Source organism: Mustela erminea, chromosome 3 (assembly GCF_009829155.1).
Source record: "Mustela erminea isolate mMusErm1 chromosome 3, mMusErm1.Pri, whole genome shotgun sequence".
Taxonomy (NCBI): domain Eukaryota; kingdom Metazoa; phylum Chordata; class Mammalia; order Carnivora; family Mustelidae; genus Mustela; species Mustela erminea.
In genome coordinates, this window is record NC_045616.1 from 93,676,520 (window position 1) to 93,818,427 (window position 141,908).

Genomic DNA, 141,908 nt, shown 5'->3' on the forward strand with positions numbered 1-141,908 from the left:
CATCCCTCATGCTCTTTGAAGGTCACATTTCCCCAAACAAACCTAGCTTCTCAGATGGGTCCGGAGGTGGGGCTGCTTCTCACCTGCTTGCCTCTCACCTGTTCAGCCTTCAGGGAGGGAGACCATGCTGAAAAGGGCAGGCCAGCTAGCTGCACATCAGCTGGTCTCTCCTGCATGTGAATGTTTTACATCCTTCATGTCCACAGGCCGTAGTTTGCAAGAAGGAGCAGAAATGTTCCGGAGCTCCTTGGAGGAGCAGAAATGCTTCCATCTCAGGGAGGCTGGAGTCCATGGGCTGTTAGGAGATGAGGGTAGGGGCAGAGCCGTGAGCAGGATCTTCTGACAAGTCTATGAAGCCCTTTGTAAAGTTGGTATCGAGCCCTGTCCTCGGGCCCTCCAAGCCAGGTTTGGAGTGGGCTGTCTTCCCCACCGGGCAGCTCTGGACCACAGGGACTGCTTTAGGAATCCCTAGGGACTGGGACTGAGGAACTGTGGGTGTCCCTGTGGGCCATTTATTGAGGGCATCCTGGACCTCCTGAAACACACAAAACTTAACTTTCCAGGCCTCTCACTCACGTGGGTCTTTTCCAAGTTCCGTTCCTTTCTCATTCTAAATAAATAATTACTTCCATACCTAATCTTGTATTTAAAATTGTGTATTCTCTTTCTCACAGAAAGCCTTCCAAATTCTAGAAGCTTCAGACCCCCTAAAACCTGGATGTGTCCCTGCAAACCACAGTCTCAGGGCTCTCCCAGGACACCCAGGGACCCATGCTCTCAGGGATCCCTAGGGGAGGCAAAGATGCTCATCTCCAAGGCTTTTCAAGGCATTTGGAGTACTTTGTGTACAGGATGTCTATGACAGATGTTCTGGCAGAAGGCAGGGGGGCCTAAGTTCTGAAATGCTTCTTGTCCCATCTGCAGCATGCAGGTCCCACTGTGGAAACCCAGGAGACTAGGGAAGGCCTGCTTTCTGCTGGGTGCTTGCCCTTGGGCCACACGGCTCCTACATCCCACTTTGGATAGTCTTTCTGGAAGGAGGAGTCAACATTGTCCCTTCTCTCCAGGATGGCTTTTCCATCAGGCCAGGACTCCTGGTCTAGGCTCCAACCTGGCAGTACTGGTACCTGACTTCAATTCCTAAATCTAGCTCTAAGAGTCATATCCTACGAAATGGGTGAGTTTGCCTATCAGGGGCATCTCAGGAGTTGGGAACTCAGCGCCTAGGACCCAGTCGGCTTTGCATTGTTTCATAGTCACTGACTCAAGTCAGATCTACAAAGCAAGTGATAGCTAACACCGTTATATGGTTTCATTTTAAAGATTTATTTGAGAGAGAGAGAGAGAGAGCGAGAGAGAGCGAGAGCACAAACAAGGAGGGGCAGAGGATGAGAGAGAGAGAATCCCAAGCAAACTCCCCACTGAACATGGAGCCCGGACGCAGGGCTCAATGTCACAACTCTGAGATCATGACCTGAGGAAATCAAGAGTCAGGTGCTTAACTGACTGAGCCATCCAGGCACTCCAGCAAACACAGTTTAAAAAATGTATATGGACACTTCTAGAAATAGATAGTGGATTAAAGCTTCCTCATAGAATTTCTCTTTCTCAATCCCTAACAAAAGACAGTAGACAAAACCACAGGGGAAATTTACTATCAGTAACCAATACAATAAACTTCAAATTTGACATCCAGAGAAAGATACAAAAGATGACATGGAGTGGCATAGAACATTTCTGCTCTCTCCCCTGTCCTGAACCCCTAGAAATGAACATAATCCTGAACATTCTCCCTAGTGCTCCTGAATCTGGAAGGAAACAGATGTGAGTCATGCCCTCATATTCTTCCTCTTCTGAATGAACCATATTAAAAAGTGTGCTGGGGAGAAATAGGGGAAGCAGAGAGCATGACCCATGGAGCTGACTCAGTTGATGGAAAGAAAACCCCTTAGAACAACACTCCAATTTGAGAAATTGACACAAACCTGAGTTTCCCCTTTCCTTACAAAAAGTATGTAAGATCCCCCTCTCGGTCCCCAATCAAATGACCTGAGCCTTGTGCAGGACGTTAACCAGAACCTCAGGACAGTCGCACACGCACGCATTCCCACAAGGGCTGCCCTCTGCTTCAACTGAGCTTTCCTCTTTCCCCTCCTCCACTTCTGACTACGAAAAAGTGTACAAAATCCAAACACTCTGCCTCTCACTTAGCTCAGAGGGAAAAACAGACTGATCTCAAAGAGTGAGGACATAGTCAATGAGTTCTTCTCTCCTGCCATCATGTTACAGCAGCAGAAGGTAAGTCTGGATGGAGCCACCAAATCAGATGAAAAGAAATGGAGGCAAACACATGGCAGCTCATAATTAATAAGTAGAGGGAAAACAGTAAGCAAAAGGCAAAGGTTCCTCAACACCCCCATCACCCCACCCTGCCCCGACCAAAGGAAATTGCTTTCAATTGCTTCACAGAGAAAACAATAAGAACATGAATTTAATAACTGAAGGCTCAAAGATAGGGTGATAAAATGAGAATTGATAGCAAGGAAACAAATTGAGGACAAAAACAGCATCATGTTAGAACAGATAACTTAGAACGAACAAGAGAGGCAACTAACCACACCGAAACTTACATTACTGAATTGAGGCAGCTAAACAGAGGTAAAGAGATTTAAGAAACTGGAATTAATAGAAATGGAGTACATACAAAGATGATCCAGTATAAGGATTTGTTGGTATCCTTGAAGGAGGAAAATAAAACAACAACAACAACAACAACAACAACAAAAACAGAGCCAAAGGAGAGTGTCTAATGCAGAAAAAATGTAAATTGCAGATTGAAAGACCCATTATTTCCAGAAAAGCTTGATTCAGAATGTTTAATACTAAGACATGTCTTAGTTAAACTGTTTAACTAAAAAAAAGTGATGGAAAGTGACTCCTTTAGGCATATAAGCAGGAAAAAGAGGTCATCTACAAGGAGGAAAAATCAGACTTGTCTCAGATTTCTTCCAGAGAAAAAAGTGCAACACCTACCATATTCTATGCGAAAGAAGGGGAGACCTGAGAACATTACCATCAGCCAAAATCTGGTTCCAATGTAAAGGCAACAGGCACACATTCTTAAACATCCAAAATCCTTCTTGATGAAATAAGGTAACGATGAAACTCAGTCCACGAAGAGATAAATTGAAATAAAGAGCTTGCAAATGGAGAAGCCTTGATAAAAAGCTTGGAATTAATTTAAATCTAGATTCTATACCAAGTAACTATGCAATTATGTTTTGGTTTTTTTATTTTTATTTTTTTTTGCAATTATGTTTTTACAGAACAGATACATTTCTCATAAACCTGGAGGATGTAATGACTACAATATAAGTAAGGGAGATGGAAAAATGGAAAGAATCATAAGAGATGATTCTAAGATGCCTTTGCATGCCGACATGTGAAATTGTTATTTTTTTAAAAAATGACTGAATATCTTAATGTTTTTCACCATTTTTGTTTACCCTCAGAGGTACCCTTCAACGAGTAATGTCTCTTGTGGTCAAGAAACATTACTTGAAGGTTCACTCTTCCTTCAGTTTCAAGTAGAATTAAATGTAATACTTTGAATTCAAATAGCATCTGTAGTATGGTCCAGTTCTTATGAAGAAGCTCTGTGACCTTCCCTCCTATCTTTATGCACAGAAAGTTTTCTGGGATGATGTGATGTTATGGTTATTTCTATGGTCGATTCTGAAAGGTCGTATACAGCTGATTATTTTCTTGCTTGTCACTTTTTAATATTCTAATTTTCTGATACATCTATGAATACAAAAATTTTAAATATTAGAAACAAAATGTTCTCTGGCTCCTCACTGAAAGAAAAAAAAACAAACTTGGCAGAGGGATGCTATTTCCCAGTGTCTACTCTCTTCACATTTTATAGACTTTTTAGCATATACTTGATGACCAGTATACAGACCCTGTTTCCCAACTGGGGTTCTGGCTTATAGGATATAGGCATACATACCATGCTGCAGCTTTCGGCTCATTGGAGAGTACCTGCTCATTTTCTCTTTATCACTTTCATTCCTTCCTGCTGTCTGGAATGCAGATATCACTATATGGGACCATGAGGTAAAGACCTTGCAAAGCAAAGGGACACAGAAGGTACGTAGAATGTCACATCACCTAGACTGCCTTTGTGGATTAGCGTGAAGAAGAAACTTCTATTTTGGGATGCCTGGATGGCTCCGTTGGTGAAGCCTCTGCCTCCGGCTCAAGTCATGGGTCCCAGGGTCCTAGAATTGAGTCTCATATTGGGCTCCCTCCTTAGCTGGGAGTCCACTTCTCCCTCTGCCTGCTGCTTCCCCTGCTTGTGCACTCTCTCTCTCTCTCTCCCTCACAAATAAATAAATAAATAAATAATTTTAAAGAAGCTTCTATCTTGAGGAAGAATGGAACCAAATTCTAACTGACCCACAGACCTACCCATACACATATAGAAATCTAGGCTATGATGCTATTTGCACTGTACATCAGTGGGGAAAAACAAAGCAATTGGCTTGGCACGTGAATAAACAAATCACTGATGCATCTAAATGTGACAAAAATTTTAAAAATACTTTTTTTTAAAAGATTTTGTTTATTTATTTGAGAGAGAGCACAAGCAGGGTGAAGGGCAGAGGGAGAAGCCGACTCCTTGCTGAGCAGGGATCCTGATATGGAACTCGATCCCAGGACTCCAGGACCATGACCTAAGCTGAAGGCAGATGTCCAACCGACTAAGCCACCCAGGTGCCGTAAAAACACTTTATAAGAAAATACAAAGGGAGTATCTTTATGAATTTCAGAGAGGGAAGTATTTTTTAAAAAGAGGTTTTATGGTGAAAATCATAAAGGAAACAACAGGTAAACTTTACATGCCAACTTTTTAAACTTTTTGTATGACACAGGAAACTACGAAACAAATGTAAAAGATAAGCAACAGTGAAGTCTGACATGTTCAAGTTCAGTGTGGTGCTGGATGCGTATGGGGGGTGGGAGCAGAGGGGTGGTCAACTAAATTTGAGGAGAACTGCATATTCATTCCCTTTACCTCTCATATAGTGACAATGCATATTAGCTTCTCAAAAGACCTGAGAACTTCTACAGAAATTACTTTTTTTTTTCCTGTGTGGAACTCAGCATTCATACATGCAGTTATTTATTTAACTGTGGGGTCACTGTGTGTGTGTGTGTGTGTGTGTGTTTAGTATCTATGAACTTCTCCTGCATGTATCGGGAACACATGAAAATGTTGCCATAAGAAATAACACTTTGCTTTTTGTGTGAGAAAGGATTGTTGCATTCACCTTTGTGTCCCCACAGGAACCTCTTTTTTTTTTTTTTAAGATTTTGTTTATCTGACAGAAAGACACACAGCGAGAGAGGGAGGCAACACAAGCAGGGGGAGTGGGAGAGGGAAAGCAGACTTCCAGCAGAGTAGGGATCCCAGGACTCTGGGATCACGACCTGAGCCAGAGCCAGGGCTCAGTCAGATCTGAGCCAAAGACAGACGCTTAACAACTGAACCACTCAGGTGCTGCCTGCCGCCTGCCCCCCCCACCCCAACAGGTAACTCTTACTCCTTCAGTAGTTTTGACCAGTATTAGCATTGGAGGGAAGGGGAAGGAAGTGTAGAGGGTGGAGAGGGAGGACGAGGAGGAGAGGAAGAGAGAAGAGGAAGAAGATGAAGAAGGGGAAGGGGAAGAAGAAGAAGAAAGCAAGAAAAAGAAATTTAGGGTTTGGGAGTAGGTATAAATTCGCGTAGTAAAGTAACATATCCCAAGAGAAGGAAGTCAGCTGTAATTTGGGTTTTACCTCTCACAGCCATCAGCTGGGACTACTAGAAGCAGACATTATGAAACATGACCAACTAGGGAAAAAAGATCATTTTAAAGATAATTTAGGGAGCTCCTGGGTGGCTCAGTAGGTTCAGTGTCTGCCTTAGGCTCAGCTCATGATCTCCCCGTCCTGGGATCAAGCCCTGCACCAGGCTCAGCTGAAGTCTGCTTCTTTCTCTCTCTGCCTCTCCCCACTGCTCCTTCTCTCTCTCACACTCAATCTCTCTCAAATAAATAAATAAATGATCTTTTAAGAAAAAAAATTTAGGGCCGATTTCAGAGAGTTGTAAGGCAGAAAATGGCATTTGTGACAGATATCCTGCCAGTTATGGAGGAAAAAAGGAAAGAGCAAATATGGTCTAGCATGGTCAATTCAACATTGATCTCCGTCTCTTTCTCTCTCTGTGTGTCTGTCCGTCTGTACTCTGACATTAAGGCCTTTATAGTCTTTCTATTTTTCTAATATTTTATTTGATTTTTTAAAAGATTTTATTTATTTATTTGACAGAGAGAGAGAGAGCGCATGCACGTAAGTAGGGGGAGTGGCAGGCAGAGGGAGAAGCTGAGCAGGGAGCCCGAGGTGGGGCTCAATCCCAGGACCCTGGGATCATGACCTGAGCTGAAGGCAGATGTTTAACCAACTGAGCCACCACCGAGGGACCCCTAAGGTTTTATTTCTAACTAATCTCTACCTGTAATGTGGAACTCAAACTCACAACCCAGAGATCAGGAACTTCAGTCTCCACCGACTGATCCAGTCAGGCGCCCCAAAGCCTTTATAGTCTAGAGAGAGAGATTTTATTAAGCATTTTATTTCAAGTATAGTTTAAAGCCCTTTCCTTATTTTGTCTCATTTAATCCTTTAAGAGAGGTACTCTACTTCTTATTTTTAGCATGAGGAAAAAGACGAACAGTTAATTGTGTAAAGTTAAAAAGTTATCAAGGGATTGGGGGCAGAATTCCAACACAGGAGGTTTGCCATTGGTCCAACTCACTTTACCACTGCTTTGCCTATTTCTTGCAGATAACTACTATATAGCATATGAAACACCATGATAGAGAGGAACAAAGTGAATACATTGAGTCCAAAAGGACCAGTGGAGCCAGTTCACTTCAGTGACAAGCTACCGTTTGTCTAGAAGAGAAGAGAAAACCATTTCAGGGTAGGAAGGTCACCTACCTACCAACAAGCCAGTGGAAGGGCAGGAAAGGGGCTCCTTTTAAATCCAGATGTGCCAAGTCCAGATATGGTCTTTGGGTACCTTGAGCCAGCACAAGTTTCTGAGCAGGAGGGAGAGGCCTGGTTTTTTCTCAGAAAGATATTAGGAGTGATGAGGAGAAGGTATGGAAGGTGGACAGACGGAGATGAGGCCAGTGGAGGAGCAGGAGGCAAACCCTGCCATATTTTCAAAGAGAAAGAAAGGCAGAGGGAAGGGTAAGAAAAAAAGGGCAGTTTTAGAGTTGGAGGTGGATTTTGCTTGCTGAAGCCATTGGCTTTGGCGAAGTGGTCTTTTTCTGAGATTTGTGCACATTTTGAGGAGCGAGGTTAGCAGAGAGAATGCGCATGCATTGGGATCTGTTATTCTCTTTGCACAGGGCCCAGATTCCATTAGGACGTCTCCCCCAAATCCCTGGAGCAAGCAGGGTGATGACAACTTGCAATCTGGTGCCTTGGCCGTGGAGGTGAAATAAGCATCCTGCGCATTCCTTGCGCAAGAAGTCAATTCGCAGGAGCTGAAGGCTGGTCTCTTCCCGGGAAGGCCGCCGGGCCGGACTCGCGGGTCCCGCCCCGGGTCCCGCCCTGGCTCCGATGGGAGCATCAGGTGGGGGCCAGGGCAAGGGCACACGAGGCTCAGGCGGCCTCTCCTGTCCCCGATGGGCAGCAAGTAGCCCGTCGACACTCTGTCCAGTGGTCCCAGCGCATTTGCAGGCTCGGACGGGGTGGAGGCGCCTTGGCGGGGAACCCCTAGGCGCTCGTAGTGCCCCATTCTCTTCGCCATGGAAGCGGCTTCCTAGCGCGCGGAGCCCTGTCACGACCATCCGGGCTTGGCCCCAGCTTCCCAGAGAGGCGCGCACTGGCCCTTGGCCCCCCAGGCACTGCCCTCCCGGCCCCCCAACTCGCGGACTACAAGTCCCAGCAGGCCCCGCAGCTTGCACCTCCCGCCTCGCAGCGGAGACCCCCGGCGGTCCAAGCCGGGCTCTGGCTGCGCTCGTGGCGGGGCCGGGCGGGGAGGCCGGTCCCGCGGGCGGGGGCGGGGGCGGCTCCGCGACTTCTCCCGCCGCCGCCGCCAAGGGGAGTTTCCAGGAAGTGGCCATATTGGATCCATTCAGCCGCAGCCGCCCGGGCGGAGCGCGTCCCGCAGCCGGCTGGTCCCCGTCGCGGCCCGGGTGCTCGCCCCGGCTCGCCCGCCCGGTGCGGAGCTCGCCATGGCGGCCACTGACCTGGAACGCTTCTCGGTGAGGGCCCTGCTGGGCCGCGGCACGCGCTGGAGACGCGGGGCGCGGGGCGCGGGGCGCGGGGAGGGGGCCGCCCTGCAGCTGGCGGGGGGCGCCAGGCGGGCTGTCAGCTCTAAGCGGCCGGGCCTCGACGCCAGGCTGGCTTGGGGACACCCGAGCTGGCTCTTCGCTGCGCTAGCCTGGGGTCCCGGGGCGTCGGGTGGGGGCGCCTTCTTTGGGCGCGCGAGAGGTAGACCCCCTTCGCGGGAAGGAGCAAATAAATACCTGCCTGGTTCGGGCCAGGTGCTAGGACGGACTGTGGGGCCTCAGGAGCCGGAGCGGGGGTGGGGGTGGGACCCCGGATCCTCCGGACCCCCACATCTCCCTGGGTGTTTTTGCACTGCTGGGGAGAGTCCTAGCCGCGCAGGTGCTGTTGGATGGGCACAGCCTAGGAGGATGAAGCCCAAAAGGATCCGAGGGAGTCCTTCAGATGAGCCCCGAGTAGTTGCAGACTTGGATCCTGAAGACCTTGGGCCTGCTTTTTGCCTTTTTTAAACGCTCGTCTCCCATCCCCACTCCCCACCTAAGCGCCCAGACCCTGGGGGCGATTCCACGCAGGTCCCGCCTCAGTGATCCTGTCTGAGGCAGCCATTCCCCCGGGAACGAGCGATTCTAGATTCAGCCAAGTGGATGTTTGTTTGGGCCTCAGTCTGGGTTTGCCTTCTGCAGGGCTACCGGCTCGGGTGGTTCCTGCGGGGGGTCTCTGTGGGGCCGAGCCCACTAATAGCCAACTTCCTGAAGATGTTTATAATTCACCTGGGGGAGGGGAGCCCTTTGGGGATTGTGTCTGCCTGTCCCCTGGTGTCTAAGGCTGCATCTGGGTGTGTCTGGGAGGCCGGGCTGTGACAGTGAAGGGAGCTGTGTCCTCTTGCCAGCATGTGAGGCCCTGGTCGGGCGGGAAGGGGGGAGGGAGGGCCCGGGGCTGTTAGGGGGGAGGGGGGAAATGTTGAATATGTGACTGATAAGAAATTGGTTCTGGGGCTAAATTAAGGAGCTAGGACTTATGTAATTAATGCTATAAATACTATCATCTGAATTTATGTATGTAAATTTACCCTTTAATCTGAAAATACATTTGTTGGTCTACTTTGGAAATATGCACAACTGAATCAGGAGCTTTTGGTTTCATAATTTCTAGACTGAGGTGTTTTATTCCCATTGAGGAGGGGGCTCTGTGTCAGTCAAGTAAGTTTAAATACAGGAGGAGCTGAATTAGGTTTACCTCACACCTGCACTGTGAATTGGAGTTTATGTACCCAAAGAGGGCAGTCCCTGAATCCTAAGAGACCTGCTGATTAGCTGAGGCCAAGAGATCAGTGAATGTTTGCGCATCTATGCATGCGTGTCTGTGTACATTTTCTGCGCCCAGCTGACCATAAAGTTATGTCTGAGTCTTGTCTGTGGCCGGAGGTTGCTCTAACAGTTGGTCTTGCTGGTGGGAACGGTATGTAGAGTAACCAGAATCAGACTGCCCCATATGAATCTTAGACTACTACTTATTGGCCATGTGACCTTGAGCACGTTAGTTAACTCCTCAGTGTTCTTCTCTGTGTATTGGGATAAAAATAATACCTTCTTCCAAGGCTTATTGGAGGGATTCAATAGGAGAATCCACGTGAGGTACTGGAGCAGTGTCTGGCGTGGGGTAAGGATTCAATAAATGATGCAGGCAGGATACCTAGTGCCTGAGTGAATGTGGACACTGGCCCTCTGTGTAAGAAGGCAGTGCAAGAGGAGTTACACAGTATGCTCCCTGGGGCTCCCATCACTGCATGCCCAGAGATGGTCCTCAGACTCTGAGCTGAGAGGCCTGATGGCACTGCCAGGAGGTGGGGTGGCAAGGCCCTTATCCTCAGATTCCTGTGTTTGCATTTCTGTGAGGATCTGGGGTATTACTTCCTTGGTGGGGCAAGGCACAGAGAGGGGACTGACTCAGGTATGGTCATATGGCCTGAGCTCAGAGCCTTTGGTTACAGTGCCAGGTTAAGCTGGTTAGAGGAACGCCTTCCACAGCCTCCATGCTCTGAGCCATCTGCCTCCTTGGGAGGATTTGCATAGGGTTGAATTTGGGTGGAGACCTTGGATGGGGTTTGGCCTGGATTTAGAAGTCTGGACTCCATTCTTCTCTCCTGGCTTGTCATCCTGGGAAAGTCATTTCTTTTTCTATCTTGCTATAAAATGGGCCCAACCATACTAATATTCTTCAAAGAGTTTGTGGAAGGTTAATTGCGGTCTATGGCGTGTTTAGAGATATGGTTAGGTGTCTCTCCAGCCTCAGGGTTGACTTTGGTATTAAGCATTGGCCATGAGGCTATGATTTGATGGAGCTTTGGCAGGTCTACACTCCCTGCATGCCCCCCTCCACCCCGCCCCCCAGGCTTGCTTGGTGGTCAGGCAGCTGGCCTAAAAACTGTCCCACCCTGGAGCTTAGATGAGTATACAGAGTTGTACCTCGAGGTCAGTATGTGCTGGGTTCCTGTTCCCCACATAGCATGATGTAAATAGGCTTGGCAGCCTTTACATCTGGACTAGGCTCCGCTCAACCCTACATCAGTCGTGGGGTTCAGGTTGACATCTCCTGGATGTGCATGTCTGGGACAGCCCTCTGAGGAGTTCCTGGTGCTTTTTGTCTTCCTTGAGCAGCCAGACTCCTGTGCACTCTTGCTATCTTCTTCCACCCCCTACCAACTCCTTCGTGGGTCCCAGAGTTTCCTGCCCCCCAGGGCCATCGCCTGTGTTTCTTCTGTCTGAATCTCATGGGGCAGGGTTCAAACTCCAAGGTGAGGGAGGCTTTAGAGCCAGGAGAAAGTGCAGCTGTGAGGGGGAGAGGGAAGAAGCGTGCAGCATGGCAGTGTCACGCCTGGCATTCCTCCCAGCCAGTCACCACCACCACCACCCCCCCTCCCCGCCATCTCCGCTTTATCCCCAGCGCCATCTGTCACTTCCGTTGTCACCCCTGTAATCTTGACACTTCCCCAAGAAGCAGGCTATCCAGGGAGTGCCTATTCCCTCCCTAAAGCAAAAACTGGTGGTAGGAAGGGGTGTGTGGGAGGCAACTCTCTCGTGCAACAGGGCTCTGTCATGGAGTGGTATCTCCCTGTCCTGTAAAAATGGCCAGGAATGGTCTTCCGGAGGCTTTTTGAGAGAGAGAGAGACAAGAGCTGAGCAAGGACATCTGTGAAGCTGTCAGTGCCTGCTGGTGTTGAGAGGTCGTAAGTGAGCACCACCTGCCAGGCTGCAGCTCTGCCCCGCCTCCCTCATGGGCATCCTGCCTTGCTATGGCTGCCAGCTTTAGGGAGGTCTGCCTAGGATCTTGTTTGCAATGGGTCAGAGTGGGGAGGCACTGGTGATCCAAGGGAACACGTGATAAGGGACTGACTAGGGTAGGAAAAGAGAAGGTGGCAAGAGGGAGCCCAATTACAGTGCCGATAAGATGGGAGAACGTATGGAGGCCAGGACCCCAGGCCCGACTGGATGTCAGGGTGGGCTCTGGATGTTTTGTGCCCATCAGATTGTTGATGCCAGTAGCCTGCAGTTGGGTGAGGCTGCAGACGCCGGTCATTGGTAAGTTTAGGCCTGAGGAGCAACACTTGAGATGAGAAAGGGGGTGAAGACCTCTGAGTTTTGGGCTCTAAGATGGGTGAGGTGGAGGTATGTATTTGGGGCATTAACTACCATGAATGTTTCTGTGGCTTGGGTCCAGCTACCAGAAGAAAGCAGCTGCAGGATGACAGAGCAAAGGGCCTGAGGGCTGGCTGGCCTCTGTGTCTCCCCTGCAGCCTCTCCAGCCTTTCTGCCCCTGCACTGCCAGCACAGGTCTTGGGATCCCCAGGCACAGCCCCCAAGGCACAAGATTTCCCAGACAGCCAGATGTGGAACTGTGAAGGCAGGAGGGAAACGCATCTGGCTGGGGAGGGGCTATTTTCCAAGGGCAGCCTGCCATCACACTAGAGTCGGAATTCTTTGCTGGAACCATCTATATCCTCAGGACTTACATGAGGAACCATGGCTGGGAAGAGGTGGTGGTGGTGGAAGATAGGGCAAGGGGCATCTCGGTTGTATCTTTACTTTAATGGCCCTTTGTGGTCTTAGGGGAAATTAGATATTCTCCTCCTCAGGACATGTGGCTTCTAGGCAATTCTTGGTCCCTATCCTGGAAGCCACGTTAGAGGGGTAGAGCCAGGGGAGGAGGGAATAAGAACCTGTTTCAGATTGCTGGTGCCAGCTACTCTTTGGGGGGCCTCATGGGCTTGGGCCATCTGGGGCACAGGATTCCAGAGAGGCTTTGGGTATGAATCCAGGTCCACATCCCAGACCTGGCTGTGGGGCCAGTGTGTGAATCTGATACTTTGCCCGGGGCTGGGCTGAATGAGGCAAGCAGCAGAATTACAGTACTGCAGCCCTGAGCCTTCACTGGCCCATGCTGGTGCCCCTGCATTTTTCCACCCCTTCCCAGCGCCGGCATCCATCCTGGGACTGGAGAGGGGGAGGGTCACCTTCATTGCCCGCCTCCCCCCATCCTAGCGTAGAGTCTCATTCACTGTGGAACACACTCTGTTTCCTTGAGTGATGTCCAGACCTGCTGCAAAGCAGTGGGGACTGTCGCCGGAGTGCCTAAGCCAAGTGGGAAAGTATGAACACACGGGTTTCCAGTGTCTTCTGAGGCCCAGAGCATCTTTCTCATCTGCTCCATGGTGGAAAGGACTGCTCCTTCTCAGACAGCACCACAAAGCCCAAGAAAGTGTTGTGTCCTAGGCATGGGGTGAGCTGCTTGGACCTAGAGACTGGTAACTGTGCATGGCTTCTTAAAAACCTTATTTTGACAGAAGTGTGAAACAAACTATCCTATATTGCTAAATGGCAGTCCTGGTTTTCTGTGTGCATGAAAAGGGAGGAAAGTGCCTAGTGGTAAGACAGGGGAGCAGAGAGAATAGATATAGGGGAAGGGGCGTGGCCTTAGGCTCCTGGGGGTAGTTTTGCTCCTTAAGTCCCTTCACTTCCCAGGAGGGAGGAGGGGATGGTGGCCTTCTCCTGGGACCTAGCTGCCATGGTGCCATCGTGGTTACCACACTGGTATACCATGCAGGTTGAGTCCTGCTCGTGTCTTCTCCCCAGGGTGTTTGTTGCGGTGTTAGGAGAGAGACAATTTTTTTTTTTTTTTAAGATTTTTATTTATTTATTTGTTATAGAGAGAGAAGCAAGAGCAAGCACAGGCAGACAGAGTGGCAGGCAGAGGCAGAGGGAGAAGCAGGCTCCCTGCCAAGCAAGGAGCCCATTGTGGGACTCGATCCCAGGACGCTGGGATCATGACCTGAGCCAAAGGCAGCCGCTTAACCAACTGAGCCACCCAGGCGTCCCAGGAGAGAGACACTTTTGTGTCTCTCTCACAGGTTCTTTCTTGATTATGGATAGGTGAATCCTGCCTCTGTCCTTCCCTCCTGGCCCAGGAGAGCAACATTCTCCTCCGCTCCCTCCCGCACACATCCCTTTGGTTATTTCCCGTAACCTTTGACCTGGGCTTTGAGACTTGTTGTAGATTCCTGGGATGTGAGCCTAAGCCTTTCCTGGGAAAATTCCTAGGATTCCTCTCAGACTCAAGGACAGTTACGCTATGACCATGGGTTCTGGCCAGCGGCCTCTGCTCTGGCTATTTAAGGCCCAGGCTGCTTAGAGTAGCTAGAGCTGGGGGTAGGGTGGTTTGTGCTAGGAACATGGGTGGAGAAGGCTCCCAGTGGGGCAATGACTCCAGGGTCCAGTGCTCAGCATTAATAGAACTTCCCTGGGCTGGGCCTCTTCTAAGGAGTGGGCTTCCTATTTGCCTGGCAGGTGTTCATACCAATGGGTTCTAGGCCTGGGAGCATGGTGGAGAAGAGTTGTCTGAAGACCAAGGCCCTGGAGAACTCTTTGGAAGGCCTAGGGTGGGGAGTTCTCTTTGTCCAGGATTCAGGAGCCAAACACCTGTACATTTGGGTACCATTTCTCCTTCTATCCCAATGACCAACGTAGTTTGGGACATTTGACCTATTTACCCACACCTTCTTTGGCTCTGTTGGTTCAGACATTCAGTAGATTTCTAATTTCTTCAGGATAAAATCATGTTTTTGTGTGGCTGAGCTATCAGGCATGGTTTCTCCCCCAAACCCACCTCTCGTCTTGGTGAAAGGAGTAGCTCCTTTTGACTGGCAATCAGGGCTGGTCCAAAAGCTCAGACAGAGCATTTCCTGGTCAGGAAAATGACGTCCTAGTTGTCCACTGGGCTGCATAACAGAATGCCATTCTCTACTTTGTTCTGGACGGCCAGGCATGGAGGACAGCGGGCCTGAGCAGTTGTTATTTTTGTTGTTGACTTTGATGTGCCAAAGAAATGATGACACAGAAGCTTGGGGCCTGGCTCAGGAGCCAAAAGCTTGTTAGTGATTAGAAGGGGATAATGGCTCTGTGGAGTTGGCCATTGTGTGTGCAGAGCTCAGAGCTGCCAACTCTCTGTTCTGGAGCTTTGAAAACAGTTAGACCCCCTGAGCCAGCACCCCAGGGACCAGAAGCTGGGCCTGCTCCTCAGCAGGGTCTGAGCTGAGCTGTCTAGCTGAAGTCTTCTCCTGTAGAGCTCTGTCCTGCTGGACTCTGAGTCCCAAGAGAGGAGACATGTGTGTGCTGTCCTTCTAGCTCACTCTCCTACCAGACACAGTGTTGAGGATTGTCAGGACACGGACCGGGTACAACTGGGTACAAACCCGGGTTGTGTTGGGCCCCATGGCATTCTCAATTTGTATTGGTGGCCAACCTTTAAAAATGAGGGCATGGCATGTAAAAAATCTAGATTTGTGGATTCTTTTGATAAGTTCTTGGATTCAGCAGCATTGGGCCCTCATTCCCACATTTGGCTGGAGTTGCAGCACCACAGTGGTTGTGGACTGAGCACAGCCTCTGCAGTTCCCCGGTGTTCCCACTTTTCCCTAGGTGACCCCACACTCAGCCAGGTCAGCAGGTCTTACAGCCAGCAGGCTGGGGAGTGATGTGGCTGGAAGCGGGGCCTTTGCTGTCATCCTGTCTCTGTTCAGATCCTGGCTTCACCCTCCTGAGCAGTATGGTCGTGGGCAAGTTACTGAATCTCTGGGAGCCTCAGTTGTCTCATCTGTTTGATGGAGGTGAGATGGTGGGCCTACTTCACAGGGCTGATGCATGGACAAAATGACACTTAGCCGTATGTGGTAAGCTTGTGATAGCAGTCAGCTAGTGTTGTCCTTGTTAGGACTCTGCTTTTTCCTCTTCACCCGTTGACATTACCTGCCTAGACTCTCTAGCCCTTTGAATTTAAACTGTGTTCTACTGAGCCGATGAGGTCTGGGATCCGGTGTCCTCATTTTTTCCTTGGCAGCCATCCCAGTGCCTGGCACACGCAGCAGCTGGGCCCCGTGCGCGTGTGCCGAGTGACTGAATGACAGGGTATGGAGCCTTGGGAGAACGGGGGAGGCAGTGTGGCCAGGGGTTTGGGGCCAGGGCTTGGCTACTCTCAATTCCTGGCTCTGCCTGATTTGTTCTCTAAGCACCCATGCACCTCATTTTCCTTACCTGTAAAATGGGGATAGTAATGGTGTCTGCCGCACAGGGTGGGAGGGACTATGTGGGAGCCTGTAAGCCACTTGGCTTAGTTCACACAGAGTGGACCAGGAGGTGTTGGGTCATCATTTGACATCGCTTTCTATCTATCTTTCTTTTTTTTTTTATTAAAGATTTTTATTTATTTATTTGACAGACAGAGATCACAAGTAGGCAGAGAGGCAGGCAGAGAGAGTAGGGGGAAGCAGGCTCCCCGCTGAGCGGAGAGCCCGATGCGGGCTTGATCTCAGGACCCTGGGATCATGACCTGAGCCGAAGGCAGAGGCTTTAACCCACTGAGCCACCCAGGTGCCCCACATCTCTTCCTTTCTTTGGCTGTAAACACTGAGATGTTTTACTTTTGCACACTCTTTCCTTCCTGTCCTTACTTTTCCTTGCTTTCTCTGTTCCTCGGCGAGTATCACTCTGGAAACCCTAGCAGTCAGGATGTTCTCATTTGCGAGTATGGGATAAGTCCACTCAGCCAGCTGAGGCAGTAAAGGGCAGGTGTGGCCAGGGGTCCAGGGAAAAGCCCGGAAGTGGGGTGGAAACTGGCTTTCTCTCTTCTGTGGTTTTCCTGGCACCGCCATCCTGATGCTGGCTCCCCTCATGGTTGCAAGGGGGTCACGCAGGTTTAGTCTGGGTCACTTGCCTATTTCTGAGCCAGTCATGGGATCGTGCTGATTGGCTAAGCACAGTGGCTCTTAGGTGGCTATTAGGACCCACCCTTAGAGGGGGAGCTGAGGTCTTACCTGCTCATTGCAGAGCTTTCCACAGGGTCGGCAGGCACCTGTCGGGAGATCTGAAGTTTCTTTCAGAGTTGTGTTAGCTGAGACATGCTGGTGTTGCTTTGGGGGCTGCTGCCTCCTTCGAGGCTGGGTCAGCAGAGACACCCCGTTCAGGCACCTTGGAGTGAGTGGTGCGCCTTGGATCCCATGTTGTTGATGCCAAATATAAGATCAGAGAGGTTGGCATGAGTGAGAGTCACAGCACAAGAGCTAGGAAGTCAGATCAGTCTCCCAAGACCAGAGAACACCAGTCTGTCCTCCTCAGGATCAGTGGCCCTTCTTCTGTGTTTGTGCATGTGCGTGTGCACGCATGCCCTCGAGATCGACACTCCCGTGGGCCCTGAGGCTCCCGAGCAGAGGCGTTGACTGACCCCGGTCTGTGGTCCCTGGAGTGATGGAGTGCAGCCTGGGCAACAGTCTGGTGACAAGCACCTCCTCGGACTCCACACACTTCTCCAGAGAGAGCTGGGAGTTGTGAGGGCGAAGGCAGCCGGGGCTAGCCGAGCAAGGATAGGTGGGCTTATGTGAGACCCTCCTTGTGTTGCTTTTAGCCTTAGGAGCCTGGACCTGTGAGAGAGTGGGGAAACTCAGAAATGGGATGGCTTCTGTTCCCGTGTAGGCCCTCTGTGGCGCAGTGCGCGCGCGCGGTTTCCAGATGCCGCAGGCTGGGTGGGTTTTGGCGGCAGGCTACAGGATGTTGGATTGCATCCTGATTGTGTCACCCTTGGAAGAAGAGGATGAATAAACACAGAGCCTTCTCTGCAAGCACAGCACGCCTGAAATTTTGGAGATTTTCAATCTCGCCTGAAAAGAAAAACACTCTAGACTAACCGTTCTGTCCTCCATTTGATCCTGAAGCTGCGATGAGCAGGTGGAACCGGGACTGCACAATGCAGCTCTGTGTGAGGTGCGCAGATGCCCCTTATGCAGCTGAAGGCAGCGTTCAGTGGCTTATAAATGGCGGTGTTGTGCGGCATGTTGGGCATGCTGGTGGGAGGGTGTGAAGAGCAGAGAGCCTGGCCTCCTCCAGCCTGCAGCCAGCCTCGAGGAACTTATGGAAGAGTTGGAAAACCAGGATGCATAAAGAAAGGACAACGCATAGTGGAAGGAAACAAGGTCATAGCCAAGGGAGGGGTGTGGGATGTAAGTATGGGCTTGGTTGAAGCAGGTGACGGGGAAAGGGAGAAAGAACTGTGGAGCTCAGAGAAAGGGGCGGGTTGGATGAATGAATTCAGAGTTAAACTGGCTGAGTCTGTGAGGAAGGCCTCAGACTGTGAAGGTCCTCGAATGCCATGCTGGGGGCTTTGGACCTGACCCAGGACATCCTATGCTCTCTTTATTGTTTCTGATGTCGGCGCCAGTGAGAGGAAGCTGCCTTTGGGGCCTCTCTGTTCGGTTATGTTTGCAGTCCTGTGGGGAGCCTAAGCTTGAGTGGGGAGGTGGTAACGTGATCCCCGGGGGATGGAGGAGATGGAGAAAGGAAGGGTCAGCTGTAAGAACAGAGGCTCTGTGGAGAGAGGGTTATCAGAGAACAGGTGTTGGGGTAACCCTGACTTGTTGGAAGAGATTGTACAAGTGCCCAGAGGGTGCACGTGGAGTCTAGGCTGCCAGTACACACACCTGGCTGTCAGCAGTGAAAGGCTGCAGGGACTGAGCCAGGATGTGGGGGAGGGGAGAGGGATGGACATCATCAGTCAAGGAGGGCTGGTTGAGTGTTTGTGCCAGAGGGCTTTGGTTGGGAGGAGAGAATGGCCAGAGGGGTTCAGGCTGAGGCAACAGGCTGTGGCTACTTAGAAATCAGGGCAGATTCAGGAGCTGAGCAGATCCCTCTGTTGGAGGGCAGGCAGCCAGGGTCCACTGTCTGGTGTCCACATCAGCATGAGAGCTGCCACCATCCTGCTGATCAGTAGCTCCCCGGGCTGCCTTTATTTGGGCCCGTTTCCTCCCCTCTGGAGCTGTGGGATGGAACTCGCACCCTTTGCCTTTCCTGGCCGTGGTCTTTCTACTGGGCAGCCAGGCCTGAGGGGGTCAGAAATAGAGCAGATGTGTTTCTGCCCAACATGGAGCCGTCTGAGGCCTGCCCTCACGAGGGCTAACGCTGGAAAGGCTGAGCCTGGGAACCTTCCCTTGGAGTACAGCATTCTATCGCCATTCCCAGGGAAGTGGAGAAGTCATCTGCACAAATTGGAATCTGACTTTGACCCTCTGCTTCGGGTCCTGGTGGTTTCTTTTTATAGTGCTGTGGGCCAGCTCCAGTAGCCCCAGCTCACTCGGGACCCGCTGTCTATCTCTCTCCTGAGGCTGTGCCTCCATATTCTCATTCAGAATCCTCTGTCTAAACTACCAGGGCTGGAGTGTGGGTGGGAGGGTGGCATGAGCCAGAGCCTGGGAGTCCCTAGAGAGCACCACTGAGGCAGGAGGGGTGAGGCCTCAGTCACAGTGCCTCAGAGCCTAACCCTGAGACCCCGAGGATGTAAGGGAGCACTGGCACTGTTAACAGGGACCATTTCTGCACTTGTTGCTTGGGTGGGTGGGGAGCAAGGGGTGCACGTAGAGAACTGTGAGCCCGGCCCATTGGTTGGGGGAGGGGGCCCTCTGACAGAGAACTAGTGTGAAGGGATCAGGCCAGGCCTGTCTCTGCCTGAGTCCTGCTTTTAGTCAGAGTGTCTGAGGTCTGGGAGAGAGCTGCGGGAACATACACGCTCTCTAGTCTTGGCCTCTTGAAATCTTTATTTAAGATCTGGGGACTGGGGGTGCCTGGGTGGCTCAGTGGGTTGGGCCTCTGCCTTCGGCTCGGATCATGATCCCGGGGTCCTGGGATCGAGCCCCACATCAGGCTCTCTGCTCATCAGGGAGCCTGCTTCCTCCTCTCTCTCTGCTTGCCTCTTGGCCTGCTCGTGATCTCTGTCTGTCAAATAAATAAATAAAAATTAAAAAAAAAAAAAGAAAGATCTGGGGACTGTCTGGGGCCTCCTTTTGGGCAGGAGGACAGGATAACCCTCAGGGGTTGCAACTAGGGTAGATGGTTCCTTGCGCCCTCTGTGCTAGAAGACACCCCAGGCCCAGGCATCGCTTGCCAGCCCAGGCAGAGAGGAGGCGGGCGTGAAAGCCCTTTCCTGGGGTGGAATTCGGCATCCTGAGGGGCACTGGGCTTCCTCTCTGGAAGCTCCTTCTGGAGTTGGAGCTCTGGTGAGCTAACACAGTGTACTGAGATTTGCTGAGAATTCAGATGTGGGGGTGTCACTGGGGTTTGGCCTCTCCCCACGTGGCCCCTGTTCCCCAGTGGGCTCACTGCCTTGCTCCGTTTCTCTGTTGGCAGAATGCAGAGCCAGAGCCTCGGAGCCTCTCCCTTGGGGGCCACGTGGGCTTCGACAGCCTCCCGGACCAGCTGGTCAGCAAGTCGGTCACACAGGGCTTCAGCTTTAACATCCTTTGTGTGGGTATGTGTCATGGTCTGGCCGGGGATGGCCTCAGATGGTGGGGGGGACAGGAGCCATCCAGGAGATGGGACGCTGCTGCCCTGTCCACCTGTGGAGCTACCACGGACCTCCCAGACAGACTCTCTGGGGTCAGGGTGAGGCTTTGACTGGTGTCTTTGCCAGGGTGAAGGACAGGACTTGGGGGCCTGACTCACTTGAAGAGTGAATAAAATTAGACATGTGAATGTGCTTTGTAAACTCAGACTGTTTATCACAGCGGTGTAGATTTGTGTTTGTGTTAAAAACATTTGCTGTCGTTCCTACTGTGTGTCAAGGACACTGAGGTAAATGAGACTCCCCTTCTATTACACTATAATGCGGTAAGAGCTCCAGCGCGCATCTGAACAAACAGAGCCCTGAATGGGGAGGCTCCGGGAGGTTCCTTGAGCCTCAAGACCTCGGGCTCCCAGTGGGCACAAAGAGCTCTGCCAGATCCTCCACAGGTGCCTAAGCCCTGGCATCTTCTGGGCTGTTGGTGTGCCTCAGGGAGCAGCCTGTCCTGAGCCGGATAAAGCTAGATGGATCAGGAGGCCCCTGGTGGCTTCACACCCCAGCCCTGCTAGGCCCATGACCAGCCCGGGCCCAGGAAGGATGATGTGCAGAGCAGGTGACTGGGCCCACTGAGGCCAGCAGAGCTACTGTACAGTGGCTCTCACAGCTACCCTCATAGCCATAGCTTATGACTGAGTCAGCCTTCTGGCCCTTGCTTCCACACGTTATATTTGAGGTCACCTAGAAGGGACAACAGTTCCTAGAGGTGGGGACAGTGAGGCGTGGATTTAGAGGCCTGCCCCCTTCTCTTGTGTGTAGGCTGAGGATGCCTGAGCCCCACCATCCTAGCCAACAGCCAGGGGTAGCCCCAGCTCCAGCCTTTGACACCCCCTGTCCTCCACTCCTTGCTCCCCAGGGGAGACTGGCATCGGCAAGTCCACACTGATGAACACGCTCTTCAACACGACCTTCGAGACTGAGGAAGCCAGTCATCATGAGGAGTGTGTGCGCCTGCGGCCTCAGACCTATGACCTCCAAGAGAGCAATGTGCACCTCAAGCTGACTATTGTGGACGCTGTGGGCTTCGGGGATCAGATCAATAAGGATGAGAGGCAAGAGGCGGGAAAGGCAGCCCCGCCTAGGCTTTCCCCCTCCCCCCCGTCCCCCCCACTCCCCGCCATGGCAGTCTTGGTTCTAACACTCTGCCCCAGAGCTTTTCATTCCAAGCTGCCCCCATGTAAATCAGCCAGCCTCACAGCTCATGGGGGCCGGAGGAAGGCCTCACTGGGAATACCTGAGGTCCTGAGGACCCCTTTGGAGGTTAGGAGACAGGGTTGGCCAGCTGTCCCCAGACAGGGACCCTCAGGCAGAAGCCACTTGTCCTCACAGAGGGAAGGCTGGTGGGCAGCCTCTCACCCTGCAGCTCAGAGCCTGCCTCCTGGGTGATGGAGCTGTCTCTAGTTACAGGCCCATAGTTGACTACATCGATGCGCAGTTTGAAAACTACCTACAGGAGGAGCTGAAGATCCGCCGCTCCCTCTTCGACTACCATGACACGAGGATCCATGTCTGCCTCTACTTCATCACACCCACAGGGCACTCCCTCAAGTCCCTGGATCTGGTGACCATGAAGAAGCTAGACAGCAAGGTATGCACCTTCCCACCCCAGACTTATTCCCTGGGCTTCCTGGTCCTCCCCGGAGTTGGGGGCTATGGTGTGACTGCCCACTGTGTCCCTGTCAGGGGCTCTGGTGCTTAGGGGCCTACAGATAGGCCCATGGGTTGGTTGTCTTTCTATCTTCTCTTACATTTGTCCCTTCTGCTCCAGTGGGCTCCCCTCACTTGGCTCTTTCTCTAGAGCTCTGTCTCCTGGGCCTGAGCCCCTTCCTCTTAGCTGAATTGATTTTTATTCTCAGGTCAAAGCCGAGTTTGCCCAAAGGACTGATTTTGGGGTTGAATGGTGGTTTGGGGGAACCACCATAAAAAGGACCATAGGTGATTGTTACCACTCATTAGAAAGCCCCCAGTGGCTGGGTTCAGGCTGGGACTACCCATGGGAGCAGCTCCATCATCTCTCTGGCCTCCTGCCCTTCTGCCCAGGGATGGGGCCTGGGCAGGGCTGTCCACAGTCAGGGAGAACTAACCTGCTGCCCCTCTCCACTGATCCTGACAGGTGAACATTATTCCCATCATTGCCAAGGCTGACACCATTTCCAAGAGTGAGCTCCACAAGTTCAAGATCAAGATCATGGGCGAGCTGGTCAGCAATGGGGTTCAGATCTACCAGTTTCCCACTGATGACGAGGCTGTTGCCGAGATTAACGCAGTCATGAATGTGAGCATTGGGCACTGGCTTCAGGGCCAGAGGGCTTGGAGCCAGCACAGATCTGTGACACACAGCCCCAGAGGCTCTAGTTTCCCAGGATTCCAGCCTTAGCTTCTCCAGGAAAGACGGTTGGGCACCCGGGACCCAGCAGACCCTATGTCCTGTGGCCAGGAGATGGGAGGAATTGGGTATTGGGCTGGTGCTGAGCCTTCCCCGAGTTTAAGTTTCACAAGATAAGGATTCTGGGCAGGAGTAGAAACCTGGAGGAATAAAGCAGGCCAGATGCCAGGGCTTGGAAGCTTGGAAGAAAGCCAGATTTTCAGGTCCTGTGAGGGAGCCTCTGTTGGTCCCCGGGGAGCCCAAGGGCTGAAAGGACCCCTCGAACATGAGAAGGGGGGTGCAGGTTCAGCCTACTCCCCTATTTGGAGGCTCTAGGATACTTCTCCAAAAGAGAGCCAGGAAGTGAGCCCTGGCCAGGCCTTGTTCAGGTCTGGCCACCCCTCCCTGGGGCCCAGGACAGGGTCTGTCCACTAGTTTGTCAGCCCAGTGCTGAGCCATCCTTGGGCTCCTTTCCAGGCACACTTGCCCTTTGCTGTGGTGGGCAGCACCGAGGAGGTGAAGGTGGGGAACAAGCTGGTCCGAGCACGGCAGTACCCTTGGGGTGTGGTGCAGGGTAAGTGTGGTGGGGAGAGCACATCTGCCTTCGGGGGCCCAGATGTAGTGTCCTGTCCTTCCTGCCCGCAGCCTGTGTCCCATGTCCTCCCTAGGACCGTCTCTTGCCCGTCCTGCCTCCGGAGTTTGCCTGTAGCACTTCGACCACTGTCCTGTGTCCTTTCCTCCCGGTGGCTGTCTGCATGCCCACCTGATGGCCCACATGCCATGTGCTTTCAGTGGAGAATGAGAACCACTGCGATTTTGTGAAGCTGCGGGAGATGCTGATCAGAGTGAACATGGAGGACCTCCGAGAGCAGACCCACAGTCGGCACTATGAGCTCTACCGGCGCTGCAAGCTGGAGGAGATGGGTTTCCAGGACAGCGATGGCGACAGCCAGCCCTTCAGGTGACAGCCTGCTCCAAGAGGGAGCCTGTCTCCACAGCCATGCTGGCATCTATGCCTGGGGTCTTGTGAGCCAGGGAGCCAGCATATGGGGCCCCAGCATTGCCATCACCCCCTGCCCCATGCCCATGCGATCCCCCTTCTCTGGCTCTGCCCCACCCCAGCCTGCTGCTGTCCCACCCTTGGCCTTCTTTCTTCGGGTTTCTGCAGCCTGCAAGAGACCTACGAGGCCAAGCGCAAGGAGTTCCTGAGTGAGCTGCAGAGGAAGGAGGAAGAGATGAGGCAGATGTTTGTCAACAAAGTGAAGGAGACGGAGCTGGAGCTGAAGGAGAAAGAGAGGGAGGTGTGTGCGGGCTCGGGTTTGTGGTGAGGCCAGGTGAGGGAGGGCGGGGACTGGCAGGGTCCCCATGAAGCCCAAGCTCCCCCACTTCTGCTCCCAGCTCCACGAGAAGTTTGAGCACCTCAAGCGGGTCCACCAGGAGGAGAAGCGCAAGGTGGAGGAAAAGCGACGGGAACTGGAGGAGGAGACCAACGCCTTCAACCGCAGGAAGGCTGCGGTGGAGGCCCTACAGTCCCAGGCCTTGCATGCCACCTCCCAGCAGCCTCTGAGGAAGGACAAGGACAAGAAGAAGTAGGTGGTGGGCCCCCTGTCCACACGGGCTCTTTTTCCTTCTGGGTGCCCACTTCATCCTACTCTTGGTGCCTTTGGTTGACTTTGGTTCTCGCCCATGCTCGCCTGTTCACTGCTTAGCTCTCCTTCCCCTCTGCGTTCCCACCTCATTCTTGCCTACCTTCCTTTCCTTCTCACTGGTGAGCTAGAGATCTCAGGATACCAGGTATCTATGTGCTCTCTGTCTTGCACAAGGGACCCCTTGCTAACCCCCCACCTCTCCCCTTCTCTCTCTCTCTTTCTCTTCTCTCTCTCTCTCTCTTTCTCCCTCTCTTTCCCCTTCTGCAGCCCCTTCAGAGCTGGGCTGGTGAAGACTGAGCCAAACAGGCAGGGTGTGGCCCCTGAGAGGGAGTAGAGGTCTCAGGGAAGGTCTTTCCGGCCTGGAGAGGGGCAGGGCCTGGGAATGTCAGCATTTCCAGGTTCCAGAAGCTCCTGTGGTTTCTGCTTGGGCAGCTGTGGTGCATCCCCCCTCCATCTCTGAGACAGTGGATATGGGACCCGTGTGGGCTGGTAGGTGCTGATGGAGGGCAGCAGACACTTGAGTCCCAGCAGCCCTGACCCCTTGGGCAGGATGCTCACTGCCTGGTGGAAGGAAGGACAGCAGCTCCCTGAGGGGCTCTGGGGATCCTGCACCATAGATGGGCTGCCCTTCAAGTTAGATTTGGTGAGAAAAGGACTGGGGAGGGCAAGGAGGCTTTTCCCAGCCTCCAGGAGTGCAGTCAAGTTCTTGGCCAGGTGGGGGCAACTCTGAGTCATTTTTCCTTGGCTTTTTTTGGAGGCTCTTTTCCACGCTCTTTGCTAGAGTTTAGATGCCCTGGCTCCTGGGGATCTCCCTCCTCTACCCCACTTCATTCAGCATCCCGCACCGCATCATACTGTGGAATCTCGTCCATCCCTGTTTCCCCATGTCCCTGGCCTGTGTCAGGTACCCTCTGTCTTGTCAACTGAGGAACGAAGCAAGTGATTCCATTTTTATCATCCTTGGGCTCCTTGGACCCCCATTTCTTCTTGGAATGTTTGGGAACATGTGTGTCCAGGCCCTCCTTTCCTTGCCCTGTGGTTAAGGCCGTGCAGCGCATAGGAAGCTGTTGGCTCTGCGGTGCTGCCTTGTGGCCTTGGCATTCTCCCCACCTCTAAAACTGTACTCCCCCTCCCCAGCATGCACCCACACCCACAGGATCTGTCTTACTGTCACTCCAACCCCATTACAGGCACAGACTCAGGCATGTATCTACCAACACACACATCCCCTAGGACACACAAGCACAGAGGCATAGACACATCTAAGGAAAAGAAACTTCTGACCTCCCTGGGGGAGGCCAGGGGGAACAAAGCCAGACATTTGGGAATTGAATGCTAGTTCTTATGCCTAAGGCCTGTCCTCTGCTTTGGGATAGACCCTCCTCCTTTCTATAGTCTCCCTCATCTTGCTCATTGGTACCCTCCCCACCCTATCTGCAGATACTCCTGCCAGAGATGATCCCCTGCCTGTCCCCAGGGAGGACACTAGCCCACATTCCCCTCTGCTGTGTGAATTTGCTCCCTGCTTTGCATTTGTTTCCAGCCCCGGCCCAATGTCCAGCCCTTGGCTTGTTGTGGCTGGGGACTGTGAATTGGAATCCATGTGGGTTTTAAAGGAGTGGCTCAGAAATCTGGTTTCTCCTAGAAAGGGGTGTGTTGGTCTGTGTCCCAGGTGTTGGCACCTAACAAGACTTTGTCCTGCTCCCTGCCTCCAGGGCCCAGGCCATCTGGTTTCAGAAAAGGCAGGTAGAGTCCGCTAGGAAATAAGTTATGGAAAACCCCCTCAGAATGGAAGACAAGGACCTGTGGCCAGGTCAGGGCCAGGGGGAGGAGTGCAGGCTGGCTGCACGGGGCATCAGCAGAGCCCTCAGGGTGAGCATCCATCCCCATGTCAGGTCTGGGAGACAGGTGTTCTCTGCTTGCTGGACATGCCAGAAAGTTTCAGTCAGTTTGGCCCCTGGGAGAGACCCTGTACTCCCATGCTGGCCTTGCAGGGGCCAGGAGTAGTCTAGGTAAGATGGCTAGGAGCGCTCCTTCCTCCTGTCCTTGTCAGGGAAAGGGGGTCGGTGCAAAGTGCATTGGAGGTGGTGGGGAGGGGGTTGTTCTTCATGGCCATTTAGTTGAATTGCTTTGATGGGTTATGTGTGGTCTTCAAATTTTAATCCGTTTTTGCAAAATTACTTCCCAATCAGATCTTGACCCTCAGCCTGGGATGCCACAAACTGAAGCGAATTCTCTGCTTTGCTCGTCACAAATGCCAAATTGACTGCCCTTTCCCAGCGTCCAACTTGCTGTCATTTGTTTCTGTTTGATTTGGTCGTCTGCGTAGCTTTTAATGTGTCTGTTTTTGTTTTGTTTGTTTTATTTTTATTTTTCAGTTAACGCACGCACAGACTTACATGTCAAGAGCGGACTTTAGACTTTCATGTGTTAAGTTGCTTGAGTTACACCTTGTGACCCTTCTTCTCCCATAACATGGTGTGAGGACGGACTGGGAGCTGGTACAGACTCCAGTGTTTACAGCCTTGCTTTGTCCCTTGCCCCTACCTGCTGGCTGCCCTGGGCCTGGCAGGCCACCCCTCTCTATGCAAACACGTCAAAGCCATGAATGCTGGAATCCAAAACTGACAAGGTTTATTTTTTTCAGAGCCAGTGGCTGGTCTTCCATTTACAGTGTCACTATTCCTTGACGGAGCAGTTCAGTGCCACTCTCGCGAAGGCCCGAGCCGGCGATGCTTGGCCTAATTGTTCCGCGTCAAGATGGCAGCTCACGCGGCGCCCTAGGTGTGGCCGTGTGGCCTGGTATACGTGCTGCGAAATTCACCCGATTCCCCTTCATTTTAATTTTTCTAACCTAGAGCTTCATTTCAATAATAACTTTTAGGATACTTCTAAATTTTTATTTTGGCACAAGTATAAAGACAGATAATACCCTCTCCCATTATTTTCATAAGTAACCCAGATTCCCTGATTTTTAAGAACTAAAAATATCTCTAAACCTTTCTTATGTATACAGCATCCCTATAATATTTAGGGAGAGGTGGGCAATAAACGTCCTGTAATGACAGTGTTTGGAATTTCTTTATGGCTGAAAGTGGATCATGAACAAGACCACGTCCAATGTTTTTAACGCGAATGTAAATGGAACAGCAGCCCAAAGCCGTTGTCTGTGTGCTCCAGAGGTGCTACCTGGAAACAGGGACCAACTCCACGTGTGTGTTAAGTGTTTGACTCCAGCTAAGGCACGCCCCCCCACACACCCCTGACCAATCCTGAATGTTCCCAATGCAGAGGACTCAGCTGGGAAAAGGTTTTTAATCTCAAGGTCATTGTTTTCTGTTTTCCTGGCTGAGTCACAAGGAAAGAGATGAAGGTGTCTGATGTGTGTGGACAATTTCAGAAAATGCTACCAGCAAGGGAGCTTTCCCCTCTCCACTGCATTCTTCAGGGGATCATTTTAAGAAAGTACTAGCAACATTGATTCTACTCTGTTCCTGTTGGTTTGTGAGCCAGTGGGAGCGTCAGGGCTGAGAATGTGATATGATGAAATAGGAGATGAAAAATGAGTAGCTCAAAGATCTCATTCATTGTTAATGGGCCACTGTGCTGGGCACAGGCTCCCTGGAGTAACTCACATCCCTACCCTCAAGGGGCTCACAGTCGAGAATACTCCCTAGTCGGAAGCCTTGGGAAGTTGTGCTAATTTATTGTTGGATTGGTTGGTTGTTTTCCCTTGTCCTCCATCCTCCTTCCTGTCACTGTTTCCCCCTTTCTGCCTTGGCCCTCTTTATTGATTTCCAGGACCAAGTCCTGGCTTCATGCTGTGCTTCTGAGATGGGGCTCCATTCAGAGTGGGGAGGAGGGGTGAGCTGTGTGTGTCCATAGAGGCCCTGCAGGAAAAAGGAAGCCCTTTCCTCCTCACCAGGAGCAGAGCACGTTTATGGATGCCTGGAGTGAAACTCCCAAGTGTCCTGCCATGACTAGGGGTGGATCCAGATTTTGAGGGGCTTCACTGTGGCCATTCAAAAGGCAAATTGGCCTGTACCTAAGGCTCATGTGGGCCGCAAGTCACTTGGCTTTAGGGGGATTGTATGTCTGAGAGGTCTTCAGTTGGGTTGAAGTGTGACCTTTAAGATAGCCTCCGTCAGCTAACACATTTCTGAAGATGAGGCTCAGTGACCCAGCGGATTCACTGGGTATATAAGAAATGGAGACTCCTGGTTTGTGGGGCAATCTGGGGATGCTGAGTGGACCTTTCTGCCACCCATCTACCACAGCCTGTGGGCTGCACCCCAGGCACACTGGAATGCCAGGATTGTGGCTGGTTACCAGCCTGCGGGGAGACCTGTCACTGTTAAATATTCTGGGGTCTGAGATGCTCCCACAGGTCCCATTGGCTTTAGGGAGCCTGACTGCCCTTCTCTCTCTTTGCTGCTTGTGTTTGGAACTTTATCATCTTTAGCTGAGACCAAATTAGTCCTGGGAGCACAAGGTGAGCTTAAAACGTGCTGTCATTTAACAAGCTCCCTGGCCCGGGATGTGAGCCCTGCCTGTGGGATCTGATGTGCCACTCCTTTTGAGAATCCTCTTTTAGCATTATTGGGGCTGTCAGCAGGCTTACACTGGCATTTACCATCATGTCTTTCATAAGCCAAGTTGATTTGGGGGTAGAATCATGTAATTTATTGTCCAGACTGAGACTTTGCAGAGTAAAAGGAGGTCCTGTTAATAATTATGCCAGATCGACAGGTGTAAGCTGGAATGGCCTAAGACACACCAGGCTGCACCGTGCCCCTGGTGATGGGTAACCTGAGCCTAGGTGGTTTGTAACTGTGCAGACTGACTGCATATATGTTTCTGTGTGTCTGTGTGTGGGTGCTCATTAAGTGGGGCTCCTATTGCTGGGTAAGAGGCCCCAGAGAGGTGTGGCTTGCTCCTTTGTTATGTTAACAAGCTTTTCTAAAACTGCTTCACTTGTTAATTCATTTATTCCTTCATACATTGACTGTTTTTGTTCTTTTCCATTCACTTTGTACTCTTTTTTTTTTCCCATTAAATTTTGCATTTATTTTGAGTTTTTGTGGTGTCTTTTTTGGGCAATAGCTTTTCTGATTTAACACATTTCCTAGCCTATTAATCTGCTACAACTCTGGTAAAATACAGCTTGTCTTTTCTGTGAACTTTGTGGGGTTGATTAGCTTCTATAGGAGCTATGTTTTAATAGAGACTCCTGCTCTGGGCATCTGTGAAAGGCTCTGGAAGGGGTATGGGATGGAGGAAAAAGTTAGGGAGGAGAAGACACAGCCTGTGGTCCAGGCATCTTCAATGGGCAACTGGGTGTTGGACCAGGAGAGTGCACACACTGCCTTTTCAGAGTTTATATCCTTGTGCAGTAAGCTTGACGAAGGACAACTAACATTTGAATTCTTGTGATATATCAGCCATTGCTCTAAGTTGCATTATGTGCATTGATTCTTTTCATCCTCATAATAATCCTATGATGAAGTATTGTTTTCCCCATTTCATAGGTAAGGCACAGAGAGGTAAAGTAACTACTCAAGGTCATACAGCTAGTAACTAAAGGAATTGGGATTTGAATGTTGGTAGTCTATATCCTTAATTCTGGAGCTATAGCTTCTCCGTGGCAACCCAGTGGGAAGACAGAAGAACAGTGAAAATGTAGCCAAAATTCAAGTGTGCAGTTTGGCAGGGTGGGTTGGTGGACTTGAGTCAGTTTTGTCAAGGTGGGATGCCCTTTCTGGGTGACTATTTGGTTGAGGAAGGGCAGACTGGTGGCTGAGGGAAGTGATGACATCTTGTGGATCCACTTGTTGAGGAGCTTTCTTTGTTGGGCACTAGATTCATCTCAGGGAGGACCAAAATGAGGAGAGGGAGACTAAGAGCAGGGAGCTGACAACCTAGCAGGGAGACTTGTGTGCAGACATTGCTAATGAAAGTCCCACTCAACTCGGCCTGCAGGGAGGCAGGTAGCAGGGAAGTAAAGTGTTTACCGAGCTTTGAAGGATAGCTCGGTTTTCCTGGAGAAACCAGGAAACCAGCGGGGAGAAAGGCCTTGTTGGTGGAGGGAACAGCACTGCACAGCTCACCCATCTGGGAGAAGTAGTATTTGGACAAGAATTTAAAAGGCGCATGCTGCTCACCTACCCTGCTCCCAGCCCATCTGCCCGAGTCTCCACACAGCTCCATTTTCTGCATCCACAGCCCCTCACCAGCCCCTGCCCTTCTGGAGATGGGGACAAGAGCGAGACAAATTGTGTGCGTATTTCTCCCACCACAATGATCCCCAATCTCTGATCTGAGGTGGGAAAGGAGTTCCTGAGGGAAAAAAGGGGAAAAGGCTGAGGGGAAAAAAAGGGAAAAGGCTGGGACCTGGATTCCCAAGCATGCTTGAACAGTGTAACAACTTTTCTTAAACTCACAAGTGCACTTTACTTCCTGGAAGAGGAATATGGCTTCCTGGGAGGTGGAGCTGTAGCGCTTATCCCAGTTCAGGGCTCACAGGTTGGCCTTCTCTTTTTTCTCATTTGTTCTGATTGAGAGATTAGCCCTGAGGACCCAGTTTACACCCAGAGCTATCCGATTAAGAGACTCTGCAGTTCCTCCAAGTCAGAGACAGCCCGAGGTGGGGCGAGCCCGCAGGGTGAACCTGTATTTCCCCAGCTGGTGCCAATCCCAGTGCAAGGAAGGACGTGGAGGCGGTCGTGGCCCCAGTGGGAGTTGCCCTGAGCAGCCTGTTGCCCCCCAGCATCCCCCCCCCCCCCCAATCACTGCCAGACTGTACCTGGTTGTTGCCAGGACCCAGGAGATGATGTTCCAGGTATACTGGACTCTTAAGTCCACATCCATGGTTAACAGATCCACTGAAAATAAGATTCTGACGAGGTTGAAAGGAATTCAAGTTTATTTTTACAAAAGCTCCAACAAACAAATCTGTGTGGAGAAAAGGTAGAGATTCGCACAGACACTAGTACAGTTTATCTGGTCTCTGGCCACTCTGCACCTACAAGCAGTCCCCGTGGCTTAGCGCATTTACAAAAAACTGCTCAGGGTGGAAAGACTTCACAAATGACTAAATACGTGGTTCAGTCACTCCTATCCTCCACGCTACTGACAGGGCTCCAGCTGGCAGAGATGGCTGCCTAGGGAACGGCTCTGTGGTGTCACTGTGTCAGACAGCAGTGAGCCTCTCCCTCTCAACCATGCTGGGAAGCTCCTCCCAACAGCACCAGGCCTGAGCAGACACAGCCTCAGAAGCTGCTCATCTGAACCCAAAGCTCTCCGAGCTATGTTCCCCCTTTGGGGGGCGGTGGCTGAGATCATTCTTTCACACAAAATTCCTCTAATTAAGCTAATAGACTACTTTCAGAGTAACAAAGGAAAAAACACATTTTAAGCTTGCTCACATTACTGTACATTAAACAAAGCATCCTTTATGATCTAGTTTTTGTAAGAGAATATACCTAAGTCAGGGCCAAGTCAGGGGAAATGCACCTGGAGAGATGGTCCCATTTTTGCAATGATGGGCAGGGTCACTGGGACTTGAACTGCTAGGTTTGTGCTTGCTACAAACCTGGGGAGCTGGAAGGACCTGGCCAGCTCTGGTGGGTAGAGCAGCAAGAACTGGTCAGTCAGAACCAGCCCCACTCTTCAGACCTAAGCAAGGCCCACCACTTTCTTGACTCCAGTTCCCCGAGGGACCCATACTAGCCCTTGCTGCAGAAGGAAAACCAAGTGGCACTATGATTCTTCATTCCTAAAACCAAGCAGTGGCTTGGTTTTTTAGACTACCCTTCCCACCAGTGACCGTGACCTGCTTTTTTTCTCTTTATTGCCTTCTAAAGACTCAGGAACTTTTTCTCAGTTACTTTCAGTGCCTTCTTCTGGCCTTGTCACACGATCCATAAAGCCTAGAAGTCAGAAGAGTCCCAGCAAGAAGGGGTTGCCATTAGGCTCTAAAGGATACTAGGGGGTAGAGGCACAGAGGCTGGCAAGTAGAAAAGAAAGTGTCTGAGCTGGAGGAGGACTACACACTTCCCAGATACTGCTTTACCAGTCCTTTGCAGGGGCTCAATTGCTCAGTACTGACTTGTAATTAAAATAGAGTTTTCATCTTTGAAACAGAACCATTTTACATTCTAAAGTCAAATTTTGAGTGCTAAAATATTAGCATAGAGCAATTTCAGGAAGGTCTAACCACTCGACTTAAGGGCATTAACCCCACCATCTCAGGGACATCCACCTCCACCTTAGTAAAGTTGTCGTTAGTCTAACTGTACATTCCATCTTACCCTGTCCATCCTCAGGGATTCTAACCCTTCCATGCCTGCCTCATGGAACCCCCATACCTGGTTCCATATAGTCCTATAAAGGGTGGGGGTTTGAAATTTAACCTCTCCCATATTAAGCTCAGGGTGGCCTCCTGAGCTGTGCATGTCCCCCTGACCTCACCCCATCCCCTTAACCTCAAGGGCTGCCACTGAGACAAAGCTCTTCTTACTGTCAGAGAAACCTACCATCTGGTCCAGTAAAGGAAATCTATCCCATACTCATCCAGAGGGCATACCAAGTGTGCAAAGCCTAGGCCTTAGGGATACTCTTCACAGAGTCACTGCGGCCAGAGCATCTTCTGGAGCCCACAGGGGCCAAGAAGGGTGATGCTACCATTTTGGGGGCAGAGTGCATCAGCTACATGGGCAAAGTGGAGAGCCTGGTCTGGGACAAAGTTGATGTCTACCTGTGCTTTCTTTAGCAGATCAGATATAGGAGTACACCAGTCGGGCATGAGCCTCTCCAGCTCTAAGGTGATGATGACCAAGGCGAGTGTGGAACCCTTGAACTGCAGCAGCTGGTGGCCCGCCATACAGTGCTGCAGCTGCCTGGTCAGGGACGCGACGTGGAGGGAAGGATTCCTCTGAGGCAGCGGCTCCACCACGTGGGGCCAGCCCACGACTTCCAGGGTGTGGAACTAGAGACCGTGGTTTTTAATGTTAGAACATAAAACCCCTGACCTTTCACAGATAAATGACCAAAAGTGCAAACAATGTCAATTTCCATCAGGGAACATCAAATGTTGCCCCACACTTTTCATTCCCATCCAGGGCCCCCCAAGGGACTTGAGGCTTAATGCTCATTTTGTGACCAAGCTCAGCTTCACCCTTGGGGAGAAAAGACAATCTGCTTCGTTACATGGTCATTATGAGTTTCAAGTACTTAGATGACAATGTTTCCATTCTGAAAAACAGAAGCATACTATTCAAGATTAAGATAGCAGGAAAGTTACTTGTATCTGTTTGACATGAGAAGAAACTGCAACTTGGCAACCTTGGCCAGTTTTCATAATGAAACAGCTCTTAGTGATTTAATCTTCATGCTTCATAACAGACCAAACCCCATGACATTTCCACATCGCATAATTTTGCCTTACTAACAGAATCATATCCTTAAGGATGACCATCATTCCCGAACTAAAAAAATACCAACTAATATGACATTTTTTAAGTGCCAGATCAATATGGTCTAAAGCCTCAATAAGGATTGTGTGTAGGTGAATAAAGACAGCTAAGTGAATGTGTGTAAAGTGTAGCAAAAGCAGACAGATTTTTATGTACAGTATTCATAGAATGGAAAGCTCAATATTTTTGCAGTGTGTATTTAAAAGAGAAACTCACCACAATAGTGCCGTCTAAAAATCTTTATAAAGTTAATTTAATGTCTTCTACAAGTGGGAGTCTGGTGGAACTGTGTTGGATTTAAGATACATTTTCACTCTTGCATATGTCGTGAGCCTTGTGGGTCACCTCCCCGTGGTGCATGCGCAAGGGCGTGTGCCCGCCTCTGCTTGGCCGTCCTATGTTGTGAACAGCTGTTCCAAAGGTACAGATGAGTCTAGGCTGGACTTGGCCAACATCTGGTACTCACTGTGGTCAAGAAGTCCAGTGGCGTCGCAATACAGAGGTCCCAGTGCAGTTTGTCCAAGATAGCCAGCTCCGTCCTCAGCAGCTCATTCGGGGTACAGCCAGAGCCCTAGTGCTTTAAAGAAGTCTTTTCCATGTGGAAGTCACTGTAAAAAGAAAATAAAGAGGCCAAAGCCCTGTATCATGTCATGGTAACTTGTTTTCTTCTCTGTGGGAGCTGGGCCCTAGTGGACCCTAGTGGAGTTGTCTTCTGGTGACCTGCCACAGAAAATGCCACAGGAAAACCAAGTCAGATCTTGGCCCTGTGTCCCCAGGTGGTTATGACAACAGGCCCTGAGTGTCACATGCTTGCCCTCTGGTAGCAAGTTTTTTATTTTCATTCCAGTGGAGTTAACATACCGTGTTATGTTAATCTCAGGTGTACAGTATAGTGCTTTAATGCCAACAGGTCTTGATCCCCAAATACACTCCAGCTCATACCCAAAGGTGCTTTTGAGGGTGGGGCTATTCAGCCGTAGCAACCTACCCACGGTTTTCGTTCCTGTCATTCCTGTGTCTGATTCCTACCATGATTACTTGTCCCAGAGAGGAAAAGTATGTCTTTGACCTTCCTGGTCTACACCAGAAAGGCTCATTCACAAAACCTCCCATGGTTTTGGCAACCCATAGCTGCAACCACATTTCCTTCAACCTTGATTTAAGGCAGTTCTTTTCTGGAAAAATGATGACTTTTCCCCCAGAAGGACTAGTAAGCCTTGTCCATGAGTCCATTCAAGTACAGGTGCTCCAAAGACTATTTTCCTTTTTTAGGTAAACAAAGTATTACCATAGCTTCCACAAATGCTTCTTTTAAGGGTCATTTACTTGAATTTTAGTTGGACAGAAGCAACTTTAGGGGAGCACAATTATATTCTAAAGGACAGGGGTTCAAGGCATTTTTATAGAAGGTTTGGAAATGGATACACATGTGATTCTTTTTTTTTCTGACCCTTCAGACCCTGAGCTCAGCCAAGGGGGACCCTGTGGAAATGACAGACTTTATTATCCCCAAAGGGGAACAGGTTGTGGTGAGGGAAGGGGGGGGCCTCTGGGAAGAATTTTGGCAGAGAATCTTCTGAACAGAAACCACAGTGAAACTGCGAAGTCGAAGCAAGCCTGAAGCACTTGTAGGGGGCATCTCCTCTACCCCCCACACATGGCCCTCCTGCCCCTCTCAGAAAAGGCCCCAGAGACCCTGAGGACCAGCTTCATTGACACAGACAAGTCCTTAAGTCTCAAACAGATTTCTTTGATGTAGTGTCTAGGGGTGGACATGGTTTGGGAAGCCTTTTTCCTAGGTCAACAGAAGCTGCTTCTGCTCAGTGGGAGGCAGAATCAAACATCAACCAAGAAGGTAAGGTCCATCTGCTAGGAGATCAGGCCTCTGGGTCTACTGGATGAGGAGAATTCAGCTAAGTGCCCATTTGTGGGGTCCTGGGGTGCAATAAGGCTAAAGAAGGGACACCAGAGATCCTGGGAAGTTAATGAATTTTCCAACATGCCCAGCACTCCTAAGGACACAGACTTTTCAGGAAGTCTGGGTGCTCCCATGTTACACTCTTCTACCTCAAAAGCTGCTCAGAGCAGACTGCTACGAATGCCTACCTCCTCTTCTTGGTTAACTTCAGCAGCAAGTCTCAAGGAAGTAATCATGGCATTTTAGAGTATTCACTCTCTTATCTGCAGTTTGGAACAAACACATTTGAGCAGATCATGAATGCCAGACACAAAGGGTAAAGCATTGGTAGGTTTTTTGTTGTTGTTGTTGTTGTTTTGTTTGTTTTTTAAGGAAATTACATTTTTTTCCTTCATTCAAAAAGATTGGTTGTATTCCTCCACAAGTTAGTGTCAGTTTTAGATTTGACCCGTGAATACGCTCCTGATTTCAGAACTGGGAAGGACTAGTCAATAGTCCTTTGTTAGGGGAATGAATGATGGTGGGAAATATAGCACTGGGCTGGTGCACAAGAGCACACCTTATCTCATCTCGGAAGGCCTCCCGGCTCTGAGCCAGACGGGCAGGGGAGGGCAATGTAAAGAGATTACTATTACAGTTCTACCATTTCGAGCAAGCCCCTTAGCTTACAAGCCTCTGAGCATCTGGGAGAGCAGAAGTCAGTTTCCTCTCCCACCCCATTACCATCCTCACAAGCCTCCCTACCTTTAATGAAACCAGGAGGCGGCCGAAGGAGTGAGAGCCAGGTTAAAAGTGGTCTGGGAGAAGTAAAAAAATGTTCTTAAGCTCCAGGAGCCACAGCACGAGGGCCTGGACCTTGTGGCAGATCTCGGGCTGCCAGAAGGAGTGGGTAGGACAGGGCCGGGACGGTCGTGGGTGGCCAGTTTCAGTTCGCATGTGGTGCAGATTGGCCGAAGGTGACCGGAGGGGCTGCGAGGAGAACCTGCACCTTAAGTTGCGGTGGGCCTAAGTGCTTCTCGGTCGCCCAGCGGCTCAGGGATTAAGATGGCTCTTCCCCTCGACGACAGGGGCCCGGCGACAGGGGCCCGCGATTCCAGCCTCGTGCCTCGCGTCCCGCCCGCACCTGGGGCAGGACCCGGCACCCCCGGCGCGGGCGCAGGTGGAACCCGGCTGCGCCGCGTGTGCGCGCTGGGAAGGGGGCGAATATGTGATCCTGGGAGGCCCCCGCCGCGGGGAGCGCTACCTGCGGTTGGCCGCTCCGCCACAGGCGCGCCTCGAGAGCCAGGGCCAGTTGCAGGTGGGCGACTACAGGGCCTCCCCTGTCCCACGGCACCGCCCAGGGCGCGGGCCCAAGGGGTGCTGCAGGGACAACGGACTCGGAGCGGCTCTCAGGGCGGGAGCTGCGGCGCGGTGTCCTCTCCGGGCAGGCGCGGGGAACAGCCCTCCTGAAGCCATGGCGAGCGCCCAGTCCCAGGTGTGAGACCCGCCATAGCCGGCTTTTATAACCCGGCGCCCGGGACTTGCAGCCGGGGCCTCGCGGGAGCGGCGCGGGGCGGGGCAGGCTCTCCCGATCCCGCCCAGTCCTGGCCCGCAGCTTCCCCTCCCAGCCGGCGGGGCTTTGGCCCTGGCTCCCGGGACGCGGCGCCCAGAGCGCGCACAGATGGGCGAAGGATCCCCTGTCTCCGCACTCCCGGCCCCCGCCGCCCACTGTGAGCTTCTTCCCTGGCCAAAGCCCGCGCCCCACGACCAGAGTCCCGCACCCGGGACCGGGCAGCGGGTGACCACGCCCGCCCCGGAGAAGGGCGCCTGGCCGCGGATCCTGCGTCTTAACTTCACAGTACGTCTTTGGGGTCACACAGGACCCGGGAGAGAAGCGTCACGAGCTCTCCTCAGTTACACAAGCTTGAGATGGGATCCTGAGTCTGTGTGGTCTCCTGTAGGTGATGTGAGCTCTGTCTCGGTTACTTCGTCTCTTACAAAGCGACAGTATCTTCCTCACAAAGTAGTTTCTTCCTGCGTACATTTTTTCCCCACCAGTAGTTACCCAGTGAAGGCCTACAATGTTTTAGGGCATGAGAGTGAATAAAATAGACATGGAATTTACATTCTAGGAAAGACAGATACTAAACATGAGTAGAATCCCAGCGATTTCTCTTCGAAGTATAGGTTCAACAGAAATTCATATATGTCTACCAAAAGACACCTGCATCATGTTCAGGGCCGCGATATTTGTAGTTGCCCCAAATGTCCGTCAGTAATTGAACGGGATAAACAAATTGTTTGTTCACACAATGGAATACGGCACCACACCGAAAAAGAACGGACGTATGCTGTACCGAACAAGAAAGAATTTCACAAAGATAATACTGAATGTAGAGGGACAGGTACAAAAGACGTCATAGTGGATGATTCCATTAATATAAAGTACAAGAACAACAACAAAAAAATCTATGACGTTAAGAGTTAAGATAGTGACTACCGTTAGGGGGCAGTGGATAGTAACTAGAAAGGATCACAGGACCTTCTCTAGGCGACTGGTAATGTTCTGTTTCTTGATTTGGATGCTGATTACACACAACTCTGAAAATTGACCAAGCTGTGCATTTATGATTTGTGCACTTAAGATGTACTTCATTAAAAATGTACATTATATTAAATTACATGAAAATATATGGGAATGTCAGAAGGAAAAGAAAGAGGAAAAGGAACAGAAGAAATACTTCAAGTGGTCATGACTGATAATTTCCCCAGGTAATATCGGACACCAAACCACAGAACCAGGAAGCTTAGAGAACACCGAGCAGGATAAATGCCCAAAAATGATACTCAGGCATATCATATTCAAACTACAGAAAATAAAAGATAAAGAAAAATTTTGAAAGAAGCCAGAGTGGGGGGGAAAGAAACTTACCTATAAAAGAGCAAAGATGAGAATTACATTGCACTTCTCCTCAGAGATCATGCAAGCAAGAAGAAAGTGTACTGAAATATTTAAAGTGTGGACAGAAAGAATAACTATCAACCTGGAATTCTGTATCTAGTGAAATTATCTTTCTTTTTTTTTTTTAAGATTTTATTTATTTATTTGACAGAGAGATAGAGATAGAGAGAGAGAGATCAGAGGCAGGCAGAGAGAGAGGAGGAAGCAGGCTCCCTGCTGAGCAGAGAGCCCAATGCGGGGCTTGATCCCAGGACCCTGGGATCATGACCTGAGCGGAAGGCAGAGGCTTAAACCCGCTGAGCCACCCAGGCACCCCTGTGAAATTATCTTTCAAAAGTGTTGAAGAAACAAAGATCTTGCATGTAGAGGATCCTATGGAAACTACTAAAAAACTCTTTGAAGTAATAAACAAGTTCATTAAATTTCAGAGTACAAGGTCCATGTATTAGAAAAAAATAATTTTTATTTCTATATAACAATGAACAATCTGAAAATAAAATTAAGAAAATAATTCTGGGGCGCCTGGGTGGCTCAGCGGGTTAAAGCTTCTGTCTTAGGCTCAGGTCATGATTTCAGGGTCCTGGGATCGAGCCCCAAGTCAGGCTCTCTGCTTGATGGAGAGCCTGCTTCCTCCTCCGTCTCTCTCTGTTTGCCTCTCTGCCTACTTGTGATCTCTGCCTGTCAAGTAAATAAATAAAATCTTTTAAAAAAGAAAATAATTCCATTTCAGTATCATAAAAAAGAATAAAATATTTAAGAATATAGCAAAGCATTTATACACTGAAACCTACAAAACATCACTGAAAGAAATTAAAGAAGACCTAAAGAGATGGAAAGACATTCCATGTCCATAGGTTAAAAGACTTACATTGTTAAAGTGGCAGTACTTTCCAAATTGAGCTGTAGGTTCAACATAATCTATTAAGTTTCCAGGTGGCTTTTTGTGGAAATTTACAAGGTCTTTCTAAAATTTCTGTGGAAATGCAAGGGTGTCAGACTAGCCACCACAGTCTTGAAAAAGCAGAGCAAAGATGGAGGCCTCAAACTATATGACTTCAAAACTTACTGCAAACCGATGGCAATCGAGATGGTATAGCACTGGCATTAGGTTAGTCATTTAGACCAATGGAATTGAATTGAGATTTTAGGAATCTCAATATAACTCAACAGTCACATTCATGATCAACTGATTTTTGACAAGGGTGCCACAGTAGTTCAGTGGAGGGAAGAAAAGACTTTTTAGCAAATGTGATGGGATGGCAGGATATTCATAAACAGAAAAATGAGGCTGGATTCCTCTATCATACAATATACAAAAATAACTCAAAAATATATCATAGAGCCAAATATAAAAGCTAAAACTACAAAATTCTTACAGAAATAAGTCTTTATGACCTTGGGTTTGGAAATGGTTTATTAGATATGTACCAAAAGTACAATGAAAGAAACGAAAAAAGAAAGAATACATAAATTGGATTTGATCTAAATTTAAAACTTTTGAGCTTCAAAGAACACACTCCAGAAATTAAAAAGATAACCCATAGAATGGGAGAAAAATTTATGCACATTATATATCTGAAAAGAGACTTGTATTTAGGATTTAGAAAGAACTCTTGCAACTTAATAATGAAAAGGCAAATAAAATGGGCACAAAAACTTACAGTAGCAGTGTTCATAGTGGCCAAAAAATAGAAACAACTGAAATATCTGCCAACTGACAAATGTATAAAAATGTGATATACCCACACAATGGATTATTACTCAGCCATTAAAAGTAAAGAATTATTCATATATGTCACAATAGCGTTGAGCTTGAAAGCATTACTCTAAGTGATAGAAATAATTTAAAAAAGGCCACATATTACCTAATTCAATTTAGTATATGTGCTGCCAAAGAGAGCACTATCTAATTCAACTTATACGAAGTGTCCCAACTAGGCAAGAGAGACAGAAGTTACCTAGGGCTGGGATGTTGATGAAGAGGGGGTGGAGGGTGAGTGGGAGTGACTGTTATGAGTATAGTTTCTTTTTAGGGTGATGAAAATGTTTCAAATTGATTGTGGTTATGGTCTGTGTATATAATAAAAATCATTTAACTTTACAATTTAAATTGGTGAATTGTATGTCTGATGATATCTTAATAAGGCAGTATATATGTATACACATAATGTATATATCATATATACAGCATATCAGATGGTGATAAGTACCAAGGAGAAATATGAAATATGGAGAAGAGCTAAGAAGACTGGGGCTAAAAGTTGAAATTTTAAGTAGAGAGATCATGGTAGGGCTCATTGAGAAGGTGATGTGTAATCAAAGACATTCTGAAGGGGGTGAGGGAGTCAGGTGGATATCTAGGGAGAGAGATTTCCAGGATCTAGTTTGGGTCTGGGCTTTGTCACTGCCCATATATCTGACCTTGGACAAGTAATGGCTCTGTGCCCGAGTTTCTTTATCTGTAACATAGTTGTTCCTATTTTGTAGTAAAATGACTATATACCTATTTCAGAAGGTTATTATATGGATTAAATAAATAATAAAAAGGAAAGTAAAGCACTTAGTACATTGGCACCAAATCAAATGCTCTATAGTTGTTTTTATTAGCTCCTACTGCAAGTGCAAAAGCCCTTGCCTTCTAAGATGGAACCATGCCCAAAATGTCTCTTGAATCAAGGAGACCAAGTCGAGCTAGTGCAGACTAATGAGCAAGAGGGAAGATTGTAGGAAATGGAGAGAGGGCCTGCGACTTTTAGTCTGTGAGATAGATAATCACTGGCAGGTTTTGAATACAGAAAAAAACCACTATCTGATTCATGTTTTAACACCATCACTCTGGCTCCTATGCTGAAAACATACTAAAAGGGGCAAGGATGTACAGAGGAAACCAGCTTTGAGCTATTGTAATATAGATGCGAGGTGGTGGTGGTAGTGAGAAGTGGTCAGATTCTGGTTCTACTTTAAAGATAGAAAGAAGGTCTACTGAAAGATTGGACACTGGGTATGAGAGAAAGAGAGTGCTTTGAACAATTTTCAGAACTCAGCTTCATTTATTATGCCGAGGGAAGTATGAGAGGGCGCTTTTTTTTTTTTTTTTTTTACATGGGGGAGGTGGGGCAGGGATAGACAGTAATATAGTGAGTAATATAGTGTGTGTGGGCAGGGGCGGGGGGGAAACAACCCTTCAGTTTTGGACATAATAATCTGGAAATGTCTATTGCACATCCAAGCGCAGCAGAGCAGAGATTTGGACAGGAAAGAGGATAGATCATTGGTTCTTTCACAAATACTTACTGAAAACGTGCCCTGTGCTAGGTCTTATTCTAAGTCCTATTCTAGGCTCTGGAGATACTTGTGAGAATACAGACAAAGCTCCTCTTCACTTCATCTATAATAGAATACGCGTTTTATAAACAAGTCAGCAATCAAGCGCATTAATGTGTGCGAAGCCTCTAGCTCTCTAGATGGACATAGTGTACAATTGCTATGGTTGTTTTCAATATCTGGAGTACTGCATGAGCCAGGGGACTAGCAGTGCAACCTAGGAGGACACCCCCACCCCCCTCGCGACCAGGGCCAGCCAGGTATCCCCGCCCCAATGCAGGCTAGATTTCCAAGCTCAGTTGACCGGCACCATTGCGCAGGCGCGGCCTCAGTCTGGCGTCCTAGGAGACCGACTGGGAAAGCCTCAGCGCAGGCGTAATTCAAGAGGCCGAGGAAGCGTGTGGCCCGGGGATGGGGCGGGGCGAGCCCGGAGTGCGCTTGCGCACCGCCTGCTCTCGCCCGAGGAGCCGCAGTCTCGAGAGCGCCAAGGCGGTGTTTCGGTAGTCTCTGGCAAACCTCTCCGGCGAACCCGGCGCCGTTGGACTGCGCCCAGGGCGGCGACCTCCGCCGGGCACAGGAGGGAGCCACGATGCCGGTGAGGGGAGTCGCTCAGCCGCTGGGGTTCCTCCTCCCAGCGGCCTGGCACGGGGGCGCGGCTGTTGCCATGGAGGCGCGGATCAGGCAGGCGGCCGGGGTGGGGCGGGGCAGGGTCCGGCTCTGCGGGGCCGAGCGTTTGGGGAGTCTGGTGGGTAGGCTTGGGGCCGGCGGGGTTGCAACGGGTCCTGGGAGGGGCCCCGGACAGGCCTTGCCGCCTCTGTCGGTGCTGCAGCCCGCAAGGCCTGCGCTGCTTGACATAAAGGCACAGCGCCAGAGGATGCGCTCTCGCTCCCAGCCCTGCTCCTGAGTAGGGCGTCTGGGAGCGGCCGCGGGGGGTGGGCTTTGGATGCTCCGCACCTGGTGGGCTCTGTTCACCGCGGAGCCGATTCTTGGAAGGTAGCGAACCGAGAGCTGCTTGCTTTTACTCCAGCCCTTGACTCGAGCTGTCATTTCTTTCGTGGTGCTTTAGCTTACAGGGCGGAATGTAACCCGTGGGTGTCTTTGTGTGTGAGGGTGGGTGGGTGGTGGTATGTTTGTCTTGTCCGATTTCACAGTGCTACCGTCCACTTAGCAGGGGGCATCCTAAGTCCAGGATAGGGTCATGGAGAACACGTGAGCTTTTTGGTCGGTTTTCTACTGGTTGCGAGGCCTGGGACAATTACTTCATCTTTCTGTGTCCTTAGTTCCCACGTAATTAAACTGTTTCTCATGGGATTTTATCAGGATGAAATAAGGTAGTGCACAGCGGAATTGAAGGACAGTGCTTGGCATTTAGCCTTACATGCTCAATATTTGTTCCGTATCGTTTGCCTTCAGGTTATTAGTTCATTCAGCAGATACCAGGCATCTACCCCAGGTTAGGCCCTGGAGGCAAAATATTGAGCATAACCATCCACTTTCTTGAACTTGACAAGACAGAAGCTTGCCTTCGTGGGCAGAGGTGAAAGTCTTGTTGGTAGAGACAACATGCTTACCATTCATGAAGTGAATGGGTGGCATGTAATAGAAAGTAGATTCTGGTGAGTTGTAAAGTGTTCCCGTTTAGGAATTCTGGCCTACAGATGTCAGATCATTTTTTTTTTTTTTTTCCCAAGAGAATCTAGAAGTTGTTATTTTTGTGGAATTTCTCTTTTTTAAAAATTTTAGCAACTAATTAAAAAACATTGTTAAATGCTGTGAACCAAACAAAAGATATTGTGGGCTCAATTCAGCCCCTTGACTACCAGTTGGCAACCTCTGGTGTAGACAGATAGGACACATTAATCAAATAAGGAGCAAGCAAAAGTAGTATTGAAACCAGTTGTAGATGATAGTGGGAGAAGGGTCTCTCAGGACCTATACCAGGATTTGACCTAGTTAAGGAAGTCTTCACAGGTGAAGTGGCTGTTCTGCTGAGATCTGAGAATAAGGGGAGAATGAGGAATGTTCTAGGCAAGAAGAACAGCACCTGTGATAAGAAAGTATGGTGACAAGAAAAGGCTTTAAAAAAGCTAATGTGGCTGTGGCTGGGAAAGCCAAGCAAGGTAGCTTGTGAAGTAAGGCTGGACAAGTAGACATGGGCCAGAGCCAGGTCTTAGAGACCACCTTAAGGACTCCGGTATTTATCCTGAGATCTGTGGGGGAAACCATTGAGTTTTAAGTAAGGGAGCAGCATGATTAACTTTGTGTTGCAGCTGACTGCCCTGTAGAGAACAGACCATAGGAGAACCTAACTAGATGCTGCTATTCAATTTAAGGTGGGATCATGGTGACCCAGCCTTAGGTGGTGAAAGGAGAGATGGGGAGAAGTGTGTTGTATTGATACTATTCAACTAAACTATTGGACTTCACTTCAAAATAGGATTGTATTACTTCAGTTGAGGTATAATTGACATATAACACAATGTTACCTGTACAATATCATTTGTTATTTGTGTGCCTTGTGAGATAATCCCCACAGTAAGTCTTGTGACCACCCATCACCATAAAGAGCTACAAAATTCTTTTCTGATGTTGAACAATTTCAAGATACACTCCTTTAGCAACTTTCAGATATGCAGTGGTGTACTTTTGACTAGTCACCATTCTATATATTATTTATACATGACTTATTTTATAATTAGAAATTTGTACCTTTGATCTCTGACCATTTTGTCCACGTCTATACCCCACTGCCCTCTGGCAACCACCAATCTATTCTCTGTGAGTTTTGCTTTTTTGTTTGTTCCTCTTTTTGTTTTTTAGATTCCGCATGTAAGTGAAATCATACTGTATGTGTCTTTGCTTAGGGTTTTATTTTAACATAGGTGGTTAGTCATAAAATTTCAAAAAATGAAACTTTACATATATAAATATTTGTAAGGTTAGAGGGATACTGAAACATTTCTCTCTGCCATTGGACTTTGTTTGCTGTGTTTCATTTCGTGTTGTCTGCTATGGAGAAGATAGACTACATATGTTACATGGTAAAAAACGTTTTACTGATGCATTATAGAAAATAAAATTTAAAGTCTCAGGGAAACACAGGACCTACTACTATATTCTTGATTACAGTTGTTAACCATGTTCACTTGTGTTTTCCTTCAGGCAGTAAACTCAGAGGCTAAGTCAGGGACTTTTGCGGAGACAGTCAATATAGTGATTCGTTTTCTGCTTAAATAGCACTTATTTACTATACATGTAAATTAGGCTTTCTTTCTCCTCATTTTTATATTGTATTGTATCATACTGTATTGTAAAAGAAACTGTCTTTTTATATCTTTTAATAAATTTTTTCTGTATATCTGTGAGATCTTTCGTTAGATTTAACAAATATTTGTGGAGTGCTTAATATGTGCAAGGCCCTGGGATGGCACAGTAGCCTTTTTCAGATTTGAAATTTGCTGAAGGTAAAAGTAAATGTTCTTTTCATTATTTGTGAATATTTTCTCCACCAGATCAATAAATCAGAGAAGCCTGAAAGCTGTGATAATGTGAAGGTGGTTGTTAGGTGCCGGCCCCTCAACGAGAGAGAGAAATCAATGTGCTATAAACAGGCTGTCAGTGTGGATGAGATGAGGGGAACTATTACTGTACATAAGACTGATTCTTCCAATGAACCTCCAAAGACATTTACTTTTGATACTGTTTTTGGACCAGAGAGTAAACAACTTGATGTTTATAACTTAACTGCAAGACCTATTATTGATTCTGTTCTTGAAGGCTATAATGGTGAGTATATTGTTCACTTTTTCTTAACTCTATCAAGATATTGACACCCTATAAATTCATCCATTATAATTGTACTGTTTGATGGGTTGTAGTAAATACATACAGCTGTGAAACTGTTACTGCAATCCAGTTTTATGACCTCCCCCCCAAAATTCCTGTATGTCCCTTTGTAGTCCCACCTCCAGGCATCCATTGACCTGCTTTTGCCTATAGTTCTGTCTTTGCTGGAAATTTCATATAAATCAACTCATATCCTATCTCATCTTTCTTACCTGTTTTCTTTTCAGTTGTATAATGTTGTTAAAGGTCATCCATGTTGTTGTATGGATCAGCACTTTGTTCCTTTTTAATGCTGAATTGTATGAATATACCACCTTTTATGATCTTCAGTGGAAATCTGGATTGTTCTAATTTGGGGGCAATTATAATTAGTGCTGCTGTGAACATTCTTTTGTAGAAAGTTCTTTGTGCAGATAAGTTTTAAAGTTTGTCTTGGGTAGATACCTAGAAGTAGAATTGGTGGGTCATATGGTTAGTGTGTATTTATCTTTTGAAGAAATTGCCAAACTGTTTTCCAAAGTGGTGACTCTTAATTTTTTTCCCCACTGGTGTGTTATGAGAGTTCTTTTAGTTTCTTCACATTCTCACCAACATTTAGATTGTTGGCCTTTTTAATTATAGCTGTTCTAGAGGATCTATAGTGGTATCTCATTGTTTTAACTTATATTTCTCTATAACTAACAATGTTGAGTCTCTAATCATATACACATTAGCCCTTTGTCTTTTAAAATATTTTACCCACTTTACAGTTCAGTTGCCTATGTTCTTATGGAGTCATGCTTTTTCTACATTCTGGACTCAAATCTTTTGATCAGATAAGTGATTGGAACGTATTTTCTTCCAGCACGTGGCTTGTATTTTCATCTTTTTAATGGTGTTTTTTGAAGAGAAAAGATTTTTAGTTTTGAGTCCAGTTAATCATTTTTCTTTAATCATCATGCTTTCATTGACCTAGCCAAGAAATATTTGCTGAACCTAACACCAAAAAGATTTTCTCTTATGTTTTTATCCAGAAGTTGTAAACACTGTATGTCTTATATTAAGGTCTGTTATTCATTTTGAGTTAATTTTTATATACGGTGTGAGGTAAGGGTGTACGTTCTTTGCCCCCCATCGATGGATATCCAGTTGTTGGAGCACCATTTGTTAAGACTCTCCTTTCCTTATTGAATTAACTTGGTGCTTTTGTCAAAAATCAACAGATTGCAGTGGCATGGGTTTATTTCTGGATTGTCTCTTCTGTTCCAGTATCCTGTTTTTATTACTATAGGTTGTTTTTTTTTTTAAAGATTTTATTTATTTATTTGACAGAGAGAGATGACAAGCAGGCAGAGAGGCAGGCAGAGAGAGAGGAGGAGGCAGGCTCCCTGCCGAGCAGAGAGCCTGATGCAAGGCTTGATCCCAGGACCCTGAGATCATGACCTGAGCTGAAGGCAGCGGTTTAACCCACTGAGCCACCCAGGTGCCCCATTACTATAGGTTTTTGTGTTGAAATTAGGTAGTGTATATTTTCTAGCTTTATTATTATTTTTCAGAATTGTTTTGGCTTCTCTGGATCCTTTGCATTTTCACATATATTTTAGGATTGCCTTTTCAATTTCCACAAAAAAAGCCCCAAAAAACCTACTGGGATTTTGGTAGGGATTGTATTGAGTTGTTATTCTGACAATATTGAGCCTTCTAATCCAGAACATGGTATCTCTCTTCATTTATTTATATTTTGTTTAATTTCTCTCATCAGCATTTTGTTGTAGTTTCTAATGTGCAGGTCTTATACTTATTTTCATGAGTTTATTCCTAAGTATTTTTTTTAACCTGTTTCCTTTTTAAAGATTGTTATTTATTTGCTAGAGAGAAAGAGAGTGTGCCAACACACAGAAGCAGGGGGAGGGGCAGAAGGAGAGGAAGAAGCAGACTTCCCTGCTGAGAAGGGAGGTGGGGGAGAGGGGAGAGCTTGATCCCAGTTCCCTGTCTCCCCATAATGACCTGAGCCAAAGGTAGACACTTAACAGACTGAGCCACTCAGCCACTCCACCTCTTTCTTTTTAAAATTTAAGTTCTAGTTAACATACCGTGTATTCCTAAGTATTTTGGATGCTTTTGTGAATACAAAATACACAAAATTGATATTTTAGTAGTTTTTTTAAATTAACATAAAATTCAAATGACAGAATTCACTGTTTTAATCATTTTACAGTATACAAGTCAGGGGTTTAATACATTCACAGTGTTGTGTAACTATCACTGTTATCTGTTTCCAGAACATTTCCATCACCCCCAAAAGAAACTATGTATCTATTAGCAGTTACTCCCACTTTTGCTCCCTCCTACCCTAGCAACTATGTATTTACTTTCTATGTGTATGAGTTTGCCTCTTCTGGACATTTCATATAAATAGAATCATACACTTTATAGTCTTTTATGTATGGCTTCTTTGACTTGGTATAATGTTTTCTGTGTTCCACATTATAGTATGTATCAGGACTGCATTTTTTTTTTTAAGATTTTATTTATTTGAGAGCGAGCACAAGCATGGGGCTGGGTGGGGGGGAGGAGCAGAGGCATAGGGAGAAGCAGATGCCCTGCTCAGCAGGGAACCCCATGTGGGGCTTGATCCCAGGACTCTGGGATCATGACCCCTGCTGAAGGCAGGGGCTGAACCGACTGAGCCACCCAGGTGCCCAGGACTGCATTTTTTAATGGTCAGTTAATACTCCATCGAATGGATATGCTGTATTTTATATATCCATTTATCCACTCATGAATATTTGGGTTATTCCCTTTTTTTTTTTTTTTTTTTTTGCTATTATAAATAATATTGCTGTGAATATTCTTGTTCTTGTCTTTGTGTAAATGTATGTTTTCCCCTTGCTTAGGTAAATACCTAGGAGTGGAATTGCTGGGTCAGGAGGTTAACTGCCAGATTATTTTCCATTGCAACTGTGCGGTTTTTACATTCCCACTAGCAATGTATGAGGTTTCCAGTTTCTTCACATCTTTGCCAAAAAGTGTTGTTGTCTTTTTGGTTACAGCCTTCATAGTGGTTTTGAAGTGATACTGTGTTTTGCAGTTAATTTTTGTACAAATACCCTGCAACCTTATTAAACTTGCTTATTATTTCTGGTAGGCTTTTATTTATTTATTGGTAACTTCCCTAGGATTTTTTTTTTTTAAGATTTTATTTATTTGACAGAGATCACAAGTAGGCAGAGAGGCAGGCAGAGAGAAGAGGGGGAAGCAGGCTTCTCGCTGAGCCAGATGCAGGGCTTAATCTCAGGACGCTGGGATCATGACCTGAGCTGAAGGCAGAAGCTTCAATCCACTGAACCACCCAGGCGCCCTTTCCCTACAATTTTTTATATACGTGAGCATGTTACCGTCAAATACAGGTAGTACAATTTCTTTCCCATCTTTTAGTTACCCGAATTGCCCTGGCTAGAACCTCAAGTACAGTGTTGAACATGAGTGGTGAGAGTGGACATTTTTGTTTTGTTCCAGATCTTAGGGAGAAAGCATTCACTGTTTTACCAGTAAGTATGATGTTATCTATAGATTTTTGTCTGATTAAGTTCCCCTCTGTTCTTTTGTCCCCATCCGGGGAATGGATTTTGGATCTTGTCAAATGAATTTTTTTCAGCACCTATTGAAATCGTCTTTTTTTAAAAAAAAATTGTTAGTATATTCAGTTACATTGATTTTTAAATGTGAAACCAGGAGCACCTGGGTGGCTCAGTGGATTAAGCCTCTGCTGTAGGCTCAGGTCATGGACTCAGGGTCTGCACTGGGCTCTCTGCTCAGCAGGGAGCTGCTTCCCCCTCTCTCTCTGCCTGCTGCTCTTCCTGCTTGTGATCTCTCTCCCTGTCAAATAAATAAATAAAATCTTAAAAAAAAAATGTAAAACCGGTCATGCCACTTGGTCATGGTATATTACCCTTTTGTATGTTGTTAGATTTGATATGCTAAAATTTTGTGTAAACTTTTTTTTTTTGTCTATGTTCAGGAGGGATATAGTAGTTTTCTTGTAATGTCTTTATCTGTTTTTTTTTGTTTTTTTTTTTTACCAGGATAATGCTAATTTCATAGAATGAGTTGGAAAGTATTCCCTCCTTTTTAATCATATGAAAAAAGTATGTATAGAATTAGTATTATATCTACCCTAAGCATTTGGTAGAATTTACCAGTGAAGCCAAATGGGCCTGGAGTATTTTTTTGTGGAAAGGTTTTTATTTATTTATTTTATTTTTTATTTTTTTAAAGATTTTATTTATTTATTTGACAGAGAGAGATCACAAGCAGGCGGAGAGGCAGGCAGAGAGAGAGGAGGAAGCAGGCTCCCCGCTGAGCAGAGAGCCCGATGCGGGGCTGGATCCCAGGACCCTGGGATCGTGACCCGAGCCGAAGGCAGCGGCTTAACCCACTGAGCCACCCAGGCGCCCCCTGTGGAAAGGTTTTTAAAGATTCAGTGTCTTTAATAATATAAGGCTTTTTGAGTTATCTGTTTTTCTTTTAGTGAGCTCTGGAAGTTTATCTTTCATGGAATTTGTCTCTGTCATCTAGGTTGTTGAATTTATTGGCAAAAAGTTGTTCATATTCTCTATTCTTGTGTTAGAATGTGGTGGTGTAATCTTTCTCTGATATTGGTATATGGTACATGATATATGGTAATTTGTGTCATCTCTTTTTCTTGTGACGAGTCTGGTGGAGGACTAATGTAATACGAGTAGTTTCTCCTCCTTTATTCCTTTTTCTACTTTTGGTGGAAGCTGAGGTCATTGTTTTGAGTCCTTTGTAACTTTCCAATATGGAGATTTATGCTATGAATTACCCTCTAAGTACTGCTTTAGTGGTGGTGTACAGATTTTGACATACTGTGTTTTCATTTTCATGCAGTGCAGGATACTTTCTTCTTTTCCTCTTGATTTCTTCTTTGATCCTTGGGTTATTTAGAAATGTGTTAGTTTCCAGATAATTTGGGATTTTCCAGAGATATTTCTATTACTTAATGTCTAGTTTATTTTTTTAAATATTTTATTTATTTGACAGACAGAGATCACAAGTAGGCAGAGGCAGGCAGAGAGAGAGAGGAAGGCTCCCCGCTGAGCAGAGAGCCCGACATGGGGCTCGATCCCAGGACCCTGAGATCATGACCTGAGCTGAAGGCAGAGGCTTTAACCCACTGAGCCACGCAGGCACCCCACTTAATGTCTAGTTTAATCCTGTTTTAGAGAATGTGCTATGTAAAACTTGAACCTTTTGAAATTAGAGACTTGTTACATGACCCAGAATAAATTTATTATAAAATGTCTGTATATTCTTCAGAACAATGTGTATTTTGCTGTTGTTGGATGTAGCATTCTGTACATGTTCATTACATCAATTTGCTTGATAGTTTCGTTCAGATTTTCTATCTATTTAATTATTTTCTACTTGGTCTGTCGATTACTGAGACAGGTATTAAATTCTCTTACTGTGTTTTTTATGTGCCTTTTCCTTTCAGTTCTGTCACTTTTTACTGGATGTATTTTGAAACCCTGTGAGTAGGTGCCTAAGTGCTTAGGTGTTTCAAGTCCTCTTCATGCATTAACCTTATTGTCATTATAAAATTACTCTTTATCCGTAGTAATGTTCTTTACTCTGAAACCTACTTTGATATTAATACAGACATTTTAACTTTGTTTTGATTTAACGTTAACATGGTATATCTTCATTCATCTTTTTAACTTTTAACACATTTGTGTTTTTATATTGAAAGTACATTTCTAGTGTGTAGTTATACTAGAGGTCACTAAGATTATACCAGGTTCAGAGGTTGGTAGGAGAAGTCAAGGGACTCGGGTTATAATTGTACTTAGAGCTTTGGTTTATTAGAACAAAAAAGATGCCAAAAAAAGAAAACAAGAAACAGTAAGGGGAAAAGGTGCATGGGGAAAAGTGTGGAGGAAACCAGGTACAAACTTCCAAGAGTCATTTCCTAGTGAACACACAGAATGTGCTTAATTCTTCTACCACTGAATGTGACAATACCTGTCAGATCTTGGCTGTCAGAGAAGCTTTGTAAGAGACACAGTGCCCCAGGTTTTTGTTGGAGCCTGCTCTTGTGGATGCCCTCAGCCTCGCCCTTGTCAAGATTCTACACTCACAGAAGGAAAACAGGTGTTTAGCATAAACCACCTTGTTTATACAAACAATTTAGGCATAATGAGCTACTCTTTGTTGGGGAATGAATGGCAAGAACCCTCCCTGAATCCAAATTCCCAGATGTTAGTCAAAGGCCAAACTTGAAAGCTGGCCTCTCAAAGAGTAGTAGCCCCAGATCTGTTGTTAGTTCTCTTATGCATTGCATTGTACATTGTATAGTTGATAGTGTTTTGGTTTTTTGTTGTTGTGTTGTTTTTTAAATCCAACCTTGCTGTCTTTGCTTTTTATTGGGTTATCAAAACCATTTATGTTCTGCTGTTGGTTTTCTCTTTACACTCTTTTTTTTTTTTTAAATATTTATGTATTTATTTATTTGACAGACAGAGATCACAAGTAGGCAGAGAGGCAGGCAGAGAGAGAGAAAGGGAAGCAGGCTTCCTGCTGAGCGGAGAGCCCGATGCGGGGCTCGATCCCAGGACCCTGGGATCATGATCTGAGCCAGAGGCAGAGGCTTTAACCCACTGAGCCACCCAGGCGCCCCTCTTTATACTCTTATCCTTTGTATTATTCTATTCTGTCTTCTCTGTTGGCTTATAGTGATACAACTTTGTTTTATTTTAGTGGTTGCTTTAAGGTTTATAATATAACTCTAATATATCACACTTCACTGTCACGTGTTATTCTATTTTTTGCGTAGTAAAAATTATTTTTTATTTTTTGTTTTATTTTTATTTATTTATTTTAAAAATTTTATTTAATTGACAGACAGAGATCACAAGTAGGCAGAGAGGCAGGCAGAGAGAGAGGAGGAAGCAGGCTCCCCGCTGAGCAGAGAGCCTGATGCAGGACTCGATCCCAAGACCCTGAGATCATGACCGGAGCCAAAGGCAGAGGCCCAACCCACTGAGCCACCCAGGCACCTGTAAAAAATTTTTTTTAAACTATACTTCTAGTTGTCTCCTCCCAAGTTTGGTGGTAGTGGTGGTGTTTTTTATTATTGTGTGTGTGTGTTTTTTTAAAGATTTTATTTATTTGTCAGATGGAGAGAGAGAGTGAGAGAGCCAGTGTGCACAAGCTGGGGAACTGCAGGCAGAGGGAGAAGCAGACTCCTTGCTGAGCAAGGAGCCTGATGTGGGGCTCTATCCCAGGACCTTCAGATTATAACCTTAATCAAAGGCAGATGCTTGACTGATTGAGCCACCGAGGCATCCCTGTGGTGGTGGTGTTGTACATTTACTTCTATGTGTTATAAACTCCAAACCACGTTGCCTTTATTTTTGTTTAAACCATCAGTTGTTTTTAGAGAGATTTAAGTAGTAGGAAAACACTTACATATTTTCTTACTTATGTACTCACCATATTTGATACTCTTTATTCCCTCATGTAAGAGGAATCTGTATTTCTGTCTAGTACCATTGTTTCTGCATTGGATAACTTCCTCAAATGTTTCTTAGAGTGCAAATCTGTGGGTGACGAATTCTTTCAGCTTTTGTAGTCCAGAAAGTATTTATTTTGCCTTTGTTTTTGAAAGAAATTTTCACCAGATGTAGGGTTCTAGGTTGATAGTTTCTTCTTTTAATACTTGAAGGATAGTCCTCTACTGTCATTTGCGTTTTGGAATTCTTTATTGGTTCTTCTTTACGTAACATATCTTTCTCTGGTTACTTTTTAGATTTTCTTTTATATCACTGGTTTTGAACTTTTTGACTATGATGTGCCATGGTTTATTTATTTTTTTTTTTTTAAAGATTTTATTTATTTATTTGACAGAGAGAGATCACAGGTAGGAAGAGAGGCAGGCAGAGAGAGAGAGGAGGAAGCAGGCTCCCTGCTGAGCAGAGAGCCCGATGCGGGACTCGATCCCAGGACCCTGAGATCATGACCTGAGCCGAAGGCAGCGGCTTAACCCACTGAGCCACCCAGGCGCCCCAACCATGGTTTATTTTTATTTATGTTTCTGTGCTTACAGTTCATTAAGCTTTTTGGATGTGTGAGTTTGTAGTTTTCATCAAATTTGGAAAATTTTTAGCCATATTTCTTTAAATATTTTTCCGGCCCCCACTCTCTGCTTTAGGGCCTGCAGTAACATGTGTATTAAGCTGCTTAAAATTGTCCCACAGCTCACTGATGCGGTTTTTCTTTTTTGTATTTTTTCTCTGTATTACATTTTTTATTGTTTCTGTTGTTATGTGTTGAAGTTTACTAATCTTTTATTCTGCAGTGTCTAATCTACCATTAATCTTATCTATTGTATTTTTCATCTCACACATTGTAGTATTCATCCCTAGAAGTTTGATTTGGGTCTTTTTGTATCTTCCATCCAAGTTCTTCCAGACTTTCATCCAAAGTTTCCAGTTAACTTTTTAACATATAGAATATAGTTTTTATCTGTTTTAAAGTCCTGTGTGCTATTTCTAACATCTGTGTCAGTTCTGAATTGGTTTTGACTGGTTGATGCATTTCTTTATTATGAGTTATATCTTTTTGCTTTTTTGCAAGCTTGGCAAATTTTGGTTGGGCGCCAAACACTCTGAATTTTACCTTAGCTCTTTGATTTTTTTTATTCATTTAAGCTTTCAGGAGCTTTGTTCTCAGTGGCAGTTATTTGAAAATGGTTTGCTTCTTTCAGATCTTTTTTTTAATTTTTTTAGTTGCAGACATAGAATTTAGTGATTCATCAGTTGTGTGTAACACCCAGTGCTCATTACTTGAAGTGCCCTTCTTAATGCCCATCACCCAGTTGCCCCATCCCATCTCCCCTCCAGCAACCCTCAGTTTGCTTTCTAGAGTTAAGCGTCTCTTATGTATGGTTTGCCACCTTCTCAAATTTCATCCTATTTTTCCTTCTCTTTCCCTATGTTCATCTGTTTTGTTTCATAAATTCCACATATGAGTGAAATCATGTGGTATTTGTCTTTCTCTGACTTTCTGATCTTTTAAAGGTCTTTAGTTAGGACAAGAGCAGTGCTCAGTCTAAGGTTATTCCCCTGATTCTGAGGCAAGACCTTTTTGTTTGGTGTACCTGATGTCCTGTGCATCATGAGGTTTTCCAGTCTGGCTGGTTTAAACAGATACAGTTTCTGGCCTTTGTGAACATTGAGGACTCTCCCTTCCAAATGATTCCCCTCCCCCCATATTTAGATAGTTTCCTCACACTCTGGAGAGGCTTGGTGCTCCACTAAATAATGGAAGAAGACCTGCAGACCTCTGGAATCTGTAGCTTTCTGCATAGTGTTATTCTTTCCACTACTGCGTCCTACAAATTCTAGCCACGTTGCTCTCTCTGGATTCTGGACTCCTTCTTTGCTCAGGAAATCTGCTCATCACTCCTTGGATTTCCCCTCCTGCTCTGTGGTTGATTCTCTCACAAGGCAGGTAGTTGGGAAGTCATAGGGCCCGCCTATCTATTAGCCAACTTTTGGGCGTCACAGGCCTTTGTTGACTGAGGTCCATTGTCTTGAAAACTATTGCTTCATATATTTAGTCTGCTTTCCTTTCAGTCAAGAGTGTAAATCTGGTCCTTACTACTCCATCCTTGTTGGAAGCAGTAGTGTCACTCAGTTTTGAAATAACAGAATTCTGTATTTTAAAAAACAAATGTGGTACAGAGTAATATATAAATGTCAAGGGACTTTTCACCTATTTTCCACCTATTATGCTGACTGAAATTGTTGATAGTAGCATAGAACAATATGTTTAAAAAGGACAAAAATCAGGAATGTTGTAACATAGAGTGTAGTTTCCTTGGCATTATTCAAATGTACAGTGGCAAGTACATAATCCTTCCACCATTTAAAATGTTTTTTTTCAATTAATAAACTTTGTTCTTTAGAACAGCTTTAGGAAAATTAAGTACAGAGATTTCCTGTATATCCCTTGTCTCCAGACATACACAAAGTTCCCCACTGTCAATATCCTGCACCACAGTGGTACATTGATTACAAATTATGAACATACATTGACACATCAGCATCATCCAAAGTTCATAGTTTACATTAGCGTTCACTCTTGGGGCTGTATATCCTATGGATTTTGACAAAAACATAATGTGTATCCACTATTATAATATAAAGAATAGTTTCACTTCTGTGCTGCTAGTTTATCCTTCCTTCCCCTGCTAAACCTAGCAGCCACTAATCTTTTTACTGTCTCCATAGTTTCACCTTTCCTAGAATGTCATGCAGTTAGAATTGTATAGTATGTAACCTTTCAGTTTGGCTTCTTTTACTTAGTAATATGCACTGAAGTTTTCTCCATGTCTCTTCATGTTTTGATACCTTTTATCTTTTTTTATGTGTGTGCTGATAATATCCTGTTGTCTGGATGTACCACAGTTTATTTATCAGTTCACTTACCTACAGCAGGACATCTTGATTGCCTCTAAATTTTGGCAGTTATGAACATACACTGCTGTAAACATCCATATACAGATTTTTTGTAGGCCTTCTACCATTTTTAAGATGTAGTCATGAAATGGGTAGGTTGGGTAACATTTTTAGGTCATTTCTAGTTTTTAGTAAGTAAAGTTTTTTTTTAAAGATTTTATTTATTGGGGTGCCTGGATGGCTCAGTTGTTAAGCATCTGCCTTTGGCTCAGGTCGTGGTCCCTGGGTCCTGGGATTGGGCTCCCTGCTCAGCAGGAGGTCTGATTCTCCCTCTCCCACTCTCCCTGCTTATGTTACCTCTCTTGCTGTGTCTGTCTCTCTCAAATATATAAATAAAATCTTAAAGATAAAGGCTTTATTTATTTGTTAGAGAACAGAGAGAGAGCACATGCAGGGAGAACAGCAGGTGGAGACAGAAGCAGGCTCCCTGCTGAGCAAGGAGCTGGATGTGAGAGTCATCCTAGGACCCTGGGATCATGACCTGAGTCAAAGGCAGATGTTTGACAACTGAGCCACCCAGGTGTCCCTTAAGAGGTAAAGTTTTAAGAGAAGTTCATATTGAAGGAAATGCTAGCATTAGCTTTGTTAGATTGGACATAACAAAACTAGAAATTTAGAATCTCATCTCTGAAAATGAGATGACATACTTTTATTCTAGGGGATTCCTGGTCCTCATTTCTCAGCTTTAAAATTATAGATCAATATCCTTTTTGAATCCATAGTCTTTATATAATTAATGAATTCATAGAAATTGTATTAGGATTAATTTTGAATTAAAAATTTGGCCATTACATACTTTTAAAAAATAAGGGCTCTAGAGCCAAATGGATTTTGTTCACATCTTATTTCTACCACTTACTATGACATCGAACAAGTAACTCAACCTCTATAAGCCTTTGTTTCCTGAGCTAAAGTATGGGGATATAAATAGTTCTTTGCTCTTAGGATTGGGGTGAAAACTCAGCGAGGATGCATGGCCTAGCTCATGGCACATGCTCCATAAATGATAGCTGTTGTGTCAGCTCTCACAGGTGGTCTGCAGGCTCATATTTTCAGCTCGTTTTTTTTTTTTAAGATTTTTTATTTTATATTTGACAGACAGAGATCACAAGTAGGCAGAGAGGCAGGCAGAGAGAGAGGGAAGCAGGCTCCCCACTGATCAGAGAACCCTATGCGGGGCTTGATCCCAGGATGCTGGGATCATGACCTGAGCTAGAGGCAGAGGCTTTAACCCACTGAGCCACTCAGGCGCCACATATTTTCAGCTCTTTTGAAGGCAGTATGTTACATTCTTAATGGCATAGTTTGAAATATTTAGCGAATTAGGAAAAAATCAAGACTTTTTTATTCCCATGTGTAAAAAATGTCTTCTGTTGTGATTAAGTATTGTGATTGATTGTCACAGAAAGTCTGAAATTGATAGTGACATAAGAAGTTACTTGCATGGGGTGGAAGTAGTTGAAGAGCTATGTTGTTTGTGTGGTCTTCTCACACTGTGCTATCTCCTGCAGAAATTGCACCCGTTCCCAGGGGCTGTAGTGGGTAAATACATCTCATCCCTCCACCTGCCTGCTTGACACATGCATTTGGGTGTGTCATGGGCACTTAGGGCTCAATATGCCTTCAACTGAATTCATGGTCTTTCCCTTCAAATGGTCATTTCTTCTGGTGGTGTTCACTGTCTCAGTATATGGCATAGCCCTACATCCCTTGTTCAAGCTAGAAGTTGAAAGGCATCTTAGATTCTTCCTTTTCCCTGGTCCCCTGGCCAGTTATTTCCTGGGTGCTGTTGCTTCTAACTGTTTCATATATCTGAAATTCTACCACCTTTCTCTTTCCCTTCTGTTAACCACTCCAGCTCTTTGAATGGTTTCTTCACATCTCCCCTTGCTTTCTTCCAGCTCATTGTACACAGTGTAGCCATAGCGATCCTGCTGTCACTCTAACTGGCCTCACTTTCCTTTTAGGATATGTTCTTAAAACCTTAGTATGGCCTTCTTGGCGGTGTGCAGTTAGGCCCCTGCTGGTGTCTTTACCTCTGTGCCCATCACCTTCATTTACCATCTCTGTTTCTTCCATTCTGATCTTGTTTCATTTCCTCAGAACCTCTGTTTTCTTTCTTCTTGCTATCCACTCTGTTGCTATCTAACTCTTAATCATATTTCAGATTGTATCTTAAACCTTACCTTTTCTGGACGGCCTTTCTTGACCTCCCTCTACTTTCTTCTTGTGCCATTTCCCCTGCCTAGATTACATCCCTTTACTCTCAGCTATTCCCAATATTCCCAACATTCATTATTCCCAACATTCATCCTGCTTGCAGATATTTGACCAGTATCTCCTTCTAAGATGATGCATACCATACGATTAAGGATTGTTTGTCTTGTCACTGTGTCCCTAGTGCCTAGCTAGCATAGTGCTTACTCAGGGTGTGCTAAGTAGTTGCTGAATGAATGAATGTTAGGTATTTAGAAAGTTTAAATTGTGTCTGTAATTACCTATAATAATTGTATTGTCACATTTTTAACTCCCCCATTCCTTACAGCTTTTACTTAAAAAATATATATTTTTAGGGGCCTGCCTCAGTCATTAAACATCTGCCTTTGGCACATCCCTCCCACTCCTCCTGCTTGTGTTCCCTCTCTCACTGTCTCTCTCTCTTAAATAAATAAAAGTCTTTAAAAAAATACGTATTTTTGAATGAATTTTAGGATTAAGAAGAAAAAAAATCCTGCCAGTACTTGTACTGTACTAGGTATCATTCTGGTTGTGTGCAATAAATTGTTTCATTTGGTTCTTAGTGTTCATGTCAGGTAGTTATTCTTGTCCTCATTTTAGCACTGAGGAGACAGTCTTTGGGTACATTCTTATCTAAGCTCAGGTGGCTAAAAAGATAACACTGAGGTCCTTCCATTCTAAACCTGTATTCTTTTGTTGCTGCAATTATACTACCTTCTCCAATTTAATGTCCACATTAAGTAAGTAACATACACATTATAGTAAATATCTTATAATTTGCCATAATGTAAAATTTTAATTTTAGGGCTTGGGATACTTTTTATGAATAATTAGGACTGTTTCATTGACTTGATAACATTAACCATGCTTGATTTGTGGTACAGAGTAAATATTGCTGATAATAAAAGTGACATTTGTACTTGAATAAATTTTAAATCCAGGGAAGAAATTGCATCACAGTGTCAAAGGAATTACTTTTAAGAGCTGTTGTTCTGTAGCATTAGACTCTAAAAAGTGATTGATTCTCTTCATCATTTTCAGGGACTATCTTCGCATATGGACAAACTGGAACAGGCAAAACTTTTACCATGGAAGGCGTTCGAGCTGTTCCTGAACTTAGAGGGATCATTCCAAATTCATTTGCTCACATATTTGGTCATATTGCAAAAGCAGAGGGTGATACAAGGTAAAAGAGAATTCTTTTATTTTCTAATATTGAGAAGTACAAACATAAGAGAGACATATAGGTATAAAACTTATAAACACATCTGAAAACAGCTCTTCTAAAACTTTTTCTGTTCTTTATACTTTATGAAATGATGTTTTATTTATAGATTTTTGGTTCGAGTGTCTTATTTGGAAATATATAATGAAGAAGTCCGTGACCTTTTGGGCAAGGATCAGACACAGAGGTTAGAGGTAAGGATAACTGAAATTGAAGTAGTAGAATGCTAAATTAAGGTTCTTTTTATCCAAAGATATTTGAAATATTTTACTTATTTTTTGATGGTAATATGATCATGATTCAAAATCTAAAATATTGTGAAAATTAATGCTTTGAAAAGTGGTGCCTATCCTATTTGCCCACTTTTCCCCAACCTAAGATAACCACTTTCAGTATTCCTTCTTTGTTCCTTTATGTAAGTATCACCAAATAAAATTTTACTTCTACTCCATGAGTAGTTATATATGAACATTGATCTGTACTTTTTTAAAATTAAAATTCTTATTCAAATAAGTGTAGAGTCAACATGTGGCTGTAAGAAAGAATGTGGAGAGATTACCCTTGACATAGATGTATCTTTTATACAGTTTTCCCCAGTGGTAACATTTTACAGATCTGTAGTAGAGTATCACAACCGTGATACTGTTGTTGATACTGTCTACAGATTTGGCTCACAGTGCTGCAGTTTTCTTTGTACTCTTTGTGTTTAGATTGATAGATCCATTATCATGTTAAGGTACGAAACAGTTGTATCATGGAAGCCTCCTGTTGTCATTTTATGACCACATCCACTGCTAGCCAGACTACATTGCTCTGTCACCATTCCTAACCCCTGACAATCCGTAATCTGCTTTCCAGTTCTAAAATTCTGTCTTTTCAAAAATGGTACATAAATAGAACCATACATATGTAACCTTTTGGGATTGGCCTTTTTCACTTGGCATAAGCCCTGCGAGATTGATCCAAGTTGTTGAATGTATTGATAGATGATTACTTTTTATTGCTGAGTGGCACTGCATGGTGCTTACATGTAAAGCTCAACAGTTCACCTGTGGAGGGACATCTGGGCAGTTTATAGTTTTGGGCTATTATGAATCAAGCATCTATGAACATTCGATACAAATTTTTATGTGAGTGTAAGTTTTCTTTTTCTGGTATGAATGCCAGGAATACTCCAGAATTGATTTTAAGTCAGAAATTGTTAAGGTGTCAAAAATCTACTAAGACCCATCATGAATATAGGAATTCAATGAGGAAATTTTTTGTACACTACTGAGTAACAGATGGGCATGAAAGACTATTTTTAATATGCATTTCAGAAAAGGGAAATGTGAAATTATATGCATATATATTAGAGAATTACAAAATTTGTGAATAAGTATATTATGTTTTTAACTTAAAAGCTTAGCTGATTTTCATTCATTGTTTTTTTAAGTAGAGGTGTAATTCACAGAGGATAATAGTTATCCTTTTAAAGTGTATAATTTAGTGTATAATAAAGTGTATAATTTAGTTCTTAGTTATCTTCACAAAATTATACAACCATCACTATCTATATTCTGGAACATTTTCATTACCCCCAAAAGAAATTCCATGCCCATTAGGAGTCACTCTCCATTCCCCCTGCTCCTTACCTTCTGGTAATCATAACTTACTTTTTGTGCCAATGAATTTGCCTATTCTAGATCATATAAATGGAATCGTATCAAATGTGGTCTTCTGTTTCTTGCTTCTTTCATTAATAGTGTTTTTAAGGTTCATCAATGTACTTCATTTCCTTTTTTAAAAATAGGTTTATTGAGGGGCGTCTGGGTGGCTCAGTGGGTTAAAGCCTCTGCTTTCGGCTCAGGTCATGATCTCAGGGTCCTGAGATCGAGCCCCGCGTCGGGCTCTCTGCTCAGCGGGGAGCCTGTTTCCTCCTCTCTGTCTCTGCCTGCCTCTCTGCATACTTGTGATTTCTGTCTGTCAAATGAATAAATAAGATCTTTAAAAAAAAAAAATAGGTTTATTGAGATACAAGTCATATACCATACAGTTTACTCCTTTAAAGTGTGCTTCTCAGTGGTTTTTGTTATGTTCATAGAGTTGTACCTCTGTTGCCACAATCAGTTTTGGAACATTTTCCTTACCCCCCGAAGAAACGCTATGCCTCTTAAATGTCACTCTCAACCCAATCCTAGGCAATCACTCATCTACTTTTTGTCTCTATAGGTTTGCCTATTTTGGATACATAATGTAAAGGAATAATGCAATATGTGGTGTTTGATGACTAGCTTCTTTGATTTAGAATAATTTTTCATGGCTCATCCATGCTGTAGCATGTGTCAGTATTTAATTTTTTTGTTACTGTTGAAGAATCATCCATTGTATGGATACACCACATTTTATTGATTGCATCAAGTGAACATTGGGGTTGTTTCTGCTTTCTGTCTATTATGAATAATGCTGTTATGAACTTAGTTGTACAAGTTGTACAAGTTTTGTGTAAATATGTGTTTTTGGTTCTCCTGGTTGTATACTTGAGTGTAATTGCTGGATCCTGGGGTAATTGTATACTTCAGCATCTTAGGAACTGCCAGACTCTTACGCAGCGGCTGTACCATTTTACGTTCTCATCAACAGTGAATGAGGTTTCTGATTTATCCATATCCTCGTCAGTGCTTGTTAGTGTCCCTCTACTAATTAGCCATTTTAGTCAGTGTCAAGTGGTATCTCTGTGGGCTCGATTTCCATCTTTGATGGCCAGTTATATTGAACATCTTTTCCCATGCTTATTAGCCATTTGAATACCTTCTTTAGAGAAATGTTAGTTTCAATCTTTTGCCTGTTTTTAATTGGGTAATTTGTTTTTTTGTTATTAAGTTGAATACTTATTTATATATTTTAGATAGAAGTCCCTTAACAGGTATATGATTTACACATTTCCCCATTTATGGGTTTTTTCACTTTCAGGATGGTTTCCTTTGAAGCACAAAAATTTTAAATTTTAACTATGTCTGATTTATTTATGTTTAGTTATGTTGCTTGTGTTTTTGGTGTTACAGCTAAGAAACCATTGTTTTATCCGAGGTCATGAAGATTTATGCTTTTGTTTTATTCTAAGCGTTTTATAGTTGTCGCTTTTACATTTAGATCTTTGATCCATTTTGAGTTAATTTTTATATATGTTGAGGTAGAGGACCAACTTCATTATTGTGCATGTGGATATCCAGTTGTCATAGCACCATTTGAAAAGACTGTTTTTATCCCCCATTGCACTTTCCTTTTTTGACTGAATATGGATTGTGGCGTTCTTTGTGTATCAGTACAGAGAAAGCCTCTTCATTCTTGTTTTTTCTATTGTCCTTTTAAAAGGCTGGCATCCTGTCTTTTATATGGACATAATTAAAATGTATTTAGCCAGCCCTCTCTTGATGAACACCTGGGTTGTTTCGAATCTTTTGCTGTTATAAACAGTTCTGTAGTAAGCAGTGTTGTACATACATGATTTCATACATGTGCAGGCATATCTGAGGATAGATTCCTGAAGCTAGATTGCTGGGCAGGTTAAGCAATTGGTAAATATTACCAAATTTTTTAGGATATGAGACAGAAAAGATTAGCCTTTAAAATATTAATACTGAAATTTTGTTTAGAATTCCATTGTCAGTAAAATAACTAAAGAATAATGTGCATATGGTAATTGAAGAGAATATAGAATAACAGTAGAATAACAGTAGCCACCTTTGTAGAATGGTGTAGAATACATAATAGAATGACAGCAGCTACTATTATTAGGCTCTTATAATGTGATAATAGGTATTATCACTTAGTGGTATAGTAGTAGTAGTACTTAGTTGATTTCATTTAATCTTTTCTAGCAGTTCAGTTTTGTTAATGTGAAAACCAAAGCCTGGAGGGGTTTCCTGACAGTCATGTAGCAGGTGAATGGTGGTATCATCTAGAATTATAGGGGTGGTTTTTGGAGTCCTTCCATCAGAGCTTGAGTTTTCTGGGTCTGATATCTTGAGCAAGTTACTTAATCTTTATGAGCCTTAGTTTGCCATTGTAATTGTTTTTGGTGTGCCCCAAACCATGCCCAAATAAAATAGCAAACTGAATAAATGTGTGTGTTCTGACTGCTCTACCGACTGGCATTTCCTATTTCTCTTTTCTCCTTGGGAGGCTCTATTCCCTGACAGACAGCAATACTAAATTAGGCCAATTAACTGTACTGTGGCCTTTAAGTGTTCAAGTGAAAGCTAGAGTCACACATCTCTTTAAATCAAAAGCTAGAAAAGATTAAGCATATTGAGGAAGACATGTTGAAAGCCAGGATAAGCTGAAAGGCCTCCTCCACCAAACAGCAGCTTTTGATGGTAAAGGAGAAGTTTCTGAAGGAGATTAAAAGTGCTACTCTAGTGTACACACACGTGATAAGGAAGCAAACAGACTTATTACTGATGTAGAGAAAGTTTTAGTGGTTTAGACAAAAAATCATACTAGCCACAACATTCCCCTAAGCCAGAGCCTAATCCAGGATGAGGCCATAACTCTCTTTAGTTCTTGAAGGCTAAGAGAGGTAAGGAGGCTGCAGAAGAAAAGTTTGAAACTGGCAAGGTTTTGCTCATGAGGTTTAAGGAAGCTATCTCCAGAACATGAAAGTGCAAGATGAAGTAGCACATACTGATGTAAGAGCTGGACAAGTTAACCAGGAGATCCAACTAAGATAATTCATGAAGGTGGCCACACTAAACAGCAGATTTGCAACGTAGATGACACAGCTTTCTATTGCAAGAAGATGCCGTCTAGGACTTCAGTAACTAGAGAAGTGAAGTCAGTGCCTGGCTTCAATTTTAAGACAAACTGACTCTCTTATTACCGGCTAATGCAACTGGTGACTATAAGTTGAGGCCAGTGCTCATTTAACAATGTTAAATTAACATTTAACATTCTTTAACATTCTGAAAACTCCTACCACCCTTAAGAATGATGCTAAGTATACTTTCTTTCATCTATAAATGGCACAACAAGGCCTGGATGACAGCACATCTGTCTACAACATGATTCATTGAATATTTTTAAGTCTACTCTTGAGACCTCAGAAAAAAAAAATTTTCTGTCAAAATATTACTGCTTATTGGGGCACCTGGGTGGCTCAGTGGGTTAAAGCCTCTGCCTTCAGCTCAGGTCAGGATCCCAAGGTCCTGGGATCGAGCCCCACATTGGGCTTTCTGCACAGCAGGGAGCCTTTTTCCTCCTCTCTTTCTGCCTGCTTCTCTGCCTACTTGTGATCTCTGTCAAATAAATAAATAAAAGCTTTAAAAAAATATATTACTGCTTATTCACTGTGCACCTGGTCACCTAAGAGCACAATGAATGAATGAGATGAGTCTTGTTTTTATGCCAGCTAACACAATATCCAGTCAGGGGCCTGTGGATCAAGTCTTGTTATTGAAGAAATACATTTCCTAAGGCTAGAGCTGCCATAGAGAGTTATTCCTCTAAAGGATCTGGGCAAAGTAAATTGAAAGTCTTCTGGAAAGAATTCACACTTCTAGATGTCATTAAGAACATTCGTGATTCATGAGAAGAAATCATGGTATCAGCATTAACAAGAGTTTGGAAAAAGTTAATTCCAACCTTCATGGATGACTTTGAGGAGCTTGAGACTTGATGTGATGGAAACAGTAAGAGAACTAGGATTAGAAGTAGAGCCTGAATTGCTCCAATCTCATGATAAAACCTAATGGATGAGGAGTTACTTTTCATGGATGAACAAAGAAAATGTTTTTTTGAGACGACATCTACTCCTGGTGAAGATGCTGTGAAGACTTGAAATGGCAACAAAGAATTTAGAGTATTTCAGAAAAGTTTGTTGATAGAGCAAGTGGCAGGGTTTGAGAGGATTGACTCCAATTTTGAAAGAAGTTCTGCTGTGGGTAAAATGTTAGCAAACAACATCACGTTCTGTGGAGAAATCATTGTTGAAAAGAAGAGTCAAATCACTGCAGCAAACCTTGTTTTATTTTAGGAAACTAACTGCCACAGCCTCCCCAGGCTTCAGCAATCCCCACCCTGACTGACCATCAGCAGCCATCAGCACTGAGACAGGATCCTCCACCAGCAAAAAGATGTTGACTGGCTGAAAGCTCAGATGATAGTTAGCGTCTTTAGCAATAAAATGTTTCTTAATTAAGGTGTATATTACTGTTTTTTAGACATAGTGCTATCACACACTTAATAGATTAAAGTGTAATGTAAACATAATTTTATATTGAGTGGGAAAGGAAGAAGCTCATTTGACATGGTTGGAGTATTCACTTGATTGTGGTGGTCTGCAACCCAACCTACAGTAGCTCCCAGGATACCTGTATTTTGTTGACATATCATGGTGACTTTGAGGGCCTTCCAAAGTGAATTTTAGTTTCTAACACTGTATTTTAAGTAAATCCTTCCTAAATATATCCTTTATACTTGGTAAATAAGGTTACTCACAGAAAGGTAACATTTTATATACAGATATCATAGATCTGATTATTTCACTCATTTGTTTGAAATCCTCCAGTGTCTTCAAGTTGTTAAGATAAAGACCAATAACCATGCTTAGTCATTTTTTTTTAAGTATTTTATTTATTTATTTGAGAGAGATCACAAGCAGAGGTAGTGGGAGGAGGAGAAGCAGGGTCTCCACTAAGCAGGAAGCCCAATGCCGGACTTGATCCCAGGACCCTGGGTTCATTACCTAAGCTGAAGGCAGATGCTTAACCAACTGAGCCACCCAGGGGCCCCTGACTATGCTTGGTCTTATCTCTTGGCTACTTCTGTAGCCAGATATCCCACCTATTTTACCTGTGCTTCCTACTTTTTCCAGCCAACCTGGCTTTTTTGTTTGTTTTTTCCTTTTTCTTTTTTTTTTTTTTTGTTTTTAAGATTTTATTTATTTATTTGACAGAGAGAGATCACAAGTAGGCAGAGAGGCAGGCAGAGAGAGAGGAGGAAGCAGGCTCCTTGCGGAGCAGAGAGCCCGATGCGGGGCTCGATCCCAGGACCCTGGGAATCATGACCTGAGCCGAAGGCAGAGGCTTTAATCCACTGAGCCACCCAGGCGCCCCAGTTTTTTCCTTTTTCTAAGTGCCTAGTTTTGGCCCATTTCAGGATCCTAGCACATACTCTGTTCCTGCTACCTGAATCCAGGTTGGCAACCTCGTATTTCATCAAGTCTTAGCTTAAATGTCATCTTGGGGGATGTCGTCCTCCCTTTGCCTCTCCCCCTACTTGTGCTTGTGCTCATTCTCTCTCTTTCAAAAATAAATGAATGGAATCTTAAAAACTAAATAAACATCATTTTGGGGAAGCTATACGTCTCTGCTTTACTAGCTTAGTCTCTTTGTATTGTATTCTCCTACTGTTGAGTATTTTTTTTCTTCGTGACATTATCCCAATTGAAATAATTAGTGGGTGGTGTTACTCATTTGTACATTCTTGCCATAGGTTGTTACCTGCACAAGTGTAGAAATTGTGTCTATTTTGTCCGTCACTGTATCTTCACTTTTTTAGCTGAGTGCCCAACACATAGTAGATGTTTGATAAATAACTATGGTGAAGTTATGGTATGTGTATAAAATCTTAAGGCCATTTTTTTCTTTTTTAGGTTAAAGAAAGACCTGATGTGGGAGTTTATATCAAAGATTTATCAGCTTATGTGGTAAATAATGCTGATGATATGGATAGAATTATGACACTAGGCCACAAAAATCGTAAGTGTAGTACATTATTGTGATTGAATATTTGTGTGTTGAGTAGGCTTTTAGAAACCAAATTGATGGGCTTCTGGGTGGCTCAGTTGATTAAACGACTGCCTTAGGCTCAGTTCATGACCCCAGAGTCCTCGGATCCAGCCCTGCTTTGGGTTCCCTGGTATGCAGGAAGCCTGCTTCTCCCTCTCCCACTCCCCCTGCTTGTATTCCCTCTTTTGCTGTCTCTCTCTGTCAAATAAATAAATAAAATCTTTAGGGGAAAAAAAGAAAAAGCAAAACTGGTATGGCGCTTTGCCCTGGATTTTTTAAAGTTTCTTGACAGCTCTCTCTCCTTGATTATTTACTATATAGAGAACGTATATGAATGAAAGAGATCACACATTGCCTTGTTTGCGAACCAAAATTTTGTGTCTTGGTACTACTGCTGTATATTTGGAACTCTCATATAGCTAGCTGTCTCTTTTTAGCTATAATAATATTGGTTACATTTATTGAACACTTACTGTGTGGTAAGGACTTATGCTAAGTGCTTTCTTTATAAGAAGGGTCTTTTTAAAATCCTCAAACTGTACCATGAATATAAAAAAAAATTAAAAATCAGTTGCCTTCGGCTCAGGACTAACTGCTCAAGACTTAGTCTAAGTAACTTGTCCAAGGTTATGTACTACTTAGTGGCAGAGTGAATATCTGAACCTAGGCCGTTGATCATCATTAACCAAACACTTTACTGCCTTTATTTTGTTGACAAGACAAGCAAACCAAAATTAAATGACTTTTTTTTTTTTTAAGATTTTATTTATTTATTTGATAGAGAGTTCACAAGGAGGCAGAGAGGCAGGCAGAGAGAGAGGGGGAAGCAGGCTCCCTGCTGAGCAGAGAGCCTGATGCAGGGCTCGATCCCAGGACCCTGAGATCATGACCTGAGCCGAAGGCAGAGGCTTTAACCCACTGAGCCACCCAGGTGCCCTAAATGACATTCTTTTTAATAAGAGTTTTAAATTTTGTCAAAAGACTAAAAAACTGTAGCACTGTTTAATATACAGGACGCCCCAGGCCTAGTACTAGTGATGTTGCTAGCAGCAATTAGAGATCAGAAGTAAAAAACAAGAACATAGCAAGTGAACATCTTTTTAAAAGTGTTTTTTGGCTAGACTGTAAATCTAGCAAACTCAAGGATATTAAAAAAAAATTAAAAATCAGTTGCATTCTGACAAGCCAAGTAGCAGAGAAAGGTCAAATTGTAACAGAAAAATGAGCAAAAGATACACATGAATATGTTATTCCCAGAACAACTATACATAGCAACAAGCATACCACAGGGTGTCCAGCTTGGCAGGTAGTTGGGAAAATGGGTACTAAAACAACAGTGGGACTTATTTTACCCGTTTTGGATGGAGGGATATCCAGGTTTGTGAATCTCTGAAGAGATGGGCACTGGTGATGGGAATGGCAGGTGCTCTAGCCTTTTTGAAAGGGAGTGTAACAGTAACTGCTGAAATTTTTAAAATGCATTTCTCTTGACCCAGTGTTTCTAATTTTAATATATATCCAGATACATATTGATATATATATTGATAAATATCTCAAAAAAATCTTTAGACATAAAAAATGCCTTATTGCAACATTATTTGTAATAGAAAGTTTGATGCAGACTATCAGTAAAACATTGGTTATATAAATATGGCACAGAAATACTACGGACCATATGAAGCTATTAAAAAAAAACACGAGTTAAATCTACATGTAGAGATTTGAAAGATTTTCAAGATATATCATTAAGTGAAAGGAAAGCAAATTACAGAATAGTATTTGAAAGATTTTCAAGATATATCATTAAGTGAAAGGAAAGCAAATTACAGAATAGTATATACAAATTACAGAAAGCAAAGTACAGAATAGTACTGCATCATCCCATTTATAGATGTAGAAAGAAGCCAAATTGTTAAACAGCTGTGTATTTGGGCAAGTGTGTGTGTGATTCAACTTGTGTGTTTGTTAAATACTAATGAAAGAACATTTAATACTGGTTACCTTTAGGTAAGGGGAAGTAATATTGGAGAACAGGGTTATATGGAGCTTTTACTTTATGTTTTTTTATGTCTATTTCTGGATTTTTTTTTTTTTAATACCAGGAGTATGTTCATGTATCGCTTATTCAAAAAATTTTTTTTGACTTATGATTCTATTCATAGTAGTGATTAAAACCACCCCTTAAAAACAAAGCAAAACAGGGGCACCTGGATGGCTCAGTGGGTTAAAGCCTTTGCCTTTGGCTCAGGTCATGATTTCAGGGTCCTGGGATCGAGCCCTGCATCGGGTTCCCTGCTTAGCAGGGATTCTGCCTCTGCACCTGTCTCTGCCTGCCTCTCTGCCTACCTGTGATCTCTGTCTGTCAAATAAATAAATGAAATCTTAAAAAACAAACAAAAAAGAAATTAGGCCCTTCATTCCATGAACAAATACATGACCTGCTTAGCAATTAAAATGCAAATTTAAAATAGTCCCATTCACATTGTAGGCACCATTGTAAATTGGCTAATATTTCTGTAGAGCAAGGTTTTTCAACCATTAAACCATAATCATTTTCTTTAAAAAAATTTCTTTCTGAATAGGTAATCCATACACATGTTGTACAATTCAAAAGTCTTTCTCCTGCCCTTGGGTCTCAGTCACCTAGTTTCCACACCTGGTGGTAACTCAATAATTACTTTGTCATGTTCTCTTCCTGATACAGTCTGTGAGTGCCCAAGCATGTATTTTTAGAGAGTGTGCTTGTCCTTTCCTCAGATAATAGTATACTTTATTCACTTAATGATATTTGGAAATCATTTCACAGTAACACATGGTAGGCATTTTAAAGTAACTATATAGTGTTTCACTGGATGGATCTATGTATTTATGCAGTCTTTTCTTCATAGGCTTTTGTGTTTTTACTCACGCTGTTACTGACCAGTACTGTAGTAAATATTCTTATATGTATGAGTTTATACACATGCAGTCATATTTACAGGGTAAGTTGTTCCATAGCATCTTGAAAAACATGAAAAATTTAGGTTTTTTCTTCCTCCAAAATAAATACGTATTTTAAAAAATTTATTTATTTGACAGAGATCACAAGGAGGCAGAGAGGCAGGCAGGGAGAGAGGAAGGGAAGCAGGCTCCTCGCCGAGCAGAGAGCCTGATTTGGGGCTTGATCCCAGGACCCTGGGATCATGACCTGAGCCAAAGGCAGAGGCTTTATCCCACTGAGCCACCCAGGCGCCCCTAAATATTTCTTTTTAAAGATTTTATTTATTTGACACAGAGAGAGAGGGAGAAAAGATCCCAGGGTCCTGGGATCACGACTTGAGCTGAAGACAGATGCTTAACCAATAGAGCCACCCAGGTGCCCCCAAAATAAATATTTTGACAAAAAGCTATAGAAATTTTTTTTTTTTCAATTTCCATTTTGTGATGTATCAGTAAGTTGGAGCATTGAATAAGCTTGACTGCTGCAAGCGGTTCTCTCCTTAAGGACTGTAATGTTCAGTGTACTATGTCTGTTGCTTTGATTTCATAACTGGAAATAAAGAAAAATCAGTCATAAATAACATGCTGTACTTACATTGCAAAAATAGTAGGTATGAAAATAGTTAATAGGATTTTTAAAAATTACATGTTCTATCCTACTCCAAATTGAAAAACACTGGTGCATCATTCTTTGATAATCACATAGCTATAAAACTATTCCTGCCCTTTGATCTGGTAATTCCGGCTTGGAAAATACATCCCATGGGCATAATCCTAAAGAGAAAGAATGATGTTCACTCAAAGATGTTCATATTAGTGTTTAATATGAGGACCTAAAATTGGGAAACAATCCCAAATATCTCTCAGGGAGCAGCAAAATCAATTTTAGTAAAATTTACAAATTGTTTTTACATGAAAATGTAGGATATAATGTTAAATGGAAAAGCCAGAGGATAAAATAATACTCAGTATGTTTATCACTGCCGATCAGAAGTTATAAAGTGGTGTTAGATTTTATTTTATTTTTTTAAAGATTTTTTTTTTTTAAGTAATCTCTGCACCCAACTTGGGGCTCAAACTTAAAACCTGAGATCTACCAGTTGAGCAAGGCAGCTGCCCATGGATTTATTTTTTTTAAGTATTTTTGGAAAAAATACCCAAGTTTATAATATGATTTAAAAGAAAATTTGTGTGGAGTCACAAATCCTTGTATTTTCTTTCACTAATTTTTCTTATATCTTCTTCCATTGAGCTTTGCTTTCCTTTATAACTGCAGTTTACATTCTAATTATCTGACTTCTAATGTAACCATATGCTTATTAAAAGAATACTCAATCTTCAAATTATACAGTCAGCTTGCCTTGAAAGTTCTGCATGAATATGTAATAGGAAGATAATTTTGACATTGGCTAAATTTTACAGAATGCTTTTCAAATACTTGGCAATTAAAAAAACTAATACGTGCCTATTATAAAAAAACAGACCTTTTTCTTTACATAATATATTTATGTATTTAATGCTTACATAAATGCTTGGTATATTTTGAACGGATGCTTTTGTTTAATAGAAATAGGATTGTACTATATATTCCTTTCTCTCTTCTCCTTTTTTTTTTTTTTTTAATTCATATGTTGTGGGTATCTTTCCATGTCATCCATACAGATCTGTGTTTTTAAAGGACTGTTTAATAGTCCTTAGTATGACACTTTTTCTTAAGATTTTATTTATTTGTTTAGAGAGAGTATGTAAGTGGTGGGAGAGGGAAGGTTCAATCTCACTACCTGAGCCAAAATCAAGAGTCAGATGCTTAACTGACTAAGCCGCCCAGGTTCCCCATGACTGTTCTATAATAGGTTGACACTGTCCTTTTGGGTGTTTCTGAGCTCTTGATATTGCAAACAGTGCTGTACTGAATATCCTGTATCTATCTAATGCATATATGCAAGTATTTCTGTGTCTTAGGTGCTTGGAACATAATGCTTTTTAGAGATAGCTTAAACAGAAATAGTTTTTTGAATTATTTAACTTTGTGGGCTTTTTTTTAAACCTAAGTTTGTATTTTTTTTAGTCAGGATTGAAATGAAGTATTTTGTCCTAAAATTGCCTCTGTAGTATGAGAAACATTACAAATTCCTTTTTTTTTTTTAAAGATTTTATTTATTTATTTGACAGAGAGAGATCACAAGTAGGCAGAGAGGCAGGCAGAGAGAGAGAGAGAGAGGAGGAAGCAGGCTCCCCGCCGAGCAGAGAGACCAATGCGGAACTCGATCCCAGGACCCCGAGATCATGACCCGAGCCGAAGGCAGCGGCCTAACTCACTGAGCCACCCAGGCGCCCATCCTTTTTTTTTTTTTTTTTTTTTTTTTTTTAAGATTTTTAAAAATTTACTTACTTGACAGAGAAAGAGAGCACAAGTAGGCAGGGCAACAAGCGTAGGGAGAGGAAGAAGCAGGCAGGCTCCCTGCTGAGCAGGGAGCCTGATGCTGGGCTCAATCCCAGGACCCTGAGATCATGACCTGAGCTTAACTGACTGAGCCACCCAGGCACCCCTGCAAATTCTTTTGTTATAAATTATCAGAAATTTATAATGTTAAATAAACCTATGCTTTTCTGGTTTAGCCATGCTCTCTGGCTCTTTGCTGTGATGAAATTAAGTATTTTAAACCATTCTGTATATTTAATTATTTTAAAAAATACTCCCTCTTGTTTTACTTTTTAAGAATTTCCTTCCATTCTTTAAGGTTCTGTTGGTGCAACTAACATGAATGAACATAGTTCCCGTTCCCATGCCATCTTTACAATTACTATAGAATGCAGTGAAAAAGGCATTGATGGTAACATGCACGTCAGAATGGGGAAGCTCCATCTTGTAGATCTTGCTGTGAGTAACAGGACACTACTGAAGGAATAACCCTTGTGATTTTTTGCATTTTAAAAGCGAATAAAAATTCACTTATAAAAATTGAAAATGTGTGATTTACATGGAATTTTTAAGTTGTTTATTTGTGTATGTGTTTTTAACTTATTATCTATTATGGAATACTTCCAACATCTACAAAAGTACTAAGAATAGTATGGTCTCTTATGTACCTGTGACCCAACTTCAGTCTGTTTGTGCCAGGCCCATTTCATCTCTACCATCAGCCACTTTTTCCCTTCCTATATTATTTTGAAGCAAATTCCAGATATTATAGCAGATTTTTTAGTGTCACATTTTGTTTTAAACTTTCGGAGGAATATTCTGTATATTTCATTTTAGCTTTATTTCTGTCTTTATTTATTGCTAGGGTTCAGAAAGACAAGCAAAAACTGGAGCTACTGGACAGCGCCTAAAGGAAGCCACAAAAATCAATCTTTCGCTTTCCACCCTTGGTAATGTAATTTCTGCTTTGGTTGATGGAAAAAGCACTCACGTTCCTTATCGCAACTCTAAACTGACTCGTCTTCTTCAGGATTCCTTGGGAGGAAATTCAAAAACCATGATGGTAAGACTTAATTGTAGAATAGTTATCATTGAGGAAAATTTCATATTCCTGGTTATGCTAATAATTGATATGCATAACATTTTAAAAACTATTGATTATTTCACTTATGATTTGTGGTTATTCTTTTTCAAGTACACTGTGTTAATCCATATAATGGTGTTTGGAAATCCATGTCATTGATGTTTTCTTGTTCAAGAAGGCCAGAGGAAAACTATGTTTCAAAAATTCTTTTTGATATTATCATAGTGGTCATATTAATTTTAACTGCCTCAAGTGTAAAATGTTTTGTATTCCTAATTCAACAGTGTGCAAATATTGGGCCAGCAGATTACAATTATGATGAAACTATTAGTACATTACGGTATGCTAACCGTGCTAAGAATATTAAAAATAAAGCTAGAATTAATGAAGACCCAAAGGATGCTTTGCTTCGCCAGTTTCAGAAAGAAATAGAGGAACTGAAAAAAAAGCTTGAAGAAGGTAACTTTTTCTCAAAATATTAATGTGAGTGTTGGTTAAAAATGTTGCTTAAACACTAAGTGCTCTAATTTAAAAAACTTACTGAAATTCTTCGAGCATCTAACTTTGATACTTAAAGCAATATTTTTGTAAAGTAACTTGATATACACTTCAGCATTTTTGTATTAAGTTTGGGAATGATTATGTATTTGTGTATGTGATTTTTAAAAATTCGTTTAATTTAAACCTCCATCTCAATCGTATCAGTTCCCATATCCTTTTTGAGATTTCATTTGACCACTTACTAAATAATGAATTTTTTTGTGTTTGTATAAGAGCAAGTTTTACCATATATGTATTTAGGTGAAAATGACCCAGAGTTCTTTGTGAAAGATTTCAGTCACTATTATTCAAAGTAAAGAAACCTATCTGAGTCATGGGTAAACAGAATTTACCATAAGGAAAAATTCATTGAATTTTTTTTGAAAAGCATATCTGAAAATACGCTTTCATGCTTGAATTTGAACATGAGATTATGTTTGAGGAATCCTTTTCTAACAAGATGTTAGAAGGTTAGAAAGTTTGCAGACCTTGTTCATGAGGATGAGAAATTTACAGACTATCATTAAGTACTTGGTGACTCTACACTTTCATGCTAAGAACTGATTGGCATAGGGCTCCTTTTCATTGCAGGTAAACAAATGGCTTTAGAAAAGGTTTTTTGTTTGTTTGTTTGTTTGTTTTTATAGTTTATGGGGAAACTGGATAAAACAGATGTGAATTGAAGAGATGCCACCATCACAGATGTTTGGAAAGGGTACTTACTCAATAAACGAGTAAGATTAGTGAGGAAAAGCAGTAATTGGGCTGCCGCTTAGATAATGACATTTGGTATTTTAAATGTGACCACTAGGTGGTATTTATAGTCAGTATGTTTTAAAGATTTAAAATTTCGATTAACAAATGTTCAATTCATACCTTTATTTTGCTGCCTTTATTTGTTTACATTTTTTCAATGTGACAAAATAAACATAATGTAAAATTTACCATTTTAACTATTGTTGTTCTGTGGCATTAAGTATGTTAACATTGTTTGGAACTATTACCATTATCCATCCCTAAAAGTTTTTAATCATCCCCAAATGAAATTCTGTACCCATTAAACATCCAACTCTCCATCCCTCTCTCTGCCTCACTTCTGGTAACCACTGTTCTGTCTCTGAATTTGACTATTTTAGATAACTCATGAGTAGAATCATATAATATGTCTCGCTTATTTTACCTAGCATAATGTCTTCAAGGTTCATCCGTATCGTAGCATGTGTCAGGATTTCCTTCCTTTTTAAGGTTGAGTAATATCCCATTGTTTGTATATACCACGTTTTGTTTATCTGTGCATCTTTTGGTGGACATGTGTGTTGTTTCTGCCTTTTTACTACTGTAAATAATCTGGCTATGAATGTGGGTGTACAGATATGTGTTGCAGTATGCAGCAAATTTTCATAAAATTTTAAAATTTTATTTTAAAAGATGTAAAATTTCATGCAGTAAAATTTTCAAAAATTATTCTTTTGTTTTTGCCTGATTTTTACTGTTTATATGATCAACTGTATTTACCATATTATAACACTCCATTAACCGGATTATAAAAACAAATGTCATAAGCATCAGTGAAATCAAATATCTTAAGAATAAAGTCGGCATTATGACATGATCAATCAATTCCAATTCTGGGTGTATACTGAAAGGAATTGAAAGCAAGAAGTCATTTTTGAAAATTTTTATTGACTTCTAGAAAACTTGAAGGTATACTGAGTTCCTATGTACTCATCACCCTGCTTCCCCTTATGTTGACATCTTATATGACTGTACATCTTACAGTTATTGGAACCAGGAATTTTATATTGATTCAGACTTACTAGCTAACCTATCAGTCTTAATCAGATGTTGAGTTTCCCCTCTAGTGCCCTTTCTCTCCAGTCCAGGATGCAGTCTAGCATCACATACTGCATTTAGTTGTCTCCTCCAGTTTCCAGTTCCTCATGTTTCTCTTTCTTTCATGGTCATGACACTGTAAAAATGACATATTTGTAGAATGTCCCTCAATTTGGGTGGTCTATACTTCTCTTATAATTATTCTGCAAGATTTCTTCACTCTAAATTCTGTAATTTTACATTTTCCTGTGAACTCAAGGTGTGTCTTGTGGGGAGATACTTTTGAAACTACTAAAAGGTACTGTTTCTGATCATACTTTTTCCTCACCAGTTTGAGGATCCATTAAGGGTTCTTGCCAGCAACAGTAATTCTGTTGCTTCTTGATGACTTTGTCTTCTCAGCATTCCTTCTCATGTTTAATGTTTAGAATTCTGCTATAAGGGGAGTAGTCCCTCCTTCCCTACTTGTTTATTTAGTTATGTCAGTATTATTTTAGTCTGTGCATTATAACACAATAATATTATTTGTTTTATTGCTCAGTTTGTTTGAGCTTTTGCCATAGAAGCTTCTGAATTCATGGTAGTTGCTATACCTTTCAGCATGCTTCCATCAGTTTTTTTATTTTTTTTTAAAGATTTTATTTATTTATTAGAGAGAGAGAGAGAACACAAGCAGGGGGAGTGGGATACGGAGAAGCAGCTGCCCCGCTGAGCAGGCAGCCCAGTGCGGGGCTCGATCCCAGAACCCCGGGACCATGACCTGAGCTAAAGGCAGATGCTTAACGACTGAACCACCCAGGCGCTCCTGATTTTTGGTTTTGAGTGCTGCTTTATTTCTGGCACCACAGATGTTTTGGGCTCATTTTATATGTTCCCTACCCTGGTATTAAACCACCTATTTCTCCCTAGCTCCTTTCAGTGGAGAATGGTATTTAGAAACCAAGACTTGGGCATTAAGTGCACTCATTGCTACCAGGGTGCCACTGTTATGAGGACTGAAGAAAATATTTTTAATGAATTCTTTCTTCTAATATCCTTCTCTTCCTATCTGTTATTTATTGGTTCAGATATTATCATTTGTGATTAGTGTATATTTATTTTTTCCCAAATACCTGTTTTTTTAGACATTTCATACATGGACAGTGTTGTTTTTTTTTTTTAAGATTTTATTTATTTGACAGATAGGTCATAAGTAGGCAGAGAGGCAGGCAGAGAGAGGTGGGGAGGCAGGCTCCCTGCTGAGCGGAGAGCCCAATTCGGGCTCGATCCCAGGACCCCGGGATCATGACCTGAACTGAAGGCAGAGGCTTTAACCCACTGAGCCACCCAGGCACCCTAAGAATATTTTAAAAATAAAATAAAATCTGACATAGGAAACTGAGGAGAAAATACTTCCCCAAAGTGATCACTTTTTTAAAAAACTGAAATAATAAACTTGAAATTTTTATATATACGTAGAACTTTTTTTTAAACTAATAATTTGAAATTTAAGTAGATCAGAATTTTTTTTTGAAGATTTATTTGAGGGAGTGAGAGAGGGAGCACAAGCGGTGGGGGGTGCGTGGAGAGCGTGAGTGGGGACAGGGGAGCACGAGCAGGCGGGTGCAGTGACTCTCAGGGCTCCATCCCAGGACCCCAGGATCATGACCTAAGCTGAAGGCAGATGCTTAACTGACCAAGCCACCCAGGCGCCCCTTAAGTTGATCAGAATTTAACTTCTCTTTAGGAACTTTAAAATAAAGCCTCTGTGTACATTATATCTTTTCTTGAAGTTAGCATGTGATGTACTGTTTAAGAATATTAAAGTAAGCTTTGTTTAGGGCAACAAACTTAATGAGGAAGGTTGATGTAGAATATAATCTGGTATAGAATATAAATTGTTCTGTAAAATTTCTGTTCAAGGGGAAGAAATATCAGGCTCTGATATCAGTGGGTCGGAGGAGGAGGAGGATGAAGAAGGCGAGGTTGGAGAGGATGGAGAAAAAAGGAAAAAAAGAAGGGGTAAGTTCCTTTTAGTGTTCTAGAAATGAAGTGGGATTGCTGCAGTAAATATGGTTTAACCTTCATCTGAGTGCATGCCTTTTGCCATTTTTAGTTATGGTAGCAATTCACACAGTGGAAATATGGCACACACTTGATTAACTTTGCCTTATTTTTTTCTCCAATGCTGATCTCCTACTTAACAGTTGAATCATAATACCATAAGTTCTGTCTTTTACAGTTTAGAATTGTAAAAATCTGTGATAATGGTTATACCATGTAAAGATTTCATTCAGGATTTTAATTTTATGGGGGGACTTTGATTTGTGTTGGGAACCTAAAATTTTTTTTAGGAAATCAAGATAATGTGGAGTTTTTCCTCAAGCATGATTAGGCTTTAGAAGTCACTGAATTTTTAAATGATGAAGTTATATGAGGATTCTTATTTTTTTAATTTAATACTTTGCTTTATAAAATGTACTTTCATTCTTACTCTTTTATGGGTCATTTGTTGCCAAGTGTGAAGTTTGTATTTATTGCGATAAAGATACACATAACAGGCAAGAGGGAGACCTATTATATAATAATGGCCCACTTTTCAAACATTTTTGCTCTTAATGTTTGTTTGTTTCAGAACTCTCTTCCATTAATGTGGATCATTAATGTGTGGATCATTGTTTTCAAGCTGGTGCATATTTTGCTTGTCTTATTAAAATAATGATCTTGCTGAAAATAAACCCAGGAGTTCCAAATTTTAAACCAAAGGTCTGTCATTTCAGAAGACAGGAAGAGCATGATTTAGAGCAAGAGCTGGCCAGCTGTGGTCTACTGGCCAAATCTGGCCCACCACCTGTTTTTATAAATTTATTAAACATCCATGCTTATTTGTTTGCATATGGTGTTCAGCTGCTTTCAGATGAGACTGTATGGCCCACAAAGCTTAAAGCACTTATTATCTGTCCCTTAACAGAAAATGCTTGCTGTCCGCCTATTTAGATATATGGCTTTGTGTTCATCCCTATTTTTTCACAGACTATTCATAGCTAAAGCATATCATAGATTTGTTTAAAATAAAATTTAAAATAGGCAAAAAATGCCATTGCTTAATATGTTAAAGTATTTATTAATAGGATAACTACCTTCTAGACTTAGAGATTTGAAGATTTTTAGTGAGCCTTTCACAGTTCTGCCATGAAACCTGAAACATACATAATTATATCCAGTTGTTTGATGTTTTGGTGGAGGGTGAAATTGGAGATGAACCCAGCTGTCAAGATGATGAAGGGCAGTTCATCATTCCTATAGTTTTAATGGTGCATAACTTTAAATTCTAAAACTCACTTCCTGTAACTTACCGGGTAAATAGTTTAAGTAGACTTAAATGTCACCAAATGCCTTATTTTTGATTCATGTCATTTCAGCCCTCTGAATTATTATGTTGTAACTGGGTAGTGGGATTTGCCCACAGTAGATGCTTAAAGGAGTCCGGTTTGCCCCGTCTAGTTTTGTAACTAGAGAATATTGGGTAGTCTACCAAGACTTGTATTAAGGGAAAGTACATTTTGATTCTTTAATGGAAAGCTTGATTGTTCTTCAAAATTCTCTCTCTGGCACTGAATTTTCCTCTGTGTGTGTGTTCATTTTCTTGTTTCCTCTTTCTTTGGTTCCTGTCGGGCTCACTTCTTTGTCTTCCAGGCAGTAGCAGCAGCAGTAGTTCAGACTCCACATGTTCTGTCATAGAGAAACCTCGGGATAAGTCCTTGCCTAGTGAGTGGTAGCTCTTAAATTCTCTCACAGAGCTTTGGCTTTTCCATAACCCATGTGCTTCATTGGAGAAATGCTGCACTGCTCCCTGTCATTAATTCAAGAATACATGTTGGACTTCTCAGTAGGACAAAGCATGTGATATTTCCCCCTTCTTCATCGCTTCCAGTTAACTGTAATTGTTAAAACGTGTGCTTAAGCTTATGTTTGAGATAATGGAAGAGAGATTCATGCTTTTGCAATTGAGATAATGTAAAGAGAGCGAGTAAGCTGTATAAAAGAATAATTCTTATGGTTCCTTTTTATGTTTCAGGATAAACTTCCAATCCTAGTCAGTATAAGGGACATGCAGTAACAAATCCTGAATTTCTAAAAGTATAAATTAGATTTGGCAATACACCAGTGCCCATTATAACATGTCTTAAGTTAAAGATTTGATGCTGTGGTATCCCATTCTTAGGGGTAGCTTAAGATTGAAAGCTCCCAAATGAAGAAAAACATAAAGTTTGAAGCAAGTAAAGATACATTGGATAATAATTTTATTTCAGATGGCCACTTTTCTCTCTTTCTCAACTGCCTGATTGATTTTAAGGAACTCTACTCTGTGATTAGAGAATTCAGATCCACAAGAAGTTGTTTATGCAGGATCTGTCTAGACATATTTCAGTCACAAAGTTTCTTTCTTAAACCTTAAATCAGTTGAAAAGTATTGCTAATTTTTAGTTATAATTTTAGGAGAAAAGGGAAGTGACTTTTTTTTTTCCTACTAGATTGCAGCTTACTGTCTTTTAAAGCATTATCTATGTACTTAGTTTTCTAAAACTAATAACAAGCACATTTGGTTATTCTTAATGCATTTAGCTGTCTAAAGGAAGAATTGCAAGAATATTAGGAATCGTTTTCTTTCTTGACAACTCTTACATTTTACCAAAACAATTAATTGTATAGGACAATTTATAAAATACAAGAAATTTCCTTAGAAACCATATAGAGTTATTATTTTGTACTATAAACTGTCAGATATGAGAAAATACCTGAGTGGCATTATAATTTAAGTTTCTGTTTTAAAATTTACCTTAATCTTTAAAGTAGTAGTTATATGAAAATATGTTATGAAATGAGTTCATTAGTCACTGTTTGTGTACCTAGCTCATAACATTGACTTCTTCTGTTGTGATGTGGGCGTGTTGGTGAAGTGGAAAAATAGTATTCCTAGCATGTGGTTGCTGTGAACGTGTATGTACCTTCCCTTTTAAAAATACGAATGGCTATTTTTTTTAAGGTGTTCTTTGCTTGAATCATCAGTTGATCATTTACCTCTATGGAATCATAATTACCCTTAACAATCTACTAATAGATTGAATGCAAGTTCGTTGTTATACAGGTGTACTTCACTTTATGCAGTTAATTTTTTTTTCTGAAAAAATAGCTTATAAATCAAATTGGAAAATCAAATCTTTTGGGAGAACTTGCTGTTCTTAATGTTTCTTCATTGTCCTTTTGTTAATCAAATTATCACTGCAAACTGCTATAATCCAATTATCTCTTTAGTTGATTAAGGTTTTTGTGTGGATTTTCTTAAAGGGGAGGCACACCTGTATGGGATCTTTATATTAGAACATTGAATTGGGAAATTCTATAAATTGACAGTGCAAATTTTGCTACTTTTAACTTACTAATTTTTAAAATTGGCTTTATTTCCTGTTTTGTCCTTTTAGATTACTTCCCAGATTTTAGCAGGTTCCCAATTCCATGTGTACCATTAGTATAACCACTTGGTGCTGAACTATTATATTTGCAGGAGTCTGGGAGTCATTGTGAGCTCTTGAGATTGATTTAAATTGTAATCTTAGTCTCAATCTTATTTGCTTAAATTACATCTCTGATTGTGTTGAATTTGCTTTTCTTTTTACATAAAGCTGCTCTTTTTCAGTTTTGATAATGATTTGATTTATTTCTATATTTATACTATGAATAAATGCTGTTAAACATTTTTCTTTGTTTTACAAAGGAAATAATGTTTTTTTTTTTCCTCTTCATCTCTGTGCATATGCTTCCTGTCTACGATTTGCTTACTACTCTTACTGAAAGATCAAGCAGGTTGGTGTGATTGATTTGCACTCCACATGATACAAATTATTTAAACTATAAAGAACTTTGTTATTTAATTGCACTACATTTTTTAAATTTAATTTTTTTCAAGGTAAGTATCTGTCTTTTGTATTTAAAAATATCTTCCAACAGTAGCTTTTTTAAAAAAACCTTTTCTCCTAAATTAAATAAAAAAAAATTCATTTCAGTTTTTGTTTAGGAAGATATTAGGAACATTCTTTTTTTTTTTTTTAAGATTTTATTTATTTATTTCAGACATCGTGAGTAGGCAGAGAGGCAGGCAGAGAAAGAGAGGGGAGGGGGAAGCAGGCTTCCCGCTGAGCTGAGAGCCCCATGTGGGGCTTGATCCCAGGACCCTGGGACCATGACCTGAGCTGAGTGCAGAGGCTTTAACCTACTGAGCCACCCAGGCGCCCCTAGGAACATTCTTTTTTCCAAATGATCTTTTTAGTTGAAGAGTTCAGAAGTATTTGAGTGACAGTGACAACTACACTGGATTCTGTAGACTTAACTGACAAAATAGACAAATATAACACCAGAAGCAGATGACATGATCTTTTTTCCTAAATTTTTAAAGACCCATTAAGCCAAATTTTGGTAATACAAATATAAATGATTTTCACTTTCAAGCATTTCTTTTTTTTAAAACAAGGAATCAAATGCGTGGTTACTTATACCCATGAGTGCTCATGTAATGAAAATAAAATTCACTTAAGTCTTCCTGAAATTCTTCCCTTTAACCTTATCTTGCCAAAGTTCATTTTGACAGTTTTGGTTGGAACACTTGGTGAAGGCAACTAAAAATATTACTACTCCTGTTTGGCTTAATTAAATACTATATGACATCACCATTTTTTTTTTTTAGATTTATTTACCTGAAATTTTGTGTTGAATTGTGTCATGCAGTAGTAAAAGAAGGGTTTTTGGGTGGTTTGTTTAAGATTTTTAGAAAATCTTTAAGAGAAAACCAAAACAATCTGAAAGTGACTTTTAGTGATGTCATGATTTTAAGTGCCTGGTTAGGAAAGTTGGAATATATTCACATTTAGCCTAATATATTATTTGGAGAGAAATACAATGATTTATCTGAATAATACTGACTAGAAATTCTGTTACTTAAAATATTAGACTTTTGAAACTGAACCTAGCTATAAATGCATGGTATTCTTTATGAGAATGTTGTAGGAGCACAGTAAGATTTTTGCTGCTAAAGCATCAGTGGGAAAATACTACCTGAATGGTTTTGAATAACTAATGCAGTTCAGGCCTGGTAGTAATTCATCAAAAGGTTGTGCTTTTGTATTTCTACATGTAATATATATTTTTTTACTGCCTCTTAATGCGGTTGGAGACTGCAGGTTGTTAACTGCTAACCAAACAATTGGAACTCTACAAGCCTAAAAATTAATGTGCATATATTTATCAGATCATTTCGACTATATTGTTAGTGTGTGTATATCCATGTCTTCATACAGAGGTTTTTTTTGTCTTAACATACTTGCCATTAAAAAAAAAAAAATTTGTAATTCTGAGGTGGAAAGTAAGTTATGATTTTTAAATGCACACACTTTATTCATTTATTTATTTATTTTTAAAGATTTTATTTTTACCTAGTTTCTATACCCAACATGGGGTTCGAACTCACGATCCCAAGATAAAGAGTCTCATGCTCTGCCAGCTTATCAGCCAGGCACTGTCTGCATGCATTTAACTTTATACTTGAATTTACACTTTTCCCACTCAGATTTCTTAGAAATAGTACTACTGATCAGAAATCCTTTCTAGGAGTTCATGGGAAAAGGAATTAGATTACTTAAAAATAAAATTTTTTAACAGCGTAACTCAGGACATTCAATACAGGTGACTGTGCCAAAGAAGCCAACACATTCAGGTCTACATTCTGACTTTTGGAATGCAATGAATCACACCACACCAAAGCATGAATTTGGATCAGTGCTCTTATTTACTCTTTTATTGAACTGACTTGTTTTGTGGCTTAAGTTTGCTTTAGACCTTTATTTCTATAGAAATGAAGGGTATATATTTTAAAACCTTGGGTTTGTTTTTTTAATATAATTGTATCCTAAAGATTTAAAGTCTATGAATAATTCTTCATCTCATGGTTCCTGAAAGTATATATTCAGATATATACCTGCACCCGCATTATCTTTCAGTTTTCTTTCCTTGTTAGCAGTAGGGGCTAGCTTTTGGGTGGAGACATTAACGATTTATAGACTCCTCAGGTTTATATTCTTCTGTGGTCCTTTGGGAAGGAAGTTAAGAATGACAGAAAGCTTTCAGGAGAGCCTCATACCAATTCTATGAAAAGTTTGATTGTTTTTCTAAGGAAAGTATGTTTCAAAGACATTATATTACCAGAAATGAATTATATTTGACTCAGTTTCATAACCAGTTTAATAACCTATTTTTTTATTTTCTCTTTTTGGTTTTTCATTTTAATTTCATGATTTTCTAATTCATTCAGTTAGCTTTTACTGAACATCTGTTGTGTGTATATGAAACACTCTGCTAGGCACTATAGTCAAAATAATCAATTGGAAGCCATATTTCCAGCTTTATTATTTGGTAGTATTTCTACTTTTATTTGATATTTAGCACATTTAAAATGGTTTAGGTTCAGGATCCTGAGTTTGACAATAGTAACAAGCTGTTTTAGTTGCTCATTTAAGATAGGTGATCATGGTAGCTCAGCAACTGTAAAATGCCTGGTTAATTATAACATAGCCATTATATAATTAGTATAGAACTTCATCCTTTAAGGTATACTATGAGATGAAATACTTCCAAATAATTTTATTAGACATACATTTTAGGAAAACTCTGAAGATATATATTAGGAACTTGTTGCTATAAATTTGGCCTTGACACGCTTGTCTGTGCAATTTATGTCTATATGTGACTTCGGTTTGTTCATTTGTTTTAATAAATTTTGGGGGGGCATTTTGAGAAGCCACTTGATTTTGTACCTACCTAGTTATCATAAAAAAATAACTAATCTTACTGCTTTTTTGAACATATATCTTTTTTGGGGACCCATAGATCTTTGGCTTTTTAAATTTGGCCCTTTATTAACCTTTCTCTTTCTTTTCCTTTACTTACCTGTTTTGCTTCTTTTTCACATACTTTTGTTCTTAGTTATCATTGCACAGTTATACAACATTTTGTTTAGCAAAGTTATTCTAGGAACATAATAGAAATCAAATATTTATTTGATTTCCTTAAAATGTTGATATTTTGTATTATTGAGGAATGTATCTTATAAATTGAAGATAATTTATAAAATTCTAAAAAACTGGCTTTAAAGTGATTGTTGGAATTAAATGACTCATATAGGTAAAAAGAAAGTGTCCCCAGATAAGATGGTTGAAATGCAGGCAAAAATTGATGAGGAGAGAAAAGCACTTGAAACAAAGCTTGATATGGAAGAAGAAGAAAGAAACAAGGCTAGAGCTGAATTAGAGAAACGGGAGAAAGATCTTCTTAAGGCCCAGTGAGTATTACTTAATTGAGTTGGATTCGTGATTTAAATTTCCAATATTTTGCATAGGATATATGAGAGAGAATTGAATACTAATTAAAAGCTTGATTTTTGTCTCCAGAATAGCTTTTTTGGATAGAGGGTTTTGTTTTATGTGTTCTATTTCCAAAAATTACATCTGTTTTTATTATTTCATCTCTATGTAGGAAGAAAATTACCAGTGAATTTGGATGTTATAGATTAAATCATAAGTTAATTTATACTACCCTGTGATATAATCCGATAGAGTTGTTACATAATTATATCTCAGTTTTGAAATTCTGCTTCCAAATACCTATAAAGTTTTGGGAAATGATATTGGTAGAATAGTGAATAATTGATGGTGGTTCTCATTTTTAATCAACAGACAAGAACATCAGTCTTTGCTAGAGAAATTATCTGCACTGGAGAAGAAGGTAATTGTGGGTGGTGTTGATTTGTTGGCAAAAGCTGAGGAACAAGAGAAACTTCTTGAAGAATCGAATATGGAACTGGAAGAACGGAGGAAAAGAGCAGAGCAACTTCGCAGAGAACTTGAGGAAAAAGAGGTAATGTGACTTTCTGGTTTTGGCTGGCACTTTTCCTTAAGTATTTAACTCCTCTAGTGAAAAGCTTTATATCCATCGTCTTTAATTAAGTATAGTGGACACACAGTGTTAGACTAGTTTCAGATGTACAACTTCAGATGTAGAGTGATTAAACTTCTCTATATGTTATTCTGTGCTCACCACAAGTGTAATTGTCATCTGTTACCATATAATCCTATTACAGTATTATGGACTGTATTCCCTATGCCGTACCTTTCATTCCCACAACTTATTCTGTACCTCCCACTCCCCTTCACCCATTTTCCTTTCTCCCCACAGACCCAGGCATCAGTTTGTTTTCTATAGTGCCGGGTCTGTTTCTGCTTTTAGTTTGTCTCTTTGTTCATTTGTTTGGTTTTTTAGATTGTACATATAAGTGAAATCATATAGTATTTGTCTTGTATCTATAATCTTAGTAAAATTTTAAAGCAGATCTGTGAATTGTTTTGAAAAATATTAGTTGCCCAAGATTTTTATCATTTGTTATAGAATTTTTTTTAAAGATATTTATTTACTTATTTATTTGACAGAGATCAGAAGTAGGCAGAGTAGAGGCAGAGAGAAAGGGAGGGAAGCAGGCTCCCTGCTGAGCAGAGAGCCCAATGCAGGGCTCAATCCCAGGACCCTGAGATCACGACCTGAGCCGAAGGCAGAGGCCTTAATCCACTGAGCCACCCAGGCGCCCCTCATTTGTTAAATAATTAAATTTTCAATTTAATGAAGAAAATTCTGATGTCTGTTTTTTTTTGTTGTAGCAAGAACGCTTGGATATTGAAGAAAAGTATACCAGCTTGCAAGAGGAAGCACAGGGAAAAACCAAGAAATTAAAGAAAGTTTGGACTATGTTGATGGCTGCCAAATCAGAGGTTGGTTTCCTAGAAATTACCTATAAATGTAGCTCGGAATTAAAAAAAAATTTTTTTCTTTGAGTAAGTATGATTAAAAATCTTTAAGAGATCTTAACGTATGCTTACAATCTTAAAGAAAAAACATTTTTATAGCTAAAATTTTAGCTATTAAGCTATAGTATGTATTTCCAACCTTAAAAACACGGGAATAGACAGTAATGGGTAGTGTCATTCTGTCTATTGTTTGTGAAGGAACTGAGTAAGCTCTTACAGGGTTTCTTAGGCCAGTGCCTATATCAGTTGGAACTATCTTATATTTAAAATCTTGTTTGCCCTTAATATTTCATTGGTTTTCTGGTAGATGGCTGATCTCCAACAGGAGCATCAGAGGGAAATTGAAGGCTTACTGGAGAATATTCGACAACTTAGCCGGGAGCTCCGACTTCAGATGCTTATCATTGATAACTTCATACCTCAAGATTATCAGGTAAGAGGGAAGTTCTCTGTTTTAGATATTACATCACTGGCTGGGGTGGAGAAATAAGGAATGTAAATTCTAATTTAATTGATGGTAAGTATTTACATTTTAGTTGTTGACAGTAAAATTTTCTTGAACTAATGCCATCACATTTCTGCTATTAACTTAATACATAATTCTCTGAGTATATAAGTAAGAATTTCTCAGCCCTTTGGAAGAACCTAGATTTATGTAATTGCATTCAGAATCAAGGTATAGGTCCTATTTTTACATTCAATATAATTAATCCTATAAATAGAATAAACAAAACTCCTTTGCTAATTTTTCTCCCTGCTTATGGATACCAAGTGTGTGTGTGTGCGTCTATGTGGTTATGGTGTGGTGTATATGATAAAATAAACATGGTATAAAATTTACCTCCCCTACCCCCCCAGCCCCGCCCCCTAAAATTTGCCTTTTTAAACTATTTTTAAGAATATGGTTCAGGGGTGCCTGGGTGGCTCAGTCAGTTAAGCGTCTGACTCTTGATTTCAGCTCAGGTCATGATCTCAGAGTTGTGAGATTGAGCCCTGTGTCTGGCTCTATGCTCAGCGGGGAGTGTGCTTAATATTCTTTTTCTCCCTCTGCCCTTCCCTCCTCTGTCTTTCTCTGTCTCCCTCTCTCTCTCTCCAAAATAAATAAATCTTGAAAGAGGAAAAAAAAAAAAAAAAGAATACAGTTCAGTGACATTAAGTATATTCATAGTATTTTGCAGTCACTACCATCCATCTCCAGATGGATGCTGATTCTTTTTTTTTTTTTTTTTAAATTTTATTTATTTATTTGACAGACAGAGATCACAGGTAGGCAGAGAGGCAGGCAGAGATAGAGGAGGAAGCAGGCTCCCTGCGGAGCAGAGAGCCAGATGCGGGGCTCCATCCCAGGACCCTGGGATCAGGACCTGAGCCGAAGGCAGAGGCTTTAACCCACTGAGCCACCCAGGCGCCCCCGGATGCTGATTCTTAATTCTAGTATAACTTTAAAATCTCAGCCTTTCCTTCTCAGCCTTTCTTTTTCTTTACTCAAAATTTCCATTTTTCTAGTACATTTTAGTAAACCTTAACATACTGGTTTTTCAAAAAACTGAGACTCTTATAGCTTAAAGATTTTTTTCTGAAAATAAGCCTTAATATTTTTTTCCTCTGGATCTCAGGTGCACAGAATTAATTATTGGTTAATGGTGCGTTCTCCTTATTGGTCTTTGAGTGACCTGGTTTTATTTAGTTGGTTAGTTTTTGTCTGTATGTTTGTTTTGGTTATTTTGTAGTGAACTTGTCATGAGTAACAAAAGCCAATACCATGACAGTGTCCTACTTCTAACCAAATGGTTTCCCTCTTCTCTCTTCCATCCCTTTGCCTCTTCCAACTCAAGGTAACCATCATCCTGAATCCCATGTTCTCCATGTTCTTTCCTTGCTTTTTGTGTAAGAACATAGTTTACTAGCATTTACATGTATTCTTTCAAAGTCTATTTTTAAATGTATAAAAAAAGTTATAATGCCGTATATAATGTTTTGAGGCATCTTTTTTTACTTAGGATTTTAGTTTTGTGAATATTTTCCAGTATTTTAAATGTTATTAAACATTAAAAGTAGACCATCTTTGACTCTTAAAAGGAAATGATTGAAAACTACGTCCACTGGAATGAAGACATAGGAGAATGGCAGCTAGTGAGTATTACCTTCATTCTTTCATGAAATCCTTATGGACTGTTTCCTATAGACTGGATCTATGCTGGGTTATAGGGGGAGAGAGATGGTTCCGAGAATGAATCAGATGAGACTCCACAGGAGTGGATAAGATGTTTTCCTAATTAACTATATTATAACACACAAACTTTTCAGGGGAAATGGTATAGTTTGGGGCTTCATAGGACTGTATGACCTGTAAATCCCTTTCTTTTCCAGCCTTCAAATTTTGAGCATGTTTTATGACCATAACATTAGTAGATCTCAAAATAATTTGCCTTATTTATAGTGTAACTGCTAATTAAGACATTTTTCCTTCCTCCCCTTTTTCTTCTTTTTTGAGAAATGTGTTGCCTACACAGGAAATAACATGAGAAAGCAGACTCCAGCTCCTGATAAAAAAGAGAAAGATGTAAGAATGCTTTTTTTTTTTTTTTTTTAAATATAACTACAGTTCCTTTATTAGGAATATGGGTCACTAAATTGTGTTATCAATATGCTATAAATTAGGGGCGCCTGGGTGGCTCAGTGGGTTAAGCCGCTGCCTTCGGCTCGGGTCATGATCTCGGGGTCCTGGGATCGAGTCCCGCGTCGGGCTCTTCTCGGCGGGGAGCCTGCTTCCCTCTCTCTCTCTCTCTCTCTCTCTGCCTGCCTCTACATCTACTTGTGATTTCTCTCTGTCAAATAAATAAATAAAAAATCTTTTAAAAAAATGCTATAAATTAATCAGCTCTGCTGAAAAATAGGCAGATCTCCTGGGAAGAGAAGCCCCAGAGGGGTGATAGAGGACGTTTCTGCTCCCCTCAGTCACGAGGGCAGGCTTCTGCTTTGTATGACACAAGGGGCATAGCAGCTTCTTCAGAGCACTCTTCACCACCTCTCCAGGCTGTGGGGGGAAGAGTTAGAGACCAGAATGCGTCTGTACTTCTCCAAGCTAGTCCTTGACTTGCATCAGTAAGAGCAGCAGCCGCAGGGAAAACAGCAGCAGTTTCCTACAAAGGAGTTTATAGTGTGTCAGGGTTTCTTCTTTACCACCCCTTGGTGAATACATTTGAGACAAATGGCATTAGAAGAAGATGTCCTTGGACATTTCTTTGGTCTTTTGTTCTGCAGATTTTTTCTAGGAGTTTGTTCAGTATTTTACATCTTCCTGCCACGCCTGGTTTAAATCAGTCCTATAAGAGTGTTTTGTGTTTGTTCCTTTACTTAGCCCTTTGAAGTGGACCTTTCCCATGTGTATCTTGCCTACACAGAGGAGAGCCTCCGGCAGTCCTTGATGAAATTAGAGAGGCCACGGACTTCGAAGGGGAAAGCAAGGCCAAAGACAGGGCGAAGGTAAGGATGGCCTTTCAGCACTAGGAAATGGAGGCAGCGGGATATTCAAAGTAGCACATTTAGAGGAAATTTAGGTACGGACTTCAAAGGGGAAAGCAAGGCCAAAGACAGGGCGAAGGTAAGGATGGTCTTTCAGCACTAGGAAATAGAGGCAGCAGGATATTTAAAGTAGCACATTTAGAGGAAATTTAGTTAATGTAATATTTTAGCTCTATTTGCTACATTTTAGATGTATTTAAATAAATATTAGAGTCATTATGTAGTTATGATTTGAGTAAGTAAAAACTAAAGAATTAAGTCTTCCAACTCCTTTAGCCCTCCTCAGTAATAGTTTATTTTTAATTTTCTTTGTTATAACCAAATGTATTAGAAGTCATCTATTATCTTAATCCCTTAATTCTTAATAGTAATTCTTCCAGTGAGATGCTGATTGATTTGCCTGGTCGACTCCCAAGGTCTTGTACTTGCTGTCTTGTTTCTCTATCAGAAACATTGCCCCAAGAACCTTGACCTTCTCAGTCATCAGTTAAAGAAAATTTGTCTGCCCATCTTTCCCTGTCCTTTGAGTGCTGATTTTTACTGTTGAGTAGTCTCTATGTATCATAACAAGCCCAGGGAAATCAGGGCTGGAGCTTATTTCTTCTCTCCCTGCCCTATATCAGGTACTATTATGCTTATTTAAACTGATTGTAATACTTGGGTCTCCTGGAATGATAGGAAACAATAAGCTTATTTATCCCCTTGCCTTTGAGTATAGAAACTTCTGAGTTACATGTAAGATGAAGTTGTATGGTTTTAATACTTTTGTGTTACATCATATCATAGGTATAACCTAACATTTATAAATTTGGTATAGTTGAACTCAGGAGGAATCAGCATTTTAAAAGTGTACAAGGTTTTACCTTTTTTAGCATTTAGGTGCCAGTTGTTAAAAACTTTTCATATGTCAGTGGAAGCCAGGTGTGTAATATTTAGTGAATGAAGAAATCAGAGAAATAGAAATTCTATTAGGTATTTTTTTTCCCTCCATTTTTTAATAGAGATATTTTTCTATTAATTCTGTGGTTAACAAGAAAAATTACAGTGCAAGGGTGATGATAAGCGGTAAGGCAGTTGGCCTTGGCATAAGAGAGAAATAGGCAGTGGCTGGGACTGGGGCAAAGTGGAGAGTGGTCTGTCTGAAGTAAGTGGCTGCTACCCTGTTCTAGTTAGTTTGGGGAATAAAGGGCCTGTTGTTTCTGGATCTTCTTGTTTCAAAGGAGGAGCCAGAAATCCAGATTATTTACATGACATTTCATAGTTTTTAGTCACTCTTTTTTTTAACCACAAGGACCTAAAACAAACAATTTGATAAGCATTCAGAATGCTCACTTAAAAATATTTATTTTGTGGTTTAACATTAAAAAATTCACCTACATTAGATGAGCCACATTTATTCTCTGCATACCAGAATTAGCCTTCTGTATTACAAAAACAATAGATGGCCCTAAACATAGGTAAATATACATAATATAAGGCTTATTGGTGTTGCGTTACTTTACCTGATAATGTTCAATGGGATATTCTCATTAGAAAAGCACAGTACAGTGTGCCAAGCAAAATTCCAGTGAACACAGAACATTCATGTGCACATCATCTGTAAGGTGTTACTTCAGATGATTTCTGTCTCTTTTCTTCACTGAATGAATCTGGACCTTCAGCATGCCCCAGAACAGATAATCGAGGGATTCGGGTCTGACAAGCATGCAGCCCACTTGGCTTGGCCTGTCTAGTCCAATTTTAGAAGTTTTCATCCACTCAATCCCTTACATTCTGGTTGAGAGTATGGAGTGCCGTGCTCCTGCTCCTATTTTAGGCTACTTCCCCTGGCCTAAAAAGGTGGGCTTTAATTGATCTCTTAACATAGTCAGACATGGCAAACTTTGGCCTGTTTTTAGACCTTATGGCCACCCTGTATTATCTGCTACCTAATGTAAAGTGCTTGCATTCGGTCTTCTAGGAAGGCATTCATGTTTTCTTTTTCTCTCCTCCAAACAGAAAGCGTTCTGCAAAGCCTGAAACTGTAATTGACTCTTTACTTCAGTAAATGTTACAGACTTAAAGTCACAATAAAAATTAGTGATAGTCTTATGCCTGGACAAAATCTTTACTTAAAACCCTGAAGACTATTCTGTAATTTCAAATAACGGAAGCTGTAAGTCATGGAGTAAGACTGGAACTAATGAATTGCCTAATAAATCTTAGTATACATATTAATGTCATATTAAAATTGTACAACAGGTAATTCTTCAAATTGTCATATTGTACTCCAGTTTATACTGTGCCGGGAAGTTGGGGGAGGAGCTCATACTACAGAGAGTTGCAGTTTAAATATATACATAAATCTGCTAGTGATTTATTCAACTGCTGTAATAATTAGGTAACTAGATAGTTAAAATAGAAGAAAAACGTAAGCCCTGTTTTGCATACAGAAAGTAGCAGATCTCATTGTTCTGTGTCGTGCTGTCATATATGAATGTGTGGGCTGCACATCTAAGACATTATTCGATCCTAATACCCGCCTGGCCTGTTCAAAAATGTTCTAATTTTTATACTAATATTCATTTTGTTTTAAGTATAAGATAACTCCTCTTACTGATCTTTAGAAAATTTTATAATTCAGCAGTCACTCTTTAGAAGTATATATGTTTAAAATACAAAAGCTGGAAATATGTTTCTTCTGGACCTCTTGACCTTTTTTGCCTCTTCATATCAAATGCACCTTTTTTGTTCTGGTTTTATGTTTTCTTGAAGCATTGAATTTGTATGTAGATAGGAGTCAGAATTGCAGAAAATTAAGCTAATATTGGTCACTGATCTTTGCCCATATGTGTATATTTTCTAAAACTCACTTTGAAGTGTGACTAATGGATGCTTGCTTTCTTGTGTCTGAGTTTTAAATTGTGTTGGAAATTGCTTTGTATCTCCCAACTGAGAAAGGTCTCCATTTTTCACAAAATGCAACCAAAGCAGAAAATATATATGTGTTTTAATTCTTTGGCTTTAAAACACTTTGTTTTGTTTTTATTCATATTTTATAAAAAGAAAATATTTTTCCCTGAATTTCTTTTATTGACAACTCCCAGTTAGAGTATATTCGTCTAAAAATAAGAAATTTTATTTTATAGTAAATAAGTTGTAATAGAATTGTTCTCGTATTAGCTGCTTACAAAATGTTAAATTTTTTGTAAGTTTAGCTACTCCTAAACCACTTAATATTATATCTTTTATGGGTTTTAAAATTATGTAATCAGCCCTGAAGTCCATTGGTTGCAAGTTTGAGACTTGAAGTAAGTATTTACTAAGTGAACAGTATTTTAGTAATTTTGGTTAAATTTTGGTTTGTAGTCACAAAGCTGTGTACAGAGGGCGGGTGAGCAAAGGTGGCGTACTTGTGAGGTGGTCCCTAAATTTAAAGTGCATCCCAAAGGTGGTATACTAAATGTCCTACGTATAGTGAATATTTTCTAGGTAGTAAGAATTGCATTTAACTGGCAGCATTTTCTTTGTAATGTGTAAGATAGTTAGAAGTTTATGACTTCCTTGGGGCATTGTTTAAGTACTGTGAAAACTAGAGGTAAATTTGTGTCTTGTAAAACTTTGTGTGCACAGAATATCTTGGCAATTGTAGATGCACATTGAACTATTAGTAGTTGCTCTAAAGAAATCTTAATTTTACCAGTAGAAAAAACAGATGCCAGCTTCTTTTCAAAAGTCCTTATTTCTAGCCTTTAACCATCCAGTTAATAGGAAAGGAATGACTTTATTTTTATTTGAGTTGAGTTGACATCGTGTTAAATTAGTTTCAGGTGGGCAACATAGTGATTCACCTGCTCTGTTATGCTGTGCTCACCACAAGCGTAGCTCCCATCTGTCACCACACAGTGCTCTTAAAATATCATTGACTGTATTTCCTTTGCTGTGGGATAGGGGTAACTTTTGCTTTAAGCTTATTTAAAACATAGGACATTCAAGCCAGTATGTTAGAGTTATTTTTCTGTACCACTTCTGCTGCAGTAACAAAAAGAAACCTGTAAAAAGTCAAAACCTCGAGGAATTTACAAAACAGGCCGCTTTAGTTTTTTTTTTTTTTAAACATTTACAGTAGAACTGATTATACCTGATGTATTTTACATATTCATTTTATGAAATACCAAAACAAGATATTCAAGTCAGGCTTGAATATCCATATGAAAACATGGGATACTGACTTTAGAGATAGTCGTTTAGCTTTAATCATAGCAATTCTGTGGTTTCTTCATGTGTACTGTGTCTCTGTCCATAAAATGAAATATTTTGTAACTTCAGTGTTAATTTAACGAAAGGATATGAAGATAAAGAAACCTCATTATTTGAAATAAATAGGCAAATTTTAAATGAGTGCACATATAAATAGGTTGTTGAGTGCGTATTTTCTCTTTAATTTAAAGAAGTAAGTTTATTTATTAAAAGGAGCCTTGGTAGAATGTGAACTGTGATATGTTCTTTAATAAACCTTGTTTTAAAACCTCAATTATATATACTAATAATTAGAATATCAAAATATAGTAGTACCCCCCATTCTTATTTAGATTCTTCTAAAATAAAAGCTTAATCAAGGTATGGGGGTGGGGCCTGCATCTTGTGTTTATCTGGCAAGTAGAGTCCCATTTGCCAAGGTAGGTCATCTTTTTTCTGGAAAAAGGGGACCTTTTTTGCAGCAAGAAATTTAAGATTACCTTGGGGGAGGGAGGCGTGCTACTTTATCTGTAACATGTTTTTAAAAGTTACGATTATGGATTTTGGGTTGTTGTTGTTTTCAGTCTTTTTAAAAATATCTTTCCCCTTAGCTCTTATATTAAGGGAAATCCCTCTCTTTCCTACAGAGCTGTGAATTAAGGAATGGGTAGAGTTTACATTTAAGCACGCCAGTGTCTGCCCAGTTTCTTAATGTATACATTTGTTTTTCTTTTTAGTGATTCTTTGTTCTTAAATGCTACTAGAAAACATAGATCTTCCTAGTGCCTTTCAACTTATACTATAGTTTGATTAATTTAAATCATTAATAACTTCAGTAGGATTACTATAATACTGTATACTGGCCAAACTTGTAAATCTTACAATAAGTTTATTGCATTAATTTCAAAAGCCACACTTTCATTGTATTTTATGTATAAATTGTATTTGTTCAAGTTGTATATATTGATATTGTATGTATACATGCAGCATGGTTAAGTTAGAAATAAAAATCTTTACCTAATACCTGTAGTGGTGGTCTGCTTCTTTCCTGAACTGTCTTGTATTTATGTCCATCCTGATATTAGTAGGTATGGTCTTTGTGCTTGGTATCTGAATTTTGTATAGTTGAGAGATCCCTGTGTCATTTTATACCCCAAGCATTTCATGTTGTGAGTCTTGAAACAGAAATCATTATGAAACACAAACCTGGGAGAAAGGTTTAAACTGTGCTTCTTCTGGGGCACCTGGGTGGGTCAGTTGGTTAAGTGTCAGCCTTCAACTCAGGTCGGGATCCCAGGGTCCTGGGCTCCCTGCTCAGTGGGGAGTCTGCTTCTTCCTCTCCCTCTGCTTTCCACTTGTGCTTGCAATCTCTTTCTCTCTCTACTAGTGCTCTCTCAAACAAAATATTTTTTAAAAAAGTAAAATGTGCTTCTAATTTACAGCATTTATTTTTGGGGTGCCTGAGTAGCTCATTCATTTAAGCGTCCCACTCTGATTTTGGCTCAGGTCATGATCTCAAGGTCATGTGATGGTGCCCTGTGTCGGGCTCTCTGCTGGGCATAGAGCTTAAAATTCTCTTTCCTTCTCCTTCTGCCCCCCACCCATACTGCATTCTTTCTCTCTTAAAAAACAACAAGAACAACTTATTTTACCAAAAATATCTTTATCCAAATTTTGTTGTCCTTTTCACTTAGTATTTGAGAACAGAAACTTAAAGAGGTGTGTATGTAAAATATATCTGACTAAAAGGTAAAAGGAGACATTTCTTAGTGCTAAGATACAGTGATCTCTTCCAGAAAATTTTTTTTTTAAGATTTTATTTATTTATTCGACAGAGAGAGATCACAAGTAGGCAGAGAGGCAGGCAGAGAGAGAGAGAGGAGGAAGCAGGCTCCCTGTTGAGCACAGAGCCCGATGCGGGACTTGATCCCAGGACCCTGAGATCATGACCTGAGCCGAAGGCAGCGGCTTAACCCACTGAGCCACCCAGGCGCCCCCTCTTCCAGAAATTTTGAATGAGCTTAAACTGCAAAACAAAACATTGCTTGAATTGTTGTTAATTATGTATTCTTGTAACAGATGTTTATTAATTAGCAGGCTCCGTCCTGGGTGGCCTTAAGAAAGTCAGCTCCGTCCTGGGTGGCCTTAAGAAAGTCACGGCAGACACTGAGAAGTTTTGATTCGTCAGCAAGTCTCAGAGGACTTAAATGTGCTTTTGCATAGGAGACTCCTCTGGCCCTTTTGAGGCTTGCTCTCTTCCTCTTCCCAACTGCTAACTTAGGTCACACTCCTACAGTGTGTGGAACATGAAAACGAGATGAAAGGCCTGCCATGGCCTAAGCAAGAGAATAAATAGTGCTGCCTTCATATCCTCTGCCCATCCTCCCCAGCCGAGTTTTGGAGCTCCGACACTTTCACCAAGCCATACCACTAAGGCACGCCCGCAGCAAACCTGTGTGGTCAGGATGCTGCTGAGGACACGGTCTGTCCCAAGGAAGACCCTGGAGAAGGCTCTCTTAAAAAAACAAGTGCAAGAACAAAACAAAGCAAAAAATTTAGCCCAGGACCAGCCTAGGGGACCACAGTTAACCAGGGCTTGCCAGAACTGTCCTGAAGCCACAGCCTAAACTTAAAGTGTGTTGGAGGAGCCTCTAAACACATTTGTTACAACAGTAGCTGCTCACTCTTAGGCTGTTTCATTTGCAAAGCAAATCAGGTCTTCAGTCCTCCTTCAGAAGTTGAACAAATGTGTGGGAAAATGATTATGAAGAGGCTACTTCAAAAAGAACCTGTTTCCTCTCAGCATTTATCTTGGGCTTCCTGTGACCCAATCTTCAAGTTACTTTTATCAACGTTATCAGAACATCACTTTGTCTTACCCAAACACGTTTATGGCTCTGACTAAAGAATATGACAGATCACACATTCTTCCACACCTGCTCCCCTCCCCCACTCCTTTTCAGAGGGCTGGGGAAATTTTAGTTTTTAATCAAAGGCTTTATTTCTCCAGTGGTACAAAGGAATTTAACTGGGACTTTACAACTGCATAAAATACTTCTCGGAGTTGATGCTAATCTTAGTGAGAGGATATTGCCCAACCCAACCTAAAAGTACCAGAGTCATTACAGAAATATTATGTTGGCCTTGATTTCTACTCCATCACGAATTGTGCCACTCCGTCACTGGAGTCTTCTGTGTTCACTGTGTGCCTACGCGGTACTAGGTGCCCACACGGTACTGGGTAGAAAGTTTTTGCAATGCTCACAGCCTCCCTCAGGAGGGAGAAGCAACCCTGGAAATGAGAATGCCAACGCAGCACATTGAGGGCTGTTGTTCACGTGTGGGAATGGTGAGCGGCCAGACCCAGTGTTCTTCCCAAGCAGCTAAGATGGTATCTTGCACATATCTACCTGACCACAAGGTCAGAAGAGGCTTCTTCCCAGGGAAAGTGATTTTGGAGATGTTGCAACAAATTGGGTAAAGCATCCTGGGCAGCAGGAGTAACATGAATTTGGCTTGCTGGGGGCATAGGTAGGATGTTGGACATAGGGTAGAAGGCCTTCGGGACAGATGAGCCTGAAAATGAAAGTGATAGGCCAGGACCCTACTTTGAAAGAGTTTTCCATAGGGAATGGAAAACCACAGAGGGATTTGAAGTGGGTCCCTCACATCATTTGTGTTGTAGAGAAATATCTTGTGGAAAGGCTGTGAAGGAATAGCTAGATGGAGGCTGGGACAATGGTGATGTGCATACCTGGGCCCTGGAGGCTCACGTGGTCCTGAGCCAGAGGAGCCCAGTGCCGTCTTCTCAGCTGGCTCTCTCGCTATTCTCAGGTTGCCTAGCAGGTACCCAGGTATGCGGCCAGCCCACAAAACATATGTTAGGTTTAGCACTGGCCAGTAAGAAATAGGGAATAGACGGTTGAGTGCCTAAAGTGCAGCTAGGAGAAGCTAACTGGAAGGCTGGATGAGAAGCACTGCACTGTGGAGAGCTGAGGAGAAAATGAGTAATCCGGGAAAACCCAGTTCAGAAAATGCTGGGCATGACAGCGAACTAGGGTTTAGTTCTCCACCTGGAAGCGGAACTCCAGCTGGAGCTGATGAATTGAATTCAGGAATCCACTCCAGGAGCAGAGAAGGTATGTGCCTTGCTCTCCATGGAAGCTGGTAGGGACTGAGGGGCTCACCTTGTGTGCTGTTTGCCAGATGTACTGTCCTATGTGAGAAAGGTGCTCTCTGCCCTCTGCCCTGAAGTTCCCCATTCTCAGATGATTTGGGCACCCTGAGAGGCTCACCAAGATAACATGTGGGGGAGGGTCACTGGTGTGGACCAACCTGGAGCAACAAGAGTCCCCGCGCCCCCTGCCCCGCCCCGTCCCATGCATTCCCAACTGTGGTCCAAGAATGCTCAATAAAAGACATTCAACCATAGATTTGAATGAAACATGTTTTCTTCGTTCATTTATTCAGTAAGTGTTTTTTAGCTACTAATGCATGCCAGAGATACAATACATTCATCGGCAAAAGATGTAGATGGCTGATGGCAGGGAGGGAGTGGTTCAGACATTGTTGTGTGTCACTAGGCCAGGCAGAGACATGTCTGTCCCCTTCCCCCTGAAACACTGGCTGCTGCCCAGTTTCCTAAATGAATGTGCTTAAATGACGATTGTCTGTTTTCACTTAATCCCCGTTTCTTTACTTATTCTTTTTATGTGTGTCTTCGGTTCATGTACTCTCGCTCTCTGGGTGCGTTCAGGGGCTTATTATTGGGTGTTTCCATGCAGAGCCCAGAACCACCCGTCCGGAAGTAAATAGAACTGTTAGTTGCATCTTAACCATCGAAACTAAACTTATGACAGACCTGCCTGGAGCCCGCCTGTCCTTCCGATGGCCCTTTGTAAATCTTCCTTCCCAACAATCTTTCCTCTTACCATCCTGGCTTAGTACACAAATATAACCCACAACTCATATCCTGTGGCAGACTACAGCTCACATTAGCCATTGTATGCAAATGAGTATCAATCAAAGAAGAAAGGAAACTAAAGTACTCAGCTTGGCCTTAGAAGGCTCCATGACTCTCTTAGTTACTTGCTGCCCTTGGCATGCTGGTATTTTATGTGGGCAGGGTGAAACTGGCTGTGGTCAGGGTGAGAATTTAAGCTTTTGATTTGTTCCCTTATTTTGAAAGGGTTAAAAAGATGTTACATGTTTTGGTATAATTTTAGTACTAGTATTAATTTTTGTCACATACGTGTAAGCGAGGATGAAACGCGAGCGCTCATTCACTGTTACTAGATCCATACTCTTGCAAAGAGCATGGCTTCAAAAGGCAAGTTTCAACATCTCGCCACTGTCTGTGTTTACCCTCTTAATTTAAAAAAAATAACAGCTTTATTAAGTTATGTACTGTAAGTATACTCATATATTATCAGATTCATCTTTCTCAAGTATACAACTCAGTGGATTTTCATATATCCACAGAGTTACACAGCTGTCACCACTATCTACGATGAGAACATTTTCCTCTCTCCCAAAAGAAGCACTGTGTCCATTAGGAGTTGCTCCCTATTCCTCCATCCACCCCAAGCCCCTGGCAACCAGTATTCTACTTTTTACCTCTTACTGTTTTTTCTCCAAATTTTTATTTAAATTCCAGTTAACATATAGTGTAATATTGGTTCCAGACATACAGTTTAGTGATTCATCACTTAAAACGTGCAGTTCTCACCACCACAAGTGCCTTCCTTAATGCCCATCACCCGTCTGGCCCACTCCCAGCCCCTCCATTAACCCTCAGGTTGTTCTCTGTAGTTAAGAGTCTCTTATGGGTTGCTTCTGTCTTTTTTTCCCTCCCCATGTTCATCTGTTTGTTGAAAATGGCAAGATTGCATTCTTTTTGATGGCTGAGTAATATTCCATTATGTATTATTTATGTGTGTGTGTGTATAAAATCTTTCACTTAGCCTAGTGTTTGCAAGACTCATCCGTATTATAGTATGTATCGGTACTTCATTTCTTTTTACTGACAAGTAGTATTTTGTTGCATAGGAATACCACACTTTGTTTATTCTTTGATCAGTTGATTGTCTTTTGGGTTGTTTCTACTCTTTTGCTATTATGGATAATGTTGTGATGAACATCGGTGTAGAGTATTATGTGCGGATGTAAGTTTTCAGTTTTCTTGGGTAGATACCTAGGATTAAATTTGCTAGGTTGATTCATAACTCTATACCTTTAACCTTTTGAGAAACTGTCATACTGTTTTCTGAAGGGGCTGCACCATTTCCCTATCACACCAGCAATATGTGAGGGGTCCAACTTTTCTACATCTTCACCAATATTTGTTAACATCTGTCTTTTTAAGTTTAGTTCTTTCATTTTTAAAAACATTTTCTCATTTATGCACATGGTCACAGACTTAACATGGAATGCCAACAGTCTTCCGTCTTGCTTTCACCAATCCTTATTCCAAGTCTTATTCTCAACAAACCACCTTCCCTTTTTTTTGTTTGTAGTTTTTATGGTGGCTACTAGCCTGATTCCAAAGCTAAGATTTCTCGATTCACTTACTATGGGTTTCTCCCCATCCCCCACACTTTTTGTCATGAAAACTTAAAAACGTGCATAAAAGCAGGGTAGTACAATTAGCTCCCATGTACCCATCCCCAGCTACCACAGCCATCATCTAATGACCACTCTTTCTAGCTAGTTTTTTATTTTCCAGCGTTAGATATTATGTTTAAATTTACCTATTGAAAAGTGAGGGTTTATCTCATTTATCCTACCCCTTCCAAATTTTTTATACTAAATTATTTTTAGGCCTGTATTACCTGTGGAGTTTTGAATACTTAAATCCCTTGTTCTTACTCCATCACCCTTAGACAGTGTTGTTCAGCTAATCCCTTCCCCAAGTGAGCTGGGGCTATTAGTGCCCTACCTTTCTTGTGCTTTTACCTGTCAACCTTTTTCAGCTGTACTTTTTTTTTTATAGAGCCTTTTGATTTTTTTATTACTCAAAAAAGCTTTATTTTTTTATTTAGCTTTCTGACTCTGTGCTTGTGCTTTCAACACTTTGACAATGACTTTCTGTCCCTCGATAATTAAAGCACGCTTGATCCTGTCATGAACACATTTAGCACACATGGAACCATCACCATAGGCCCTGCTGATGTGTTTTTTTGTTTTGTTTGTTTTAAACATTTTATTTATTTATTTGACAGACAGAGATCACAGGTAGGCAGAGAGGCAGGCAGAGAGAGAGAGAAAGGGAAGCAGGCTCCCCACTGAGCAGAGAGCCAATGTGGGGCTCAATCCCAAGACCCTGGGATCATGACCTGAGCCGAAGGCAGAGGCTATAACCCACTGAGCCACCCAGGTGCCCCTGTTTTTTCGTTTTATACAATCTCATAAGGACTTTAAGGTCTCTCTGCTTGAACTCTTCGAAGTCAGTCTGGGCCCACATCACATGCAGATTTGGTGCTTTCCCAACTTTCTAGGTCTAAAGGTAAACAATTTTATTACCAGAGGTTTGGGACAGCCCAGTTTTGGTAGAGACTGTATTGTAGGACAACCTACGATGGCCTGTCAAACGCTGCACCGTTCTGAATGCCTACAGATGCTGTCCCCAGAGGAGGCAGCTGGACCTTCTATATGATCAGGTTGATAGCATTCAGTCTTCTATAATTACAGCATGTTGTCTGTGCTTTGTCTACTGGTTGGTTCTAAGACTTGAAAATCAAGGGAATTTACATTATCAGGACTTTAAATCTTGTTCAGTGCAGAGCCATGTAGTGTGCTGGAGTTCCATTCCCACCGCACAGACTCAGTGTGACAGCTATGGGCCAGTGGGGGAGGATTGTTCTAGGCATCCAGTTAACAGCTTTTTTTTATTCAGCATTAGTTGGTAGTTAGTGGTACTCATGGACCCAGTGTGCACGCTCTCCTATCATGTATGTCCTGTGTGACCTCATATTCTCTAATCACTTGTGCATTACATCCCCATCTGGAAGTGGAACTCCTTGAGAGGGGAACAGTCTTTCTTCTTTTACTTCTATACCAGTTTTAGTCTCCTGGTAAATTAAATTGGTTTCCCCAAAAGTTGTCCAGTAAATAGAGCCGATGCCATTGAAGTGACATCCATGCTGTTAGATTCTGCATATACTTTATTTTATAATTTATAAATATATAAATATTTTAAAAATAAAGGCTATTAAAAACTCATAAATTAAAATATTCAGCTTCAGTGCCTGTAGTATTTCTGTTGCATGATCACTTTTAGCCTTTCCAAGAAGTCTTTCAGTGTACTCTTCTTGACTTCATTCACCGAACAGGTCTGCAAAGGAAACATTTCATTAGCTTTCATTGCTAAGTCACTGAGTATGTCTTTCATGCCTGTCCACTTGAGTCAGGTCTTCTCTGGCACTTGCCACCCAGACAGTTCTTTCAAACAAGCAGGGCCTCTGGTCTAGTCTGATTGGGAGTCTGTCTCTGCCATGAGGCCAGCACGGTTTGCTCGTCTTCTATGCATGCTAATAAACTCCTAGAAATGGTCACTAACTGGATACCTTTGGGGGTGCCACAGACTGGAGAGGTATGCCACAGCTAGCTTCTGCCTAGGGGGAGGCTCAGACATGCCTACTGTCATACTAGGCCTTCTGCGTGGCCACCTGGACTGCAGAGAGAGAGATTCATTCCATTAGCCCTCCTGCCCATGAAGAACAATCCTCCAGCTTGACAACACCTCCGGTAAAAAGGATTCCAGCTACCTACCCCAGGTCCCTGCTTCAGTCTGGACCTCAGCTCTGCCAGTTTATTAATTACATTGCTCAGGATGAACTACTTCATTTATAAAAGCTTCACTTTCCTCTCTTGGTAGATGGGGACAATTGTGCCTACTTGATAGGATAATTAAAAGGATTAAACAGAACAAGTGCTGTCAGATCCCTATTCCTTTACCTTCCCTTAGAAATCGGGTGACAGGCTCAGTAAGGGGATGAATTTTCCCAGTTCTTCCACTTGGCACTAGATAACATCTATTCTGGGCTCTTCTTCTTTCCTACACTATCAATTGTCCCCTCCCTACTGGACCATTCCCTGGTGTATTAACATGCTGGATACATGCCCCACCTCAAAAGAACTTCCTTACTCACTCCTGTTCTTCATCTGTTCTGTTTCTCTGCAGTCTTATAGCAAAACACCTCCAAAGAGTTTTCTGTACTCACTGCCCCTTTTTTTTCACTCCCTACTGGTATTCTCTGTGGAACCTGTTCCAGTCAGGCTATCATTCCAGATCCTGTGGCCATTCTCATCTTCATCCAACCTGACCTTCCGATACCTGTGACACACTGGATCTCTCCTTACTAAGAGCTTCTTCACTTGCTATCTGGGGCACTACACACCCTTCAGTTTCCTACTACCTCACTGGCTACTTCTCAGTCTCTTTTACTGGACCTCTTCTTCCTGACCCTTGTGAGAGTGCTTCTGGGCTCAGTTCTCAGTCCTTGAATTGCTCTATGTCATTCAGATCTAGGACTTTAAATAACGTCTTTCTGAGGACTCTTCATTTTATATCACAAGTTCTGACCTCTCCCCAAAGGCTCAGACTTTTCTATGATCTCAGCATCTCCCCTTGGCTATCCAAGAGGTACCTCAAACTTAGCATTGATAAATTGAACTCCTGATCTTGTGCTCAACCTCCAGCTCTGCTTTGCGCCCAGTTTTCTAGGCACCAACCATCTCCCAAAAGACTCAGGCTAGGAACTGAGAGGCCACCTTTTACTCATTCCCTCACCCCTCTCAGTGGGTCTTCTGGCTCTATGTATAGTTACATCCCAAATCTAATGTTTATTGCTCCCAGTCTGTTGAAATCACTATTACCTCCAACCTGGATTACTGTGATGGCCTCCCAGTAGGGTAGCTTGCTTCTGTGCTTAACCCTAGTCAATTTGTTTACCACACAGCAGCCAGAATGATCATTTTAAATTATATAAATCAGACTGTAGTCTCTATTCTGCTCAAACCCTGTGGGTGAATCCTGCCATACTTAGGGTAGAAACCAGAGACCACATGTGATCTACTAAAATCCCCTTTGTTCAATCTGATACAGCCACCCTGGCTTTCCTACTGATCTTTGAACATGTGAACTTCATTTCTACCTCAGGGCCTTTGCACAGCTATTTCCTCTGCCTGGAATGTTCTTTTCCCAGTTAGTCATGTAGCTTGCTCCTTCACTTAATTCAAATATTTGCTCAGATAATGTCACCAACTGTCAGCCCTCTCCCTCATGACCCCTATATTCTTTATTCCTTTAGTTTTCTTCATAGCACTTATCACTACTGGACATAATATTACTTGTTTGTTTGCTTTTCTAACTCGCCCACTAGAACATTCTGTGAGAGCAGGCACTGTATCCCTAGTGTCTAGAACAGCACCTTGTACTCGTTGCCAAGGCAACGAATGGGTTAATTAATCAAGGGTATTAAGACTCTTACGGAGGACCGGTTAGAAGTTAGGCTGCTGTCTGTCAGGAGCCAAGTGGTCGGCATGATTGAGCTTACCATGTTTGCCATGTTCCTGAGGTTCCTGTGAAGTCCTCTGAGCAATCTGTTGGAGCAATTGTGTGTAGAGAGCTGCTGAAGCACAGTTGCAGCTCTGCAGAAGATTTCCTTCTCACTTGTGTTCTAGAAAGAGAAATGTCACAGTTAGCTATAAGCCAGCTCTATCTGGAACATGGGAGAGACTGTTTTCCCTGTGATTGCTTCTTTTCAGGAGGGCAAGTAGAGAAAGTGAGTTTGCTCACTGTGGATCAGGTATTCAGATATTCCCTTCATGTGAATGAAGGCTGCTGGCCTCAGTAAACCACCCCTCCCCATTACCTACAAATGCAGCAAACTTCTCTTTTCCCTTGGATGGTTATGCTGAAAGGCTACCTGAGTAAAGACACTCAGCTTAGTAAATGACAGAGTGGGGGGTTTAAGTCCAGAACCATCGGTCTCTGCCCATGATCTAGGTCTGTTTCTCTCTACCAGGCAAGCCTATATTAGCTTGCCATCAGATTGAGCTCTGTCTCGGTGCTGTAAGGTTTTAAAGTCCAGGTTTCTGTAGAATCCTACATGTTTATTGAATAAATGAGTGCCCATCCTTTGGCCTGGATGTTGGTGCTTTGAGCCATGCTCTCCATTTAGCCTACCCCATGGTGGGAGATGACAGCATGTGCAAAACTCAGAGTCCATGTAAGTAGAGGAGACATCTGCCCATAGAGCTGGAGAGGTGTGCCAAGATTAGGGCTAGGTGCAAGTTCAGAGGAAACTTCTGGGAAAGGGTGCAATTGAGCTGGACTACGGACACAGCTTCTAGAAGAGGCCTTTGGCCTAGGAGGTGCAATGTCAGAACCTCTATGGAATGGTGGCAGCCCAGATGTGTGTTTGGCCACATGGCTCTTCCTGGAGATGTTTGGGCCTTAGAAGAGGGAATGTACAGGTGGGAAAACAGCTCTTTTGTCAACCTGGAAGAGGTATATCAGGATCAAGCTATCTCCTGCCTCTGTGAGGACATGCTTTAGTCCCTTGCCACCCAAAGTGTGGTCCAGAAAGTAGCAGCATGGACATCACCTGGGAGCTTGTTAGAAATGCAGAATCACATGCCTGCCCCCTAGACCCCCTGAGTCACAATGTACATTAACATAAATCAGCAGGGGATTTAGATAAGAAGTACTGTCAGGGCAATTTTAAAAGTTCTTGCATATTTTTTTTTCTGATTATTAAAATAATATATGTTTACTGCAAAGATAATATGTATTCAGCAAAAATGCATTCTCTCAATCCCAACAGCCAGAGATAAATGTTGATATCTTGATAAATATCTTCCCATTGTAAAAATACATTAAAAAAAAATGAGGACCAACTGTTGATCTGTTTTTTAGCCTTTTAACACAATACATAGTATAAGCGTTAAGTCATTGAGTAGTATATAAGAACACGGGATTGAGAGCTGCATGGGAGCCCACGTGGCATATTTGTACCATAATTGGGTAATAAAGTAAAGTGGCAGTGAATCATTGGTGTAAATCTTTGTGTTCATCTCTAATTTCTTTGGGCTAAATTCTAGAAGTGCATTTTATATTTTAGGGGTTTTTCCAGGAAGATCTTCCTGGAAAGATCTCTTCCTGGAAGATCGTTCCAGGAAGATCTAGACCTAGACCTAGACTCGAGGTACTAGAACCCTAGGCTACAAAAACTTCCCTGTTCCCTTGTGGGCCTTGATGGCCCATTGGCAAGGCCTTTGGAAGGACATGCACTTAATGAACCAGCTAAGAGCTCTCCTGGGCTCTGATTGTAGTTGGAAGTTTAAGAGCAACACCAGTGTCTCGGCTGTGAGAGTCAAGAAACCCCTCTCAGTCTCCATATCTTTGGAGGCTTAATGGTTGAGCAGAGATGGTGAAGTCAAGGGGGAAGGCAGACACTAGCTGGCTGTGCACATCTAGGAGGATAACTGTGCTTCTGGAGAGAGAACAATGAGGTTCAAGAAGACCAAAAAGAAAGAGCCCCTTTGCTTATTTTTTCATCAAAATCTCATGTGACTTTTCTGAAACTTTGGCTTAGAGTCTAGAAATTAAACTAGACTCAGTTTGGAGTATATGGCCTTATAATACAGGAAAACACTCTCTAGACAGATTCTTCGAAGGTGTTTCTACAGGCAATTAGGATAAAATAGGAATTAAAAAGAGTTTGAATCAAATGGGAAAAAAACTTTAAAAGAACCAACTCTCAAGGCAGTTTTTGTGAAGAACTTAAAGTTTTAGTTCCATTGGAATTACAGCTACAGGATCCTGCACCGTACCAATGGCTGCCAGTCTGTTCGTCCAGCTTTCACTGCATGAGGGTGTCCCACTCGGGGGCCTAGTGGACCTTGCAGTTAACAGTTGCTGGGGAAAAGGGACTGAAAAGGGGAACTTAGGCTTATGCTAGAAGGAAGCCCATCTCTCAAGGTAACATCGGCAAAGGGTAGAAAAGCATCTAGGGCTTCTCCTGTGGCAGAGACGCTGTTAGATTTCTAACATGGTTCTAGACTAGCTTCACTTAGGGCCATAAACATCTAGTCCTCATCGTCTTGTACTCATTATCCCCACCTCGGCCCAAATTTAGTGAGCCAGTGCTATATATGAGAAAGTCTTTTACTTCTATTTAGGAAAAAAAAAAGAATTTGAGGGTTGGCAAAGAACTCTGAGGGATCATGATTCGAGCTCTCTTTCGAAAGGTGGAAATACCTCCCACTAATGGTCCACCCAAGAATTCCGTCATGGACCAGCCAGCTTGCTTGTTTTCCACTTTGCTCTTTCTCAGACCACCTTAGTTTCAGAGATACTGGGCAAGCATTGCCTGTGAAGTCCAGGACTCAGGTCCTCACTGTCTCCAGCAACTGCCAAGAACAGGATCCCACCTGACTTGGAGGTAATAGAATTCTTGATCCCCCAAAGAAAGAAAATTGATACACTGGATTTTGGAAAGGTGTCCTTTTTTTGGGAACACAAGGAAGTAACTTTTCCTGCCACATAACCTCCTTGGTGGGTTTTGAAAATAATAGCCTTTCCTTTTTCTGTAACATCTGTAATATTCCTTATATTGTAATATCTTTCTTTATTCTGTAATATCTTGGAGGGAAAGAAAGAATGGAAGGAGATTGGTAATTCAGGAGGAATAGAAGCAGTTTGAGGAAGGCCAGTGAGACAGGAGGAAAGAAGGACTGTGAGGACTCCCTTCAGCAGATGCCTACCCGTGCAGTGAGAGCTGATGTGATAACTGATGAAGAGGATGGCCATGAACAACAGAAAGGGGGTGCGGCCTGGCCTGCACCTTGGTGAGGATGAGTCTTCTAGAACCGGCCCAGACTGGAGTCACAGAGATTTGGATCCTTTAGCCACAGGTCCCTTCTTAGAATTATTGCTCCTCTATAACCTTTTTCTTTTTTTTTTTTTTTGCCTTTAACCAAGAGTTATATAATTTTACAGTAACACTTTCCACTAACTCAAGAATGATTCCAACAACTTTCAAAATCACTTTCATATCTTCATATTTGGAAACTGAGGCACAAGGAGATATGGAGACTGGCCAAAGGCCACATAGCTAGCTAATGGCATAACTATGGCTAAAGCCACAATCTATGTCACTTCAAGACACTTGGCACTTTGGGGCCCAGCCCTTGGCTTTGATAGAGCCCTCTCAGCAGCATGGTGCCATCTAGAGAAGCCAGGGCACAGCCCAGTGGACTCCTGGCTGTTTGCTATGTATATAAAATGTTAATAGATTATATTTATATATTATATAATTCTATGTGTATATATAATCTCCAAATCCTTCCAGCATCCTGATGGACAGAGTCTGAAACAGGATGAGATTCTAGAGGATAAAATTATATAATATGTATTATTAAAGAATATGGTATATTATGTATTAATATTACATAATATATATGATTGTATTATGATATTACATAGTATTGTCTATTGGATTCCTGGACTCATCTTTAATGAGATGGTCCAGACAAAGCCCAGGGAACAGTTTTCCTCACAAAGTAAGACGGATGTGTTCTGTGGCCCCGGTGCTGGGATGTGGCTGTGCTAACCTGCGTAGCTGCCCTCCCGGCCACCCCATCCCCACTGTCCGCGTGGAAAGCAGGCAGTTAGAAGACCACTGGCAAATTGAAGCTTTGGGTTTTTCATTCTCAGTCTTGTGTTTCCATGAAAACAGGAACTGATGTGCACAAACCTATTGACATGGCTGTAGTCATATGTTTGTCAGAGAAAATGCACTATCAGCTGTCAAATCTGTCTCCTCCCACTAAAGATAGAGGGGCGGGGGTGAGACGGTGTAAGAGGCTGAAAGGCGAAATGCCCAAGCAACCAGGGCCAGGGATGTGTGGAACCCTACATGGTAGGGCAGTTCTGGACCAAGCTGGAAAGGGCTTGGCAGGACATTACAGCTGAGGGTCTCTGGAGAGCCACCCCCGGAGCTAGTGGGTTGTTAGGTGACCAGGCTGCGGAAAAGGAGGGGCTCTGGCGATACCTTCTCTGTTGCCATAGGAAGTCTCTTAGACAAAATGAAAGCTCCCTCGACCTGTAATCTCCATATCTCTTTTTGTGACACCATTTGGTTTTTCAGAAATGTGCAGGCCAGAAAAACTTTCCTTCAGCAAGCATTTATTGAGCACCTCCTGTATTCCAGGTACTAGGCTGGGATATAGGAGGAAAAGAGGACCTGTTCCTTGACCAGGATTTGAATTAGGATCACAAAAATCCAAGCTTTCCATTACATATCTTCTAAATCAAGTGAAACCAGAAACACCTAAAACATGCTTGGGAGTAAAGATCAGAATTCTCCTTCTTAAAAACATCTAACACCCTGTAGTTAGTTTGGGTCTGTTCACTTTCTGTTAAAAAAAAGTTTCTTGTTTGAACACCTGTGGATGGCTTTCCTCTCCCAAGCCACTCACATGCCAAAGCAGACCCCGGAACAGCTCTTACCTTTGGGGCAGAGAAGACTTCAGTGACGGTCAGCTCCATGCATGAGTCCTGGCCCAGAACGAGAGGGCAAGAGACAGAGTCACTTCCAACTGTGCAGGGACATCCTGGCCGGGCGGCCCTCCTTCCTCGAACCAAGCCAACTTCCTACCATCCCTCAGGACAAAAAAGCTCCTGCAGAGAAATCTCCACTCTGCTCCCTGGCTGTCACCAACCACCAACCACCAACTTCTCTGGACGCTGTGGTGTTCTTCTCATAGTCTAAGAAGTACCCACGGCATCTCCAGAACATCTGGAGAGATGGTGCCTGATAGCTTACTCACGTTTCTCGCTGTGAGGATGTTCAACGTTTTGATGATCTCCTTAATGGCAATACTGAAGTTATGTCCGTGGATGAAAGTGCCGGTGAGTGCTAGTAAGCAGACCAGAGTTGGAATCAGTTGGGAGGTGAGACCCATTAATAGATCTCTGTTTGCAGTGACAATATGAGACAAATCAGTTTACTAGGAGAGGCTCACAATGCAATTCTGACAAAGATATCTCTATATATAGATTTAAAATTGCTGAAACTGAGGGAAAATGAGGGAAATTGGAAATTTTCGTTACACCAGGTTGTCAGTCATTTGGGGCCAATCAGCACCTCTCTTCCAGGAGAAAAAATACCTCACAGAAACAGGTAAAATGTTCCTGTGAAATCATACCAATAGGAAAATGAAACCTTTTTTTTAAAATTAACTACAAAGTATCAGCATAGGAAATTACACCATAATTTGTTCTTTAGATTAATCTTATCAGCTTGGGGTTGCTGCTGGCTTTTTGTTTGCATAGAAGGAAGAGGCCACAGGTGTCCGAATTTGTTTTAGTGCAGTCCTCCCGGGGAAAGATAGAGTAATAACAAGAAAGTTTGACTTGAATAGTGTTTCAGCTTGGCTTCTTCCAAGTATGGGTGGCATCTTGGAAACTCTCCTCTTGTGGAAAAGCTGACCTGGGGTTCTTTCTCTAGGTAGAAGGAGAGTAATGGGCACAGACTCTCTCCTATCCCAGCACTCAGGCATGCCATTCCTTCAGGTTTCGGACTTTGGCAAAAGACTGGTGCCATCATGTGGGACTTAGTCTGGGTCACACCAGACCCAAAGGTCCTTAGCAATACAGGGGCCCTCGGCAAAGCCATCTATCTCAACGTGTCAGGAATGACCACTTTGTAAATGGAATTTAAATCCGTCCTCAGCTAATTGGAAAAAGTACCATAATCTTCCTGGTTTACAAATTGGTTGTCTTTGTCAGCGGCCCACAAGCAGCCCTGCTGCCTTAGTCTAATTCCTGTGGCCCCTGCGGCTCTCTCAGGTGGAGCAGGATTCCTGTGGCTCAGCATCACTCAGCTTTTCTCCTCTCTATCCCGTCCACTCCCTTCCTCTGCTTTCCGACCTTCCTCTCCCTACTGATTTCCTCAGGTCACATAGAAAAGATTACTGCTAAAGTGGTTCCTGAACTTTGGATCTTTTACAGTGCCTTGCGCTCTGTGAAGGGCAGGATCCAGGTAAGTGTATGAGGAAGGCCCTGTGACTATATTTTGGATCCTTCTGCTGGACTGTGTCTCGAGTTTGCCAAACCCAGTGCAATGACTTCTAACGCTGACTATTTGGAATTGGGTTATACTTAAGGTTAAGTGCATGGCCTCCACGAGACGGCCCTCACTTAGGACATGAGCTGCAAATTTCAAGGGTTCCCACTCTGACCTCACTTTTGGCCTATTGGCTACAAATTCTAAAGTTTATCCTACTTTTTCAGGTTCTGTAATTCGCTGGAGTGACCCACAGAACTCAGGAAAGCACTAGACATAGGGTTAAAGCTGTGTTACAACAAGAAGATATCAGTACCACCGAGCCAACAGAACAGACAGAAGGTGAGGGCTAGGAGGGTCCCAAACATGAAGCTTCCTCTGTTTTCTCCCCATCGAGTCAGAATGTGCCACCTCCCTGGCACCTGATGTGTGATGTGCCTCAGAGGACCCCCAAGCAGGGCAGCTCACCTGAACTTGGATGTCCAGAGTTTCACCAGTGTGTTGTCCTGTAGGTGTGATTGACTGGGTCACTGGCCCTGCAGTTGATAACACTGTGGACGACTGATGATGCTGGTCCCCACCCTGAGTTGCCTAATTAACATAAACTCTCAGAGCCCGACACTCTTATGACTTGGGAAGTCCCAAGGATTTTGGGCTCCTTCCCAGGAACTGGTAACAAAGGCCAACCAAATTCTTTATTCTAGGGGTTTAGAAGAGCTGGGACGAAGGCCAGATCTCTCTGGGTAAGTTTTTTGTTTCGTTTTGTTTTGAGAGAGCATGTGGTGGAGGGTGGGGTACAGAGACAGGGAGAGAGAGAATCTTAAGTGCACTCCTTACTCAGTGCGGAGCCCAACGTGGGGCTCGATCTCATGACGCTGGAATCAAGAGTTGGACACTTAATCAACTGAGCCACCCAGGTGCCCCTAAGTTCTCTCTCTCTCTCTCTCTTTCTCTTTCTCTCTCTCTTTTTTTTTTTTTTTTTAAGATTTTTTTTTTTTTTTAAAGATTTTATTTATTTATTTGAGAGAGAAACAGTGAGAGAGAGCATGAGCGAGGAGAAGGTCAGAGGGAGAAGCAGACTCCCCATGGAGCTGGGAGCCTGATGCGGGACTCGATCCCGGGACTCCGGGATCATGACCTGAGCCGAAGGCAGTCGTCCAACCAACTGAGCCACCCAGGCGTCCCTTTTTTTAAGATTTTTAATTTACTTGTTTGAGATAGGGAGAAAGAGAGAGAGCATGAGTAGGGGAGAGATGCAGAGGGAGAGGGTGAAGCAGACTCACCGAGCCGGGAGCCCAACCTGAGCCACCCAGGCACCCTGGTGTTTTGTTTTGTTTTGTTTTTAATTTATGGATAGGTATTTCTTTTTTTCTCAGTTTTATTGAGATATTATTGACATATAACACTTATGGGTCTAAGGTATACAGCATAAATGATTTAACTTACATATATCGTGAAATGTTTACCATATAGTAAGTTTAGTTAACATCCATCATCTCATTTATATACAACCAAAAAAAGGAAAATGTTTTTTCTTGTGATGAGAAGTCTTAGGATTTACTCTAACAATTTTCAAATATGCCATACAGCAGTGTTAATTACAGATGTTGTACATTACATCCCCTGGACTTATTCATCTTATAACTGGAAGTTTGTACTTCTCGACCACTGTCATCCCATTCACCCTTCCTCTACCCTCTGTGGTGACCACAAATCTCATATCTTTTTCTATGAATTTGGTTTTGTGTGTGTGTTTTAGATTCCACATATAAATAAGATCAGACAGTATGGTCTTTCTCTAACATTTTACTTAGCATAATGCCTTCAGGATTTATTCCTGTTGTCACACATGGCAGGATTTCCTTCTTTTTATGGCCAAATAATATTTCTCTGTGTGTGTGTGTGTGTATGTGTGTGTATACACACACATACACACACACACACACACACACACACATATATATATATATATGAGATATACAAATCACAAATTGTCTATCCATTCATCCATCAGTGGACACTTAGGATGTTTCCATGTCTTGATGTATTATAAATAAGCTTGCTATGAACATAGAGTTCATACCTATCTTCGATGGAGTGTTTTCATTTCCTTTGGATGTATTTCTAGAAATAGAATTGTTGTATCGTGTGGCATTTGTATATGTATTTTTAATTTTTTGAGGATTTTTCATATTGTCTTCCACAGTGGCTGCACCAGTTTGCATCCCCACCAACAGTGCACGAGTGTTCCTTTTTCTCCAGGTCTTCATCAACACTTGTTGTTTCTTGCATTTTTGATAATAATCATCTAAGAGGGGTGAAGTGATACCTAATTGTAGTTTTGATTTGCATTTCCCTGATGATTAGTGATGACAAGCATCTTTTCATGTGTCTGTTGGCCATTCACGTATCTTCTTTGGAAAAATAGCCATTTGGCTCTTTTGCTCATTTTTTACTTGGGTTATTTTTTTCTTTGCTAGGGTAAGTGAGGTCTTCACTACAGAGATAGGGAGACAGAGTTCCTTCCAGGATATGTGGAGACTTCAAATCCACATTAACTATTATTTGGAGTAAACAGTGCATACTCTGTTTTTGAGGGAAGGTCCAAGTTCTTAAGGAATTTAAAACCTTGAAGAGTAGGGGTGCCCAGGTGGCTCAGTGGGTTAAGCCTCTTCCTTTGGCTCAGGTCATGATCCCAGGGTCAGGTTCCTGGGATCAAGCCCTGCATTGCCTTCTCTGCTCAGCAGGGAGCCTGTTTCCCCTCCTCTCTCTCTCTGCCTGTCTCTCTGCCTGCTTTTGATCTCTAGAGAGAGAGATCTATCTATCTATCTACCTACCTATCTATATATATCTATCTATAGAGAGAGAGATCTATCTATCTACCTATCTATATATATGTATCTACCTATCTCTCTCTATATATCTCTATAGAGAGAGAGATCTATCTATCTATCTACCTATCTATCTATATTTAAAAATAAAACCTTGAAATGCACACATCCCAGAGGGAAGTCCATGATGCAGAGCACATGTCTGAGAGCTTTGGGGCTGAGGGAGAGCTGGAGACGAGGGGAGGTCAGCAGAATTCAAAGCTGTCCATGTATTCAGTAGTTGTTTTTCTGAGTGCATGTCTTCACTGAGGTCTACATCCCAGGTTTAATGTCATGGGGGCAGAGATGTAAATCAGAAGAGTGTGTAATACAAGAGGAAGTAGCTCAAAAGCAGAATAAAGCTTCTTTGTTTTGTTTTGTTTCAGTGGTTGGATAAGGGCAGGGAAAGAATGGTAAACTTTCCAGAACATCAAAGAGTGACCTGAAGTTCTCCTTAAAGGATAGGAGAAAAGGACCTATCATCGCTGCAATGTGGCCCCATGGAAGCTGTGCCTGTGGGTGGCTGGACAGAGGCCTGGGAGATGGGTCCTTCTTATCAGGGACGAGGATAGCCAACCCCCACGTCTCCCAGCCTTCAGTGGTTATGGGTGGTGATTATACAAGGCAGGCGGGCCGGCACCAAAGCTCAAGGAGAAGCTGACAGCTTTGCTGGGTTCTGACTGTGTCAGTCATAGACGCCCTTCCCTTCAGCCTGTGTGAGTGCTGAGAACCAGCCCTGGCTCCTGGGTGGACGCTTTCCCTTTTAGACCTTAGAACGTAACAGTTTTGAACACTGGGTTTTCAAGTCCAGCAAATAAAACTCTTGTCAACTCTCTGATCATGAACAGATCACTAAATCTCTCTGGGTCTCAGTTTCCTCGACTGTGCCATGGGAGCAATGTGGCTCCTCCTAGATTCCTGTGAGGAGTGTGTGAGGGGTTCCTTGCAAAGTGCTTGGCACTCATCACTCCCCAAGGTGTGGCTGCTGCTGGAGGCTACCTCAGCACATGGTGGGCCAGGGATGGCTCCTCATCTTTCCCAGCCTCCCCTGTAAAGTGGGGGTCATAGCGGTACCTGCTTTATGTGTTTGTTGTGAGGAACAAATAAGTTAATGTTTTTAAGTTGTCAGAATAGTGCCTGGCACTATAGTGAGTGCTCTGTCAGTGACAGCATTGCTATTATTATTATTGTTATTATTAGTCATATTTTTGGTTGGTCACATGACTGTGGTACTTAATCTCAGCAAAGCTGATCTGGACAGGGCCAGTGGAGGTTTTGCCACTGGACACTACCCCACACATGTCCCTCCTGGATGTGTCTCTTTCTTTTTGTTCTTTCTTTCTTTCTTTTTTTTTTTAAGATTTATTTATTTATTTATTTGACAGACAGAGATCACAAGTAGGCAAAGAGGCAGACAGAGAGAGAAGGGAGGAGGAAGCAGGCTCCCTGCTGAGCAGAGAGCCCGATGCGGGACTCGATCCCATGACCTCGAGATCACAACCTGAGCCAAAGGCAGACACTTAACCTACTGAGCCACCCAGGTGCTCTGGATGTGTCTCTTTCTTAGTCGTTGAGGCCTTCTTGTTTGGAAGAGTCACCATGAGTGCTGCATGGTGGCCCTCAGACTTAGACTCTGGACTCTGGAGTCATTGCAGGAGATAGGTAGCCCTGGGTATCTTATGCAGAGAGTACTTGGTGCAGAAAAGTAGGTGTTTATGAAAATGTTGGGAGGGTGGAGGAGCAGGCTGGGCCCAGGATCCTAAAGAAATAACCCACAGGAAGGGCTGCTGTCCCTGGGGCTGCCACTGCTCATGTGGAGTTCAAGAGCATATCACTGAGCCTGCAGTCCAGGGGTCTCAGAGCTCCTGCTTCAGCCGTGTCCAGACACCCCCAGCACTGCTCCAGGAGGAAACCTCAGCTCCCACTCCCAGCCCAAGGACACAAGAAGGGGGTATCCACCGCCTCCCGCCTTCCACAGCTCCCTAGAGAATAGGGATCAGTGGGGGTTGAGCAGAGCAGCTGGCTTTCCTGGCCATGGCTGCAGAGTCTTGCCACACCAGCCAGCCCCATGGCCCCGTCCAGCCCTAAACTCTGCACTTGTCCTCTTCCATCAGCTGAGTGGGACAACATGCAAAAGAGCCCTTTGCAGCTCCTCCCAGGCTTATTCATGACGGAAAGTAAGGATCCTCCAAAGGAAGTATATTTTGTAGACATTGAATAAGTAGACTTTAGCAGAGGGCCAGGGGGACAGGGGGATAGTTCATGGAAGGCCAGAAGGGAACTGGAGAAACTGAGCAAGCCAGCAGGCCTGGGAGGGGAACCTTCTGTAGGACTGCACTCACCACTCAGTATGAGCTCAGAGCTGGTGGCTGGCAGGGATCGCAGGTCAAGGATCATGGATCTTGGATTGCATGGGGCACTGGGAGGCGCGGGTCCGAGAGTGACTCCCAGCAGTGCCTTGTCCCTGAAGAACACACATCCTGCAGTCAGTGCGGCCTGCTATGAGTTCCAGCTCTGCCACTTGGTCTTGGGGTGACCTTGGGGAAGTGTGCCTTCCTGGGCTTCTCTGGCAAACTGGGCTAATAATAGGGGTGTGGGATGATTATATGAGGCAATACGTATAGTGTCTGGTGTGCTGCTTGGCATGTAGGAAGCTTGCATATGTCAACTATCATCATCACCACCACCATCATCGTCGCACTTGGGATAAGTCGAATATGGGGGTGAGGAAGACTGAGCAGTCCCAGAGGGCCCCAGTTTTCTGGATTGGGAGCTGCAGTTTTGGAGGGAAGCCAGAGGGACCATGAGCTGAGGGTTGTAGACACAGAGGGTGAGGAATCCAAGGGGAAGGATGGTACCGGCCCAGGGCTCTGGAAGAGAGGGAATAGGAGATAACTGTGGCATTCCAGTGCTGCTGGGAGAGGGGAAGTAGGGAGAGGAGGCAGACAGCCAGAGGGTCTAAGAGGGAACCCAGGCACGAGAGAGTCTTGGAGGAGAAGCAAGTGGTCATTGGTGTCTGATGTTCTTCAGGGGCAGGTGAGATCAGGCAGAAGCGTTTCCGCTGGATTTACTGATAGGAGATAATCAGTGACATCACTGAGATCACTTCTGAAGTTCGATGTGAGTGGGTGCCCGGTGGGAGGGCAGGCTCTGCTGGGGTGTGCTTTGAGGGGGTGGGGGTTTCTGTGTGATCAGTAGTTTTTCAACGGGGACAAACTTGAGCCCAGTCCTCCCTTGCTCGGTAAATTATGGCAGCTCCGTCCTTCAGAGTGCTCACACCATGGTACATGCTTCCCATGCCCACATCCAGGCCAGCACCTCTGGACTGTGCCTCTGGACAAAGCCTCTGCTTTGGAACTGTGTCTACACTGAAGGGTGTGCTGGCTGGATGGGTGAATCAGGGCAGGGCAGCAGGGATTGGCAGAGAATTTGGGGGCAGAGACAGAACTGAATTGGCCATGAGTTGCTAACTTAAATTTGGGCCATGGATACTAGGGAGTTACTATGTATGTATTTAAAATTTCCCATGATAAAGGAGTTTTAAGACTTACATGGGTAGAAAAGTTATATATTTAACATTTATATATTACATAATATACATCTATTCATGATCTCATTTATGATATCATCCATATTTATGTAAATGATATACAAGTATGTGTCTTATAGATCACAAATCTCCCGAATTTGATCACATCCACTCTTCGCCTGTCCTATCCCACCTGGGTTCCCATAAGAGTGTCCTCATTGGTCGTCCTGCTGCCATCCTTGTCCCCACGTTCTGTTGTTCACACAGCAGCCTGAGTGCTTGCGTTGAATGGAAGCCAGATTGTGTCACTCCATCCCACCAGACCAAAGCCTTCCGGCCATCAGAGCCCGGACCCTCTGTCCCACTTGCCCCTGCACTTGGCCTCTGCTCTTTGCGTCCTAATGCTTACTCAGGACTTAAGCACTTGCTGTCCCCTCTCCCTGGATGTTTTCCTCAATTAATGCCTTTTTCCCTCCCTTACTCCATCCAGATCTCTTTTCTGTCTGACCTCATCAGGGAGGATTTCTCTGACCTACCCTCACAGTACCACCTCCGCCACCAAACCACTGCCTCAGTGCCCTCCAAAGCCCTCACCACCACCTGTACTGTCTGTGTTCTCTTGTTTGTGGAGTCTGTCCCCCCGCTCAGTAACCTTATTTTTGTTCATCATGGGTCTCAGCACCTAGAACACCTAGTAAAGGCCTCAATGGATATTTATTAAATGAATGAATGAAGCTCCATTTCACAGAGAGGGCAGCTGAGACTTGGCCTGAGTAACCACAAGGGAAGTTAGGGGCATGGGTGGGACTTGTTTGGATCTTGTAGTCTTTGCCCCAGCCCTTGGTGAGGACAGGGAGAATGGGATTCTGAGTACAGATGCAAGGAGGACCCTTCAGTGGGAGTGAACAAGGCGGGCAGGAGGGAGCTAAGGCAGGCCTAGCTGTGGACTCTGGCTTCTCTGCGTGGAGGTAAAGTAGCTCCATAGGCTGCCAGCTTCTCTTTTCTTTGAGCAGCAGGTGGAAGGTCCTTCTGAGAGAGAGAAGCCAGCTGAGGAGTCTGCAGCACCGCTCCATCTGTCCCTGGGAGATCAACATCACCTCGGCCTCAGAGCTGGACTGGCGGCCCACCCTTTCCCATCTCACTCCCTTTCATCCAGTCTGGCAGGCCAGGGCTGGGTAAGGACCCCCAAGAATGGTGTGTCTTCCTCTCTCTTTGGCAACACAGGATCTGCTTGGCCCTTGGGAGGAGTGGTGCTGGACCTCCTGCCTCCCAAACTCCTCCCGGTGCCCAGCTCTGCTCCCAGGGGGTGCTTAGAATTGAGCTCAGGGTCTTGGCTAACCTGTCCTGCAAGTGCTGCAGGCCCCTTCCTGACGTTCATGGACCAGTCCCCAGTTTCGTTTTAGTTTATTTTCAACTACTTTTGTCTGCATCCCCCAGTGGGAAATGAATATATGCTCATTATAGAAAATGTGGGAAAACAGAGATGAGTAGAAAGAGGAGACACTAAATGAGAAATTGCCTTTCTAATGTGGTGTTCCTGAGGCTCCTCTGGCTCAGGGCCCCAGGCTCAGCAGGGGGCATGGACCCACTGGCCTGCAGGGGCCTCCATAGCAGGCTGGCTTTCAGGAATTGCCCTCGCCACTGGCTCCCGAGCTTGTCCGAGTGATGCAGTGAGCGGAACTGACGCGAGTCGCTATATTTAATGTTGGTATCTGCGTCACCGGTGACCACACAGCAGCGTCCGCCCCGGTGGTGCACCGGCTGGGGGCGTTTCTGAGGGACGCTCTGAGACAATCACTTTCCACAAGAGAAGGCATTGTGCAGGGGCAGGGAGAGAGCGCAACAGAAAGTGAGATCGTAGGTAGAAAATTGCTTCTGGGATTTCAAATGGCTTTGTCATGGGGCCCTCCCTAGCTGCCGGGAAATCAGTTGATCTGGGAAAGTTCGTTGCAAACCCTTTTCTCTGCTGCTGTTGGGTGGAGCTGAGAAACGAAGGAAGATAATGAGACTTTATGACTTTTATTTGGCAGTGTAGGAGTTGGGCAGCAGAGTGGGGGGTGGTGACCATGGGTATGGCCACCAGCTCTGACCCCATCTTGGGCCTGGAGAGGCCCAGATGACTGGCCAGTGGGTCTGGGACCAGGCAGTCAGCCTGGAACATAGTCAGCCTGGACTCAGCAGGGCCTGCTTAGAAGGGAGTCGGCTAAAGGGAGGAACGGTTTTTGGGTTTGCTCAAACTGACCAGCTAAATTAAGATACTAAGCAGAAGGCACTTTCCTGTTGATGATAGTGAAAAAGCCACGAGTCGATGAATTTGATAAACCCCAGCTTTCAAGCTGCTAGGCCACAAGGAAACAAGAGGCAAGTCCTTGTCCTCCTGAGTCCTGAGCGCTTTAGAGGGCCAGCCTCAGATAAACCCCAGCAGTGACTTGCAGTGTTCTCTGACACCTCATCTGAGCAGCAGACAGAGCTGTTTAGTGCCGAGTTCACCGGAAACTCAAGTGTGTCTCACTTCTCACTCTAGCCCTGGCCCCTCTTCCAGTGAAACCTCTGGGGCCTGGGGTTCCTGGGGTGCAGAGGGGCTCCCCAACCTGGGCCTCATGACCAGCATCTCCCTCCCACTCAGCAAGCACCCATCTCTTCCCAACCGCCCTTCTGTCTGGGCCCTGCTCGGGGTTTGCCTTTCCGCATGGAAGAAGTGAGACCACATGGTTAGAGAAACTCCCAGCAAATACCCCAGGCCTCAGTCCCTAGAAAGTAATGCTCCTAGCCACAGTAGCTGACACGTACCCTTTTTTCCTGTTTCATCTGTCTCTTTCTCTCATTCCCGGCCAGGCCCTCCTCTCTGCCACCCACACTGGCAGGGTTCTGTGGCTCTGTGAGGTCCACTGTTCCTGGAAGGGCCCGAGCCCCCACAAGCTGACTGCACACCTCGGTGAACACAGGTTCCTTGTCTTGGGGACAGTCTCAGAGCTGAAGGCAGGAACCTATGGGTAGCTGGGGTTGTGATGCGCTGTGGACCCCTAGTGGTGTGGCCTCGTCGGCCCAGTTAGTGCCGTACACCCTCCTGCCTACCACTGGGATACATTAGGAAATCCTAAAAGATCATGCCCATACCAATGTCAGTTCCAGTCTTTATTCTTGAGAGATTCACATGGAATTTCACCCAGAGACGTTCATCTTTCTTCAGACAAACAGGCCAGTGCTCTGGTTGGGCAAAGCATGTGAAAGTTGATGATACCAGAGAATGGATGGCTAAGTTTTGTATAAAAATAACATTAATCTCGGGCACCTGGGTGGCTCAGTGGGTTAAAGCCTCTGCCTTCAGCTCAGGTCATGATCCCATGGTCCTGGGATTGAGTCCCGCATCAGGCTTTCTGCTCAGCAGGGAGCCTGCTTCTCTGTCTCTCTGTCTGCCTCTCTGCCTACTTGTGATCTCCATCTGTCAAATAAATAAATAAAATATTAAAAAACAAAACAAAACATTAATCTTCCCTAAATATCTTCTGGCCTTAAAAGTCTTGAAACTCTGGATGGAGAGTGGTTGCAGAAACCTTGCCTACTGCGTAGGCTTGCCTACTACCTGACTTTCCTGCCTACCTAGTAAAGCATCCCTTTCAGAACCCGCCATTGTTCAGAGACTTCTTTCTGGTGCTAACCCTTGAGTGTGTATGGTGTCTCGGTCATTGTTAGCCCTGAGGGCTGGAGGACTGTGGGCCACAGGCAGGCCGCCACAAATGTAATGGGACTGAACAGGTTCTGAGACCTCCTGGGATCACAGAGACTGTTCAGTGCCTGCCCTCGACAGCCCGCGGGACACTCCGTTCGTATGCCCCCTCTCGAGGTCTCCCCTAGCTTCTGCCTGGGTGCAAGGGGTCCGCTGTCTCTGAGTGGCTCCCGGAGCTGCCCGCCATGGTCCCCTGCCCCGGACAGGTCCTGCCATGGTGTCTCTTCTCTCACGGGTCCCGGGGTGGCTGCCTCCACTGGCTTCTGAGGATTGCTGTGGATGTTCCCAAAGGGCTTGGGGCTTCCCAGGGAAGGTAACTGCCTGCCACTCGGTGTTTGACACTGGTCTCTGATGACCCACAACCTGCTGCAGAGGCATCGCATCCTTCTGGGCACCTCTCAGGGATTCTCTGAAAACCCTCCTGATGGGCAAGAGCATTATTACCTATGGCTTGCTGAGGGCTGCTGCTTCTGGCACTCATGGTGCTGGCCTGGGCCAGGGGAGAAGCAAAAAGACCTGGTTGGGGTGGCAGTCTGACCATGGCCCTGTGACCTTCAGTCTCCACTCTTCATTCCACAGTACAGGAACCATAAGTCAGTTGGTGCCTCTTCATTCACAGAGGTGATGAGTGTGCACTACACTCATGATGGGATGTGTCCAGGGACTTACTAGGCTGTCTCTAGAAAGGAATTCGTGAGCTTCCTATCATGGGAGGGGTCCAACAGGTTGATGCCAATGTTATAAAAGTCGTGGGGCTCCTGAGTTGTCTCAGTTGGTTGAATGCCCACCTCTTGATCTCAGATCTTGATCTCAAGGTGGGGAATTCAAGCCCCACCATCTGGACATGGAGCCTACTTTAAAAAAAGTCATGCCTTTAGGCTAGATGACATTTGGACAGAGGAAGGTGGAGTGGTATGGGCTTTGGAGTTGGAGTGAATTCTGGGTTCTAACCCTGGCTTTGCACCTTACCAGATGCTGAACTTTGGACCATGCTGCCACCTCTTCCCCGAGCATCAGAGAGGTCGTGAGGGAGACACCAGAGGGTGTGTGGGTGGTACCAGACATAGGCGGGCCACTCGTCGAAAGCTCTGATCAGGACTTCTGAAGCCACTACCTGTTTCACGTGTCCTCCTTGAACCCAGAAGTCCTGGCCCCAGCTGCTGCTTCCTGCAAGTAGCATGTGGGGGATGTCCTTCAGGCCAGCTGGCCTCCTGCTGGGCTTACTTACTTCCATTCAGCCCAGGTCCTCTCCCTTAATCCTCCCACACTCCTTCTTAGGCCCCCTCCTCCACCTCCCCTGCCTCCCAAAGAACTCCTCAGTGTCTCAGGGTCCCCACAGGCCAAAGTAAAACACAACCATCATCAGGTCTTGTCACTGTCTTTATTTCTGGCTTCCAGTTTGACAAGTCAGTGAAAGAACACATTCAGTGACCCTTCCCCCCAGGCCACACACACCCAATGCAACCTTCTAGGCTGCGCTTCTATATATTATTAACTCTTTGATAACATATTTTATTTCTTAATTTTAAATACAAGGAAAAACAATAAATTACTCTTTGGCTGAGGGCCAGCTGCTGCGTGGCAGACAAGAGCAGCTTCTCTGGCCCTCTCTCCCGTCCTGTGTTGGCCCCAGGACCTCAGTGAGGTAGCAGAATTTTACACACAGTGCTTATTCCCAGGGACTCCTAACACCCACATCGTCGGGCCCCCAGCTCCAGGTTCTGGAGGCAACAGTCCCTCCCTGTCCCCAGCACAGACAAACACACTTATTTAAATAACACACAATAATAAATAAGGCTAAGAAGAAATGTGCCTGGGATGCTGCTGTCTGCCTTAGCCATGCCTGTGAACAGCAGGGCCCCCTCCCACTTGTGTCTGCCAAGGCAGCTCCCATTGTAATGCAGGGGTTTGGTCTCAGGAGGGGGCAGTCCTGCCAAGCAGTGTTTCTCTCTTGTCCTTCACGGAGTGTAGAGCCACTGGCTGGGCTCTGCTTGGTGGAGGCAGGTGGCACAGGCTGAGATCCAAGCTAAGGAAATCATGTCTCCCTCCCTCCCTGCACCCTATCCCAACAAGAAATCTGTGACATCTGAAAGAAAAAATGAATCTGTAACTTAAATGGTCAGGTCTGCCTCTGTGAATAAGAATGCGAGGTTTTCATGCTTCATGGGAAATTTCCATGGCGAAAAACACTCCGTGCGTAGGTGAGCAGGTTTTTCACCAACTGGATCACTTCAATTTTGGTGTCCTTACTGGCGATCTGCTGCAGGACAAAGAGACCGGCCTGTTAGTGGGATGCCAGAGTGAAGGTGACCAGCTCTCACCAGGGGCTTTCCAGGAACCGGCTTCTTTAAGCCTCACAAAAGCCCCCATGAAGTGGGTACTGTTATTACCACTGAAGCTCAGGTAGGAGTCAGGAGCCCATGAGCCCGGATCCTGGAAATCCCAAAGGCTGTGTTGCTGTAGCCACAGTGGACCCACCCCCAGAGTGGACGCTTGCCTTCTGACGCTCACCCAGGTTCCCCTAGAGCTCCCAGGGCTGGCAGGAGTGAATGCAGGGCTGGGGGTACAGGGCAAAGGGCCTTACCCCTGCCGAGGTATCCTGATCACACAGTGATCTCAGCAACCTCTGGGTCCTGTGGATGGCGCTGCAGTTGGAGACACTGGTCAGAGATTCCAGAGCTGCACAGTACTGCAGGGAGAAGAACACGGGGGTGTTAGGCCCTGCCGGCTGCCCCCCACCACCCCCACACTTTCACTGAATCTACAGAAGAAAGAGGCGGAGAGCCCTGCTAGAGGTGGTGGGAGGGCTCCAAACTGTGAGCAGCTTTTGAAGCTCCCTAGGAATCCCCAAGAGAACACCAGCACAAGACCTACAGCCTCAGCTCCGTCCCCCACAGTGTCCAGGGGGTCCTTACCATGCTGGTGGTCCGGTTGACGCTCCACACCATGCTGCCATTGCAGAGGGATGCCTGAGGGAGCAAAAAGGCAGTAAGCCCAGGCCATGTCTCCACAGGGATCTGCCCCCACAGGCATCCATGCCTTAGCAGAGAGCCAGGCCTGGGACCCCCCAGTGTTCCTGAGCTTTACTTCCTGCTCTGCATAGTCAGTGAGACCATTGCCCAGGGCCCTGGGGCTGAGAGAGAAAAATCTGAGGGACTCAACCAGTAAGGGACAAGCCTTTTGTGAAGCTTTCTGCAGCCAGGGCTGCAGCAGAGAAAACATCTGACTGGTCAGTTAAGACACCTCCAGGGAAGAGTCAGGATGGCGTCGGGGGAGGGAGGAAGGGGTGGCCAGCTCAGTCAGATGGGGAAGGGTGGAGGCTAGTATATAAGACCCTGTCTTCTGAGTTGGGGAACGCTGCAGTTTGGAGCATAGGTGCTGGGTATCAGCCAGGCCTGATCTGAATCTGGTTTTAACCTTAACGAGGCTTAGTCAGTCAAATAGGGTCATCACACCTGCCTTTGAAGGTGGTTGGCAGTGATGGAATGAGATGAAAAGCACCCAGCAGTAGGCTTGGCACACAGTTATTGCCCAGAAAGTATGAGCCGTCACCACTAGGGACAGGAGCTGACTACTAATGAATCCTTCTATAAGAATGGGCTTATCCAAAATGCTGTGATTAGTGACCCCATTATTCCATTCAAACCAGATGGGAAATGCTTAATAGTCCTAGAAGAGTGCTGGTGCCTCTCTGCTTTCCTCTTCTTGAATGGTTGAGTAGGAGCTGGCCATAGCAGGCAGGGCCAGGCCAGGGGAAGAGATGGTCCCTGGGGGCTCCACCAAAACCCTTTATGGGTCCATCCATACTGCTGCCCCCCACCCCTGGCTCTTGTCCCTCATGGCTGGGTGCATCCTCGTCCATGGGGCTTCTTACCACTGGGCCCAGCCTTCATGGCCTGAGCCATGACCAGTAACCTCAACACCCTCAGAGGTAGGGCCCTGGCCAGAGGGTACTCACCTGATTCTGGGTGATGTTGGCCAGTTCCTCAATGAGCTCCTTGGTGGTTGTTAAGTTATGCACAGGACCTGGGGAGGCAAGGCCACTAAGGCAGGTGAAAGCAATGATCACAGTCAACCAGAGCGCCATGGGGCTGAAAGCCAACACAGGAGGAGCGAGGAGCAGACTCGTAGGCTGGCCTAAGCTGAGTGGCTTGTGGCCTTGGACTCTTGCAGCAGCTTTTATAGGCCAAAGTGATGACGCCTCCAACCCTGGTCTCCGCTTTGTCGAGTACTATCTAGAAACCACATCTTTACTCATCTTGATTTTACTTTGTGGAAAATCCAGCGTCGCACAAAGGAAAGAGTTTGATTTCTTGTGGACTTATGATTGAGAGGGGTCTAGAGCTCTTCCCAAGATATGGATGTGCTTACTCCAGGGGTGAGTGAGAGGGCCCTCAGGGCAGCTTGGTGTCAGCCATGCCAGCCGGAACTGTGGCGGTTTTGCTTGGTAGCTACCCGGAGTATCTGCCCAGCACCTGTCCTCAGACCCTTTTGGTTTACAAAAGTGTTTGGGAACAGAAGTGTTCGGTCGACAGGGCTATGACTACAGTCTACCAGATGTGTGACTTTGGGGGTTTTGTTTTTCAATGAACTGGTCTCTCATACTTGATTTGGATACAAAACTCGTTCTTTTTCTTCCACCCGATTCCCTGTTGGCTCCACTTTGGGAAGGACTGTAAGAGGTTCAGATTCTCAGGTCTCCAATGAAAGATCCAGTCAGAGTCAGGGATCCTTCTGTGACCTCTTCCCCACCCCCCAAGATTTTATTCGAGAGAGCATGGCACGAATAGGGGGAGAGGGAGAAGCACACTCCTCCCTGAACAGGGAGCTCCTCGTGGGACTCTATTCCAGGACCCTGGGATCATGACCTGAGCCAAAAGCAGACACTTAATGACTGAGCCAGCCAGGCATCCCAGGAACTTTTCTTTTTAAAGTTGCTTTGGAGCGCCTGGGTGGCTCAGTGGGTTAAAGCCTCTGCCTTTGGCTCAGGTCATGATCTCAGGGTCGTGGGATTGAGTCCCACATTGTGATCTCTGCTCAGTGGGGAGCCTGCTTCCCCCTCTCTTTCTCTGCCTGCCTCTCTGCCTATCTCTGTCAAGTAAAATCTTAAAAAAAAAAAAAAAACTTAAAGTTGCTTTGATGATAATTTTGAGCATGGGGAGCCTAAACACAGAGCCTCCAACTCAGGCCTTCAGCGTGGGTCCAACCTGATGGGAAGCCCTTAACCAGCTAGGCTGGTAGGAAGCCCAGGTTGGAAAGTGTAACTGTTCCCAGTGCCACTGAGACCTGGGGCAACCGCCTCTGCCCACCAGTGTCTGTGGGACAAAGCTGTCATCCCTGGAGGACCCAGGGGCAACCGCGTCTGCCCACCAGTGTCTGTGGGACAAAGCTGTCATCCCTGGAGGACCCAGGTTTATGCAGACTGAAGGCTGTGGAGGGCAGCCTGCCCCCACTCCATGGTTCCCCTGAACAGCCTCTGCCGGGATACTGCAAATAGCCATTTGCCTGCTTCTCCCTCCTTTCTAGAGTCCTCCAGAAGCTCCTGCAACAGACACCGCATCATTTGCCTATTGCGTACTGATGCCAGGGTGTCTCCCTCACCCACTTCCTCCCCTAAACCAGTGCCTCCCCCTCCAGGCCCCTTCTCTGCCCTCTCAGGCTCCCTTTGTCCTACTCCTGGTGAGGCTGAACCTCCTCACAGGGGGCTCGCGAGTGTTGCTTCTGCTCCTGCTCCCAAGCTTCCCTGCCTTGCCCACTCTCTCCTCCCACCCTCTCTTTTGGCCAATTCCCAAGCTTCCCAGCCCACGTGTAGGCCCCAACACCCAGAAGCCAGCCCCTGCCCCTGGCCGGTGACCCAGTGGCTGGAGCACTGTTACTTGGCTGTATGACACCTCTGCGGACCCGGTTCCTCATCTGTAGAATGGGGTCTCCGTGTTGAGGGAAGGAGCAGGGAACTGCCGTGGGATGCAGAAGTTCCAAAGCTCTGCACCAAGATGAGTCAACGTCCCCCAATCCCCAGGACCAGCCAGACCGATGTGGGGAGCGGTGGGCAGGCGCGCCCCCGCGCGTGGGAGAAGACAAGCTGGCTGGGCGGTTGCAGCGATGGCCCGCGGAGATAGGGGCCCGGCCTTATGTAATGGGAGATGGGGCTGATAAACGGGATCCGCACTGCTTGGCCCTCCTCCGCGGCCTCAGGCGGTGGCGTTGCCCAGGGGAGGGTGAGAGCCTACAGCCGACTTCGCCAAGTTAAGCACCCGCCCCCGCCGCTGGTGAGCTAAGGTCCCAGGCCGGGCGAGGAAGCAGCCAAGGCGGGACCGATGGCACCCAGCGCCAGGCGGGACGTGGGCCAGTTGCACACGCCGGACCTCCAGCGCTCCAAGCACCAGCGCGCAAGGGCGAGGGGGGCGCGAGGCCAGCCACCTGCTCCTGGCGGGGTGGGGTGGGGGTGGGGATCTGCTGACGCTGAGGATGCAGCCCACCCTTTGTCCCAACCTGCCACCAAAGGCATCGGGGCCGCCTCATCTGAGCGGGGCTCGGGTGACCCGTTCTGGCCTTCAGCCCCGAGATAAGACCCCCCCTGGCTACGTCCTCCCTCTCTGTTCAAGACTTCTTGACTTTGAGGGGACTCCATTCACACCTCGGATGACTGTGGTCAACACAAATTATGAACGGGCTGCTCCACGCCCTTGACACGCGTGGATGCTTGTAACTGTCCTACAGGCGTGGGCGTCAGATCCCGGCCTCGCGGGTGCCGGACCCGCGCTCATGGGGGTGGGGGAACTAGCCTAGGAGGAACCTGCGCAGGGAAGGGCGGGGTTGGCGGCCTCAGGGCCTTGCTCTCTGTTTGGATCTGATCGCTGGGGTTGAGACCGCCCCGCCTCAGGACGAGCCCGCTCTGCGCAAAGTTCCACGAAACATCCTTTCCCAATTTTCTCCCACGTTGTTTCGCCTTTGGAGAGAAAAGCTCCCCAGTCCGTGGGAGTAAGGATTAGGCGGGTTGTTTTTAATAATTTAAAAATACCTAACTTAGTAGATTTTTATATTTATGAAGGTTATACGTGTGTGTGTGCATTTAAAAGAAAAATTTAGGGAGGTTGATTGTAAAAAACAAAACAAAACAAACAAACAAAAACCAGGACAGTTTTGAGTATGAGTTCCCCCTGGGTCTGTTGCATTTCTGTATGACTTGTGAATGAGGCACTAAGTGCCCTTCTTCATTCCTCAGTATCTTTTTAAGGATGTTTGTATAAGGAACAGCCTTGGACACAGCAGCATAGCATCTTCCTCACCAACAAAAGGCAGGCAGACTTACTGTCCATTTTTAAAACTTCATTTTCCCTAAGCTCAGGCTTCTTTTCCTGCAATGCAACCCACTGGGTACTCAGGTGTCGGCTGGCTTCCTTGGTACCACACTGTGAGAACTGGGGTTCTGGAGGACAAAATTAAAACAATAATACTGTCCTTGTACATAATAACTTCTGCGTCTCTGTTCTCCAGGTGTTGTGTCTTCTGCCAGCATTCATGAACTTGTTAACTTGTTACCACGCAGGTTAGATAAAATCTCAGAGCCTTCAGTTGTTGACAAACAGCCCACCTCCCTCCTGCCACCACATTAGGTCATTCGCTAGAGGAACCATGATTTAAACTGTTTCTTTTGGTATTTGCCCCCTCCCTGTTTCTAAATTTCTTGGTTTTCATGTGTAGGCATTTTCTGTAGTTTATGAATATTTAATTCTCTTGCCTCCTCGCTATCCTTTTTCCATTTGCATCTTTCCCTTTCTCATCCTACTAGTACAGTACATGAGAGTTTAGCTCAACCAGAAGCCTCGTCCTCCATTTGCATAATAATACCAGTGGATTCAAAGCTGGAACGTGTCCTTAGCTATGATTGATTGCTTTTATTTCTCCTCAGATCTCTTTTCCTCTGGAGTCGGTAATGGGTTTTTCCTATTTGCTTCGTTTTTTTTTTTTTTCTTCTATTTCTCTGTGATTTGACCCTAAATTCCTGTCTGCTTTTATAAATCTCTTCTCAGCAGATTTGGGTAAATGAGTTATTCTCAGAATCTTATCTTCCTGGGACAGTGTGCCCTAGAGCGTGTGGACCTGCTCCGGCTGCCCTGGACAGCGCCCTCTGAGAGCCGGTGAAAGCTGTCATCCTGCGGTCCCCTGTTACCGCTGCCTGGGACTTTCCTTCACCTCTCCCCTGTGCAACCCTCCTGATCCTTGCATCCCAGGTCTTCCTCTTTTTTGGGAAACACATCCTAATAAACACAGAATTTCAGGCATTTTTTTCAGAATTGCAAATGCCATTTTTTCAGAAATGCAAATGCCTTTGCTTTTGCATTCTGTCTCTCAATATTGCCATTCAGAAGTCCAAAAGCATTTGAATCCAGATCTTTTCTTTTTTTTTTTTTTTTTTTTAATTTTTATTTATTTATTTATTTATTTTTTTAAAGATTTTGTTTATTTATTTGACAGAGAGAAATCACAAGTAGATGGAGAGGCAGGCAGAGAGAGAGAGGGACGCAGGCTCCCTGCTGAGCAGAGAGCCCGATGCGGGCCTCGATCCCAGGACCCTGAGATCATGACCTGAGCCGAAGGCAGCGGCTTAACCCACTGAGCCACCCAGGTGCCCAAATCCAGATCTTTTCTAACTGTCTCTCTGGAAATTTGTTGGAAATTTTCTGGGCTCCCATGCTCCAACCGTTATGGTGATGCATCTCTGGATAGTTTTGTTTTTATCTATAATGCCAGATGCACAGGGGACCCTTTTAAACTGAAAACATGTTAAGTTTTGGTAATCTTTCTTGTGAAAAAAATTAAAACTTCTATTATTTTATTTTATTTAAAAATGTTACATAAAGTCATTGTTTAAAAAAAAAAATTCTTTTCTTTTCTTTTTTTTTTTTTAAGAGCAGCTTTAGATTCACAGCAAAATTGAGCAGGAAGTCCAGAGTTACCATACAGCCCTGGCTGCACACATATACGGCCTCTTCAGTTACCCACATTCCTTGCCAAAGTGGTACATAAGTCTATAGTAACACATCATTATCACCCAGAATGCATAGCTTACGTCAGTATTCACTCTTGATGTACATTCTGAGTTGTAACAAATGTATAATGGCACGCATCCACTGTAATAATGTCATACGGAATATTTTCACTGCCTGCAAAATCCTCCTTTGTGCTCGAGGAGCTGTTCCACCTCTTTGTCCTTCTTTCCCTCCTACCCCTGGCACCACTGATCCTTTACTGTCTCCATAGTCTTGCATTTTCCAGAATGTCATATAGTTGGAATTATACAATGTTCAATATTTTCAGATTGGCTTCTTACATTTAGTAATATGTATTTAAGAGTTCCTTCATGTCTTCTCATGGCTTGATGACTCACTTCTTTTTAGAGCTGAATGATATCTGTGATCTGGATGTACCAAGTTCATTGACACATTAGCCTACTGAAGGATATCTTTGTTGCTTCCAAGTTTTGGCAATTATGAATAAGGCTACTGTAAACAAACAAAAAAAAGGCTACTGTAAACATTGTGTACAGGTTTTTGTGTGGGCCTAATGTTGCGATCATTTGTACAAGTACCAAGGAATGTGATTATTAGGTCATATGGTAGGAGTATGTTTGGTTTTGTATCTTCCAAGTGTCTTCCAAAGTGGCTGTACCAATTTGCATTCTCATCGGCTCCTGTCACTCAACAAAGGGCTTAGTCTCACCATCCTGAGATCATGACCTGAGTTGAAATCAAGAGTGGGACTCTTAACCAACTGGGCCACCCAGCTGCCCCAACTTATCATTTCTTTATTTTGTGGATTATGCCTCTGGTGTTGCACGTAGAAAGTCATCACCAAAACCAAAGTCATGTACATTTTCTCCTATATTCTAGAAGTTTGATAGTTTGTGTTTTATATTTAGGTCTGTGATCCATTTTGAGTTAATTTTTGTTAGAATGTGTAAGATCTGTTTGTTTCATTTTTGTTTTTTGCATGTGATTATCGAGTTCCTGTACTATTCACTGAAGATTATCTTTGCTCCAGTGAATTACTTCTGTTCCTTTGACAAAGATCAGTTGAATCTATTTATGGGGTCTTTTTATTCTGTTCCTTTGACCTATATGTCTAGTCTTTTCCCAGTGCCACACTGTCCTGTTAACTGTAGCTTTATAGTAAGCTACAATATAATGATGTGATTTTGGGTAATACCAGTTCTTCAGCTTTGTTCTTTTCCCTCAATATTGCGTTGTCTATTCCAGGTGTTGTGGCTCTCCATCTAAACTGCATAATTACTTTCTTGATATCTTCAAAATAACTTGTTGTGATTTTGATTGGGATTGATTAACTCTATAAATTAAGTTGGGTACAACTGACATCCTGACAATATTGAATTTTTCCCGTCCATAAACTTAGACTATCTCTCCATTTACTTAGTTCTTTGGCTTATTTCATCAGGATTTTGTAGTTTTTGGGCACCTGGGTAGCTCAGTAGATTAAGCATCTGCCTTTGGCTCAGGTCATGATCCCAGGGTCCTGAGATCAGGCCCCATATTAGGCTTCCTGCTTAGCCGGGAGCCTGCTTCTCCTTCTCCCTCTGCCTACCACTCTGGTTATTTGTGCTCTCTCTGTCTGTCAAGTAAATAAATAAGTCTTTTTAAAAAAAGGGTTTTGTAGTTTTCCTTATATAGATATTTTATATATATATATTTATATATATATATATATTAGATTATGTATATTTCATTTGGGGGTTGTTAATGTAAAAAATATTGTGTTTTTAATTTCAAATTCCATTTGTTTATTGCTAGGATATAGGAAAGTGATCAGTTTTTGTGTATTTTGTGTATCCTAAAACACCACTATAATTGCTTTTTAGTTCTAGGTTTTTTTAATTGATTCTTTTGAATTTTGTACTTAGATAATCATGTCATCTTTGAACAAAGACAGTTTCACTTCTTCCTTCCTAATCTGTATACCTTTTCTTTCTTTCTTTCTTTCTTTCTTTCTTTCTTTCTTTCTTTCTTTCGGTCTTATTTCATTAGCTAAGAATTCTAGTACAGTGTTGAAAGCAGTGGTAAGAGGGGATATCCTTGCCTTGTTCCTGATCTTTGTGGAAAAACTCTGAGTTTCTTGCCATGAAATATGATACAGTCTGCAGGTTTTTGTAGCCTTTTATTTTTTTAAAGCAAGTTGAGGAGCTCTCCCCTATTCTTAGTTTCTTTAGAGTTTTTTTCATGACTTTGTCAAATAGATTTTGTCAAATCCCTTTTCTGTGTCTATTAATATGATCATGTGGTTCTTCTTCTTTAGTCTGTTGATGTGATAGATTATATTAATTTATTTTTGAATATTTAACCAGCTTTGCCTATCTGGGATAAATCTCACTTGGCTGTGGTGTACAATTCTTTTTATACATTGTTGGATTTAATTCACTAACATTTTGTTGAGAATTTTTACAACTATCTTCATAAGAGATATTGATGTATAGTTTCCTTGTAATGTTTTTATCCAATTTGTTATTAGGGTAATGCTGGCTTTATGGAGTGAATTAGGAAGTATTAACTCTACTTCCATCATCTGAAAGAGATTGTAGAATATTGATATAAGTTTTCCTTAAATGTTTGGAGAATTCACCAGTGAACCCATCTGGGCCTGCTGCTTTCTGTTTTGAAAGGTTACTCAATTAGTATTAAATTTCTTTAATAGTTATAAGTCTATTCAGATTGCCTCTTCTTGTGTGAGTTTTGGCAGATTGCATCTTTGAAGGAATTGGTCTATTTCATCTAGGTTATTAAGTCTGTGGGTAGAGAACTGTTCATTGTATTGCACTGTGTTATCCCTTTTTTTTTTTTTAAAGATTTTATTTATTTACTTGACAGAGATCACAAGTAGGCAGAAAGAGAGAGGGGAAGCAGGTTCCCCGCTGAGCAGAGCCTGATGTGGGGCTCGATCCCAGGACCCTGAGATCATGACCTGAGCCAAAGGCAGAGGCTTAACCCACTGAGCCACCCAGGTGCCCCTATCCTTTTAATAATGTCCATGGGGTCTGTAGTAATATCCCTCTTTCACTTATTGGTAATTAATGTCCTCTCTTTTTCCTCTTAGTTAGCAAGGCTAGACAATTATTGACTATATTGATCTTTTCAGAGAACCAGGTTTTGGTTTTAGTGATTTTCTCTATTGATTTCCCATCTCTGATTTCATTGATTTCTACTCTAATTCTCATTATTTTGGGATGCCTGGTGGCTCAGTTGGTTATGCATCTGCCCTCAGCTCTGGCCATGATCCTGGGGTCCTGGGATGGAATTCTGCATTGCTCAGTGGAAAGCCTGCTTCTCCCCCACTGCCTGCTGCTCCCCTTGCTTATGCTCACTCACTCGCTCTCTCTGACAAATAAATGAAATCATTAATACTCATTATTTCTTTTCTTCTTCTTACTTTGGATTTAATTTGCTCTCCTTTTTTTCTAGTGTCCTAAGGTAGAAGCTTGGATGTTTAATTTGGATCTCTCTTCTAATATACACATTTAATGCTGTAAATTTCCCTCTTTGCACTACTTTCACCTCATCCTACAAATTCTGATAAGTTGCATTTTCATTTTCCTATAGTTCAAAATATTCCTTAATTTCCCTTGAGATTACTTCTTTGACCTATGTGTTACTTAGGAATGTTTTGTTTAATCTCCACATATCTTGGAATTTTTCAACTTTCTGTTACTAATTTCTGATTTAATCCTACGAGGTAGGCATTGTATGATTTCTACAGATGGTGTCCAACTTAAAGTGGCATGTATGACTTACGATTTTTGACTTTATGATGGTGTGAAAATGATACACATCCAGTAGAAACCACATGTCAAATTTTCAATTTTGACCTTTCTCCAGCCTATCAATATGTGGTATGAGGCAGTCTTGTGATGCTGAGCAGTGACAGCTGTATCTCCTAGTCAACCACAATCACAAGCATAATCGACAGATACACTTCAAATCATTCTGCACTCATACGACCATTCTAGTTTTTATTTTCAGGATAGTATCTAATAAATTACATGTTTTGTTTAACAGTTTATTATAAAATAGGCTTTGTATTAGATGGTTTTGGCCAAATGTAGGCTAGTGTGTTTTGAGCACATTTAAGGTAGGTGAGGCTGAGCTCTGTTGTTCCGTTAGGTGTATTAAATGCATTTTTGATTTACAGTGTTTTCCACTTACAATGGGTTTATCAGGATGTAACCCCATTGTAAGGTGAGGAAGATCTTTATTCTTGTAAATTTTATTGAGGTGTGTTTCATGGCTCAAAATGGTGCTCTATCTTAGTGAGCTTTTTATGTGAGCTTAAGAAGTATGTGTATCGGGGTGCCTGGGTGGCTCAGTGGATTAAAGCCTCTGCCTTCAGCTCGGGTCGTGATCACAGGGTCCTGGAATCGAGCCCCGCATCGGGCTCTCCACTCGGCGGGGAGCCTGCTTCCTCCTCTCTCTGCCTGCCTTTCTGCCTACTTGGGATCTCTGTCAAATAAATAAATAAAATCTTAAAAAAAAAAAAAAAGAATGTGTATCCTGTTGCTAGATGACACAGTCTATGGGTATCCATTAGTGCAGTTGATTGATGGTGCTCATGAATTCAACTATATCCTTACTCATCTCTGCTTGCTAGATTTATCCATTTCTGATAGAGAGGTGTCGAAATCTTTAGCTATAATAGTGTATTCATCTGTTACTCTGTAGTGGTATCAGTTTTTGCCTCCTGCACTTTGAAACTCTGTTGTTCAGAGGCACACATATTAAGGGTTGTTATAGCTTCTTGGAGAATTAACCCCTTTATCATTATGTAATGCCCTTTTTTATTCCTGATAACTCTCCTTGGTCTGAAGTCTGTTTTGTGTGAAATTATTATATTATTAATATTATTACAGCTACTCTTGCTTTTTATTTTTTTATTTTTTAAAAAAGATTTTTTTTATTTATTTGACAGACAGAGATCACAAATAGGCAGAGAGGCAGGCAGAGAGAGAGGAGGAAGCAGGCTCCCCGCTGAGCAGAGAGCCTGATGCGGGGCTCAATCCCAGGACTCTGAGATCATGACCCGAGCCGAAGGCAGAGGCTTTAACCCACTGAGCCACCCAGGCGCCCCTACTCTTGCTTTTTAAAATTAGCATTATCATGGTATATCTTCCTCTATCCATTAACTTTATTTTAGATTTGTCTTTATATTTAAAATCAATTTATAATTGGTTCTTGTTTCTTGACCCACTCTGACAGTCTATAAATAATGGGTGCATTTAGGCCATTGGTGTTCAAAGTGATTATTGATACAGTTGAATTCATATCTACCATATCTATCTATTGTTTTCTATTGTTGCCCTTATTCTTTGTTTTTCTTTCTTTTAAGATTTATTTATTTTAGAGAGAAAAAGGGAAAGAGCATGAGTCGGGGGAGGGGCAGAAGGAGAGGAAGAGAATCTCCAGCAGACTCCCCGCTGAGTACAGAGTGTGACTCAGGGCTCAATCCCACATGGCCTGGGCTGAAGGCAGATGCTTAACCAACTGAGCCATCCAGGTGCCCCCCTCCCAACTTTGTTTTTATTTTTGTCCAGCACTCTTTTCCTCCCTTTTGTGATTTTACTGGAGCACTTTATATTATTCATTTTTTTCTCCTTTATCAGTATATTAGTTATACTTCTTTTTTACTTTTTTTTGTGATTGCTGTGTAGTTGGCAATATATGTTTACAACTAATCCAAGTACATTTTTAAAGTAACACTGTCCTGCTGGGGCACCTGGGTGGCTCAGTGGGTTAAAGCCTCTGCCTTTGACTCAGGTCATGATCCCAGGGTCCTGGGATTCAGCCCCGCATCAGCGCTCAGCTCAGCGGGGAGCCTGCTTACCCTTCTCTCTCTGCCTGCTTCTATGCCCACTTGTGATCTGTCAAAAAATAAATAAAATCTTTGAAAAAAAAATAACATTGTCCTGCTTAAAGGGTAGTGTGAGTACCTTATAACAAAATAATCCTGATTTTCTCCCTTCCTTCCCTTGTCTCATTGTTGGCATTCACTTAACTCGTACATAAGTATGTATGCTTATGTATGTATATATGTATACTGTATGTATATATGTATATATTTATGCTTATGTATGTATGTATGTATACTTATATGTACATACATATAAATATAAGTAATCAAATGCATTTTTGTTGTTACTTCAAATAGATTTTTATATTACATTAAGAATAAGAAAAATGAACATTTTTATCTGGTCCTCACCATTTCCTCTCCAGTGTTCTTCCTTTCTTTATATAGATCTGAATTTTGTCATTTTTCTTCTCTTTAAAGAATTTTTTCTTTAATTAACATTCCTTGCATGGCAGGTCTACTGGAAACAGATTGCCTCAAATTTTATCTGTTTGAGGAAGTCTTTATTTCTCCTTCTGTTTTGAAGGATAATTTTACAGGGTACAGAATTTTAGGTTCAAGGAGTTTTTTTCCCTTCAAAATTTAAAATATTTCACATTGCTCTCTTCTTGCTTGCCTGGTTTTTTAAGAAAATTAGGCATAATTCATACCTTTGTTCTTCTACAAGTGAGGTTTGTTTGTTTGTTTGTTTCTGGCTTCTGTTAGGATTTTTATTTTGTAAAGATTTTATTTTTATTTATTTGAGAGAGACCGTGAGAGAGCATGAGCGAGGAGAAGGTCAGAGAGAGAAGCAGACTCCCCGTGGAGCTGGGAGCCCGATGCGGGACTCAATCCCAGGACGCTGGGATCATGACCTGAGCTGAAGGCAGTTGTCCAACCAACTGAGCCACCCAGGCGTCCCCTGTTAGGATTTTTTTCTTAGTTTTTTATTTTCTGTAGTTTGAAAACGGTATATCTAGGTATATTGGAGTGGGGGCATTTTTCATGCTGGGTGGTCTCTGAGCTTCCTGGATCTGTGCTTTGGTGTCAGACATTAATTTGGGAAGTTTCTCAGTCATCATTGTTTCAAATGTTTCTTCTCTTCCCCTCTTTCTCCTCCTTCTGGAATTTTGGTTATGCTTACATTACACCCTTGGTCATCGTCCCACAGTTCTTGTATATTTTCCTTTTGTTTTTTCCCCAGTCTTTTATTCTCGTAGCTTTTTAGTTTTGGCAGTTTCCATTGAGAAGTCCCCAAGCTCAGAGGTTCTTTCCTCTGATGTGTGCTGTCTGTCAGTAAGCCCGTTAAAGTCAGACATTCTTTTTTGTTACATTGTTTTTGAGCTCTAGCATTTCTTTTATTGTTCCTTCTTAGAATCTTCATCTCTCTGTTTATGTTGCCTATCCGTTACTGCATGCTGCCTACTTTCTCTGTTAGAACTCTTAGCATCTTTTTTTTTTTTTTTTTTTTTTAAGATTTTATCTATTTATTTGACAGAGAGAGAGAAAGAGCACTAGCACGGGGAGCGGCAGGGGGAGGGAAAAGCAGGCTCCCTGCTGAGTAAGGAGCCTGATGTGGGACTCCATCCCAGGACCCTGGGATCATGACCTGAGCCAAAGGCAGGTGCTTAACCAGCTGAGTCACTGAGATGTCCCTAGGACCCTTAGCATCTTAATTATAGTTGTTTTGAACTCCTAATTTGATAATCTCAATGTCATGGCCATATCTGAATCTGGTTTTCATGCTTGCTGTCTCTCTAGCTGTGTTTTAGTCTTCTTAGGATGTCTTATCGTATTTTTCTTGATGGCCAGACATATGTTTGGTAAAGAGAACTGCTATGCATAGGCCTTTAGTAATGTGGCAGGAAGGTGTGTTGGGAAGGGAAGTGTTTGACAGGCCTATGAGTAGCAGGATTTACTCCTAGTGAGCCTGTGAACTTCACTCATGCTTCTCAGTCCCCCTGGGCCTTGTGGGGCACAGGATGGCTAGAGTGGGCTGGAATTAGGTTTTTCCCTTTACCCACGTGGAACTGGGTATTTCTCTTCTTCCAGGTCAGTTAGGTTAGGCTTTGATTAAATAGATTATCCTGAAGGCAGACCTTATTGAGAAGAAACAGGATGCTCTGACTTATTTCAAAATGTTTCATTTCCCTTCCCCCTGCTGGAAGCACAAGGGGATTCTTTTCTCACAGTCACTGAGAGAATATGGTGAGAGCTCCTGGAAGCAAACCTCAGAAAAGAATGGAGGCCCCCGGGGCGCCTGGGTGGCTCAGTGGGTTGGGCCGCTGCCTTCGGCTCAGGTCATGATCTCAGGGTCCTGGGATCGAGTCCCGCATCGGGCTCTCTGCTCAGCAGGGAGCCTGCTTCCTCCTCTCTCTCTCTCTCTGGCTGCCTCTCTGCCTACTTGTGATCTCTATCTGTCAAATAAATAAAATCTTTAAAAAAAAAAAAAAAAAAAAGATTTAAAAAAAAAAAAAAAAAAAAAGAATGGAGGCCCCCGATGACTGAGCCTCTTGGATTTGTATCTCTCAGCCCTGTCTGTGATGAGCCTCCAGCAATTCTTCAGCAAGAGTGCAAGTTTCCCTACCTCAACACTGGTTCCTGCAGAGTAGTTTTATTTTTATTTCTAACATCTAAGTTCCAATCACATGGCTCAAAAATCAAAACTGTATATGTGAAAAAAATTCAGTGGAACGCCTCAACACCTCCCCCCCCACAAATAATTACTTTTATTAGATTTCTGGTGTATCCTTTCTGATTTATGTAAGTATCAGAAACTGTTAACATAGGGTTTGATTTTGCTCTCCTTCCTGCATACGATGTAAGGTCCTCTATACCTTTTGCATCTTGCTTTTTCTCATGTATCTTTTTTTTTTTTTTTTAAGATTATTTATATATTTATTTATTTGACAGAGAGAAATCACAAGTAGATGGAGAGGCAGGCAGAGAGAGAGAGAGGGAAGCAGGCTCCCTGCTGAGCAGAGAGCCCGATGCGGGACTCGATTCCAGGACCCTGAGATCATGATCTGAGCCGAAGGCAGCGGCTTAACCCACTGAGCCACCCAGGCGCCCCTTTTCTCATGTATCTTTATAAGAGGATCTTACTATTCACACTTAAAGATCTTAGAACATTTTTTTAACCCACTGAGCCACCCAGGCGCCCCTTGGAACCGTTTTTTGAATTATTTTTTATGACTGTTTTGTCTACATTCCTTCTGTCTTATTGGGACTACCATGGGAGCCCTCTTATTATATTTTTTCCCCTTATTTTCCATCTAAAATTTTTCTCTGGGATATTTCTATAAGATTATCTCCCACCCCAAGGTATTATACTCTTCTCTGAATATGTCTGTGTGTCTAATAGCACCATATTCTTGTTTCACTCGTGGGATATCTTAGTAATCTGAGGATTTTTACTGATAGTTTTTTGTTTTTTAAGTGTCTCTCTTCCTAGGAAGTCTTTATTTCCTTCAAGTCTTTTCTTTTTAATTTAATTTGATCTATTTCTTTCAGGTTTTTCCTGGATCAGGTAGTCCTGGATTCAGTGCTCATATTTAAGAGTGGGGAATTAATAGCAGATTGGAAGCTAGAAAGAGAGAGAGAATGTGTAGTAGGGGTGGGGAAGTTCACTCTAAGGCTACTGGCTTTTTTCACTGGGGGACTTCCCATGCAGCTTCTTTGGGTCATTTTTTCAGCAGGCTGGGCAGATTCCTAGAGAAAAATCTCCCTGTGTCCAGCCTGACTAACAGCTTTTTGGCCAATGGCAGGTCGAATGCTGGGCGTGGGGGATCTCAGCATTTACTAATTATTCACTTGGCGCCCTGATCTCAGCATAAGTAGGCCACCTTCGGCTGTGCCTAGTGCTTCTTGTTCCAGATAGCCTCTTTAGAGGAAATACACTTCTGTCTTCTGCTGGAGTGGAGACCTTCAACTTTGAGGAAAGGAAATGGGGATGGAATTGCTTTTTAAACCACGTTTCAACCTATTTCCACCACTCCTCATCCAGAGGTGCTTGGTCTTCTGCCAGCTCCTGAGCATGTGGGGGCATCTCTCCGTCAACATGGGCTCTAGCTCTCTGTAGCTGCTCTGGATTCCCTTCTCTTAGTTTGGCCAGACCATCCGCCTGCGGTCAGTCTGCTTCCCACCGTTCAGAATGCTGTTGCTCCTGTCTTTTTCTCCTATTTTTGTGGAATTAAACCTTTTAAAAATTAGGTTCCTGTCATTTTACCAGACCATCAGGCTGGAAATTACATGTCCGTTCATGTAATTTGAACTGACTTGACTTGAAATATATGCTTTCAGCGTGGAGAATTTGCTGAAGGGACAAACACTGAGAAGCAAACACTAATCTTTGCACCCCGGCACTGATGACCCCTTAGTATGTAGTCATAGGCCTTTCTAAATACACATTCATATTTTGTGACAAACATAGGATAATACATGATGTAATTTCACCACCTTTTTTCACTTAAAATATCTGAAGAGCATTTTCCTTGTCAGTATTCTCCCCTTTAAAAAATTACACAAAAATGTTTTGTGGGAAGCACAGATATGCAAGGAAAGGAAAATACCCGATAATACCAGCACCCAGAAATAATTATCACTGTAATGGTAAGTACTTTCTCCCTGAGCTGAAAGTGCAACCTTGGGGTGGCTCAGACAGTTAAGCGTCTGCTTTCAGCTGAGGTCGTGATCCCAGGGTTGTGAGATCGAGCCCTGTGTCGGGCTCTGTGCTGGGTCGTTAAGAGTCTCACCCTCCCTCTGTCCTTACCCTCTCAATAAAAAG

General features: G+C 43.3%; 4 protein-coding genes, 3 long non-coding RNA genes and 1 pseudogene across 15 annotated transcripts; 3 read left to right on the top strand and 5 right to left on the bottom strand.

Moving 5' to 3' along the window:
* Window positions 1-1,496: 1,496 nt before the first annotated feature.
* LOC116586595 lies at window positions 1,497-7,991 on the top strand. Its single transcript, XR_004284079.1, has 3 exons — window positions 1,497-4,152; window positions 6,892-7,030; window positions 7,464-7,991. It is a non-coding gene; the product is annotated as an uncharacterized LOC116586595 (long non-coding RNA).
* Window positions 7,992-8,179: 188 nt separating this feature from the next.
* SEPTIN8 (septin 8) lies at window positions 8,180-34,405 on the top strand. Of its 6 annotated transcripts, none has more exons than XM_032336756.1 (10): window positions 8,180-8,324; window positions 20,067-20,187; window positions 21,134-21,329; window positions 21,679-21,865; window positions 22,391-22,552; window positions 23,120-23,216; window positions 23,435-23,603; window positions 23,811-23,943; window positions 24,041-24,231; window positions 33,065-34,405. In XM_032336756.1, exons 1-10 carry the CDS (start codon window positions 8,295-8,297, stop codon window positions 33,225-33,227), a joined length of 1,449 nt encoding a protein of 482 aa, XP_032192647.1. In that variant the 5' UTR covers window positions 8,180-8,294; the 3' UTR covers window positions 33,228-34,405. The 6 variants fall into 6 exon arrangements, with proteins under 6 accessions (XP_032192647.1, XP_032192648.1, XP_032192653.1 ...); XM_032336757.1 differs by having other exon boundaries at window positions 21,685-21,865; window positions 33,062-34,405; XM_032336762.1 differs by lacking the exon at window positions 33,065-34,405 and adding an exon at window positions 26,670-29,239.
* LOC116586593 lies at window positions 34,285-37,502 on the bottom strand. The gene is made up of 3 exons (XR_004284077.1): window positions 36,427-37,502; window positions 35,871-35,945; window positions 34,285-34,372 (listed from the first exon to the last, which is right to left on the bottom strand). It is a non-coding gene; the product is annotated as an uncharacterized LOC116586593 (long non-coding RNA).
* Window positions 37,503-41,707: 4,205 nt separating this feature from the next.
* Window positions 41,708-42,346, bottom strand: LOC116586596. Its single transcript, XR_004284080.1, has 2 exons — window positions 42,252-42,346; window positions 41,708-42,011 (listed from the first exon to the last, which is right to left on the bottom strand). It is a non-coding gene; the product is annotated as an uncharacterized LOC116586596 (long non-coding RNA).
* A 39-nt stretch (window positions 42,347-42,385) lies between these two features.
* Window positions 42,386-96,053, top strand: KIF3A (kinesin family member 3A). 4 transcript variants are annotated; one of them, XM_032336754.1, is made up of 19 exons: window positions 42,386-42,542; window positions 45,460-45,733; window positions 59,596-59,740; window positions 59,889-59,973; window positions 67,413-67,518; window positions 73,269-73,408; window positions 73,815-74,012; window positions 74,318-74,492; window positions 78,309-78,407; window positions 80,082-80,153; window positions 82,242-82,250; window positions 85,617-85,773; window positions 86,168-86,348; window positions 87,143-87,253; window positions 87,597-87,722; window positions 89,369-89,422; window positions 89,784-89,852; window positions 90,651-90,775; window positions 92,813-96,053. In XM_032336754.1, the coding sequence occupies exons 1-19, from the start codon at window positions 42,537-42,539 to the stop codon at window positions 92,859-92,861; spliced, it is 2,181 nt and encodes a 726-aa protein (XP_032192645.1). In that variant the 5' UTR covers window positions 42,386-42,536; the 3' UTR covers window positions 92,862-96,053. The 4 variants fall into 4 exon arrangements, with proteins under 4 accessions (XP_032192645.1, XP_032192644.1, XP_032192642.1 ...); XM_032336751.1 differs by lacking the exon at window positions 92,813-96,053 and adding an exon at window positions 91,263-92,805 and having other exon boundaries at window positions 42,434-42,542; XM_032336753.1 differs by lacking the exon at window positions 45,460-45,733 and having other exon boundaries at window positions 42,430-42,542.
* A 5,979-nt stretch (window positions 96,054-102,032) lies between these two features.
* LOC116587230 lies at window positions 102,033-102,724 on the bottom strand (annotated as a pseudogene).
* Window positions 102,725-103,271: 547 nt separating this feature from the next.
* IL4 (interleukin 4) lies at window positions 103,272-111,050 on the bottom strand. Its single transcript, XM_032336763.1, has 4 exons — window positions 110,870-111,050; window positions 110,550-110,597; window positions 105,589-105,711; window positions 103,272-103,364 (listed from the first exon to the last, which is right to left on the bottom strand). The coding sequence occupies exons 1-4, from the start codon at window positions 111,002-111,004 to the stop codon at window positions 103,272-103,274; spliced, it is 399 nt and encodes a 132-aa protein (XP_032192654.1). The 5' UTR covers window positions 111,005-111,050.
* Window positions 111,051-123,584: 12,534 nt separating this feature from the next.
* Window positions 123,585-126,397, bottom strand: IL13 (interleukin 13). The gene is made up of 4 exons (XM_032336764.1): window positions 126,192-126,397; window positions 125,149-125,202; window positions 124,818-124,922; window positions 123,585-124,493 (listed from the first exon to the last, which is right to left on the bottom strand). Exons 1-4 carry the CDS (start codon window positions 126,318-126,320, stop codon window positions 124,395-124,397), a joined length of 387 nt encoding a protein of 128 aa, XP_032192655.1. The 5' UTR covers window positions 126,321-126,397; the 3' UTR covers window positions 123,585-124,394.
* Window positions 126,398-141,908: the final 15,511 nt, after the last annotated feature.

Coding starts and splice junctions, on each gene's coding strand:
- SEPTIN8 (XM_032336756.1), top strand. CDS start 8,295: ATGGCGGCCACTGACCTGGAACGCTTCTCG. Junction 21,866..22,390: donor TGAAGAAGCTAGACAGCAAG/GTATGCACCTTC, acceptor TGATCCTGACAG/GTGAACATTATTCCCATCAT. Junction 23,944..24,040: donor TGAAGGAGAAAGAGAGGGAG/GTGTGTGCGGGC, acceptor TTCTGCTCCCAG/CTCCACGAGAAGTTTGAGCA.
- KIF3A (XM_032336754.1), top strand. Junction 74,493..78,308: donor GAAAAAAAAGCTTGAAGAAG/GTAACTTTTTCT, acceptor TTTCTGTTCAAG/GGGAAGAAATATCAGGCTCT. Junction 85,774..86,167: donor AAAGATCTTCTTAAGGCCCA/GTGAGTATTACT, acceptor TTTAATCAACAG/ACAAGAACATCAGTCTTTGC.
- IL4 (XM_032336763.1), bottom strand. CDS start 111,004: ATGGGTCTCACCTCCCAACTGATTCCAACTCTGGTCTGCTTACTAGCA. Junction 105,712..110,549: donor AAGTCTTCTCTGCCCCAAAG/GTAAGAGCTGTT, acceptor TTCTCTTTCTAG/AACACAAGTGAGAAGGAAAT. Junction 103,365..105,588: donor TCAGGAACATGGCAAACATG/GTAAGCTCAATC, acceptor TTTCCTTTGCAG/ACCTGTTCGGTGAATGAAGT.
- IL13 (XM_032336764.1), bottom strand. CDS start 126,320: ATGGCGCTCTGGTTGACTGTGATCATTGCTTTCACCTGCCTTAGTGGC. Junction 125,203..126,191: donor CCAACATCACCCAGAATCAG/GTGAGTACCCTC, acceptor TTGCTCCCTCAG/GCATCCCTCTGCAATGGCAG. Junction 124,494..124,817: donor ATCAGGATACCTCGGCAGGG/GTAAGGCCCTTT, acceptor TTTGTCCTGCAG/CAGATCGCCAGTAAGGACAC.